The sequence below is a fragment of the Pangasianodon hypophthalmus genome, chromosome 6, assembly GCF_027358585.1.
Source record: "Pangasianodon hypophthalmus isolate fPanHyp1 chromosome 6, fPanHyp1.pri, whole genome shotgun sequence".
NCBI classification, from domain to species: domain Eukaryota; kingdom Metazoa; phylum Chordata; class Actinopteri; order Siluriformes; family Pangasiidae; genus Pangasianodon; species Pangasianodon hypophthalmus.
The window spans coordinates 22,341,675-22,485,853 of record NC_069715.1 but is presented as its reverse complement, the minus strand read 5'-3'; the positions used below and the strand labels follow the sequence as shown (position 1 = coordinate 22,485,853).

The 144,179-nt window shown below is 37.8% G+C and overlaps 2 protein-coding genes across 2 annotated transcripts; both read left to right on the top strand.

Moving 5' to 3' along the window:
- Positions 1–23,062: 23,062 nt before the first annotated feature.
- Positions 23,063–27,740, top strand: slitrk3a (SLIT and NTRK-like family, member 3a). The gene is made up of 3 exons (XM_026913500.3): positions 23,063–23,450; positions 23,794–23,892; positions 25,003–27,740. Exon 3 carries the CDS (start codon positions 25,052–25,054, stop codon positions 27,662–27,664), a length of 2,613 nt encoding a protein of 870 aa, XP_026769301.1. The 5' UTR covers positions 23,063–23,450; positions 23,794–23,892; positions 25,003–25,051; the 3' UTR covers positions 27,665–27,740.
- A 30,122-nt stretch (positions 27,741–57,862) lies between these two features.
- Positions 57,863–133,746, top strand: si (sucrase-isomaltase (alpha-glucosidase)). The gene is made up of 48 exons (XM_034305154.2): positions 57,863–57,963; positions 61,647–61,767; positions 62,974–63,050; positions 63,486–63,606; positions 64,938–65,047; positions 65,668–65,819; positions 70,280–70,451; positions 70,765–70,864; positions 71,231–71,343; positions 73,399–73,524; positions 75,132–75,263; positions 75,475–75,591; positions 79,955–80,068; positions 81,667–81,751; positions 83,762–83,879; positions 84,754–84,925; positions 89,743–89,859; positions 91,862–92,016; positions 92,852–92,936; positions 95,452–95,508; positions 98,837–98,961; positions 99,806–99,894; positions 102,513–102,562; positions 105,235–105,408; positions 105,607–105,756; positions 106,910–107,113; positions 107,337–107,491; positions 108,874–109,042; positions 110,870–110,966; positions 111,707–111,819; positions 113,230–113,355; positions 113,519–113,647; positions 116,097–116,210; positions 116,317–116,379; positions 116,668–116,781; positions 117,783–117,873; positions 118,107–118,245; positions 120,259–120,392; positions 120,628–120,662; positions 120,835–120,951; positions 125,903–126,051; positions 127,370–127,454; positions 127,726–127,782; positions 128,253–128,377; positions 130,466–130,554; positions 130,899–130,948; positions 132,288–132,458; positions 133,461–133,746. Exons 2-48 carry the CDS (start codon positions 61,647–61,649, stop codon positions 133,536–133,538), a joined length of 5,436 nt encoding a protein of 1,811 aa, XP_034161045.2. The 5' UTR covers positions 57,863–57,963; the 3' UTR covers positions 133,539–133,746.
- The last annotated feature ends 10,433 nt before the right edge of the window (positions 133,747–144,179 follow it).

The following is a 144,179-nucleotide window of genomic DNA, read 5'->3' as shown; positions in this document are numbered from 1 at the left end:
TTGTCGTATGACATCAAAAGACATGCTGATTTAAGCACAATTGATGAATCAGCTTAGGTTGCATGGACACAGGCACCTGCCCAGTGGTCCCTTATTTACATGGAATATGCATGCCTCAGTATACCCTCACGTGCATACAATTTGCATACAATGCATTTTGTTGGGTTGTCAAGTTTCATATCGGTAGACACCAACTCCATAACAAAATGCTGTTTGAAAGTTTATTTGAGTGTCATGTAAAGATAGCTGAGACAGATGCAGCATTTAATAAAGCTTGTGCAAACAATCCAAAAAACGAAGGGCAATAATAAAAAATGTGTGTGTGTGTGTGTGTGTGTAATTGCATGCAAGTGTGCACAATCAAAAGTCCAGTGACTGAGAGTGAGGTAGTGTGTGTGTTGTGGGAAATGGAGTCCAGGGCGGCCATGTTTGGAGGCCATGGTGCGTGTTGGGAACTGGAGTCACTAGACTGGGTTGACCAGATGTTGAGAGCATTCCATAAAATACAGCACCTGAAATTCAACAAGTGTCACCAGAACTAAAGCAGAAATCATGCATTGTAGTCTAATGAGAACAAAAAGAGCTTTCATACTTTCAGCTTTTACACTATCAGCATGTTTGGGGAGAAAAGGGGTCTACATACAAGGAAAAGTTCCCATATCCACCTTAAAATATAAGGTGGCAATTTGAAGATTGATGTTTATGATGTTAAATATAAGGACACAAAATCAATGGTTTAAAATGGCTGTCTCAGTCTCTGGATTTGAATCTTATTGAAAACTTTCAGTCCACTTGGAAGCAAGCACACACCTAAGAATATAAAGGAAACTTCTAATGTACTGCATGGATGATTTGCTGGACTATGATGAATTAATTATAATTTGAATCTTAATCTGTCACCCGACACACTGAACCCTAGTGATGTTTATTTAGCCTGTACCCACCTGCACTCCTATCAGTGTGACAAGTAGGCAAATAAATAAAAGGACAGAAAAGCTCATTGTGCCACTTCTGTAACATTGCTTTGCCACTTTAAATACGATCCTACATTATATTTATCGGTATTAGCTTTTTAAACTAATTGGATAACAAACAATACAAAGACAAATAAATGCATCACCCAGACAAGGACTAGTTCCCTTTTGAGTTTGGTTGCTTTCAAGGTTTCTTCCTCATGCTGTCTCAGAGAATTTTTCCTTGTCACTCTAACCTCTGGCTTGCTCATTAGGAGTCTAAATATAAATCCAGATTTATGTAATGCTGCTTTGTGACTATGTGTATTATTAAAAAAGCTTCACAAAAAATGTAATTGAATAGAATGTACACAAAACACAGTGTTACCTATTTTTTCACTTGTCACAGCTGCTATGTACCTAGAAAAAAGTGTCAAAAAATAAATAAATAAAAAGACGAAATCAAATCATTTTTAAACATTTGGAACCATGTGGGAAGAGGGTATAATGAAGTTTTATTAGTTGATTGCTATAAATAACAAGTCTTTAGCAAAAAGTGTATTCAAAGTGAGAATCTTAAAGAGGGTTTTTATAATCCATTTTGGGTCAGTTCACATGACATCCCATGTTGAATCTTCCGAGGTGACATACATAACACAGCCTTGTTGGGTTAAAACCTCTTCCTGTCTTTTCTCGTTACATTTGAGTGACGGTTAAAAGACAGGATCAGCGCTAAGACTCAGGAAGAATCATGTGAAGCAGGAGTTTATCCAGCTGAAATTGACACTGAGAAAGGTCTCTCTTTCTTGAAGCCCAAGCCCAAGCATTTTGATAGAAGTCTATCTTTGCACTTGATACTTCACTCTGCTGTTCTGTGTATTACTCATAAACAGGGGACGAAAAGAAGAAGAAAAAAGTGCAGATGTTCCCAGACAGGTATACTGCATGATACAAATAAGCAATTAACATGCTATCATACTCAGTGACATGTACAAAAATGATGATCAGGCCCAGTTGTCCTTGATTTTGTATCAAGGTGGCAAGAGGAAAAGATCTAAGTGGCACTGAAATTGAATGCATTATAAGGGCACGGATGGCCCATCAGGGGAGTGATAGGCTCAATAGGAGCCATAATTAAAGTAACATCTGCATGTGGATCTATAGGAAAGACCTCAGTAAATAGAAATTGTGGTGTCAATGATTGTGATGCCCATGCATTAGTCTGATGTGTAAGGAAAAACAGAAGAGCAACTGTTCTTCAGGTGACTGAGAATGTCAATACAGGACATGCTCAGACAACATTTGGCCACGACCTGGTCTAGGTTGGGTCGCAGCATACAAAGGAAGAAAGATGTGGTGAGATTGGCGTGTATTTTATTTAGTTTATTTTTTAGTTATTTATATTTACAAAGTGGTTTAAACTTCAGAAGCCAACTAGGCCAAAATAATAGTATACACAAAGTGAACTAACCTAACCAAAAAAAAGAAAGAAAGAAAAAATACAATTTCTTCCCTCACTCCCTAGCTAACCCAAACCAAGAGAAAACAGATTAAACATAAATGATGCTGAAGTCTTACTAACCACTATTTACAATGTACTATTTACAAAAAGATGATGACTGATTAGTGTGTGTAACTTTGACAAGATATATACAAATGAAACAACTGAATCCAAAGGGGCAAAGCACAATTGAGTTCAACAGCAGGCAGAGGGTCATATACAGAAAAAATAAGCACACATAGCAAAATTGACACAGGACAAAGCAAAAGCAATTATCTGCACAGGGACATAGACTGACAAGGTTTAAATACACATCCGCAAATGTCCATCCAACCAATCCTAAACCACAAGGCGGGAGCAAGGCATGTGAGAGGTGCGATCTTCCAAAGACAAACCAGATGCAGGAACGTGACATGTTGCAGTGGGCTGGGCCTGAAAGAGGAGCAGACAAAGCGACATAGACACACGAAAGCACACAGTATAGACAGAAATACATTTGAGGATGTAACACATTCTATGATAAAATATTCCTATCCTGATGGGAGTGGCCTCTTCTAGGATGACCCCATCCCCACTGACATGGCACAAAGAGTCACTGGATGGTTTATTGAGTATAAAAAATGACTACATGCAACAGCCTTCACAGTAACCACATCTCAACCCAGTTGAAGACCTATGGGAGATTTTGGACTGGCATGTAATAAAGCGCCCTTCCATGCCATCAATACATCATCTTTTGTAAAGATGTTCTATCTCAAGAATGTTACCTTTTTTATTCAAATTCACAATCAGCATGTACTAACACTATGATTGTTTATTCTTTGTTTACTTGTAGAGGGAAACCTGAAAGAAGTTTTGTGTACGTGTATGTATATATATATATATATATATATATATATTACCAAAAGTATTCGGTCACCTGCCTTGACTCACATATGAACTTAAGTGCCATCCCATTCCTAACCCATAGGGTTCAATATGATGTCGGTCCACCTTTTGCAGCTATTACAGCTTCAACTCTTCTGGGAAGGCTGTCCACAAGGTTGAGGAGTGTGTTTATAGGAATTTTTGACCATTCTTCCAAAAGCGCATTGGTGAGGTCACACACTGATGTTGGTCGAGAAGGCCTGGCTCTCAGTCTCCGCTCTAATTAATCCCAAAGGTGTTCTATCGGGTTCAGGTCAGGACTCTGTGCAGGCCAGTCAAGTTCATCCACACCAGACTCTGTCATCCATGTCTTTATGGACCTTGCTTTGTGCACTGGTGCACAGTCATGTTGGAAGAGGAAGGGGCCCGCTCCAAACTGTTCCCACAAGGTTGGGAGCATGGAATTGTCCAAAATGTTTTGGTATCCTGAAGCATTCAAAGTTCCTTTCACTGGAACTAAGGGGCCAAGCCCAACTCCTGAAAAACAACCCCACACCATAATTCCTCCTCCACCAAATTTCACACTCGGCACAATGCAGTCCGAAATGTACCGTTCTCCTGGCAACCTCCAAACCCAGACTCGTCCATCAGATTGCCAGATGGAAAAGCGTGATTCGTCACTCCAGAGAACGCGTCTCCACTGCTCTAGAGTCCAGTGGCAGCGTGCTTTACACCACTGCATCCGACGCTTTGCATTGCACTTGGTGATGTGTGGCTTGGATGCAGCTGCTCGGCCATGGAAACCCATTCCATGAAGCTCTCTGCGTACTGTACTTGGGCTAATCTGAAGGTCACGTGAAGTTTGGAGCTCTGTAGCAATTGACTGTGAAGAAAGTCGACGACCTCTTTGCACTATGCGCTTCAGCATCCGCTGACCCCTCTCCGTCAGTTTACGTGGCCTACCACTTCGTGGCTGAGTTGCTGTTGTTCCCAAACTCTTCCATTTTGTTATGATAAAGCTGACAGTTGACTGTGGAATATTTAGGAGCGAGGAAATTTCACGACTGGATTTGTTGCACAGGTGGCATCCTATGACAGTTCCACGCTGGAATTCACTGAGCTCCTGAGAGCGGCCCATTCTTTCACAAATGTTTGTAAAAACAGTCTGCATGCCTAAGTGCTTGATTTTATACACCTGTGGCCAGGCCAAGTGATTAGGACACCTGATTCTGATCATTTGGATGGGTGACCGAATACTTTTGGTAATATAGTGTATATATATATATATAAACTGTATAGCCAAAAGTTTGCGGACACCTGACCATCACATCTATATGTGGTTCTTCCCCAAACTGGTGCCACAAATTTGGAAGCACGCAATTGTAATTGTATAAAATGTCTTTGTAGGCTATAACATTACAATTTCCCTTGACTGGAACTAAGGAGCACAAACCTGTTCCAGCATGACAATACCCCTGTGCACACTGTCAGTATCACATGAAGACATGTTTTGTCAAGGTTGGAGTGGTAGAACTCGAGTGGCCTGTACAGATCCCTGACCTCAATCCCACTGAATGTTTGGGATGAACTGGAACGGTGACTGCCCCCCAGGCCTCCTTGCCCAACATCAGTACCTTACCTCACTAATGCTATTGTGTCCCCACAGCCACACTCCAAAATGTAGTGGAAAGCCTTCCCAGAGGAATGGAGGATAACAGCAAATTGGGACCAAATCTGGAATGGGATGTTCAACAAGCACAAGCTGTATGAATTTTATGTTCAGGTGTCCGCAAACTTTTGGCCATATAATGTATAATCATGTTTTTTTTCTGTTGTGAATTAAAACAAATGTACCTTTTTTCTTTTAGTTTTAGGGGTAAGATTTGCCTTTAAAAACATATAATTAGAAATTATTTGTTATGGTGCTGAGATTTAAATAAAAGAACCCAAAACCCCAAATCTCAAAAATTCAAAAATGGCAAACATGAAGCACCCAGCATTCACCCAGGGAAAAGTAGACCATATATTTAGGGTTCTGAGGCAAATCTTACCCCTGTCAAGTTCAAAACTGAGAAATATAGGCCTTAACTGGCTAAAACCTAAACATTTAGTCAATCATGAGTTCTACCATATTAACACATGACAACATTGCATCATTTATGAACTATGAGCAATCAGAAAATTTCAACTTCCAAAGTCATGTATACCAAAAGAGTGAATCTTATTGTATAATAAACACAATTCATTATACAACACAGAGAACACAATTCTATTTGAGCACAACAGAAGGTCCAAACAGAACATAAGGGTTATGTTGAAACTCCTGGCTGGGAAACAATTTTTGAATTCCCTTTCTGTCTGTACTGTTGACAGTGAGGTGAGAAAGTATGAGAATGAAGCATCACACAATGATAAGAGTGCTAAGAGGGAAAGGCAAAATTTGTGTATGTGTTTTGCACATAAAATACTTGAGGACAAATCAGACTCAATGGATTAGATGACTGCTTCTCTGATTTCCCACTAGAGGTAAATCTAACAGAAGGGGTTGCATCAACTGAATGCTTGGCAGCCCAGTAAAACTCCAAACCAGGCACACACACAGATACGAAGAGTGATTGATTGGGCCTTCCTTACACACATGTTTCTTCCAGGAATGAAATGGGTAAACTAATGAGATTTTAGTCGATTTTAGTTGAAACTAGAGTCAGTGTTTCTCGTTGCTAAATTAGATTCATATTGTTCAATATTCACTTGTTCCACTTACCAAAGAAAATTATAAAAACATCTTTGTTCAAGCCACTGAGAGTCTATGTACATGTCCTACACACACACACACACGCACACACATACACACACACACACACAGGTTGTATTCTTGCCTCATACCTAGTGTTCCGGGGATAGGCTCCGGATCCCTGATCGCAACCCTGATCAGGATAAAATGGTTAATGAAGATGAAGGAATGAATGAATAAATGCATGAATGAATGAAAAATGATTGGATGAATGAAAGAACATAGGAAGAAATAAGCATACTCGAAAACGATTGACCATAAGTAAGTTCTATTTTATTTCCAAAAATTACACTAAGCGACAAGGTTATAACCTTATTTATATGAGTGTCATGTCTGCCATGGACTCACATTCTCAGAAACCACCACAGCATAAAAACATGGCCAATCCGGACTCCATCACACAGAGTCACTCTCACGTTCAAGGTCACCAGATTATTATTTGCACACACCTGGACTCAGTCAAACACACATGCATAAATAACCCAGACTCACATGCATTCATTGCAAAGCTTCACTCTTAGTTTACTCACGGTGATTCCAAGACTGCTTTGGTTTCGATCTTGTTCTGGATCGGTTTATTTATTTATTTATTTATTTATTGAAAGTATGTTTGCTAATGGCCTCTGTGTTTGGATTTTGATTTTGTGAAAAGCAGGGTTGCCTAAGCCCATTTTGGAGATGTGATGGTGGTTCTTCCACCCAAAAAAATGGCTCGACCCACACTGGCACTGTTGGTGCAAGGTGTATTTATTTTACAAAGCCCAGTGCCAAAAAAAAAAAAAAAAAAAAAAAAACCTGCAGGTGGAATAGACTATTTACAAAAGTACAACAAAGAAAACAAAAGTAAATCAAATATATATACACAACTTCACAGTTTCTACAACAAAGTCTTTACCACTCCACTTTCTGCACCACTACTGCAGTCATTTAGACTTCCACCACCTATAATGGCTTGGTGCCCTCTTTTAAAGACTTCAGTTCTGCCCCTTCTAGGTCATACCATCTTACAGGTACAATGCACACACACATATCGACATTTATACATAACACATATATGTGTGTAATTAATAATACATATATTGATCTATATCACAATCATAATAATTATTATATATTACTATATAATGCACATACATTATTATCCCAACTACCATGGCTACTCAATAAACATTAATCATGTTTGTCCCCTTCCAACATATGCATGGTATCATCTGACATCCGTAATGGTATCATCTGACACTGTACTGGCACACCGCAGATCTGGCAACATATAGCCAACTCATCTAGCCAATGCCCTGTTTGGTCGACGCAGCCCGCAACCCGGAAGACGGACTCAGCCCTCCCAGCAGTGTACACAGAGCCAAAATAATACAACATTAAGCAAAACCTTGTTCATGTGTGTGTTCCATAACAGTGTGTAGCGAATGACATGTAAATGCTGTGTTAAATGTAATGTGTTTGAATCCGGGAGCGCTAATGGAGTGTGTGTGCCCCCACAGCTCCTTAGTGATTAAACAGGGGGAAGGTGAACTATTTAGGATGTATGTAAACCAGTGCTGCCTCTATTGGCGGTGACAGATTGCTCTGTCACATCACCACCCTTTTCTCCAAGCCACAAACCGGGCGGGAATCTGGACAGATAGTTGGCGATAACATTATGCCGACCTGGCCTATGGTAACTCTTGAACCTGAATGGTTGTAATGCGAGGTACTACCTTGTCATCCTGGAGTTATGATCTTTCATTGTGTGGATCCAGATCAGGGCTTAATGATCTGTCTCCAGGTCAAACTCTCTGCTGAGTAGGTAATATCTCAGACTGTAGCGGGACCAATTGATTGGCATACACTCCTTCTTTATGGTAGGGTACCTGGTTTCTCTTGACAGCAGCTTGCGACTTAGGAACAGTGGCTGCTCTTGCGATCTTTTGCACCAAGACTGCTCTGATGCCAGGAGCAGATGCGTCTACCTGTATCAGAAACTGTTGAAGTCGGGGCTCTTCAACATTGGACTGCAAAACATCTGCTCTTTCAATCTAGTGTATGCCTCCTCACAGGCATCAGTCCATTCTATAGGGTTCATGGTCGCCTCACTTAACAGATTATTCAAGGACACTGTGGTGGTTGCATTGATGGGAATAAATCGATGACACCAGTCCACGAGACCCAAGAAAGACCTTACCTCTTTCTTTGTTTTTGGAATCGGGCTGAACCTTGTCACCTCCACCTTGTCAACTTGGGGTCTCACTTCACCATTTTCTAGAAGGTAACCAAGGTAGCTTGTCTCCTGCCTGGCCCACTCACATTTTCCCACATTAGTCCAGCTGCATTTATCCTTTCTAAGGTCTTCTTGAGGTAGAAGAGATGGTCTCCCCATGAGTTGCTATAAATAAGCACATCATCTATGTATGCAGCTGACCACTCTTCACAGACTTGGAGCACTTGGTCCATTAGCTGCTGGAAAGTTGTCCTGTGCAGCCCAAACAGCAGGACCATAAACTGAAATACACCTAGCGGCATTCTGAATGCGGTGTAGGGTCTGGGGTTCTTGTCAAGGGGTACTTGCCAGTATTCCTTCAGAGGTTTAATGTGGTGATGTATCATGCCTGACCTATCCAATCCAGCAAATCATCAATTCGCAGCATTAGTTAGGCATCAAATTTTGGACTGCTCCACTCACTGGATGATGGCTCTATCATACCTGGCTCCCTCATGGTCATGATTTCAGCCTTCAGTGGAATCACCAACCTTTGTGGTATATGATAAAGTTGTTGTTGTGATGGTGTGGGGTTGTTTAGGTGGATGACGTGTTGGATCAGACTGGACCACCTTTCCTGTGCCTGCTGCACCTTCTGTAGGTTCTCTCGTGCCTGCTTTTGGTAGCTCTCCAGCTGGTCCCTCATCTCCATCACGTACTGGATGATGCCCTTCTCTGAAGCTGATGGTGAAGGATCCTCCCAACTCTTCCTCAGGAGGTCCAGCAGCTCCTGCACCTGCCAACCATACAGTAACTGTTGAAGCCTGTGGTACCTCCCTATAGTCCCAGTCCACTTGTCCCAGTCCTGACCAGTGTCTGCCAGAAACTTCTGCAGCATGTTCTTAAGGGTCTGATTAAACTGCTCAACTAAACCGTCAGTCTGTGGATGGTATGGACTAGTCTTGATGGCCATTATTCCCAGTTGTTGGTGCAGTTGCCTCATTGGCTGTGATGTAAAGTTTGTCCTTTGCTCAGTCAGAATCTCATCAGGAATTCCCACCCTGGAGAACAGCTGGATGAGGGTGCTGAATATTTTGGGTATTGTAATGGACCGAAGTGATACAGATTTCCTACCTATTGCAATAAGCCCTATTTGCACTTACAACCATCCCTGCAGCCTGACCATAAAATTTGATTGGATGTTTTAAGTATAGATTTAATTCAATTAGGTTAAAAAAATTAAATACATAACATATTAAATGTATAAATACATACAAATATTGTGTAATTAATTGTGTAATTAATTTGTTCACCGGTCAGCCATAACATTAAAACCATGTGTCTAATTTTGTGAAGGTCACTCTTGTGCCACCAAAACAGCTCTGACCCATCGAGGCATGGCCTCCAAAATACCGATGAAGGTGTGCTCTGGTATCTGGAACCAAGATGTTAGCAGTAGATCCTTTAGGTCCTGTAAGTTGCAAAATGGGGCCTGCAGTTTTGAAGATGCTGCAGTCCCTGCAGTTTTGGAGATGCTCTGACCCAGTCGTCTAGCCATCACGATTCGGACATTGTCAAAGTCACTCGGATCCTTACTCTTGCCCATTTTTCCAGCTTCCAGCACATCAACTTAGAGAACTGACTGCTCACATGCTGCCTACTATATCCTACCCCTTGGCACTGTAACAAGATAATCAATGTCATTCACTTCACGTGTCAGTGGTTTTAATGTTATGGCTGATTGGTGTATATGCTCAGTATTATATTTTATAATTTATATTATATAATGTATAATATAATTAAAATTATAGAAATTAATTATGTTGGTAGGCAAATTAAATAAAAACAATAATAATAATAAATATGTAATGACATTTGTAATTGGTAATAAGTACCCAGAAAATCTAAATGAAAATTTATGGAGTGTTTTCTTTAAGAGAGAGCACAAATTAACCTAAACATAGGTACCTGTACCTTTTCTTGTCACTTATTGACATCCAATTATTTAAAAAATACACTATATTCACATTTCTAGGTAAAGGATACACCCTAAAGATACAAAAGATGTACTCTTGAGGGTAGCACACCAGTGATGGGGTGCAGTTAAGAATATTATGGGTGTAACTATCAGTATTTATGTCTGTATCTCTTTAGTGCTCTGAGTATCTGTATCTGCATGTGAATTTTAACCTAGAACTGGGCATGACTTATAGCAATTTGCAGAACATCACTTTATTTAACTCCTGAACTTCTACAGTTCCTTTGATGGCCTGGATATGTATCAAACAATATAATATGCTATATTGTTACACCCCTAATATTTCCAACACACGCACAAACAAACAAACAAACACATACACCAGCAGCGTCACTGTTTGTATTTTTGGGGTAGATGATTCATTAAGCATAATGAAATTACTGAGACTGGCACTGGCACAGTCATTACATTATTACCATGAAATAGAACATCATATATAGAATCAATGTGACTGCATTATAAATAAGTGAATATCTTAAAGAAACTGTGTGGAAATTAAATGCGGTGTTCATTCACAGCTGTTGGAGCTGCTGTCCAAGAAAGTGAAATTTGACCAGGTGAAAAAATTCACATTGTAGAAATGTGTATTTAATACCTAATGCTAATCAGACACATCTCTTAAATACCCCACGTTGACTGTGTTGTGCAAACATGTTGCCAGAGATGTGTGTGTTTACATCATCATCAATATGCAGCAGAGTGGAAAGACCAGCATGGGTCAAAGGAACCATATGCTCTGCTGAGTGTGGCAGGGGAATTGTGGGTAATATGGTGACCTTTATGATAACCTAGGATCAACAAAATGGTAAAATCAGTCTGCTAATACCCATTAAGATCACAGAAATTATGTATAATATAAAGTTATGCTTAAATTACAGCTTCATTCATAGGAAATAGAGTAAATCAGTAAATTAGTTTCAATCATTTTGGATTCGTACCATTCTGAATTTGATTATTTTAGAGTTTAAATCAGTCTCAAGCCTACGCTTGCTTACTGTTGATATCTAGGTCAATCTTTTGAATAATGGAGGCAAGACTCATTGAGTTAAGTGGTTACGACAAGATATAGATCACAAGTCCTTCAGTATGCAATAGAATTAAACATAACCCTGATAGCAAATGAGTAATGGCTCGTTGCTGGGCCACATTTAGCACTTCATCTGGGACACATACCATAGCTGAATGCTGCTGATAAACTTAACCAAATCTGACTGCCAGAACACAGCCATAACTCAAACTTGATGAAATTGGGCCACATTTGGCCCAGCATTGAAATATCACACAAGGAATGGTTGAATTTGGGCCATTTTTGGCCTGGATACTGTTGATCAATATCTTGCTGAAATGCATCAAGTCATGTCTTATTATTTCTTATTAGCTTGTTGGAGCACAACTGACTCAAGGTACCTATAAGCTAATGAGTTTACTCTCACTGAGACTGACCTGTGACAAATTAAGTAAAAACCATGACTGGTAATTAGTATTGTCTGGATTCTGTGTATGAATGCAAATGAATGAATGCCTTCACTTGTCTTTAATAGTATGCAGTGTGTTTAGGTGGGTGTTAAATAACACTGTATTATCTGTTTGGTATTACCTACTCATGTTTTCTCATTAAAATCCCCTTCACACACACACACATAAAGCTGCAGGTAGACTGTTTAATTATTAGTGTGTCATTATTTCTATTTCTTTCACAGATGTGAAAAGAACAATTTTTTTCAGCAGCTTCTTTTAATTAATGTTTGTAAATAACAAAAGAGGTGGCATTATGCATGGATGTAGCGTCATTCTTAAGCTTTTAACATACAGGTCGTCAAAACTGAATAAAATGAAAACTTCATACCTTTTGCTTAAATTAATTTAATTATTAATTAAATTTATTCATAAATCATTCACAGCAACAAATGTGGCATTGACAAAAATCTAGCTCAGAATGTGGCTCAGAAAATCATTTTTATCCATTAAGATCACCTGAGTCTGTATAAATTTATCTATACTATATGACCAAATGTTTATGGACATCTGAAAATCACACCCATATGTAGGCCTTCCAAAGTTGGAAGCACACAATTGTAAGGATGTCTATAGAATTTATGCTGTAATTTCCTTCACTGGAACTAAGGGACCCAAACATGTTCTAGCATGACAATGCCCCGTTCACAAAGTGAGGTCCGTGAAGACATGATTTACCAAGGTTGGCGTGGAAGAACTCGAGTGGCCTGCAGAGAGCCCTGACTTCAATCCCACTGAACACCTTTGGAATGAATTGGAATACACTGAAAACATTTAAAATATATGAAAGCATTTACATACAACTGTACAAAAAGCTCTATGTCATGTCTATGCTGGACATGGCCTACAAACATGGCCGCTGGGGACTACAACACCCAGTCACCACTCTCGTTCACATTCACCTGATTACTGATCATACACACACCTGGACTCAATTACCATCACAGCTACACTCACAGTATAAAATGACGCTCATAACATACACTAACTGCAAAGTATACATTCTGTGTCTTTTGCGACCAGTCTATACCAAGCCATTGATTCATTGATTGTTTTTTTCTGGTTTTCTCCTTTTTTCTTTTGCCTAGTTTAGTTAATGTTGTTTGTTCGTCATCTGACCCTTGCCTGCATATTGACCTTGCCTTTGGATTATGTCTCTGTTCTGTTTGCTAAGTTTAAAATAAACATTGAACTCTGCATTGTGACACTTTACTAAAAGGATTCTAACTCTAACTATGATCAATGCTCTTAGTTCAGAAACTCAAAATAACATATTATATATGAATGTGTATATATAGTTGTACTCAATCTACAAAAGCAAAGAGGAAAGCAAGCGAAATATACAGTACTGATGCGTGTCCCTTTTCCTCTTCATGCTGTTAATCTTCCTGATGTCCGGTGAAGAATGAGAGGAATAAATCTTTGACGTAATTTCATATGTGACAACAGATGGACCAGCTAGAGGTCACGGACTGTGCCTACACACACACACACACACACACACACACACACACACACACACACACACAGCACCTGTGTTTGTAAGTTCCTATCACCAGGCTCTACATGGTTTCTGCCCTCTTTGTTATTGCTGGGTGAACATTTGCCATTGCGTCATTCATCTGCTATGGCATTAAAGAAAAATGGTGCTGAAGGTATCAGAGCCGACGTAGAAGAATTGCGGTAGAATATTTTTGCAGTGCAGTGAAAAAATAGAAACCTGCATTCTTATGTCTGCCTCTTTTATGTGTTCACACAGCAGCACTTTGATGGCATGAATGGAGGCTGGGGGGAGAAAATGAATGTGTGTGTTTGTAAATCTTTGACCAGAAATTCTCTCTGGTATACACACACACACCCACACACACACACACACACACACAAAGATATACTCCTTTTTATATCATTTACTATAGTTTTTTATACTATATTTTTGCTATTAGTTTACAGTACTGTAAAATAGTAATTGGGGCATATATGAGCCCCACATCAGATAATCACATAAATGTGACATCATACACAGAGGTTTCAATTGAGATATTGGGACTATTTCAAACATATTTTTAAGCCCTCCTTGTTCATTTCATTATGTCTCCAATGTCTCTAAGTAGTAAATATCTGGCTTAAATACACAGCTAAAGTTAACTCTAGCTCACAAGTTCATTCCTGTGATAGCATTTCTGTCAGATTTTACTCCCATGATCCTAATCTTCACCTTAACTTAAATATTATGAATATAAAACCCATAGAACCTGATGGGCACAATTTATGTGCATTTTTGCACTCAGTCTTCTCTGTTTCTAAACACAGGAGCTTTTTATCACTCAGAAATAAGACATGCTTTGAAATAAATAGACCCTTTGCAAAAATCATTGAGGCTTCATTGTGTGATAAAGTCTCAGCGAGCAATCTGGATTTGAAAACACAAAAATGTTCAGCTTTGTGTTCAAAACACAATCTCTATACTTGATATTATCTATTTTTGTTCACATTAGAGAGAATAAAGTTTCTGTTTCACACAACAGACTTTTTTTTTCCCCCACAGTTGTGGTCCATATCTTATTTCCATGGCTTGTGAGTGTCTGGTAAGGAGAATATTGTCATGCCAGACATACGTTATTTGCTATCAAAGAACTTTGACAATCCACATGAAACCAAGGGGATATTAATAAGAATATTTCCAATTTAGACTGATCAGATATTCTTTTAGCGTACTTAGCCATAGAATGTCACCACTTGTTGATATACATGCAAAAATGCACTAATGTCAAGAGATGCAAAGTATATTTTCATTGACAAAAATATCATATCAAAATTAAAAATCTGTAATATCTGTTAATATTTACATATCAACTTATGTCTTATCAGTGTAGCCTAGGATTGGCTGGAAAAAAAAAATATATACATATATATATATATATATATATATATATATATATATATATATATATATATATATATATATATACATATTTTTTTAAGGAAAGTGAAAATGCTCAAAAGTAGGCCATGGTTCTAAAGGTTAAAATGAATTATATGCAGAAATATTTGCAGTGATTATGTAGTCTATGTAGTCTATAAACTATGGAGCTTATGTAGTCTAATTATGTATGGTTCCAGTCTTATTACTTTAAAGTATGTAAAGTTAACAGTGCCATGCCATATTATATAATGCTCTCCAATAAACATTAAATGTTGCAGAAAAATGTTTGCATGTCAGTGAAGAATGTAACTTATAACATAACAGACAAGTTTTGAGACAAAAACATTACTATCTGCAAAAACAGAAGCATATGTGAGTTAAAGTCTCCAGAGGACCTGCTTGGATAAACTTACCAACCAATTTCCTCCTAAAACTCTGTGAAGTGTACCTGAGACCACTGAGCCATTTTAAAGGTAAATGTTTGTCACAACAAATATTGACTTTATTTAGTTTATTATTGTTTACTGCATTTTATAGATTTTTTAAAAATGTATTTCCTTGCAATTTCCTTACTTTTGAACGCATCAACATTTCTTTACATGTGCCCAAGACTTTTGTTCCACAGTACTCTATATCATCGCATCTTCACATCTCCAGTTAAACTAAATATAGCAATACAAGATACACTATATGGCCAAAATTTTGTGGACACCTGAGCGTTACACCCCAATCTGTCCTTGAACATCACATTCCAAAATCATGGGCATTAATATGGACTTAGTCTCCCCTTTGCTGCTATAACAGCCTCTTCCCTTTGGGAAGGCTTTCCAATAGATTTTGGAACGTGGCTATCGGGATTTGTGCCCATTCATCCACAAGAGCATTACTCAGGGAAGGCTCTGATGTCAGGTGAGGGTTGGAATTCCAGTTCATCCTAAAGGTGGTAAGTCAGGTTGACATCAAGGCTCTGTGCAGGCCACTCATTGTATTACAAACCAACCTTGGCAATCCATGTTGTCATGGAGCTTGCTTTGTGCACAGGGGCACTGTCATGCTGGAACAAGATTGGGCTAGTCTCCTTAGTTCCAGTGAAGGGAAGCATACAAAGACATTCTAGACTATTGTGTGCTTTTAACTTTGTGGCAACAGTTTGGGGTCCAGTGGTCACGTAGTCCATATACATTTGGAAGACTTTGTTGCCAGACGTCAATCAGTGTAAAATTTGTGCAGAATTAATTCACACTGATGTTATATGTGACATTTTAATCATTTGAGGCCTTCACATAATAGACTTTGCAGATGACATCCTAAATTGTCCACCTCTGATTTTCCTCTACCTGTTTTCTGCTGCATATTGCATTTTAATGGCAGTAATTATTGTAATGAAAAACTGGGACTTTTTCAGTTACTGCTGTTCATTTCTTCTTTCTTTCTTTCTTTCTTTCTTTCTTTCTTATATACTTCCGCCAGTACATTCCACATCTAATCTCCAACATTAATCATTGAACAATTAATTACCCCTGCTTGTAGCTAATTATATTCATATTCCTGGGAACACTTCTGTCAGAATGTCTTGTGACCCCAGTAAGGGATGGTTGGATCTGTATGACCTAGAATCACATTAGTGAACCGAGTGGCGAATAAAAGAGAATTTTTGGATCATCTTTGATGTTTTAGGTCAACTTCTGAGAATCTGCTGCCAAAAATCTGGAACAGTGCATGACTATCCAACCAGAACGCACCTCTCTAGGGCTTCTGACATATTTTCTTTTCTTTTTTTCCTTGTTATATATTACAGTTAGGCACATGCTGGTGGTTCAGATCATGATAGATGTTTAACAGCGAGAGTATTCCCAAAAAATAGTGAGAAAAATGTGAATGTTGGCTGTGTGATAGATAAAATGCTTAATATAGATGTAACTAAATACAAATACATTGTTCGGAGTCAACAGATAGTGTTCCAAGCAAATTTATTTCCTTACTTTGTGTGAGGGAAAGTGAGTGATCAGATCTGAAGATCATGACACAAAGAAAGATCATGTTCAGGAACATGCATTTACAGTGTTCATTTGTTCTTAGTCACTGCCTGGTCAGGGTCACAGTGTTTTAAATGAGGCTAGTAGTTTGTTTATATTTTGATGGACTTGAGTGATGTAGCTGATGTTGAGGAACTGTTAGAGCCAGAATTAATACACCATCCGAATTAATACACCTAACCAAACTTTTTATTTAGGCCACACCCACTTCAGGTTTAAATCTGAATGCATTTAGTACTGTTTGGAGCACTAAACAGATACAAAACCTGATAGTGGCATTGTGTTACACCCCTACTGCTTAACAAATGGACAGGTTAATGAATTTTAATAATAACTTCCACCACCTGAAAATAATACAGGGGATAATATATAAAAAAATAAATAAAATATCAGGCCTGTGTTTCTGTTGTCTTTTAAAAGCACCATGGTGTACTTGCCATTTAAATTTGCTCTGTTTGAAACTGTGCTGCTGTCCTTGCCTCCATTATAGCTATTACTTCAATTACTTTATCAGCAGAAGGGAAGTTTAGGTGTGCTCTGCTCAAATTGGGTTTTATTACTTAAACTCATCCTTCTGATCAAAACAACTGGTGGAACTTACTTTCATCTGCTAGCTGATCAGCATTTAGCTAGTGCACAAGCCAATATGACCCTGTTAAATCATTGAGTGCAAATCTCTAAGGAAGTCATCGCAACTAAATTATTAATGCCACAGTTGTCTCCAAGGACCAAGTGTACACTTATGCATTGTACTGTTGGTGATGAGGGGAAGTCAATATAAGGCAATATATAAAACATAAGGCAATATAAGGCAATAAGAGTGCATTATAAACAGTTTTGGAAGCAGGTCATATAACAGCAGAATCAAACAGCAGAACAAAAACACTTTATTTTTTTATTCAGTCAGTAGCATGGGATACTCACATGTAGGAGTGTGTAGAGTGGAGGAGATACCGTCTACTCATCCTGTAGCATTCCATTTGGTGTGATTTTTGCCCACGGGACGACACACCATGACTGGGCTATCTTCCACATCAAAGCACGACATCACTGGTGGCTTCACACCCACACACACCATGTTATTTTGGGGAGTTTCTTTATCCAAACACTCTCGCTGCTGAACCAGTAACTTGGCAGAGCCTTTGGTACAATATGTCTTCAGAGCACATATTTCAGAGAGATGTGAAATGAATGTGAGTGTTCATTTTTTGACACAGGTGAGGTTAGATTCTGTGCCAAATATAGTTCAGTCCCAAAGTCTGAGTCCACTGCCAAGATCTGTTTTTATTTAATGAGTTATCAAAATGATCAAGGTTATTAGTTCAAAATGTCATCATTCTTCACTAGTATAAGCAGAAAACAGTGCATTCTTAGTTGCCTGAAAGCAGTAGGGAAAATAACACATTTAGGATATTATAGATTGAGTAAATAATATAATAAATATGGGAGATTAGCAATGTATAGTTTTAGCATTTATACTAAATAATATGGTATATATATATATATATATATATATATATATATATATATATATATATATATATATATATAACATTATATAGGAACTGAGCATTAGTTTTGGACAACTACCCATCTTTGGACCTTTAGATGTTAAAACTGCTTTGGGGAATGCTATGATACACTCCTGCAGGCCTTTTCCGTTTCTTCTCAGATGTATCAGATTCTTTTTTTTTTTTTGTTTTGTCAGCCATCCTGGACTGTCACTAAAAAAGGAATATGAAAGTACCAATCAATCCAAAAGTTTCATTTGTTTAATCTGTTATTATAAAGCTAATTCAACATTTGAGTTGACAGTCAAATGAATTAAGACCCTCTACCAAATTTATTACAGTAAATATTTTTGTTACTTTACATTTCTCTATTTTACACAGTTCTTTGTTTAGTAAAATAATTTAAAAAACAGTGCGTTTTTATTAAAAAAGAAATAACACAGAAAAGCATACTAATAGAGTCAGCAAAAGATAACAATTATCAATGCTGAGTTAGGCACATACTATGTTACTATTTGAATGAAATATATGATCACAGCAATTAGTAAAAAAAGATGCAAATGCTGTGCAAGCCTTTCTAAAACAGCTAAAAAAAAGTAAAATGTGTGTATTAATGTGTGACAATGATAATGAATTAAATAAAATTTTGAACTCCTCTGTATACACTGAATCGGAGAGTGATGAGATGTTAGATACTAACGGAAATGGTAAGAACAATTTGGCCCGAGGACAGTGTGAGTGGAGGTTGATTGACATATTCTTGTTCCTTTTTGTGCTTTGAGAGTCCACGATGGCTGACAGACCGAGAAAAAAATTCTGACATATCTCAGGAGGAATGGAGAAGGCCTGTGGGAGGCCTGTGCCACTGTCTTCCCAAAAGCATTTTTATCCCCTAGATGACAAAGAAAAAGAGGAAGAAATGAAGAAAAAGAGGGAGAAATCCCTCTGCATGGACACACTAATGGTTCAGTCCCATACTCCCATGTCTACTATACAAACTGACACTATTTTAAATTCACTGTACTGTTACAATGACAAGGGATATGAATGGATAGAATTTTGAATTACTGAATATATAAATTGGGTCCAAAATTCTGGACCGTCAACTAATAACTTCATGAATTCTAATATTCTAATTCCAAAACTAATATGAAAATATTGCCCAGTTGATATTTATTATTTAAGAGCACATACAGAATTGAATGTGAACATGGTGTCCTGCAGTGGATTGGTGTCCCATCCAGGGTGCAGTCCTGCCTCCGTATTACTGGGGTTAGGCTCTGGATTAGCTGTGACCTTGATGAGAATAATGTCGTTACTGAAGATACAGTAAATGAATGAATGAATGAATGAATGAACATGCACATAAATGAATGAACATAAACAATGTATGCACATATAAATATATTTAGTTAAAATGTTAACACTATCTCCTATCTCCTAAGCTCCCATTCATATTATTGATACTGTTATTGATAATTTAAGCATTTAATCAGGTATTAAATACTAATACAGTGTTACTTATATATTATTTGAGAATACAATAATCTCAAACTAATCAAGATATTGCTTGTATATAATTGAAATCTATCAGAACAGTTCGTTCACACACTTCCTGCTTCCTGATGTTTTTTTTTTTTTATCTTACTGCATGGTTTTCCAGCTCTAATCTAAACAGTTCAGAATTGCAGAATATAACTGAATACACTATTTCACTTCCATGTGTTTCATTGTTTACAGTTATGTATTTCTGTAGTCATGTATTTCTCCTATTTTTCAGGTGTTTGTATTTCTATCATTTTTGAGCTTTTGATTAGTATGGTATCTATTTTATTTAGTTTCTAATGATGGATTTCCACCATTTACACACTAGTCAAGTCAAGTCAAGTGGAGTTTATTGTCATTTCAGCCATATACAAGTACACAGTGAAACGAAACAACGTTTCTCCAGGACCAAGGTGCCACATAAGACAACACAGAACAACACAGAACTACGGGGACTACATAAATTACATAAATTAAACGTAAAGTGCACAAGTGCAAACATGTGCAGACAGCACAAGACAGAACAGACAGTACATAACTACGACGCCGACCAGTACACAGTCCTGTTGAAAGTGATAAAGTGACAGTAGTGCAAAGATTACAGCTGAGGTAGTGTAAACAGTGTAAACATAGAAGTAGCAGCAATAATAAGACATGTGCAAAACATGTGCAGTGCATGTGCATAGAGGCTCAAACTATATCTGGCTCAAAGGTGTTGCAAGACTTTACAAAATAACATATACAAAAAAAAGGGCTATAAAAGATTTCTTGAACTATGATCACTGACAAGAGAAACATATGAGGCTAATAACAAATAATAATAATAATAATAATAATAATGATAATAATAATGATCAAGGATGTGGTTTATACTAGTGACCAGAAATTTAAAACCCAGGACTGTAAGGCAAAGCTATATATTAAGGGAAGCAAGGTGGTAGAAAACAGGAAAAAGAGGTCTCTGAAACACACATCATTCATTCATTCATTTATTTTGTTACCACACCATATACTACCTTAAAACTGGCAGACGGGTAATCTCCTAACGCATGGTTAACTGGTGTCATTTTTTATTACAATTCCTGTGCCATCATCTCTGCAATTTTCAAAGTTAATAGTAATATCAAGTTTTGGACATCGAGTGAATGATGATGCATGTTCTTGTATGTTAAGACGAATGAATAGAATAGAATAGAATGAAGAAATAGAAACCTACTTTACCATGCATAGTGAATGGAAGAGACACTTGAAGCAAAATGGTGAGAGCAATTTGGCACAAGGACAGCTTGAGTAGAGATTGATTGGTACGTTCGTGTTCCATTTTTTGTGCTTTGAGAGTCCAGGATGGCAGACAGACTGAGGAAGTAAATCTGACACATTTCATGGTGACTGGAAAAGGTCTGTGGGAGTGTGCCTCTTCCTTCCAAAAGCATTTTATCCAGAGGATCGAAAGAAATAAAATGAGATGCAGACTTTAGACTATACTGTATGTTCTGCTAAGGGTAGCTTCCCATCTTCCATCTGCCATAAAACCCATAACCAGGGAAAAAATGGTCAGAAAAGAAAAGATATGTTCATAAAAATTTAACAGAAAAATGGAGACTGGAGTAATCCTCTATAAATATGAATGGAGTGAAACAAGGTGGAAACTGTGAAGACATGGATGGAGCAATGAGTGCCCTGACTGACAGCCTGACAGGAGCAGAAATAAGAAAGGACTCTCTTGCAGCAGATTGAGCGACAGCTTTACACACCGCTGTTCACCAAGAGGCACCTGCCGCTCTTCAACACACTGTTATAACCACTCTGAGCTCTCTCTCCCCTACTCTCTCTCTCTCTGGCAGTAAATACACTCTTTGCCTCTTGATATCATGCCTTGCACTGAAGGGCCAGCTGAAGTCCTACAGGTGATGTCCTACTGGGGCATTAGGTTGCCCTTCCTCTCTTATGACCTTTCCATCTGGGTTATAATGCTTAAGTAATCAGGAATATTCTGTTAGAATAATTGAGCAATGACGAACACAGTCATCACAGTAAGGGAGAAGAAGGGCTTAATAATACTAATACTCTTGAATAATAATAATAATAATAATAATAATAATAATAATAATAATAATAATAATAATAATGTATATTATTATTATTATTATTATTATTATTATTATTATTATTATTATTATTATTATTCATTTTCAGATTTTTTTTTTGGTCAGGGTCCTGGGGGATCCGGAGCCTATCCAAGGGATACTGGCCAGGAGACAAGAATGCATCCTGGATGGAATACCATCACATAAATCACACACACATTCACACACTCGTCCACACCTATAGAGGCGATTTAACATAGCCAGTCCAGTGAACCCAGAGGGAACTCACTCAGACACGGGGAGAACGTAAACAGAAACTCCACTCAGGATCACAGTGCTACCTGCTGTACTACTTTGCCACCTAATAATAATAATAATAATAATAATAATAATAATAATAATAATAATAATAAATCCCCTAAAATTTTATTATTATTATTATTATTATTATTATTATTATTAATAGTATGAAATTACAGAAATATATTTGTTAAAATAAAATTTGAATTTTTATTTTGTTAAGAAAATATTTATGATTTCTTCTTCTCATTATTATTATTATTATTATTATTATTATTATTATTATTATTATAAATCCTTTAGAATTCTGCATGTGATCATAGAGCTGTGTGTGTGTGTGTGTGTGTGTGGCGGAGAGGTGGAGTCGCAGATCTCGGTCGCCCACTACAGGACAGGCTTGAAAAATAAAGATCTGCTGAAGAGAGATTGGTGTGGAGACAGAGAGCCTTTCATGAGTTCAGCCTGCTGCAGAAAGATCGAAACCAGACTGAGAGAGGGAGAGAGAGAGAGAGAGAGAGAGAGAGAGAGAGAGAGAGAGCGTACACAGCTGTGTATCATTATAGAATAGAATAGTTCTGAATAAATAACAGAACACAATTAAACTAAAAAGTAGATATACAGATACGACAGCCTCCAATTTGCCCCCAGAATAAAATCACACAGGTACATGTGCTGATCTACACCAAATATATAACCATGCAGAGAGAGAGAGAGAGAGAGAGAGAGAGAGAGAGAGAGAGAGCGCAATAAAGAGAGAGAGGCTGATGCACTCCCTCCTCCTCCTCCTCCTTCCTTCAATCTCTCGTCCTCCCTCCTGCTCGCTTTCCTTCAAGCTCATTTCACAGTGAGGTCTCGCACCGTGCCGATGTACCGCGTCTCCTCTGTGCGAATCCACACTGAGTTGATGCCGCTGCTGCAATACAGACATGAATTAATCTGTATCTCAATCGCTTCTTCATCTGAAATGCAACCATAAACCAACCTAACAGAGGAGAGAGGAAAAAAGGGACATTGCATTCTAATCACGTCTTCACTTCGCCTCGTTTGCCTGGGAAGAGCAAGGAGAGATAGAGAAAGACAGAAATCAACACAGGAGATGATGCTCAAGATGGAGAGATCCAAGAAGCTTTAAACTCTTTGATGCCCCCTTTTTTGTGGAAGCTACTGAAGTCCATTAGGAAAAGAGGTGAGTGTTGCCCTGAATCCTCGGACGTGGGAGGACAAACGCATCTCAGTCTCTATTTTTAATCCAAACCTGCTCTCTGCTCATTGATTTCTGCCGTCAGAAGGACCTCTCTATATGATATTGTTAATCTCATCAGGAAAAAAAGACTACATTACTTTGATTGTCTTTTGGCAAAAAAAAAAAAAATCCTTATATCACCATCACCATTTTTGGAAAGGTCTGATTTTATAGTCTATACAGGAATGTGTTATGGAGTTATAATGCATGTGCAGTTATGTTATGGAGATATATTGCAGTTGATGGACTCTATGGAAAGAAGATATTTTTTTGGTTTTTGTTTCAGTGCATGTCTCCCTCCAGTCTAAAACCTCCGGAGCACCTGTCTCTACATCCATCCTGGCACAGGAGATGTAAAGTTGGAGCCCACTGAAAAAAACCCAGAGTAGGTACCCGCAGTATTGGGAATAGAAGTGACGTTGTATTATGAGGCGATCATTTAAATTTGGGATTTGGGAATGCATCCTCACATATACACACACACACACACACACACACACACACACACAGAAATGCCGAGGCATAGGCTTTGCCTGGCACAAAGTGTGCTATTCATCTAAGACGGCAACTACCATTTTCCCTATTATGCATGGATGCTTAATGGAAGTCTTTCATCCATTCTGAGAACACATTTCTGATCAAAAGTCAGTGTGTTTGGGACCATAGCACACTTTCTAGTGTCTGGGACTGTAACACATTTAGCAGATCTCATCTATCAGCATCTCCACCAATGTGCCGATAGCTAATTAAGTGTGTTCAGTGTGTGGAAAAGCAAAGAGACTTAGATACGCATTGCTGATCTGATAGATCTTTTGGGGGAAGCAACAGCATCTCTTTCTCTCTATCTATCTATCTATCTATCTATCTATCCTGACCATTGTGAGATGATAAAGAAAGCTAACATAGAGATCTTTTTGCTGTAAAATCAGAAGAGTAGAACGCACGGTGCAGAGCACTGCCTGAAGTGTTAAGTTGCTAAATGTCCGCTCTGTCCCACTAACCATGTGTGTGTGTGTGTGTGTGAAGGTGGGTGGATGAGAAAGAATGAGAGATAGAGCGAGAGAAGATGAGAGCTCCTGTCTGATCTGATGGATGTGAAGACCAACATGATTAATTGGAGGAACAGTTGTGCTATGAAAATATGCACTGTCACTGGAAAACCAAACAACATGCGTGACCTTTCCAGAAAATCAAATGATTTAGCCGTAAACATGGGCGTGTACTTAGTCCCGACAGAAATGGAACATCACGTCATTATGACGCTCATCCTGATTTTTGTACTGAATTGTAATGCAAGTGCTTAATTGATTTAATTCCATGTTGGTGGAATTTTATGTATACGTTTTTTATTTTCCTGATGATGTAGTGAGGCAGCGTTTGAGTGTGTCATTGTTGCATATAAATCCGTCAAACATTTCCACAAATTTCATGCAAGCATTGCAGCCACTTGCCCAAGTATTTATGTCTCTTATTCTTCTCTCTATGTCTGTTTCAGTGCAGTGAAGTGGCACTCAGCCGCGACTTCATCAGGTTTTGGAGGAAGGATGCTGTGGGTAACCCTGCTAAGCACAATAGCTTTAGGGTGGACTACGCCGATCCCCTTGCTGGACGAGTCTGAGGAAATAGATGAGCCTTGCTTCGACCCTTGCTACTGTGAAGTCAAGGAGGGCATTTTTCATGTGCACTGCGACAGCAAAGGATTTACAAATGTCAGCCAGATTTCCCAGTCATGGACAAGGCCCTTTAAGCTCAATTTGCAGAGGAACTCCATGCGCAAGCTGTATTTTAACAGCTTTTTGCACCTCAACAATGCTGTGTCACTCAATTTGGGGAACAATGCGCTGCAGGACATTCATGCTGGAGCATTCAATGGGCTGAGCATTTTGAAAAAGCTCTTTCTACATGAGAACAAGCTGGAAGTGTTCAGAAATGACACTTTTCTTGGACTTGAGAGCCTTGAATACCTTCAGGCAGATTACAATGTCATAAAGAAAATAGAAAGTGGTGCTTTTCGAAACCTGCACAAACTCAGAGTGCTTATTTTGAATGACAATTTGATACCCATGCTCCCCAATTTCTTATTCAGGTCTGTATCATTAACGCACCTTGATTTGCGTGGCAATCGGTTAAAGACTCTTCCATATAAGGGGACACTGGAGTATGTGGGTCGTAGTCTGATGGAGATTCAGCTTGAAGAAAATCCGTGGAACTGCGTATGTGAGATTGTACAGCTCAAAACATGGCTGGAGAGAATACCATACACAGCTCTGGTGGGTGATATCACTTGTGAGTATCCATTTCACTTTCATGGAAAAGATCTCCGTGAGATCAAAAGGAGCGAGTTATGCCCCCTGCTTTCTGAAGCTGAGATAGAGGTAAAACTCGGCATTCCGAGGCTACCCTTCAGTAATGAGAACATGTGGCCCACCAAACCCTCATCCATGTTGTCATCTTTTCATAACACTGCCTCCTCGGTGGAGTACAGAGAGAGACATGTTAAGCCAACAAAACGACCCAGACCCACGAAAACGCCACCAACTCCACGAAGCCTTTACCCTGGTCCGAACCAACCCCCTGTACCTGGCTATCAAACGAGACCACCTATTCCAATCATCTGCCCAACGGGATGTATGTGTAATCTACACATCAATGACTTGGGACTCACTGTAAATTGCAAAGAGAAAGGATTTCACAACATCTCTGAGCTCTTGCCACGGCCACTAAATGCCAAAAAACTCTATCTGAGTGGGAACTTGATTCAGAAAATATACAGGTCAGATTTTTGGAATTTCTCCAGTCTGGATTTACTCCATTTGGGTAACAATCGGATATCATATGTTCAAGAAGGTGCCTTCATCAACCTGCCCAATTTGAAAAGTTTATACTTGAATGGTAATGATATTGAGAGGTTGACTCCAGGCATGTTTCGTGGTTTGCAGATGCTCAGCTACCTTTATTTAGAGTACAATGTTATTCGAGAGATTCAACCAGCTGCTTTCAGCCTGATGGCAAACCTGCAGCTGGTTTTTTTGAATGATAACCTGCTGCGCACACTTCCCATCGATGCTTTTGCTGGCACCTCCCTGTCTAGGCTGAATCTACGCAACAACTATTTCCTGTATCTGCCTGTGAGTGGAGTGCTGGAGCACCTTGACTCAATTGTACAGATTGACCTACACCAGAACCCGTGGGAATGCTCATGTGACATTGTTCCACTCAAGCAGTGGATCGAGAAACTGAGCTCTGTCATTGTGGTTGGGGAAGTAATTTGCAAGACACCGGAGTTTGCTTTTGGTAAGGACCTTCGCACCCTGGAACTTGAGCTTATCTGCCCAGAACTGAAATTTTCTGCTGCTTCTCCTGGACTTGCTAATGATGTCACTTCCACCAGTGACTCTGGATTAGGATACGCCCCTTCCACAGGAGCCATACCACTTTCGGTTCTCATCCTCAGTCTCTTGATCTTGTTCATCTCTGCTGTGTTTGTCGCTGCTGGCCTATTTGCATTTGTACTAAGGAGAAGGAAGAAACTCCCATTCAAGAAACGTCAGGAAGTGGTGGATCTGACCGGGATCCAGATGCAGTGCCGGATATTTGAGGAACAACAAACATCACCCGAGAAACCTGCCTCTGGCCATGTTTATGATTACATCCCCCACCCTGTTGCTCAAATGTGCAACAATCCCATTTACAAACCACGAGAAGGTGAAATAGATGGAGAACGGTTTTCAGAGACAAAGGAAAACAGCAGTAATTATCGAACTCTGTTGGAAAAAGAAAAGGAATGGACTATGGCTGTGTCAAACTCTCAACTTAACACCATTGTCACGGTCAATCAGTCTGGAGATGTGGCTGGATTTCATGAGAATGGCGTGCTTTGCCCCACAGTAATTGACAGCCAGAGACCGACTCCAACCGTGGGGTTTGTAGACTGCCTTTATGGCACCGTTCCAAAATTAAAGGACATGCACGTTGCACATGCACATCCTCCAGGAATGCAATACCCTGACTTGCAGCAAGATGCCAGATTAAAAGAAACTCTACTTTTCACTGGGGGAAAGGGATTTCCAGAGCAAAATGAATACCTCGAGTTAAGGGCCAAACTCCAAACCAAGCCAGATTACCTCGAAGTCTTGGAGAAATCATATAGGTTCTGATGACAGAGATTAAGCTCACTTCCATATATAGCAACCCCCATGCCCACTACAAAAGTATTGAAAAAAGCATGATAAATTATATATATATATATATATATATATATATATATATATATATATATATATATATATATATATATATAATCACTGAAATATTTTCCCCCAAATTACTTTGGAGGAAAGGCCATACTCAGATATTCAATGAAGTGCCTTTTTTCAGAGTAGCCAGCAATGTTATGACCCTTATTTTTATACGGAACAGATTTGTTTGTGCCACGGGTGGCATGGGGAGAGCGTGACACAGCATTACAGCCGCATGACTGCGGGAGAAACGTCACATCTTCACCTTTTTTCCTCTCTCATGCACATTCGGATATTTGCCCAAAGGCCTGGCACAGTTTGTAGAATATTGCAGCTTGCTGCATGCATTCAACTGCTGGGGTGGGTACTGCTGAAAATAACAGATACTTCACCTTCAATGGAGATACTGTGCAACGCATTACTGTTTGGTGGTCTATTTATTTTATATATTATCAAAAACAGACATGAGAAGTCCTCTCGCAAAGACGCACCCAAGGATCAATGTTTGTGAATACATAACAACACTCAAGATTTTATGGAATTTAACGCACTTTCGTAAGACAACCATGCTTCTGGATATTACCACTAACGGCTTTGTAGGAAACACTTTTAATGTTTTCTCTCTCACACAAAGATTTAAAAAGAAAATGTGCATATATTTATTCTGTAATTTCAGTGAGAATTTAATTGTAAAGGTAATGTTAAATCTATGTATAGTGATTATGCGTCTGGTATAGCCTTCTTAATAAAACAAGGGGGGTACAGACCCTTTTAAATCAAATAAAAATGGTATTGATCAATACCGTTTGGGAGAAATATACTTCATGGAGTGCTATGATGATGGCATATGGTGCTGCTTTTTTTTTTTTTTTTTGATTTTGCTGTAAGGCAAATTAGAAAATGCCTATAAACCTGCTGAGGTCTGCCGCTGTGCATCAAATAAACCTACTGCTGCTATTCAGTGGAAAAATGGGGCCAATATGGGCCAATATTTCCCATAAATTTACTACATATATATATATATATATATATATATATATATATATATATATATATATATATATATATATATATATATATACATACACACACACACACTAAGTGGTAAGAATTTAAGAATTTAAGTGGATACAAATGATATTAGATAGCACATTCAGACTAAATCACCAGCTTGGAGGCTAAACACTAAGCTAAACACAGGCTGTGTCTAACCTGTGAGATTTGCAGTTGATGGCAGTTGTCACTACTGATTCTGTCCACAGGAGGGCAACAGCAAGACAGCTTAGAATCCAATTTACAGGACTTGTTGCCAAAAATAGATGGTTGACTATTTGAGAGACAAATATAAGATGAATCTTTCTTTCTTTCTTTTAATATATTTGGAAACCACAGTATTTTGAGCACTCGATTTTACTATATGGGTGCCAGTGTAGTTCCTTGGATAAATTATATATGTTATAATTTATATAAATTATATATAATTGAAAACCTTTTCCATTTAGTTTAAATATAAAAATGCTCATGCAATACACAGTTCACAGTGTGAGAGCAGCAAACTGATCCAATAAAAGCACTTATCTCTTTTTATATAAGTCTCTTTGGTACAGAGGATGAAGCAGTAAAGTCTTGTATTATGTAACTGGTCATAGTGGTGACTTGTCTTGCAATATTGAAGTTGTTTTGCCACAAACCAGAGGTCAGCTCTACTGCACATTCAAAGGTCATTTAATATTTATTCACTCATGTGATATAATGACACTGAGATGACATTGGGCTCTGGAGGTGTTGAGTGGCATGTAAATATCTTAGTACAACATTTAATTAGAAGCTGTTTTCCATTCTGAGACTTTTCCAGAGACTGGCATAGATAGGCTCATCTTTCAAACCAGTTGTCTTCTCTGTTTACCGACACTGTTATTCTCAAAAGAGAGCTCTTCATCTCTCACCACTGAGTCTTGATTTATGTTGCAAATATGGAGTTGTTTTGTTTCCTCAATGTACTCTATAGGTCTGTACATTTCTCATGACACTGGACCGTGTATGTTATGCTGCCCTGCTTGCTTTGAATGCAGGTTCTGTCTGAGCGCATCATGTGATTGGCAAATAATTTTCAAAATTACAACACGTCCATTCACCTTGAGTTTCTATGGTTCTAAGATGACTGATTCAGTGAGTAAGCACATCAGCCCACATAGTCCAAAGTCCAAATATGATCACGCTTTATCAGTGTCGGCGCCAAAAGATCAGTGTTAGATTATCTGAGATTATCTCAAATATATTTATATCCCATTTTCAGTTTCCGGGAACATTACATGCTTACTCAGGTTGTTTTTTTTTTTTTAAACATTTGTTATCATTGACAATGAAATGACATCATCGGATGGTTCAAATGAGTCACGTGTATCCCTGGCTAGCACATGATTCCATTTTCCCCACTGATAAATATGTTTAGCAAGACCAGCGTGACAGATTTGTTTTCTGTAATGTGAAATTATTCTCTTGAGTGTATTATTTATCTCAACAGTGCGATATAAGTGGAATCAGCCACTGTGCTCGAGAGGCCATTTGTTTATGTATGAAAAACACACTTTTTTTTTTTGCATACACAGACAAAAAGGGCAAACTATTTTGACTGAGCTGTGTTAAATTTGTGTCTGAAAGAGTGAGCTTCTTTTGCTCTTAAATTTGGATAACAGCGGTGTTGCCAGGTTTGCGGTTTACCCACAGAATTGGTCTATTTTTGAGTCTGTGGTTTAGGCATTTTGCCTACATGAGTTTAATTATACCAATCGACAATATGGCAAAAGCCAATAGTTACGCTGATTTTTATAAACAGCTAATGCAGTGGCTATAACACCTGCATGTACTGTGGATATGACGAAATGATGTATCATTAAAAATAAGGTTGTGTAAGTACAGCAAATGTATACAACAAAAAGTAGTATGGATGTACTGTATAGATGTATTATTCTGCGCAGCAGTGAATTGGTCTACTCTACACTCATAGCTATACTTTATTTATGACCAAATAGTATGTAAGAAGTAAGGAATAACACATGACAGACCATGTGGACATACGAAAACAATGTACACCAGCAGAGTTTTTTTTTTTTTTTTGTATAGCCACACAGTTTGAAGTGAGCTATTCATCACAATGATGTTTACGCCAATGTTTACTTTATTAATGAACAACCCATCACACATTTTAATGGTTTTTAGTTAGATTTAATGTTGTGGAATATCCAAGAGACAAGTTAGTTCTTGTAATCACTTATGTTATAGCCACGATAAACAGTTATTCTCTCACCAGCCTCCCTCTCTCTCTCTTGCACACATGCTCGGATTGCTCTCTCTCTCTTGCAAGCAGTAGCTTGTTCTCTCTTTCTCTCTCTCTCTCTCTCTCTCTGTCTCTTTCAAAAAATAAAAAATACAGATTGACATTTTACAGAGAAACTGGAACTCCTCTGTCCTGAAGACTTTGCAAAGCACCATGACTGTTATAAGGCTCTTACAACCAAGAATCTTTCCATAAATGTTGAATAAATGTCTCCTAACAGAAAACATCACCCCATCAATGATTATACATTTCACTTTGATAAATGTGTTTTTTTAATCCGGTTAATATCAGTCTTAGATTATGTGGAGCATCGGCCATATAAGTCCCTCCGTATGAGCTGTTACTATAGAAACAATAATGAACAAGCACATTAATATAACCCTATTGTTTGTATTACAGCTGGAACTGCAGTCTGAGCTGTGCTGTTATACAAAAATAATGCACACCTTCTGACCAATCACATTTAAGAATCCAAACTGTTACAAACTGTTTAGAGAAACGGAATAATTTCCACAGGCCTACTGATTGTATAATCTCACTTTGCAATAATAGTGACAATAGTCAAAGAAATACTGAATTGTATAAGTGTATACATTTGAGAGGGCATATGTTGAGTTTCGTTTTTGTGCTAATTTTGGGGATGAGTTTGTCATGCAGACTTGGCAACCCTGTATAAAACACAGCATTTATACATAATTTGTTTAATTATAATGTTGGTATCTCATGTATACCATGTTTTTATGGAAAAAAATGCAATTAGTGAGAGTGTGAATAATTTAACTTTCTTTAAATCTATATGATTAGTAGTTTGCACATTCACTCAGTCACGGCATAATACAGTATGAAGCTCCATTGTGATCTGTTGTTGGCATACGTGCTTGTGTGTATGGTTTTTTCTTACTGTTCCTTTCGGGTCTTTCCTCTGGAGGTTGATCTTGGCTTGTTAGAGCTCTGCTGGGCCAATCATTAGTTGGCTGCTTGATGTTTATGTAATCTATACTTGGCTGATTTGCTGCATCAAATGGCTTTTCTACGTTGGTGTGTGTTGCTGTCCCCAGATGGACGTGTTGACATTACCCTTCTTTGTAGTTTGTCTGTTACTCTGTTGTGCATCACTCTCATCGCTTGTTTTCACTTGTCATTGTTTTCCAGCACTCTATCTAATACTGCCAACTCCATTCCCCCACCTCTATCTCTCTTGCTCTCTTTTCCCCTCAATGGTATGTGCCATTAGTGCTTTCCCTTTTTAAAGGTCTTAATCAGCCAAGAAGCAAGGGAAAATAAAACAGACTGACATACAAAAGAGATAAACATACAGTTTTGTAGTGTTAACACACATAAGCTTCTGACATTTTTTTTTTTTTTTAGAACCAAGGGTCATGAAATAACTCATTCCACAGACAAGGTTGAGTGCTGAAACATATGAACTGATTTTCACAACACTCCCAATTGAACTATTTTTCAAAATTCAAAATCAGACTCAATTTTCCTAAAATTATGAATAGTAAGTTTAAGGTGTGAGGCAGGTGGCTGATTATTTATTTATTTATTTATTTATTTACTTACTTATTTTAATTGGAGCCCTTATTTTATGTATCTGGATACATTTTTTTTTAACTTAACTTTTTGTACGGAAACAAATAGATCTTGCAGTCCAAATGGCCTCAAGCTTTTGTTGTTGCAATAGCATAAATAACACAACAGAAATGAATATTGACTTGTGGTTGGACATGGCTGCTGCTTTGCTTCAAAAGTCTGACAGACTGCAGTAAATTGACCTATTCATTATTTTTGAATAATTCATGTTACATTTTGTATTTAGTAAAACTGATGTCGGAAAAGCTTTTATTTATTTATTTATTTTTATAGCTAAAACTTTGAAATGCTGTCAAAGGTGCTCTTTAATTTAGGTTTATATATAACTACATAAACTAATGCCTGATTTTAACTAAGAGTTGTTGCCATATGACAACATAGCACTTATTCTGATTTTAGTTTTCATTTCAAAATACTCACAAATAATCCAGTTAATTGCTTGGATAAAGTTATATGAATTCTCCCTCAGAATCTCTTTTCTTTTTAGAGTTCCTGAAATCTCTTGTCTTTTCATGGACACCTGCATATTGCTGTGGTATGGAAAAAATATTGATCTGTTGTTAAGTAAGACTTTATTTAACAATGAAATTGCATTCATCGGTAGTCAAACAGACTTAAGTACTATTCAATTACACAAGAGTTACGCACACAGGGCAGACTTTGTTCTCAGTTATATCTTAATTATTTTCGATTCTGACCTTGGATTTAAGCCTATTTTTTCTTGTGTGATAACAGCTCAAGTGAAGAACAGTGTATAGACCAACGCAAATGTCTGACAGTTTGAGCTAACCACAATGTTACACTTAAATTTCTGTTTTGGCTGTAAATTCATTAAAAAAAGGTGAACTGTAATTTGAAGCCAATATTAAATGTATAAAAAATGACACACTTAATTAATAGTATCATCTAAAAAAGCATAATAAAATATCTTACATCCTGCATACACATTATGACTGAGCATGAAATTATCTGTCAGCACACAATCTATATATAAATAAATATATATATAAATATATATATATATATATATATATATATATATATATATATATATATATATATATATAAAATAAAAAATAAATAAAAATAAAATCCAAAATGATAGGATGTGCTGGATCAAGTACTATTTTAAAAGCTGCCTGTTATATAAACACATTTTCCTTCTATAGCCTACATTTTCTAGCCCTGATCTCTTTTTTCTGCCTTAAAGGCAAGTGTCTGTTATCAAGGCAGTGTTCTAGATTTGACTGAAAAACCCTGTCTCAGATGCTTCTAGTCAATAAAAATTTGGCAAACTCGGATGAGTAAACTGCATGCAAGCATTTTGCATAATCTCAGTGGAGCACACAGAAACCGATTTAAGCAGCTGTGTAACTCAGGTCTGAATACAAGCAGTTTCCCCCTCATAAATATTGACATAACTATTGGACTTAAGTTGCCTCTATGTGTTTCATAAAGAAATGGAGAAAGAAAACTTTAGAAAGGTGCTAAAAGCATTTGAGTATTGATGCAGTTGCTAGAATTTCATGAGCCAGTATTATGTTCTGTTCTGTCTATCTTTTAGGACTGAAGAGAAAGCCATTTTCCGTATCCACATTCGTGTCCACTTTTCTGTGTGTGTGTATGTGAGAGAGAGAGAGAGAGAGAGATGTTATCAGATGGGCGAACATTGGAACGGAAGAGGAACTGAACCTATTACAGAGATGCAGGTTGGTGCTTAAAAAGTCAGAATCAGAAGGGGGAGGGACACAGAGATATAAGTGGCCCTACAATCTGGATTTGAACTGACATTGAAAAAAAGAATAAAATATCATCATTAGTAGTACAAACAATGAGGAAAATAGCATCAGTGTAGAGTGTCTTTCATCTGTCACAATTTCTCTTTCCTTAACTCTTTTATGTCTACTAATAAACAGTAGACACATTGCTTAAATTGTAGGACTATACACTACCAGTCCAAAGGTTTTTGAACATGTGTAGTTTCTCAAATTTATTACAGTTTAATCAATATTATTGCCATAGACCAAAAAATACAGAATAGCATGAGAAATATGAAATCTAAATGTTTTGGATTTAGATGGATCTGTTAGCTCAGAAGTCTAAATGAGCGCTTTATGAAAGCAAGTGCACTTGAAGGGTAAACCTGTTAAAGCTATAGATAAAAGACTTTTAGACTATCAGCGATAGTATTAACTGTGGACGATAAATATGGGTGCTCTGTTAGATTGATACAGATTTTGGCCTTTTCCAAATAGATCATATATTTAAAATAGAATAATTTCTAACATCTGTCATTTCAATAAATATTTAATAATAGACATTTTTATTCACTTATACCTATTTCTTGGTTAGATTTTCAAAACGTAGTGTAAAATGAGGTCACTTAAACAAAAATCTTAACCATAAACCATTGACTGGGACTGTGTATTAGATGAACATTCCACTCTTCGAAATAATAATGGGCCAATAATCAGAGCTGTATCCACTTTATCAGAGATATACAATACTGTTAAAATGTTTACAATGCAATTTTATGAAAAAAATAATAATAAATCAGACGTGTGAGACATTCCTTTCATAAACCTGACTCATTGGCTACTTTAAAATTCTAAGCAACTTTATTTTAAATACTTACACAAAATCATACGATTCAAATATTTTTAATTAGGAAAAAAATATGCTATTTATGCTGTATATCATTTAAATATTAATTGCAAAATATGATGTCTCTCTTAAATATCCCTCAACTTTGTGAATCTCACACAGATACTGTAACAATCTGCTTTTTTTCAGTATGCACAAAAGGTGCAATATAGGTACAGCATGGAAAGTATATTAAAATTTGTAATTATGGTATTGGCATGTTGCACAGTATTTAAAGAATACAGGGTACACAGTGTGTGCAGCACTTAGCATGCAGAAAGTCTGAGAGTAATTGCACTTGACAGTGAAAAATTCTAGCTGCCATGCAGGTGTAGTGTTGTTTTTCTGCTGTAGCAGTATAATGGTAGTGCTAGAAGGAAATGTACAGTCTGTTATTCACCTGCTTGGGGGACGAAAGTGTCTCATGTTTTTATAGTCTGCCATCTCACCCCTGAAGGCTGGGGGATGGAGCATCGAGTAAGCAAAATGTGATTGGTGACAATCTCGTCTGCACAATTTTGAGCCAAATGTTCATGGAATGGTGTGGAAATGCTTTTCCCATCTTGTGTTTTTTAGTTTCAAGCATCTGCATCCTTTATTCCGCATGTAGGTTAGCTTCCCGCTGCTCCCTGCTGTTTCCCACCTACAGTGTAGCACACACACAGCTGGGAGTATTGATCGACTTTGAATTGCCTGGCTGTGCACTGAGAAAAATCCACAGAAGCATTTAATTGTGTGTGCGTGTGTGTTTGTGTGTGTGGGGTCACATTGCTAATACATGCATGTAGAATTTATGAGTTTAAACGACCTTGTTTTGAATTGATCTCTGCGAGTATTAGTGGTTGTTTGCTTTAAAGTGTATGTATATGTATGAGCTTGTGTGACAAATTGCATTTACATGCACATATAATTTTAAACGATGATGCTGTATGGGTGGGTGCACAGTAAGTGCACATTGTATGTGAGGCACAAAGCATTAATGACTGTGTTTCTGACATTTGCTATTCTTCCTGAGAGTGCCGTTTTCCTGTGGAGGCTCAGAGTGCAGAGGCAGCATAAGGAGGTTTTGTGTGTGTGTGTGTGTGTGAGAGTGTGTGTCCTGTGATCATACTTAATTATACATGCTTAGATAGGAACAATAGTGAGCTGTGATAATGCATAATAGGATAAAGAAAAAAAGAACAGTGAGGTTGTTGACAAGTTCAACATGCACATCATTCTCTATGGTTATGAATCAGCATTAACAATAGTGTGTGTCTTATTAGAGGTGAGAATAAAGAATCTTTATGTATGCAGCATTGGCCTTTCTAACAGTCGGGCTCATTTTTCAGGCCTTTTTTTGCAGCTCATTTTTTTTTTCAAAAAGTCCCCTCTTGTTTGAGAAACATAATATAGAAGTCTTCATCCTTCCCTTTTGCTGTTTTAGCTAGTACAGTGGCCTAAGAATAGCACACCTACACAAACATATTTCTTACTTTTTGTTTTTTACTTATCTTTTCTCACCACTGATACTGTCCACCCATACAACATAAAGTCTAAATAAGACTTTTATTTTTTATGACTACTGTTGGCTCACACACTAAAGCTGTGGTCCAGTTAAAAGTGTACACTGGAACTGGGATCCCAGAAGATCTCAGAAAACATTTGTGGGCATGGGATGTTTCACTGTCAAGTGTGTAAGAGGAGGCACTCAAAAATGAAGATTGTGGGAAAAGGAAACCTACCACTACTTTTTTTGTTTGCTTTTTAGTTTGCTTAAATTTCCAAGGTTCACAAATCTTCAAGGTTACACTAATTGGTAGCAAAGAGTGGTTGCATGACTATGTATTTTTTACCAGTCTTCCAGTAAGTAAAAAAAAAAAAAAGCAGTAAACTATTTTCTATAAAAAACTGTTTCAAGCCATTGCAATTTTACACTGTTTTCTTTGTGCAACTGCACATGCTCCATACTCAGGCAACAAATAAAATTTCCAGCTTTAATGCTTTCTTAACCTACAATGTTAATGACAAAAGTAAATAAATTGGTGCAATAAATGTGCAAAATATTACATTTGTATATTACACTATTTATAAGAAGTATCAGTTCTTAAAATGTGAACAAACTGGTGAAATCTCTGATTCTGAAACTGAGAGCACACAGCATGGCACAGAAGCTCCTTAAAGCTTAATTATGAAAGGAGCATGCCATGTCTACCATAGCATCTGGGAGGTTTTTCCACCATGTTCAACTCCAGAATTCACGATGCCACAGTGCAAGGATTTTATTTCAGTTTTTTTTTATTAGTTTTAAAGGATGACAAAGGTAACTGTGTGAGGAATTTATTTGGGAGTAGGGTAGAAGGAGGATTAAAAAACACCTACCGCACACCTCTCAACTTCATGCAAAGTGATATCAAAGTGTTAGAGTATTAAAGCAAAAGAAAAAGAAAGAAAGCCTTTTCCCCCAATGTAGTCTTATGCAGTTCACTGTAGAATTGGCTTTATCTAGTCTGAAATATTTTACAAACAAAGTTGCTTTCATTACCATCTGCCTTCATCTATCTATCTATCTATCTATCTATCTATCTAACTATCTACCATAATGTCACTACTACAAAGCACTGAGAGTGCTGTTTGGTTTATGAGTTCTAATCTTTCAGCCTGACAAGCCATATTCCATTAACCACAGCTGAATTGTATGAATTACAATAGATACTAGGTAGAACATTTATTAATATATCACCACACAATCACATTGTTAAAACCTACCTGCACTGTATGCACTTATCAAGTTTCATGTTAACACCTACAGTAAGTGAGAGCTTTATGATCCTACCATTTAGCCAATGAGTTCTGAATCCTACATGCTGAATGAAGGAGAAAGGTTTTCTGTAGGGGCTTTTCTGTTGCTATCTACAGAGATTTTCTGGTAAATCAAAGTGTGGGTGGCCTTATAAAATAGTTTTTATGGGAAAAGGTATAAACAATACCAGTCTATATTTCATACATGACTTTAGCACACAGCTTCTTAGCACACAAGCACTCAGTAAATTTAAAACTATTAGTGAACATACCATGTTTTTCTTATGATTTGCTACATGCGCAGATCACACCAAGCATGTTGGATAGCTAATTAGCCAGTCACTAACTAAAACTAACATCTATTAGTTTCACAAGCTTGAAGTATTGTTCCTCAATAAAGAGATACTGAAGCATCATAGTCAGAAAAACAACATAAACATCTTTATATTCCTTTCCTAGGTTTCTGACCATTAAAGCTGCCACTGCTGAACTGAATAATGATGTCCCCACTTAGACAACACAACAAATCCACTGTCTATATTTGTCAACATATCTACCTAGACAATAATTGTGTCTGAAACTAAAACCTATTTTCTATATAGTGACTTTTATTATATCTGCCATTTTGTAGTGCTTTCAGAAAACACAGTCGAGAATATTCAGTGGACTATTTTAATCCCATAATGCACTGCAAAATGTAGTGTACAAATGATGTATCCTAGCAGACCTGAAATACCCAAAATGCACTGCATTATTTGGTTTTATTTGCACACACACACACACACACACACACACACACACACAGAATACAGCAAGTTACTATGGCAACATCCTTTCAGACTTCCAAGACTTTAAAATAATAAAACTGGAGGAATAATTGCTTTGTCAAATCATTTATATAGTCACGTGTCGTTGATAGTTGGCTCCATTAAATTATTGTCCTTAGATTTGATACAGCGCAAATAAATGTGTGGTTTGCGATTTAGCTAACATATGTATTTATGCAATGAAACATTACTACTCAGTGAGAGCTTTGTCCACAAACTGAGCTCACATTTCACCATCACAAACTAGTACAGCAACTGCTGCTGACTGCTGCTGGCAATCTCACACTCCCTTTTTCCATCACTCATGAATAAAATCCCAAGATACCGAAACTCCTCTGCCGGGGCAAGATCTCTCCAATCACTTGAAGGGAGTATCCCACTCTTATCCCAGCTAGAACCATGGACTCAGACTTGGAGGTGCTCATTTTCATCACAGTCACTTCACTCTCAGTGGTGGCATGTTGAAGGTCCAGTTTGGATTGTGCCAAAAGAACAACATTATCTTCAAATAACAGGGATGTTACTTCTAGGCTCCCATACTGAACACCTCTCCAACCTTGGCTGCATCTTTATATCCTGTCCATGAAAACCACGAACAGGAGTGGAGAAACGGCACGTGTTACAGGAGTCCTTGAAGGAGTCTAACTCTCTGCACTCATACAGAGACCAGATTGCACAAAGTTGCGACCCAGATACCCTGTACTCCTGCAGTACTTCCCACAGCCAATGTTGAGGCATATGATCATAGGCCTTGTGCAAATCCACAAAACACATGTAGACTGGATTAGCTTACTCCCCTTACCCATCATTTACATTTACATTTATGGCATTTGGCAGACGCCCTTATCCAGAGCGACTTACAATAGTGCTTTGAAGTCTATCAAAAATACATTCTGATATTGGCTCGCTAGGTCACAAACTAGGGATACCATCAGTCCAAAACTCTGTTGGGGAGGTGCTTTTTTTTTTTTTTTTTTTTTTTTTTGTGAAAGTGCTAATTTATGTATTTTATGAAGAGGTAAGTCTTTAGACGTCGTTTGAAGACTGCCAGTGACTCAGCTGTTCGGACATCTAGGGGAAGTTCATTCCACCACCTTGGTGCCAGAACAGAGAAGAGTCTCGATGCATGCCTTCCTTGTACCCTGAGAGACCCCCATCACAAAGCTGTAAAGAGCTTATCCACAATTCCATGGCCTAGGCAGAACCTGCATTCTTCTCCTGAGCCCTACATTGAAATATTGGATGGAGTCTTCCTCCTTTCCATTCCTGGAAGGATGAGGAGTGTAATTTTCCTATATTTGGAACATACCCTCTGGTCGTTGTCCCTCTTTCATTTTTAAATAGGACCATGATCCCAGTTTGCCAGTCCAAGGGCAATGCCTTAGATTGCCATGCTACATTGAAGATGCATTGTAACCACACAACCCCAACCTTGTCCAATGTCAAAATCCATGGCCAAATCTCATGCACTCCTGCATCTTTGCCACTGTGATGGTTTCTAACAGATAAGGAGTTGCTCAAAGTATTCCTTTTATTGCTCAACAACATCACAGAGTAAAGATCAGTGGTCAACACTCCCCTAAACCTAGCTTTGCAGAGCTTGTGCATGATCTCATCTCCCCTTCCTGAGGTGCCAAATGATTTTCCATTACATATTTGGGGTCATCCAAAAGTATTTTTCCATGGCCTCTCCAAACTCCACCCATGCCAGAGCAACTACTTTTGTGGTAACAATTCTGGATATCCTATAGCTCTCAACTGAATCAGAAGAGCCCCCTGTGAGCATTTCTTGGAAGGCCTCCTTTTCCAACTTGATGGCTTCCCTCCTGGTGTCCACCTGCATGTACTAGGATTACCACCATGACAGGTACCAATAGCCTTCTGATCACAGTTTCTTGCAGCTGCCTCTATGATTGAGGACTTCAAAATGGTCCATTCATACTTTTTTACATTCATGTCCCCAACCTCTCTCAGAGCGTGGGAGAAGTCCTTTTGAAGGTATGAGTTAAATTCTTCTTTCTTCTTGTTTGTTATTGAAAAGCCATGGCTTGCACAGAGGTCTAATAATAATTCACTCAGGTTCAGATCAGGAAGGCCATTCTTCCCAATCAAACCCCTACAAGTATTGCCATCATTCCCAACACAACCAAATCCCCCAGGAGCACTGTGGAGTCAATACACCAAATAACAAAACAGATTAATCAGCTTATGTGGTGCAAAGTATGGGGCACCTGCCCCATACTTTGATTTGTTATTTGTTGCATATGCACAAACAACAGTCAGAGCTTTATTTCCTGAGGCTCAAAAGCTAATGAAGGCAAGCCTCTTGTCCTATGACAGGACAAGAAAAACTGTGATGTCTCCACACTGGCATGAGGTTTAACTATAAGAGCTCTGGAGTAGGAGAGAGACAAACCCTGTTTGGTACTGGAGCCCTTACCGTGTGTATGTAAGGCCAACAATATTTAGTCCGTACCTTTCATCTCACACACTAACTCAGACCTTGTGAGCAAAATGACATTCCATGTTCCCAAAACCAGTTTCTGTTGCAAGGGTCTAGTCTCCTAAGACTGTTGTTCACTTGCCTGCCACCAACTGGCATTGCACCTGACCCCACACTTCAACTTGCAGTTGTTGAGCCCACAAGTTGGTGCCACATCACAATTTGTCCTGAGCCTGACCCGTTTGTGTGGGTGGCCTGGTCACCAGGTGCTCACCAGCAGACACCAGATGATTGCCTGCAGACACCCAGGCCTGGCTCCATGGTTGGGTCCTGGTAACTCTAATCACTCATCTGTAGTTTATCTGTAGTAAACTACTTTTCTGTAGTTTGCATTGGGAGTCATTACAGGATCACTCATTGTCTGATGTTTCATGGACGTCCCACTGGATGGAGAGCCCAAGGCAGACCCAGGGCCCACTCTGGAGATTATATCTTGCAGGTGGCTTGGGAACATTTGGGGATTTACCAGGAGGAGCTGGAATCTTTGGCTGAGGAAACAAAAGAGGCTCACCAGGAAAAGCAAAAAAAATAAATGAGTCAGTGAATGGATGAATGAATGAATGAATCAGTGTATGCACTTCAACATCCCTGCTTTTCACTTGATTATCTACATTTGAAAGTATTAGAAATTTGGATAGCCTGCTACTCATTAGACAGGAAATGTAAGTTGCACAAAATAATATAAACATTGTTTTTCTTTCTCTTTTCAAATAACACAACACATTTCTTCTTTAGTGGTGGCATTCTGAGAAGTCTGCATCTAATTTCTCTGCATTTCTAGCTCTGAATCATTAAGTATGTGGGTAAAATATGTGTGGGTAAAATCTCTGTGTGTTCTGACCTTGATCCTCAAAGCTTTTATTATAAATAAATTGGCAAGATGTTGCTGTATTAAATGTCTCCAAGTACCATTTCAGCTTTCAATGAAAACGTATAGAATTGGCAGCTGTAGAGAGGAGACCTCCAGCAGATACTTCCAGAATGATATTCTAGTATTCCACAGAGACCAATTTTAGTAGAGCATTGTGTTTTGTTTTATATATAGGTTATGACAATATATTATAATTCCTTTTGTTCGTACATTCTAAGGTTAAAAACACAAAGAAATTGGCCGGCATTTTCCAACATAGGTTTCCTTATATGTATTTTATTTATTCTTTCAGAAAAAGAATACTGTGAACCAGAGAGAGAGGGACACAGCTGACAGAGGTCACACATAACACACACACACACACACACACAAACCCTGCCCAGAGCATGTGCTTAGTAAGTGTTGGTGAACTTGACTGAGGGGAAAGCCTTGCAATATTGGGACTGTGTGTCATTTAGCTTTTTCTGTCAAGCATGCAAAGCATGCAAATAAGCACAGGTTGGAAAATAAAGTGAGCCCAGAAGCTCTATCAAATTCTGCCTGTCTTCTGAGTCCTCCTTTCCACCAACCTTCACATGCACACAACAGGTTCTACAATGGTGCCAAAATCTGGGAGGAGGTATCACATGTGATCATGGAAAATTTTCCACTCAAGGAGATCTCTCCTCTCTCAACCGGCCGTGAACAACAGCAGTGATTTGAGGTGTTCACTCAGGAGCAATTCTTCTCTGGTTCACAACATTCTTTTTCTGAAAGAACAAACAAATCACATACTGTATACCGATCAGCCATAACATTAAAAACACCTAATATTGCCTAATATTGTGTAGGTCCCCCTTGTACTTCCAAAACAGCACTGACCCAGAAAGGCATGGACTCCACAAGACCTCTGAAGGTGTGCTGTGGTATCTGGCACCAAGACGTTAGCAGCAGATCCTTTAAGTCCTGTAAGTTGAAAGGTGGGGCCTCCATGGATCAGATTTATTTGTCCAGCACATCTCATAGATGCTCGATCAGATTGAGATCTGGGGAATTTAGAGGCCAAGTCAACACCTTAAGTTCTTTGTCATTTTCCACAAACCATTCCTGAACAATTTTTGCAGTGTGGCAGGGTGTGCTGAAAGAGGCCACTGCCATTAGGGAATACCATTGCAATAAAGGAGTGTACTTGGTCTGTAATAATGTTTAGGTAGGTGGTATATGTCAAAGTAACATCCAAATGAATGCCAGGACCCAAGGTTTCCCAACATAACCTTGCCCAAAGCATCACATTGCCTCCACCGGCTTGCCATCTTCCAATTGTGCGTCCTGGTACCATCTCTTCCCCAGTTAAACGACGCACATGCACCCAGCTATCCATATGATATAAAAGAAAATGTGACTCATCAGACCAGGCCAATTTTTCTTCCATTGCTCCTTGGTCCATTTCTGATGCTTGCATGTCCATTGCAGGTGCTTTCAGAGGTGGATAGGGGTCAGCATGGGCACTCTGATCGTTCTGTGGCTACACAGCCTCAAACGCATCAAGCTGCAATGCAATGTGTGTTCTGACACCTTTCTATCATGGATAGCATTAACTTTTTCAGCAATTTGTGCTATAGTAACTCCTCTGTGGGATTGGACCAGATGGGCTAGCCTTCACTCCCCATGCACAATAAGCCTTGGGCCATGACCCTGTTGCTGTTTCACAGGTTGTCCTTCCTTGGACCACTTTTGGTAGGTATCAACCACTGCATACCTGGAAGACCCCACAAGACCTGCCATTTTGGAGACCAACTCGTCAACAGTTGCCATTGTAGTGAGATAATCAATGTTATTCACTTCACCTGCCAATGATTTTAATATGCTTGTTCAGTGTATACTGTAAGTGTAACCCACACCTATAATAAAAATTTGTTTAGTTTAATAAATCTCACTAAATAAATAGGCAGGGCCCTGGGTCATTGTTAGTGATGCCAATCTATGAACTAGTTACCTTTTAAAAGACAACAGACTTTCAGGCTTACCTATGACTTACTATACTACTAGACTTACTTATGATCTAACAAAATGTTTATACGTTTGGTGCCTCTATGTATGAATATATAATTGCTATATGAATACCAATTACAGAAATATACCTAATATACCTCTGGCCAACTGAGAAAAAAAACAACAAAAAAAAAAAAACAAAAGTAAAAGGATATAAAAATTACAGGTATATAATCAAATCTACAACTGGCATTGCATGCAATATAAAGTGGGCCCACATTCTCACATCCACACACACACACACACACACACACACACTTACTATTGCTGATTATTACTGAAATTGTTACAGGCCAAGATCATTGCTTGTGAGCGGTGGGGCTTAAAACTAAATAGCCGCTTCACTCGCCTCATGCAAGTACCCAATGTGCAAAAACTGAATAACCAAAAAATAATGTGCACATTACTCACATCCGTTGCCAGCAGATAAAGTGCAAGTCCAAGTGAAGTTCAAGTACACACTCTGCTCTACAAGGAGGATACAATGATGGTTTAGGTAACATGTGGGGAAAAGCCTATCCTGCAATTCTACGGCATCTCTCTGTCTGTGCTGCAAATGAACATTTCTCAACCATAAATAAAAATCTCCACAGCACATTGTCTATGTCCTGTAACCAAAAGCACCATGTTTGTGAGCAGCAAATTGTGTAAAACTATAATACAACTCACTAAACCACAGTGGATATGTTTCCACTTGTAGCATACATAACAAACACACTCTACAAAGCTAGCTAGTGCTTTACCACTCTCAGCTCAAATACAGCTCAAACTGACATCTTCTCTCAACTCCATCTAGAGTGCTATTCCCTGCATTCTATTCTGCTTTGCCTGCAAGCCGTGCCCTCCTGTTCCTAATGGGAGCATATCAGGCTGCAAAGCCAGTAGGGTTAGGGTAAACAGTAAATTTGACCAATTAAGAAAAAGGAAAATACAAACAGATTAGAGAATGCTAAGCACATGTTGCCCATGTGTGCCTCAAACTAACTAACTAACTGCATTTACCTGTAACACTTCTGTACTATACCTTGTACTATACTGTTATTTTATATCAGCAATTTTTAAAGACTTTTTGTTTTTCTTATGAGAGAATTTATTCATATTTGTTAAGAAAAAGACAGGCAAAAGTGTTCTTACACTGAATAACACATGATTTTCTCTAAGCTGGTGTTCACTGTGTGCATTTGTTACTACAGGTGAGCTTGTTCTTAATCAAAATCTGTCTCTGCTTTTCACTTTGGACATTGTAGAAACTCTATGCCAGTCTATATTCTGTTTTAAGCCCTGATAGCTCTAAAATTTGCATTGTTTTCACTTATGGTGCCATTGTGTCATAACTGTAATTTTCCAATGCTCTCTTAATGTGATCTGTTCCAGTGACCCCAGTGAATATTTATTTCTCTCTCTCCCTCTCTCACTCTCTCTCTCTCTCTCTCTCTCTCTCACACACACACACACACACACACACACACACACCTTTGCTATAGAAACCTGTGTTCACTGCATGTGTACATGGATTTTATCCTCCTATTTTTATTTATTCATCTGGATCCAGAACCTATCCAGGAACACTGGGTGTGAGGTGGTAATACACCCTGGATGGGACATGAGTTCATCACAGGCACCATGTGCACACACACTCATACCTAGAGGCAATTTAAAACCACCTACCAGCATGTTTCTGCAATGCCAGAGGAAACCCGAGAACCCAGAGGAAACTCTGCATCTCCTTTGGGCTCTCAGTGAGGTGGAAATGCTACCCATTATGTCACCGTACGCCCCTCATTTATACATTTACTGTCCACTTTACTAGTTAACACCTCTTCACTTGCACATTAATGCAGTTCTCTAATCAGCCAATCATGTGGCAGGGGCACAATGCATAAATCATACAGGCACAGGTCAAGAGGTTCAGTTAATGTTCACATCAAACATCAGAATAATCTGATACATACAGAATAATAAAGCGACTTTGACTGTGGCATGGTAGTTGGTGCTAGACAGGCTGGTTTGTGTATTTTAGAAACAGCTCATCTCCTGGAATTTTCACACACAACAGTCTCTAGAGTTTACACAGAAGGGTGCAAAAAACAATATGTGCGGCAGCTCTATGGGCAGAAATGGTTTGTTGATGAAAGAGGTCAGAAGAGAATGGCCACACAGTGGTTCAAGGAAAGCTATTGTAACATAAATAATCACTCATTACAAATGTGATGAGCAGAAAAGCATCTCAGAATGTACAACATGTCAAACCCTGAGGCAGATGGTGTACAACAGCAGACCACAGTAGGTTCCACTCCTTTCAGCCAAGAACTGGAATCTGACACAGTGGGCACAAGCTCCCCCAAACTGGACAGATGAAGACTAGAAAAAGACAATGTGACATTTTCTATAACTGAGCCAGGATCAGTTTCTAGTTCATACGTCTGGCACTATAGAGATTCTCAGCCAGTACATGCTGCCTTTTAGTTGCCTAGAAAGTGTATTTCAATGTTTCATGTCATAGTGTTCTGTAACGGTTCCGTTGTTCTATAGGTGTTACAGTGTTCCATGCTCCTCCAAATTACCACGCATTCATATCCCACTATTCCATAGTTGCTTTAGTATTCAATATTGCAATGGTCTGAAGGTGTTTCATTATCTCCAAAGTGTTCTCATATTCAGTAGTGATTTCTATTCTGATTTTGCTCTATTTTGGTTAAGTCTTATTGGACTTTTGCAATGCAGGTATGAGTGTGCTCTGTGTTTTGTTGTGTAACAGGGTTAGTGAGAACCTGCTGAGAAAAGGTACTATTTTCAGGAGTCAGCTCTCAGGTCAGTAGCACTTTAAAACAGTTTTTGGCTGCTTTTTTTTGTATTTTCCTTTGGGTTTCCAGAATCATTTGAAGAACTCTTTCTACTTGTCTCTCTGTCTACCTCTTTCTTTATATCTCACTCTCTCTCTCTCTCTCTCTCTCTCTCTGCACAGTTTGGTCTAGGCATCAAGGTATGCAGGAATTATTCAGAGCACTCTGACCTTTCAGAAATGGCATAATTTTTTTTTTCCTTGGAAACATAAATTATTCTGTCACATAAGATGCAGATGAATGCAGTCAGAACCCGGACTGAACAGCTACAGCCTAAGACACTCCTGAAGTTTCAGAGGCAAAGCTAAAATATAAAATAGAGTAGAAAGTAAATAAGGAGAGAGCCAGAGGTACAGAATCACAACAGTGCAGTTTCTTCTCTCTCTAAGAGTGTTTACGCAGCAAAAGTCTGCGTGCCGGGTGATTCATGGCTCGGACGACACAGTCTGACACACTCCCTATGTCGTTTCTCTCCATCCTTCTCCTCTATGTCGTTCTCATAATAAATATATATCTAGTGTTTTTCTTCTCCTCTCTCTCTCTCTCTCTCTCTCTCTCTCTTTCAGTCTTGCAGCTTCTTAGGGTCAGTCAACCACCAGTCATGCTGTGCTTACATTACATAGCCTCACTTGAACTCATATTTATAAATGTCTGTGTGTGTGTGTGTGTGTGTGTGTGTGTTTGCAGGCATCTCAGTGTCAGCACACCTGGTGTCTCAGTGGGGGAAAAGGACACAAGGCTGAATAGGCCCCTGCCCCCTCTGAGCCTCCCTGTCTCCCTCTCCTGTGTGTATGTGTGTGTGAGTGAGTGAGAGAGAGTTTCTCTTCTTAACATTGTTCTACATTTGAAATAATCATTTTAACGGTCTATGGTATTTTTTTTTATTTCTCACTTCATTCCCGACATTGGATTACAGACATTCATACATAATGCACTGTTATAATGCATAAATAGAGGGATGCATACTGCACATGTTCCCACATGTTTGTGGGACATGAACTTTTATTTTCAAATCAGAGAAATTTTTTTTTTTTTTTTTACATTTCAGTTAGGCTTCTTCAGGTTTATTTATTTATTTATTTATTTATTTTTATTAGTAGCTTTGATTTAATGTCTAGTATACATATATTGCTACATTAATGATAGTTCATGAATAGTTTGATTAGTTCTCATTCATTTATTCATCTTCAGTGACCTCTTTATCCTGGTAAGAGTCGTGGGAGATCTGGAGTCTATCCTGGGAACATCGGGTGCAATTCACCCCAAATGGGATGATAGTCCATCAAAGGGCATCATGCACACACACATTCATACACTCATTCACACATAGAGGCAATTTTGTGTAACCAATCCACCCACCCATAATGAGTTTTCATTAAATGTAACTCAGATGTAAGTCAGGTGTAAATAAAAAAAAAAATAAAAAAGAGAGAAAGTAGCAACTAACTAATTAAATTGAAAATGTATCATTTGTCATATTGAAATGTGTTTTTAGCTCTTGGAAAAAAAATATCTGCAATATTGAGATGCTGAGGATCAGGGTAGTTTCATCATTTCAGGGTTCTGTCTAAAGTTTTCTGGCCTGGAGATTACTTCATGCCCAGCCAAATTAGAGCTGCTCAGTTCTGCCCCTTTTCTCTAAAAGGCAACTGACGAGGCACATGTCATTTCAATAGAGGAGGAGGGATTGGCTAGTGTAAGGGGAATGCTTGTCAGTGTTTTCACTGCAGTTTCTCTCACAGGTTGCAGAATACTCTAATTACAAAATGCTTATTTAAGTGCTAGAGTACATTAGTGCTACAAGCATTACTCGAAAAGCAATCACTGGAGCTACAAATTGTACATTCATGACACATATTATTACACACTAATAACAAGAATAGAGTAGTATGAGTCACTCTGAGGTGCAATGGTTTACCGAATAGATTTTTATTCAGTGAATTGTCTTTCTGATTTGTAACCTCTTGAGAATATGAGCTCTCCATCTCTCTCTCTCCCTCTCTGTATGTATGTGTGTGTGTGTGTTTATGTGTGTATTCTTCACTACTCGAAGACTAGAAGGGCAATGCTTCATTCCCTCTTTCCACTCTCTAGCCCTTATTTTACTGATGAAGCATGAGTTGTGTATTTCGTCTCCCTAGGCGTCACACACTGGCTCTAATTAAAAAGACCATGCACGAAGTGCATGAATGTTTATAGCCTGTGTGCGTGTATGTGCGTGTGTGCATGCATATGTGTGTGTGTGTGTGTGTGTGTGTGTGTGTGCATATGGTTTTATTTCAAATAGGTCATCTCCAATCATGTTAATTCCACAAGTAGAGTTGTCAGGTTCCTTGTTTAATGTCCATGTATTGCGTATATATGAATTAGAGATATGCACCACTGTTAACTTGGTTCCCCCAAAAAGACTGAGAACAAAAAAAGAAAAATATGTCTTCCTCTTCCTATGTGAGATTTTTGGCTAGTTTCAATACTCTATCTTTTTCTCAAATGCATGACCTGATTTTACCAAGTCGCCACTGTCCTGAGGTCCACAGCTTTGAAGAAGCGCCAGTGTCAACAACTAGAACCAGATAGAAATAGATCCTGAAGAAATCACACTCACTTTATAGCACATCAGCTTGCTGACTAGCTAACTCATTAAAAATTGGTAAAATTGGCATCCCTTCTTCCTTTTCATCTTCATCTGATGTGCTTTCATATTTTATTTCAAAAGTTATATTCCTGAAAAGTATCGTTTGCCATGTCCACCGAGGATGTCGCTAATACTACTGTAGTAACATTTCAAACTAGGAAGTGGAATTTTATGTAGTGAAATCAGCCAATCGGAGTGATACAAACAATGAAACATCCCAGTGCAGGTATAGTAAATATAAGCACTCTTGGAACGCCGCTGCACCAATCAGATTAGTGGAACTAACTGTTGTATATAGACAGAACAGAACAGAACATAATTAATAAGGCTGAGGCATTGTTTTATTCCTATTGGCATAAATCAGTTCATATTTTTTCTGGTCGCTTTACCAGCATGATACCCATAGCAATAGTGAAGCGTAAATAGTGTAAATAGAAGTATACAATATGATGCCTACTTTAAATCTGGAAGAAAATGGTCAGTTCTTCAAGTTCATGGATTGTAAATTATAAAGCAGCAGAGTGTTTGTGTGTCAGTTTGTGAAACTCCAACAGAAGATAATTAGCTGTCAGTAAAATTTCAGTTCTGAACCAAAGGCAATAAATTTATTACAGAGTTTTTGACAGTAGCTGTGGGTGTTCTCACATGGTCCAATACTACATCCATCATTCCAAAATGGCTAAAAACATCTGCAATGATGAATTCATTTTATGGTAAGAAAAAATGCACAATAAAAAAATCCAGACAGAACTTACTTGTGGTGCTCCCTGAACAAATCACTGTACAGCACATGCTGGAACAAAAACAACATCTTAGCTGAAGGGAATGACATTACAAGCAACACAAAAAGCACTGGCGCCAGTGTAGAAGGAAATTGAGTCAAGTGCAAAGTCTAAGGGACTATTAAAAGTATTTATTTATTGATTTATTTATTTATGATCTACTATTATTTACTGATTAAAGAGATATGATTATTTACTGATTAAAGTGAAATGCAATGCAATAGAGAATCACATTCACTTCTGACAAAGTCAGTGTTTAGCTTTTCACTAACAGATCAAGTGACATAAGAACAATGTAGTGAAGGTTTTGTTTTTCTCTATGTAACATTTTTTGCATGTCACTACTGAAAAGCTGTTTTTTTTCAGTGGTGTGAATGCTTTTACTTCTATCTGAAATGGAATCACAAAGTGAAATGCAACGAGGCAGCATGGACTGCTTTGAAGCAGCAAACCATCTGAATCCATGAAATAACTGCAGTGTAATTAACTTGGTTTTATTACTATAGACTGCCAAAAAGGAGTTATTAAAAACAGCATCAGAATATAGGGTGCGAGGTTCTTTGCTTGGACAGCTGATGAAAGATGTTCTGTTTCTCAACAAAAATTGTGTACCACACTAGAATTTTCCCAGTTGCAGTACATGTATCCTTAGTTTATCTGTATTTGAGGTTTTGTGAGCCTATGTGGCTGTTTTCAAGTATGGATCTGTGCTTGGCCTTGACCATTCAGCCATATTCATACTTCGAATAAAATACCACTTCTTCACACATGAATTCTGCCACCTATGGCTACAGTAGAGTGACTCTAATCCTCAATAAGTGTAAGAGATAACCCTTTACATTTTTTCCCATTTTTCTCCAAACCAGTTGCACTTCATTAATAATTTACATACTTAATTAATAATTTACCTGGTATCACAATTAATGAGATTTATTCATAGGCGCAAGACATTATTGTGTTCTCTAATTTTATTTCACTCTAAGAATAATTGTACTAATCTTATCTTTGTGAGACCCTTCCTTGTCAGCTGTGGAATTATCAACTATATTGCAGGTAGGGAAGACAGTCGAAGTGCACTATCCATATATGAAGTTTCTGTATGGTCTTATATATTGCACCTTGGCATAAAGCAGGAATATCCAAATCCAGCCCCAGGGACAAACACGGCCGGCGGACAGGTCTGTGGCCTCTCTGTTAGAATGGATGACACATTACAATTTTTCCTTTCACCTGATGGTGGCAGCAGACTGTGTTAACACAGTTAGCTAAAATGCAAGAGCCTTTTCTCTCTGACTACACCTGCAAATTAATTAATATACAGAAGGATATTTAGTTATGGCTAAGCGCCAAGTTAATAGTGAGAAAGGGTGATTTTAAAAAAGCTGGAAACCACTAAGCATGGAAACCCTTTCATGAATTCTTGAAAAAGTCTTTAACTAAAGTGGATTTGCAACCAATTATTCAAAATGACAATTTTAATATAAGATTATGATTGTGGTATTATGTTAGTTTGCCCAATTATTTTGGTCCCTGAAATAAAGTCTAATCAGCCATCTTTGAAAAAAAATTTGGCCTCTTCTCTCCTAATGGCTTGATATTTCATCTCGATATATGACAATTTATTTAAATGTGATGTTTACTCTAAACATTTACTTAGCTTGACTTGATCATAATTTTCCCTCTCACATACATGCAATATGTCAGTAAATTTAAATCAATATCTATCAATAAGATTGTATCAAAGATAATATTAGCAAAATTAAAATAAGTCTGAGGGATTCACGAGTTCTATTTGACTAGGCACATTTATAATTAAAGAGTAATTCCAGTGGCTTTTTTTTCTGTTGTCATGCCCTCATGTTCAGTATACCATCTGAAACACCTTGACCTAATCACTGGAGGGGGGTCATTATATTGTACTCTCACCATCCACTTTATTAGGAACACATGTACACCTGCACATTCATGCAGTTATCTAATCAGCCAATCATGTAGTAGAAGTGTAATGCAAAAATTCATACAGATGCAGGTCAAGAGCTTCAATTAATGTTCACATCAAACATCAGAATTAAGAAAAAGATCTTATGATCATGGCATGGACACTGGTGCCAGATTGGCTGGTTCAAGTATTTCAGAAACTGAAAACAAAAATCTCCGAGGATTTTCACACAAAACAAAGAATGGTGCACAAAAACAAATAACATAGAGTGAGTGACAGTTCTGTGGGTGGAAATGCCTTGTTGATAAGAGAGGTCAGGAAAATGGCCAGATTGGTTTGAGCTGCCAGTAAGAATATCATAACTCAAATAATCACTCTTTACAACTTTGGTGAGAAGAAAAGCATCTCACAATGCCCAAAACATCAAACCTTGAGCTGGATGGGCTACAACAGCAGAAGACCACATCAGGTTCCACTCATGTCAGCCAAGAACAGGAATCTGAGGCTATCATGGGCACAGGCTCACCCAAACTGAACAGGTGAAGATTAGAAAAAATAAAATCACCTGGTCTTTTTCCAGTTTTTCCAGATGATGTGGTATACTTTGGAACATGAGCCCTTCTTTCCTTCTCCTCATCATTCTTTAGAGGTTTTTTAGCAAGTCTAATCTAGCCTTTCTGTTCCTGAGTGTAACCAGTAGCTTGCATCTTGAGGTAAACTTGGCTAATGTTGTGAAGGAGTTTTTCGTTCAACAAGGAAAGAATTCTGCAATCATCCACATTAGTTGTCTTCCGTGGTCTTCCAGGCCTTTTGGTGTTGCTGAGCATTCCTTTTTTTGGAGTTTCTGATATCTCTCTGATAGGTCTGTTTTGTTTTTCTCAGGCTAATGATTGGACCACATACTGAGCGCTCCTATGAACAGCTACCAAATGCAAATTCAATGCTTCAAATCAACTCCAGACCTTTTATCCCCTAATTTGTCATGAAATAATGAAGAAAAAGGCCACACCTGGCCATGAAACTGCTTATCAGTAAATTGTCCAATTACTTTTGAGCCTGTGAAAGTGGAGGAACTCTGTAAAAAAATGGTTATGATTCTGAAACGTGCAACATTTCTTTTAAACCCCTTGAATTAAAGCTGAAGGTTTACATTTCATCGCATCTTGCTTACTTCAATTCAAACCCATTGTGGAGGTGTACAGAAATAAAATTCCGAAAATTGTGTCACTGTCCAAATATTTATAGATCTGACAATTAGAGTTTTCATTCTTGCTAACCACTAACTTCTAGTTAAATAATTACTAGACAGTTTTCAGTGTGAGCCAAATAAGGATAGGGTTCGCTGCCTAGCCTAGGTTTCTCCCAGGGTTTCTGAGGGAGTTTTTTCCCTTGTTTCTGTTGCCTCAGGCATGCTCAATGTCAGTAGGATGCCCTTGGGACAGCTGTATTAAAAAAGCACTAAAAACGTAAGCCTTCTAAGTTTTACTTCTACATCACTTCATTAGTCACTTACAGACCTACAGATAATGCAATATAGATAAAATACACATCTAATACATGGATCTCTTCCAGAAAGCAGGTTTTGTCTCACCTTCAACTCTGAAGCTGCATTGCTCTCTGACTCAATGAAATTACCCTCTTATATCAGGCAAGGCCTCAACCCATGATAATCATACACCATCATCCTTACTGTCCTGTGGAGCCTTGAATAAACAGGTCTTTCATTGTATCCCCTTACACCCCTTGTAAGGACTTCCGGACCACACTTCCAGATCACAAATTCACCAGGAGCGTATCTTCTACACACAACACTGCTACACTCAGACCAATATACAGAACTTTCAAAGGCACAGCAGTTCTTTACGGCCTGGCTATCTAGTACAAAGTGGAAGCTACCCACACCAACAGACAAGTTCTCTGAGTTCCCAAACATTCAATTTCTTTTAATTGAAGGTGCGACCTGCACTCTCAAAATTAAGTTATGAAATAACTGATAGCTAACAACTGGTAGAAAGACCTTGCCTGAAGCTCCACCTTCTTTCTATTTAACTTCCTTTGAATTGTCGTCTTTCCCTTTTGGTAATACTTTAAGTTAATGTTTGCCAATAAAATATTTATAAACAAGTAATGCATGGTTTACTAATTACTTACTAATTATTTATATATTAGTAAACCTAAATTAATCATAAAATTTGATGGATTTTCTCTTGAACTATTACTCATACAAAAAAATTGGGTATAAAACACAAGTGTCTATTTTTAAGTATGTTTTTCGCATCTGGAAAATTAATTTTAGAAAAAGCAAAAATAAGTATCATTATTTTTGCCATGGATCAGAGATATATGTAAGGTCTAGAAGTGGTAGACAGTATAATGCAAGTGTGGAGGAGTCTTATTTTCTTCCAGGTATCAAAATATTAACAGTCCATACCAAAGGCAGATCTATACTCAGAAACAGCCAGACAAGCAAAGGCAACAACCTGAAAAACAATAACTACAGATAAATTATAAATAAATATTTCAGCAGATAAACTGTCAGTGCACATTTGTTGGAAAACAATACATCCATCAGCAAGATACTGAACCTGTATTTTTAAAATATATTTTTAAATGCACTGACTTTAACTTCCCTTTATGACATTACATAGCAAAAGTATGTAGGACAAAGAAGGAGCATGTAATGTCAAAAACAGGAACACATCCAATCTCAGGAGCAAGAACAATATCCACTTTAATAGAAACACCTGTGCACCTAGCTAATCAGCCAATCATGTGGCAGCAGAACAATGCATAAATTCATGCAGAGACAGGTCAAGAGCTTCAGTTAATGTTCACGTCAAACATCAGAATGGATCTCTGTGACTTTAACTGTGGCATGGCTGTTGGTGGCAGATGGGCTGATTTGAGTATTTCAGAGACTGCTGATCTCCTGGGAATTTCACACACAACAGTCTCTACAAACTCTAGAGAATGGTGCAAAAAAGCAAAATAACATCCTCTGTGCAGAGGGTCTGCAGGCTGAAACACCTTGTTGATGAAAGTTCAGAGGAGAATGTCCAGACTGGTGTGAGCTGACAGGAAGTCTATGGTAACTCAAGTAAGGACTCTTTACAACCATGGTGATCAGAAAAGCATCTCGGATTGCACAACACATTAAACCTTGAGGTTGATGGCCTACAATAGCAGAAGACCACATCAGGATCCACTCCTGTCAGCCAAGAACAAGAATCTGAGGCTATCATGGGCACAGACTCAGCAAAACTGGACAGTCGAACACTGAAAACACACCAGGTGATTTTTTTTTCTAATTGTGCTGAAAAAACCTACCAGACATTTGGATGGTAAACATTTTTGATGGTTTTATATATTGGCAAAATTTAAAAAAGCATACAAAAACTGCCAAAATAGCCCCAGACATTAATATAAAGCTTATGATTTGCCTTGCACCTCGAACTACTGTCAGAGCCGTTCTGTTATAGAAAAATTGATCATCACTCTCTGACCACCTTCAGGGTCAAAAATTAACACTGCTGTGGTATAAGGGCAAACTTTCTTAAAGTGTAACAGATGAGTGCTCAGTCAGCTTATTCTTTAAGCTGATCCTTATTAAGCTTATATAAATATAAATATATATTTAACCCTTGTCTAAACTTCATGCATTCTGCTTCATGCATTCTATAGCTCATTATACTCTTGTAAGAATGACCTGGTTCCAGATTTTTATTTATTTCCCAGTAACCTAATTAGAATACAGGACAACTTAAAAATGTTCTGCTAATGAGAGCTGGTAGCAGTTTTTAGAAATAAAAGCCACTGTTTTTTTGCTTGTTTGTTTGTTTGTTTTTTCTGTTCCTCTAAAAGATGAACTGCTGATTTATGAATCTCACTCTCTCCTCCATTTTTCTTCCACGCTGACACTCTGAACCCTGGTCCACCCAGTCAAATTCAGTTCTCATCCTCACACCTCACCCAAGCACTCAGTCTAGTTCCCATGGCTGAAACTGGAATTGGCAATTCAATCCTGAGTATTGATTCCTCCAGTTGGCACTACTTCTATTTGCGTGAAAGCTGCCTACCCAGCGTTTGGTCCATGTAGAGCAATCTAAGCCTGAATAAAAGTGCAGACACAAAAAGCCTTTGAAAAAATTGTCAATTGCTGGTTGTGCTGTTGTGTGTTATCTTGAGAAACAAAGCTGACTGAGATATAACAATATCTAACATTTTAGAAACTGGCTCATGTCAGACATAAGGTTTATATTGATCTGTAGTTTCAAAGTGAGATGAAAAAACAAGATGGGAAAAGAATGTATATTTTTTCAGCTAATGTTAGCCATGAGGTCATTGAGAAAGTATTCACCCATGTCGCAATGAAAACTATAAATTAGTTCTGGTACAACCAGATGTCATCATAGTCACATAAATACAATCATATACCTGAACTCTCTGAACAATTCATGATTATGGGCTATTTTGTGCATCTTCATGGCATATAATCCATTCCAACAATTCCAGGTTGTAACACTACAAAATGTGGAAAAAGTTCAAGGGGGTTGAATACTGTATCATCATAGCAGCACTGTATTATCATAGCACTTGTTTGACTTCAGAGATTTGCAGTTAATGTATGATAAATCAAAGAAATACTCTGTGAATAAATATTAGCTGTAAGTCAGCTAATATAATGTAATATAATATAATAGCTAATATAATGTCAGCGAATGTAAGCTGTAGCTGTTTTGTATAAAAGATATCCACATTTTTTTCTGCAATACACAATTTTCTACACTTCACAGAAGAATTTTCCATTTTCTCTTCAACTCACTTTATAATCCTTGACACACAGAAAATCTCCTCAGGCCTAAGGTCAACCTGTAGATCATAAATCAACCAGGCCTTTGTGAATGTGTTTCAATGGGTTGTGTAATCACTTCATTATAAAATATTTATTATGCCATGAGGACACATTATCTCAAAGCTGTATTAATATATTGCAGTTATACAATCACTTCAACTGGCTATCCCTGGGAAGCACTATATTGCACTCATTCTTTTGAAGCATTATTTTCTCATTATATTTATTAGATTTTAGAAACAATCACTTATCCTATTCTGAATATGGAGCTGAAAATGATCCAGAAGATCACTTCAGCCTTGTCTTTGCAAGATCCTGATAGAGCTCTTCAAGCTTGGAATCACTGACAAGCTGAACTTTTATAACAGCTGGTTATCATTTCGTAACTCTGCTGAGTTATTGCTGCAATCACACATAGACAAACCCACAAGCACGCCCCCCCAGCAAAAGATAAATACATCAGACTATCCTCCACTAAAGGAGCTTTAGAAGTCCAGGAGGAGCTCTCAGGAGAAACCGCTTCCTTCTTGTGTGGATTGCTGTGAGGAGTTACAAGCACAGCAAAGGGAACAGCAAAGGTAGGACTAAGAATGACCTCAAATCTTACTCTTTTAAAGTAATCCTATTTGTTCAATGACTATACATCTTTGGAGAATGAAAGAAAAATTAACAGAATATAAACATATGCAATGTTTATGTGCAACCAGAATTACTACAACTTAATTTAGCTAAAATTATCTTTAAACAGCCATGTTTCCATCTATGTTACAATAAAAGAGTAGGGCTACCATAATGGACTAAATATTTATAGCAGAATCATGGTTGAAAACACTCACAATTCAATACAAACCAACCCTACCAGTGGTTTTAGGAAGTTTGTGGGTAGCCCCAGTACAATGTTTGTGTTTTTATCCCTTTACAATGAAAAAAAAACCCTCCATCCCAAAATACATACTGTTTTTCAATTAACTCATGGGCAGATTGACAGTTTGCATGATTCATTTCATATTTAGTCCCTAACAAAAAATCATAAATCATAACAGTAACTGACCAATAAATATATTTTTAATATGTTGTTATTGTGTCTGACACTAGTTGATTAGATACACTAATTAATATTAAGTAAAACCATTTAAATATTATTTTTATATTTTTATATAATTTTAAAGTATCGAACGCTTATGAACTTGTTGTGACCTTTACAATTCAGTTTGATTAGGTACAAGATAGAATGATATATAATGGTAAATATGTAAGGCTGTATTCAGAATCAGTGACTGAAGGCCAAAAAAGTTACTTCAATATTTAAGCAGGAAAATTTGCATATATTCAGAGTTGGGTTATGCAGATATTTATGTCAATTTTCTGGGCGTGCTTTATATAGATTATGCAAATTACCTTTCTCTGAGGTTGGGAGATTTTTTGTGCAGAAGCATCTGAGACAGGGTATTTCAATAGACCAAAGTCATTAAAAACAAGCACTCACCTTTAAGCCCAACATAAATCAGAGACAGAAATTATAGACAAAGAAGGAAATAGAAATAAAAGGATATTTTCCTTTGCTGTCAAATGTAATACAAAGCAAAATAACAATATGCACAAACTACACCACAATAACATTCTTGTGTATAAAAAAATATACTTGTGAATAAAACATAAGCAATGTATAAGCACCATTTTGTCATTCATTCACACTTTTCTAGCACAAGCACATTTGTCTGCAATGTCAGACAATGTATGCGATCAGTATGAAGTGTATGTACATCCGAATGTGATCTGACTTGCCCACAAAGTTGGGATTAGACAGAAAATAGGTGGTTCGTAGCTTTTAGTTACAATAAAATTGTAGTTAGGTATATACACAAATATAAACTAACACATAACTTACTTAATGAATTTTTAGCACCACAATCTTTTATTCCAACATTTGGAATCATGTTGCTAGGGGCTTTACAACTAACACTTGAAAATTAAAATAAATGTTAAAAATAAAAATGACAATAAATATTGCCAGGAATTAACCTGCTGAAGTCTGTGACATTTGGTGTAGAGATTTGTTAAGCTTGAGTATCAAAAAGGGCAAAAGTAGTTGTAGACCTCTTAGAATTAACATTTAGACCCACAACATGATTCACATAAACTATCAGCAGGCTTAGAATAAAATACTTCTCTTATGTGACCATGCTTTGGTTTAATATTTATGCTTATTACTGTGTGTTGGTTTAACAAGGACAGATGCAAGGTAATGAAGTCCCCAATTACAAAATTTCAAAAATCATTCTCTTGCAAAACTTCCTTAATGTTTACTCATCCTCTTTGGCTCACACTTATTGGTCAATTTCCCTTAAGATGTGCATGGGTTGGTGAATGAGGCGAAAAATACATAATAATAGTAATAGTAAAAAGAAGAAAAAGAAGAGGTGTAGGAGCGCCCCATTTTAAAATTGACGTATGCTGGAATGCACTCCAAAATGCACAAAAAGCTTCTTTTTAGGTGTTTTGAATTCTATGATATTAAATGACAATCTCCGGAAGCCCTGCCCCATTCCCATTTCATGCTAGCAATGTTATGGCCCGCCTGCTCACTGTGTTTAAAAGATGCACTGACGCGGCACCTTTGCTTTCTGTATAGGAAAATGGAGAACGTTTTCAGTTCCCTGAAATTTTTCAGCTGAAAATTTTGACCTAAAAAATAACAAACAAGCTCAAAGTGAATCTAATACTTTTCAAATGATGTTAATAGTAATGATAATTGGACAAAGTTCTCAAAAAACTGGGAGTTGAGGCTTATGGTGGAAATGTTTGAATACAGGTCATCAGATGACCATGATTAGTACAAAATCCATGGAATTTTATTCCATCTTGGCTGTCCAAATGTGAAAGTCTTATCACATAAGTCACCCTGAGAAATAAACACTGTCCAAAGAGTGCTTTTTTCTAAAATATACCCCCCAGCCTAAGCCCATTTTTCATGTGTGATATAAAATACCCGAATTGGAACCAATATGGCCACTCTGTCTCGGAGATTGGCTGAAATATTTCTAGAAAACAAAAGAGTTTAGGCTATAGTTATGAAATATGTGAATCTACTACTGGGAAAAAAGAAAGAAAGTGTAAAGTGTACTGCATGCTGTACTTTCCCTCTGCTAAATTTCTCACTAAAAGCATGATGAACTCAGGAAGCATTGGCTCATAGGTGTGATCTTACAGATCAACTCAGAAGATGCTGTTTATTTTCATAAATCAAGCTCTCAACATTTGAAGAAAAAAGACACGACAGTTTATTTTTTATATCGACTGTGACTGTGTGCTTGTACAGTTAATACAGTGGGTGAAAAGAGACTTGGCAAGAATAAATTAATAGTACAAGATTTATGCATTAGGCATATGCTGATAATCAGTTATGAAATATTGTGTGATATTCAGCATGCACCATATTGTTAGGAGAGGGCTTTCTAGCTAGGAATGATTTATGCCCCCTAAAGGATGTCTGTCTCATACAGAAGGATTATGCTGCATTTGACTAAACCTTGTTACCTGGAATTCCCTCTTGAATAGCTGGGATAGTCTCCTCAACGCTGTGTTCAACACATGGCATCAAATCAATATGGCTGCCCAGAGCATCAGCTGTAAACAGAGTAGCACTTCTTTACTATTATGCTGTACATAATAGTATTTATTTTAGATCATACAGACATATTAGCTTGTTAAAATTATAACATTGACTATACAGTTCTCTGTTTTGAGGAGGTAAATATACACCATTTGTCAGTTAGCTGCTGGACTTTTACTAAAAAAAAAAAAAAACAAACATAGAGGTGTCAATTTTTTTGTTCCTCCACTTTGGAGATCAAACACATGGAGGCTGAAAATGATATAATTCCAAGTTCTGACTTCCTGCTTTTGTGTTGTTGAAATTCAAATGCAGCATTTTAATGAGATAATCTGTAAATAGAACTATCAATAATTAAGACAACAAAGACATAATTTTTGGGCAGTGTTTGTGCATATGTCTTGTTTTTGTTTCTTATTTTTCAAGGAACACAATGTGTCCTTCTGAGCAAGAGAAGTACTATCATTGTGCTTACCAATAGAATTGTCGGTTTTTAAGTACACTATTGGGAAAATGTTGTAAACTGTGACAAAAAAGTTTTAAAAAGTAATAAAAATATACATTTGAATTTAATATTGGCACATGCTTACTATGGAAATGATCAGTGTTTGATGATGGCTTTTATGTGTGTGTGTGTGTTTATATCAGATGGGGAAGAAGAAGTTCTCCGGGTTAGAGATAACCCTGATGGTGTTGTTTCTCATGATCATGGTTGTTGCCATAGTACTGATCGCCCTGATTGCCGTGAGAACAGATGAGACAACAACGAGTGAGTGATGCACATTCCTCATACAGTATCTCATGATTAACAAAATCATAAAGAATCTGACAAATATAAAGCTCTTATTGATTAGTAATAGCTTTCTATAAAATCCAACTAGATCACCCTGATGGCTTGATGCTGGAGATTGGATTGGGTTATCACAGAAGTGTACTATACCGTATTTTCTCTGATTCCTAACACTAAGACTAATACAGAGATGAATATGGTTCACTTAACTATAATCCAACTTAACCATTCATCAGCTAACTGATTTTTCTTACAAGCTTTCTGTTTCTTTCTTGGTGTTGATTTTTTTTCCCCTCATTTCTTTCTTTCTTTCTTTTTTTTTACACAAACCCTAATGACATCACAAATATATAGTCACTTTGCTAAGGTCTAATACGAGAAAATGATTTACCCCATTCTCCCTGACATAAACAAGCTGCCTTTTCAGCAGAGAGAAATACGGAGAGTTGATATCCTGATAAAGCATGAAGAACACATCTAGTCTGCCTATCATCAAGGGCAACTAATGAAGTGGGTCAGCTAAGAGCGATATTATTCCCAGGCAAACAGAAAACAAATGGATTCATAAGGGCATGATAAATCTCAGCTGAAACCACAAGGTCATGCTTATTATGACAGTTGTCACTCATAATCATAATTTGAAGCCTTGATGCCACTCTGGCTCACTGCTGGCTTAACCTGGACAGACAGTTATGCACCGCAGGGTTGTTGAAGACCACAGAGATTTGCATATTTTTTTAATGGACATTCTAGCTTGCCTGCTTAAAAATATGAAAAATGTTGTGCAAGCTTAATCTAACTTTATCCAGATGGCTCAAATCATGGGCTCTGACTCACAGCTGATTAACGTCTGGGTGCTGACTAGCTTTTCTAAAGAAAACTGATTATTATCTAATTATCAGAACATTAGAGAATTTGCACTGCACTGCAAATGAACATCAATCAGACTTTGCAAATTATTATTTTGGATGAATTACCTTTATTTATTTTTATTATTTATTTTATTACAACACCAACAACAACAACAACAATAATAATAATAATGCATTTTCCCAGTTAGTATACGTAATACACTCACATCCTTGCTTTTAAAAAATAAACCAATAAATAATATTAATGTTGAATTAATCAGAAAATTTCTAGTGGGCTATACCTTATCATCTTTCTTATTTTATATTTTAAAAGCACCATTTGTAGCGCAGTGTCCAGATATTGCCCTGGCTGAAAGAGTGGACTGTTTTCCAGACGCGGGTGCCTCTCAGGTAAAATATAATTTTTTTTTGCCTTAAAGTTCAAAACATCTTACAAATTCTACATTCGAAATGTACAGTAAGCCTGCACTACCAGTCAAATGAGCTTACATTGCTGAAAACAAAGTTCATTTTGTGTTTATAGAAAAAAAAGAGTATCAGAATGACAATTATTTGAACATTATTTCATGCAATTCACTTATTTCTTGCGTATCATGCTTATATAAAGTGCAAAAGTGCACATATCATGAAATATGAATTCAAAATAATGTTATGCTGTAATCTCCAACTTACTTAAATGATTAATAAAAAAGAAATTGTGCAGTTGTAGATCATAATGGAAATGCTAGTTTAAGGCATACACAGACCTCTGACACTATTTAGACTGACATATCTTATTATCTCTGGAAAATGATCTTTACTGGTTTTTGCTTCCTGTCCCTACAGCAAAGCTGTCAGGATCGTGGCTGCTGCTGGAGTCCACATGATCAAACAAACGTTCCTTGGTGCTTCTTCTCTAGCAATCATGGCTACACTGTGGTCAGTGAAAATCAGCCAAGTAGTACAAGTGAGTACTAAATATGTATTAGATATTTATATACTTATTAGGTGAGTATTGGGTAGTAAATGGGTTTAACCATATACATAAGAAAGTTAGATGCTGCTTTAGGCACTGTTATTAACAAGGGGAAATAATCTATTGATCTATTTATCTAAGCCAATGTACAGTAGGTTGATGAGGAAATGCCAGTCTACCCTGATATAATCAACTGTAACTTGCTTTATGTTCAACTTATTTTTGCAAACTTTGCTTTGTTACAGATCTTGAGCAAGCATTTTACTGCTTTCAATACTTTTAAATCTACTAACATTAAACACAGTTAACTGCAGTTGGCACAAATTACATCTGATACACTACAAAGCTAATATGATAAATTTTATATCTATGTCTATACCTATTATACTGTCAACTGACCATTTGTATATATCATATTCTGTGTAAATTGTGGAAGAACTTTGCTAAATGAATATCTGTAATGTATTGCGGGACTTGACTTGGCAGATCAAGTTACAGTAGGCTCCAAATATTACAGTAAGTCTGCAGCTACTACCAATGAGAATGCAGTGACAGCATGCAATAATGCTATGCAACAATAATAAAGATTACTGTTTGTATTTTATATATATGTATATATATACACACAGTAGATGACCAAAAGTTTGTGGACAGCTGAACATCACACCCATACGTGCTTTTTGAACATTAAATTTCAGATTTCCCTCTTTGCTGTTATAACTGCCCACCATTCTACAGGGAAGGCTTTCCACAATATTTTGGAGCATGGCTGTTGGGATTTGCCCATTCAGCCACAAGTGCATTAATGAGATCAGGCACTAATGTTGGATGAGGAGGCCTGGTGCATAGTCAGTGTTCCAATTCATCCCAAAAGTGTTCAGTGGGATTGAGGTCAGAGGTCTGTGCAAGCCACTTGAGCTCTTCCACTCCAAACATTTTAAACCATGTTTTCATGGACCTTGATTTTTTGCACAGAGGCATTGTCATGCTGGAGCAGGTTTAGGCCTCTTAGTTCCAGTGAAGGGAAATCTTAAAACTACAGCATACAAAGACATCCTATACAACTGTGTCCTTTCAACTTTGTGGCAACAGTTTAGGGATCCACATATGGATGTGATGTCAGATGTCAAAACACAAACTTATGGCCATATTGTTTATTAATATTGAAGTCCGAAGCACTGAAACAGCTGAGTCAGTTCTAAATAAAACTTTACAGGAAGAAAGATTGGAGACCACACATCCTAGCACTAGCACATCTGAATCTATATCCCTATAAAAATGTGTGTGTGTTTGTGCTAAAATGGTGGCACTCTATTTCGCAGAACTGGAGGCCAGACTGAAAAGACAGGACGCACCCTCTCTGTTTGGCTCTGACATTCTTGAGCTATCCTTCGTGGCAGAAATGCAGACAGAAAATCGCCTTCGATTCAAGGTATGCTTATTGTGTGCATACTTGTTTTGGGGACTGAATGTGTGTTTCTCCTCACACACACACACACACACACATACACACACACACACCATCATCGAAAGGGGTGCTTCTGCTACCAGCAAGTCTAGTCCTTCTTGTTTTTAGATTGTATGCCTCATAGAACTTGTAGAATATACTTTGATCACATTTGGATCAATGGCAAAATGTAATCAGTTCAACTGCTGTTGGCAAGGATAATTCCATTCAAATTCTACATTCAACTACTTTTGAGATAGTGCACTACCAAGAATTTCCTAGGACAGATGGACTGACAGACTGATGGAAAATTGACGAAAAACTTTCTGATTCAGAGTCAGAAAGTTTAGTCAAGTCAGCAACTTTGCAATAAGAACTAGGCCAAACACCTGTGCTTAGAAGACAGGTGTGTTGTACTGACTTCCAAATTGCTTAGTCTTCTTTTACAGAGTGCCCAAATTCTGCCAAAAAAGCTGATTACCTAGGCAGCCTGCACACAAGACTATATTTAAAGTCGCATGCTAACAATATTGTGTGTGTTGAATGTTAAGTTGTATCCTATAACTGATAATTGGCCTGTGCCTTCTTTATGCCTTGTTCTACAGATCACTGATGCAAATAATGCCCGGTTTGAAGTTCCTCAGGAACATGTCCAGTCTCTGTCCAGCTCTCCAAATGGACCACTGAAGTATGAGTTTGAGCTTCTCAAGAGTCCATTTGGAGTGAGAGTCCGCAGAGCGTCCAACAAAAAAGTCCTGTAAGTCTTTTTTTTTTTTTATCTATGTCCTGATTTTTCCTGTCCATCTCTCTTAGACTCAAATTGATGTCCAGAAAGCCATGGCTACATGTTTAGTGTAACGTCACCATCTGCATCCTCTGACATCCTCAGTGCAACAAAGAATTACTAAATATGACACATGACCAGTCTCAGGATCCATATGCCAGTTCACAATCTCTGGAATTTTGAGTAATTTTACCTGTTCACAATCACACAAGATCACCCGAACATTCATTCAGTCATTGCAGTCTTTCTCCTGGTTTTTATTAATGAAATATTGAGCCTTTTGACCATTTGTGCATCTGATACGTGGTTTTCACTCAGGGATTCTAGCTATGTCTAGTTTAGTTTCTTTGCTGATTGCATAATCTTGTGCCTGAATTAGGGTTTTGAGTTTACTTTCCCCTCAGTCACCCTATTTCCCACCTAAGTTGTGAGCTCAGGAATATTATTTGAAGAAGTAAACCCAGCATTTTAATTGGTCAAACAGAATCTTGGTATTTTTGGTTGTCCTCCAACATCTACTGCTGTGTTTATTTGGCCACCATCTCATTTGTCTGGTGCTATTACTGCATTGTATTTTGTATTCTTCTGTGGATTCTTTTCCCCCTTTCCCCTAGTTGATTGCCTCACCACTGTTCTTTTGGCTGGTTGTGCAGTTGGTCTTCCAAATCACATTTGATTTGGCTCATGGCGTTTGGCCTGGAGACATTCTTTTATGTGTTCTGTCGATTGTCGGATACAGACTTTGGTCTTGACTGGGAAGTGACTTTGATCTTGACTGTTCTAACATTGTTCATGAAGTATTACGATTAAGATTCAACTTTATTGTTATTGTGCAGAGTACAAGTACAGAGCCAAGAAATGCAGTTTTCACATATCTCAGCTTCCTAGGAAGCTGGGGTCAGAGCGCAGGGTGATACAGCACAACTGGAGCAGATGTAGTTAAGTACCCAATGTGCTCAAGTGCCCAATAGCAGCAGCAGCAGCTTGACAGTGCAGGGGCTTGAACCCCCGACCTCAGTGCCTAGAACCTTAACCATTCAGCCACCACTGCCCTAGAGTGTATACAGTGTATACAGTGTAAATGGTTAGTATTATCTGCAATACTCTGCTTCCTTGAAGAACACATTCCGCACGTTAAAAAGGTCTTTCAAAGAAGCAAAAAAGTGGTTCACATGAATGAAATCAAATTGCATATTGTCATAGAATTGTAGGTCTCCAAAACCACCAAAGACCTGCAGAAATACCCGGGTTGAATCAATTGTATGGCTCATTTGTGGACAAGCCATTCGATTACTCAAGAAAACATTCACTGCTGCACCTATTCTAAAGAATTCTGGTCTATCCTGTGTTCCCAGGATAGGCTCTGGATCCACCATGACCCTGAACAGGAGAAAACAGCATTATTGCTGTATTATTATTTTATGCTATATATCCCTGGCAATACAGAATTTTTATATTTATGTGTATACTCTATTGCAACTCGTTTGTTGTTTATTCTCAATTGCATGTCTCAATGACACATAGTCCCTTTCGGTATTTTTCAGTTTTAATTTTATGTGCATGAGAACACACATACAGTCTTGAAATTACCTGTGAATCACTGCTTATGACTACTCCATGTCAAGAGATAAAATAATAATGACAGTACTTAGCTGTCATTAATGTCGTGCTTCTGTATTTCACAACTGGGCTGGCTCATTTTTACGCTCTGAGCTCATTATTATGCATTATTTTAAAATAATAGGGTAGTTTGTTTGACAGTGGCATGCCAGTCAATGCCAGACTATGAGACACCATGATTATAGCTGTGTCACTCACATGCACATGCACACACAGTCATTAGAGGAGTCAGTGCTTCCAAAACCAGCCAAAACAATTAAAGCTTAATTATTAATGCGCTTTCAAAGCACATTCAAGGCACACTTCAAAGCACTGTGTTGTTTAGTAATGCTTATGTATGCAAGAATTCCACGTAAATCGAACGTTATTTACAGTGATTATACAATGACGGTACTTTGACCTTGAGTAATAATTTGTCACTCACACTTGCCTGTCATGGCTTTTACAATAATGGTGGCATGTATGAATAATTTGTGAAGTATTGTACCTTCCTTATCAAATTATATGATTTTAATGACTGTTGACAGAAGTAGGTAAAAAGAGTGCAACTGATAGAGCGGGTCCAAAAGTTCAAGAGTTAAATGACAAGAACTTTTTTCATCAGTTATAGATGAGATAGAAATAGTTATAGATAAGTAATACTATTAATTATCCAATAATTTATTATTAAAAACTGAGTATTCCTTGTATGATTCTAGTACATTAACTATGTGTTGTGTGTTATCTTCCCTGCTGCTTTTAAGAAAATATGAATTTGCCAATGTGCCTAAGTATGACTAAAGTATCCCCATGGCAAAGCACAATTTAGTTAATGAATCCTTCTCTATAACAATGACTGAACTACAAATAAATTAAAGCTAGCTTTGTCAGCTAACCAATTAAATTGTTGCTTTGAAGGAGAAAAAAAAGGCCTTTTTTTAAATATTGTACTCATGCTTTACGAATTTTTGAACTCATTTTCAAAATGAGTTCAAAATCCTGTTTGAAGAGATAAAACATTTAAAACATTAAAATATTTTAGAGAATGAAAACTCTTTGAATTTGTAGAGTACAAATAAGTCTTTATCTTGTGACTGTGACCCCAAGTGGGTAGCCTATGTGTGGTCCCTGGTATGTCACATGCATCCTCTGGTCATTCTAGTCAACCTGAGTGGACCATGAAGCCTGGCCTTGTACTTCCTTTTGTTCTGTATTGCTATGTGATGTCCTTTGGAACTAGTTGAGGCTGGACATCATGAGTGTTTGTAACATCCTGTTGGCACACCTGACCAGACAATAAGACACCACTCATAAATAGTGCAAATACAATACTATCAAATGCAATACTGACAATCACTCAAAATGTTAATACTGCTTCCTATTAAGGATTAGAATCATTCAGCATTCTGATACTGCTCTGAAATTGAGGAGGAGAAAAACAAGGGCCTGATATTGCACTCTTTACTGAGGGTGAAGATCACTCAAACTCACCACAGAGCACATAGGTTGCGATGAAACAACAATCAGTCTGTAAAATCTCCCAAAGGTACATATTGAACACCATGTCACCATTTCACAGGTGCAAGTGCCAATCTTCTTAGTATCTTCCAAGAGGGTGCCATATAATTTTATTGAAAAGTGCATCTTTATCAAATGGCAGCCACTTACACATAACACTTGATCACTTTCACTGGACATATTTGACCTGGGCATATTCTTATCTGCAAGAGCAGGCAGGTTGATTAGTTTATTGATATATTATGGTGTCAGTATCTTTGGTACAACTACTACATTTGTCTACACTGTTTCATGCTAGAACTCTGGATCCTAATACGGACACTGTTTTCTGTTTTCTGGCTGATAACATGCAATTCGCAAAAATTGCAGATGTATTATAAAATTCCAAGGTAGTCTTAATACCAGTCTGCAGCATTTTCAGTGCAACTGCTGGGCAGTGCTCCTGCTTTACTATCATCAGACTGATATTGAGTTAGCAGCATTCCCTGAAAGTGAAACAATTTTGTAAACTTTGCTATTGGTACTTGGCAAGTAAATAAGCAAACAGGAGTACCCCACCCTGGAATGAAAGGAAGTTGAGGTAATATAAAACAGAGATGCAAATTGAAATACGCAAACTAATTTATGTATCAAAGCTGTGACAATTGGGAGAACACAGTAGGGGCATCTGAAGCTTTAATTTCTTGTGCAAATTGTAGTAAAAATTTGGTCATGTTTTCTCTTGATTGCTCTCCTGAGCACTCCTGATCAGCTGACCAAGTAGATTAGCTCGGTTTAAGTACAGTTCAAGTGCATTTTGGCACAGAGACTTCTGGTGTGATGTGCAGTGAGATGGTCACATAACACTGAGCTCTGGCCCTCTTATTGGACTTGATTTTCTTCAGTTTGTGATTCAGAAAATATCCTAACATCAGATATCAATATCTGAATAAGCTAAACTGAAAGCCACATTACTGAAAATGATACTCTACTCAGATTCCTAAATGGTGAAATAAACATTAATGCTAAGAGCATAGATACATGTCTGTAAAAACAATACAAGGAAAGACAGAAGTTGAAAAAAGTGGAAAAACAAAGTATGGGATAACTGAACACTGGGCAGTTAAAGATCGGCAAAGGACCAGGCAATGCCCTCATCCACTAATATTTTTTAATTCTCCCTTCTAATATTTGATATGAACATTAAGTGAAGCTCTTGACCTGTATCTGCATGATTTTGTGCATTGTTCTGCTGTCACATGATGAATATGTACCTATGTATATATCGAAATGTAATCTCCTGTTTCATTTATATAAGATGTTGATATTTCTCTTAGCTTTGATACCAGTATGGGACCGCTGGTTTTTGCTAACCAGTACCTGCAGCTCTCTGCCAAACTCTCTTCGGATAACATCTATGGACTCGGTGAGCACGTCCACAAGCAATTTCGCCATGACCTTGACTGGAAGACGTGGCCTATATTTACACGAGATTCCTTTCCCAATGGTGTAAGTGGACTATATACACAGAGTTTGGTCCTAACATCTAAGTCTGCTACTAAAAACTGCTCTAACTTCATCAGTTATCAAACTGATATAAATAAATGTAAAGTAACTTTTACTGACATTAATCAAAAACATAGTTTTGTTCAGATTGAAATCAACTTTCTTGTATTACTTGGCTGAACTAGTCTTGTAGCTCCAGTGCAAAACTAAAGAGGCAACCATTCCTAACCATATAGATTGTATTTGGAGTAAGAGGTGCATTGTTTTTTGGGTTTTTTTTGGTTTCTTAAACAGTCGTATCTCTGTTTTTTTTCAGGGTACTCACAACCTGTATGGTCACTACCCCTTCTTCATGTGCCTGGAGGATGAAAGTGGCAAATCCTTTGGTGTTTTCCTAATGAACAGCAATGCAATGGGTAACCAAATCCCAACACTCTAATGCACCGTCATGCACCATAATCAATTTAAAAGCCTAGAATATTAGTATATTGATCTACTGCCTAATAAACTGGCAGCCCTGCGTAGAGCAGGGTCCAACAGTACTAGTGTACTTCTTCCAAACTACATTTGAGTTGAAATTAAAGTGTACAGATTTCCGCTTGAATTTATGGGTATTTGTATCCAAATCAGGTGTTTTTTTTTTCTTTTTTTTGTGTTAATATATGGGCCAAAAGTAACTAATATGAACATAATTTAAGTTGTAAATTTAGGTGGTTGCAGATACTTTGCAATCAAGGACTGTGTATCAATTTAATGTGTTGTGTGTTGGCATGTGTTTGTAGAGGTGACTTTTCAGCCAGCACCTGCGGTGACCTACAGAACGATTGGAGGAGTTCTGGACTTTTATATCCTGATTGGCGACACACCAGAGGCTATTGTACAGGAGTTCACAGAGGTACGATTCAATGCGAATAATCAAATATGGCCGATCAATCACAGATTCAATCAATTTGACTTGTAGGCTTTACAGCTGAATTGGTCATGAACCTATCAAAAAAAAAAAAAAAATTAAAAGATCAATTGTTCAATAATTCGAACTTAAATTAACAGACACAACAAAACTTTTGAACTCAATTTGCAATTTCCTATAAAGTAATTTATATTACTTTATATATACTTTATATATTACTGTAAATTATACCGCTTTAGTGCTAACTCAACTCATGGATTTCTCATGGAATATTAAAATGAACAATAATGAGCTGTAACGTTCAAGGATATTTGTTATGCCAAGTTCATGATAAACATGACAAAGAGTACTATTGAGATTTTGTGAAATCCAGTCATTTTATATTATTGGCATTAATTAATTAAATAATAATAATAATAATAATAATAATAATAATAAAGTAAGTGAGCCAAAACAAACCCATAAATTAAGACAAAAAAAAAAAAAAAAAAAAAAACCTAGACATTCAATTATGACAAAAGAAATGCTGCCATAAATGGAGGACAGGCCAGTCTGTCTCCACATAGCCATAAGCTATAAACAAATGCCATAAATAGATTTAGTGCTCACATATTATCATTAATATTATACAGTATAATATAATATATTGTATATTATATATAATATAATATAATAACTAATATAATATGTTTATTAGCATGTAAGTGAGTCAAAATAACATCCACTTCTGCCTTTCAGCCTTTACCCTCATGGTTCAATTATAGTGCTCCCAGCTGACTGTGCACTTGAACTTTTATGGTGTTTTGGCGGCGTCACTAAATGCAAATTAGCTGTGTCAGGAATGCGCTTTGCACTGAAACTTTTGTAAATCTGGGGGAAAATGTTATTTCAGTTTGTCTTATGCAAATATTTACATATTCCTTTACTAAAAGATATATAAATGAGGTCCAACGTCCTCATTCAGTGTAGTTAAATGTCTTTATCTTTAGTTAGGGAAATGCTTTGTATCACATTTCAACAATCCAATTATTCGAGTTCTCATGTAAAAAGTATACTACAATATCTTAAATCAGATTACATCGGGTATCATATTTCAATAAATACAATGCCTCATTTGATCTTAATAATTGAGTTATCATCAATCTCATATCTTAAATTTTTCTATCATTTAAAAGGGTACCAGACTAAGAGAGAAAGAGAGAGAGAGAGAGAGAAAGAGAGAGAGATTTTACAATATATGAAGCTCAAAAAAGGACACTTTGTTATTTGCAATTTGTTACCATAAACACTTTCAAATTGTTCGCTGGAGTCACGTGTAGAATTGACCTCAAATCAGAAAATAAATCAGTGTAGCCTTTTGTGACATATTTCTGCTATTTGGCCATTAAAAGAATTTACAGTTACAAAATACTGTCCTTAGACCGACAGCTTTACTACAAATACTAATGTCATTAAGTTATTGAAACACTACATGCATGTAAATGTGCTCAGTGAAAAAATAACAAATAATCTTTAGATATTTTTGTCAGATTATTTCCATTTTGTGTTAGGACATACTTATGTTACTTTTTAAATGAAATATATTGTGTAACAACAAATTAAATCAAAATGAAAGGAAATTGGATTTTCTGCATTGACAATGTGGTCTTATGTATAATAAGACAAACATTATTATGTATATGTAACATTATTTAACATTATTATGTATAATCCAGTAAATCAGATTAGTAACCCACACACAGTGTCTGTAGTATTTAATGTTTCACCTGTAATTTTATATAATATTATGTAATATTATGTATAATAATGTTGATTCAAAACTGATCTATGGTGAGGTTGGAAGGAAGAAAAAATAATGTTTGTGGTAATGTATCTCTCTCTTTTAAAACTTTAAAAAATTGGCAAAATTTTTTAAAAAATAAAATTAAGTTCATCAATATGCTAAGTAAAATATACACATATTAGCATGAATTAATTTAGTTCAGGACTTTTAAGTAATTTTATTAATTTACTTTTCATGATGTATGTGTGTTTCTCTAGCTGGTTGGCAGGCCAACTATTCCTCCATATTGGGCTTTCGGTTTCCAGCTCTCTCGCTGGGACTATGGCAGCCTGGAAGAAGTAAAGAATACGGTGGAGAGAAATCGAGCAATTGACCTTCCTTATGTAAGTTCCAGAAAACTCATTACTGGATCTCCTTCTGTTCCTCCTCAAAACCACTTCCACCAAATTCCCCCCTGAACCCAAACAAGGAAATGACAGAAATTTGCTTATGAGACCTTTTCATTTCTTAAATAACATGAATCATATTTATGCGATGAAAACTATGAACACAGTGTCTGCAGTATTTAATGTTTCACCTGTAATTGCTGTAAGACACTCTGAAGGACAATGTGTTGGTGTGACGACAAAGGGGGAATTAGTGCAGCAGCCTAATATGTCTCCATATGATTAGCATTTGCAAAGACCTGGCAGGAGCAACTCACCATCTGCTGAAGCTTTATGGAAGACTGAATATGCCAATGTAATGAAAAGCAGTAGGCAATGGTGCAGCTAACACTAGCATGAGCAACAGGCTTTGACTGTGCCATTCATCAGCTAGTGGATGCTAATGATGGGGAAAGCATATTTGCCAAGCTTGAAGCTTCAGAAACTGTGTGAAGGTCATGCCCTTCAAATAATTTGAGTCTCTGTAACTTTGGTTCCTACATTTATGTATGAAAATCCCCAAAATGTTGAGCAATGCATTAGAGCTAAGATCTACAGCAGCTTCTAGTGGATGCTAAAACTGGTGAAAACACACTTCATAACCTTGAGAGCTCAGATAGGGGAGTTAGAAGTCTTTACCCTTTGAATCCCACATTCGGGTATGTAAATCACAAAATAATAACCCATACATCAGACCAGGCTTCTTTGGAAACAGATAGCAAACACAAATGCTGGGGAAGAGATAATTGCGAAGCTTGAGACCTCAGAAACCAGAAACTAGGCTGTACACATTTCAGAGACTTTGATTTGTAATAATATGTATGTAAAACCACAAAATAATATCTCTAATAAGCCCTGCGACAGTGCTGCTCCCTGCAACAATAGCCAGCAGAGGCTAATGACGGAGAAGGCACAAATCTTCTTCAAAACATTTAGGCTTTCTTTTGACACACTAAAAAAAAAAAAAAAAAAGTAGTATTAATACCAAGCAATTACAATTAAAAAGTTAGCTTTATTAATTTATTTATGTATCACAAATAATGTGCTACAAATATGACCAATGTCCAGCAGCAACTAGAAAATGCTACTGTTTACAAGCTTGAGACATGAGAAATGTTACATTGGGTTTTTAGGCATGTTCTTGTCATAAAACCCAATTAAATTTCAGAAAATAAATAATTGAAAACTATGAAACCACAAAATAATAGCCATGCATAACCCTTAAAGCCAAGGATAAAGGCTAAGCCATGCAGCTTTAGCTATTACAGACATGAATTCTGGGGTGAACATAGTTAAAAAATGAAGATTTTCCAGACCCCAGTGAGGTAGTATGAAGGATGAATTTTAAGAGAGTGTTGCATTTACATATGAAAATTACAAAATAATAATCCATGAGGAATGCATTTCCAGGCTAACGCATAAAAAATGTTCAGCCTGAGAAACGTCAGGTGAGGACGATGAAAACTGGGACTCTCCCAGGCGAATTGGTGGAGCTGGCAGAGAATGAAAGAAGGAGATAATAAGGACAAATACACTCATTTATTCTCCTGCATCACCTGTTCCAGGACGTGCAGTACACAGATATAGACTACATGGAGGACAAAAAGGACTTCACGTACGACTTGGTGAAGTTCAAAGACCTCCCACAGTTTGCTGACTACATGCATGCAAAAGGACAAAGATATATTCTCATATTGGTGAGTCATCTTTTTTTTACCTGCCTTTTTATTTGGTCAATTAACTTTTACCTCTCTTTGTGAAGAGGCAATTTGCTGCAGAAATGTGCTGCCTTTCCCACCTGTGCCTCAACACCTGTGCTGGTTTGATGAATGACTAGCAACCATCATAATCAAGCTGAAAATGTGCTTGTTTTGTTTTCCTTTTCTTTTTCTTTTTTTTTTGTGAAAGGATCCCGCCATAGCCACGAGCAAGAGAATCAACGGACCATACGAGTCACATGACAGAGGAACGCAAGCTGATGCATGGGTCACTGAGGCAGATGGAAAGACTCCACTAGTGGGAGAGGTAAAAAACGATGGCTATAAAAAGAAAATATATGCCATAAAGTTGGGAACAGTGACAACTGTTCTGATAAATGATAACATACATAATTATCTAACCCCACCCCAACCCCATAGCCCACCCCAACCCCATGGACTGTACCTGAATTCGGTGGCAATAACCCCTTGACAACTGTTGCTAAGAGATGTTGGCCAACTTTGACCAAAGACAGCCAAAGACAAAGTTCTGCCAGAGTCAGAATTTTTTTTTATGAAAATCTTGTCTAAAAGCCACCAATAAGAGGACAGCATAGGATGACATTACTTGCGGGCAATGGTGAAACATAAAACAAACATGCACACAATGGACAGAAAATATCCTATTTACTTTAAGCTCACTTTGAAGAATGTTTCTGTTTGTGCGACCCCATTTTCTGCACAATCCTGGATCACACTGGATGTTGACATAAGCAGGAGTTAATAATTTCCTTTAATCACAGGTTTGTCATTAGAGGATTGATTTTCATTATATAATCTGATATTGTTATAGAATTCAATCAACATTTTACAGTGTGATAAGTAATCATCTTAAAAGACTACTGAAATTTAAACACCCTCACCCTTCCAGAATGGTAGCTGTTGTGTAACCTTTTCTCATTCAGCTACAGGAGCATTAGTGAGGTCTACAGGCTCTCGGGTGTACTGTTGGCATTCCAGTTTATCCCAGAAGTGTTCATTGGGGTCGAGTTCAGGGCTTTTTGTGCAGGAAATTCAGGTTCTTCCACTCCAACATTGGCAAACCATGTCTTTATGGAGTTTGCTTTGTGGACAGGGAAATTGTCATACTGGAAAACGTTTGGGCCTCTTATTTCCAGTGGAGGGAACTCTTAAAGCTACAGCCTATAAAGACAATTCTGTGCTTCCAACTTTGTGGCAGCAGTTGGCGAAGATTATTGTCCACATACTTTTGGCCATCAAGTGTAGTTCAAAGTTCAAAGATAACAATAATAATAATAATAATTAAAAACCCCTTAGCTTTAAATAATGTTTTACTGTATAATAATAATTACATAATATGTAGACTCAGACTTTGGACACCACTGAAGTAATAGAAATTATTTCTAGAGATAATAAAGGCAGATTAGTATACGTTATATAACATAACAAAATACACACTTGCAAACCATATATTAAAAGAGAGGACTGTTTTTAAATGATACTATCAGCACAATAAAACAGATAACACGCATTAGCTGCGATTATTCACTCTTGAGTTTTGTGGGTTTATTTCAAGTCAAGTATGCATTGATTTTAGATTAGTGTCTAATCTCTTTGGCTTTTGCCTCTCAAAGTGAATGCAGACTGTTCTGCTGCTCTAGATGAAACACAATTTTGCCACGGCTTCTAAATGTACATGTTTACAACCAGCAATGTACAAAATCCAGTAAATTTGTCTCGTCCCCAGGCGTACAAGTTAAATGTAGCACTAATCTGTTCACACATTAGAGTACTCATAATAAAGTACTCTATAAAGCAGTCTTCATATAAAATAGACTATAAGGTGGTAACACTGTTAGATGGTTTGATGTACAAATAATGCAACAACCGAGTCTTTGCATAACTGCTACAATAACTTAGGTCCAAAGCTCAAACTTGATGCACTCTTCCTGTTTTTCATTCTTGGTATCACTAAAAAGACAACCCAAACAAAAGAAAAAGGCAGCACATATGTATATTTACGGTAACATTTGTCTGTTTGTTTGTTTGTTTGTTTACACATAGTCTATTACAAAACTATTTTGTTGAGATAAAACAGACCTATGTGCCATGTGTGAGGCCATTACCTATATTTCATTATTGCAAATTTCTCAGTAATTATTTTTAAATTAGCAACAAATAGACCCTAAGCTTAAGGTGATACAGGTTCTTCTGTTATAGTCAGACACAGGAATGTATTTAAGATTCACATTTTTTTATTAGAAACAAAACCTGTAACACTCAATCTAGTCTTTGTGTGTAAAATGAATCCAGTTATAGTCCATAAAAAAGTATAGTTACAGAACATTTAGGAACATTTAGCTACACAGAGCAGTACAACAAGGAGCACAAAGGAGGTTTGACCCTACTATCAAAAAAGTTAATTGAAATTTGGCCAGAATTTTTTCATAACATTTTATTAAACATAAAACCACATGGTCCTCTTTTACAAATGGTATTACTATATTATAAAGACATGTCTGTATAGCTGGTCATGGTGGCACAAGGCCTTATAGCTCTGATAAAGGAAAAAAAAGGATTTGGATCAGCATTAGAGAGCTCAGCCTACTGGCATCAAAGATCAGTTAATAAATGTCAAAGAGAACAGATAATCAACAGATAGAGGGTGATAAAATGATGTGTGGGTGTGATACCAGATAGCGAGAAGAGACACTGGAGAGGGAGATCTTGAGGGCATCGAGATTACTGTAAATCGCCTATAAATTCCCCTCCCGATATTTTGAACAGGGTTTGTTTGCTTGTGTGTGCGTTTGTATTAATCTATTCATGGACACAGTATGCTGTTCAAACATTAACTAAAGACATGTTGAGAACAACATTTCTCATAGGGAAGTTCATTGAAATCTTGATTGGAGAGGATAATTTGGAGTCCAATTCTCATTTTGGCTTTGGTCCACGAACATTGACTAAGTGTGTATGTGCACGTGACTTGTGTGTGTTTTTACTGTCGAAGCTAAATGTGACAATAAAAAAAAAATGCTAAAAACTTTGTGGACCAGTAGAAGCATCAGACAAAAGGACTTTTACTGGCATTATAAAAAATACCATAAACACAGGAATGATAGTGATGGTATGAAGAAGAGAGAGATTTATTATATTCAAATTCAAATGTTGACTTATCTTCAAATCTATGAAACTGCTACTAATAATAAAACCTTTAAATGTTAAAACACAATCCATTTTTTTTTCTATTTTCTCAATATTGCTAAGTGTTCCTAGGAACTCTTAAAAGCATACCTGGGGTTGATAGCGTTCAATGTCAATGCAGTATCTATCCCTCTCTGCCGTTGGCTTGAACAATGTACAAATATTAAAACGATAATATAGAGCTTAATAGTGAGGTTTTGGGAGTAAAACTGTCATTCCTGATGGTCGTAGGGAATGTGATTATTAGCTAAATTATAAGACTGACCTAGCATTAGCTACAAGATTGACAATGTTATCTTATTTTGCTAGGTTTGATTGTTTATTTAGTTCAGATAAGCAAGTAAGGTGACAAAAAGGTACTATAAAAAAGAAAGCCTGTTGACGTTTTAACAAGGTGTAATAAGTGAATTTTATATAACTACAAATGTCACAGCATAACCATAACATGTTTTATGTGTTTTAGATTTTTTAAATTCAAATAAATCAATTAAAATTTATATTAAGAAAAGAAAAAAAGCTTTCTGCAGACATAGCTAACAGAGCTAGTGTAGATAACTATTGCAAAGAAATGTGATTATTTTTGATAGCCAGTGCTTGTCTTTCTAGATGTTGCAGAATCGTGGAGCAGTGTGCACATACAGTTATTATTACACTTAGTAGTAAAAAGTGAGAACTAAAATAATCACTAATAGAGGTGCATTTAGGCATTTCGCTGCCCAATGTTCAGGTGAGGACCAGCAAATGCGACAGTTGATGGGGTTGCCAGATTGGGATAGTTTTAAAGTATTACACACCATGCAAATCTGTTATTGCAAATAATCAGAATGAAATCTAATAAAGTGCACACAGTGTGTCTATGATTTACAGACCCCTCTCTCTTGTAAGATATATTGCAAAGATCGGGAGAGGAAAAGGGGGATTATGGAGGAGATAATGTACGTACATCAGAAATATGTGTGCACCATGGTGATGTTGTTTCACATGCAAAGACTGTGAGAAAAAGAAGAAAAACTGTCTTCTTTGTTTCAGTGGTTGAATTTTATTGGTCTAGTTTCAAGTCTTTTGTGTGGAATTTGAGGTGTAGCTGGGCTGGAAATTTTGCTGAAACCTGTCAATCCTGGTTAGTGATAGTAGCTTGACTATGTTCATCTCTCACACAGGAAACACACATGCTGTATCAACCACAGTTGAATGATGTTATGTCTAAAACTGTCCATTGTCAGTTTACTTTAAAAAATTAACTAGATAGTAGACTATAGCATAAGTCAAGTGTGATAGCCTCTTGGCTTAATTTTATATTTGGCTATGTTGTTAGTAATTCCATCCTTCCCCACCAAAATCTACAGTCATGAGCCACTGCTGCTGTGTGATATGTGTTTCTATTGTTAAATTAGGTTTTTATTTTTATTTTTAGTTTTATGAGATTTCTGAGTCATATACGGTGTGTTTCGTATGATGTGCAGGTTTGGCCTGGAGAAACCGTGTTTCCTGACTACACCAAGCAATCCTGCATCAAGTGGTGGGTGGATGAAATAGTCCGGTTCCATAATCAAGTGAATCATGACGCAATCTGGATTGTAAGTAACTCTGTAGAATATAAAAAATGACAAGAAAAAAAAAGTTTTTACTTTATATTTTGTCTCTAATAATGTAGTAGTATACTATGTACTGTACAGTATGTAATAATGTAGTAATACATAAACTATACAGGCAACTACAGTGTAACTACTGAGGAGTTACTGATGGAAAACAGTAGTACATCTTATGTAAATAAATATATGTATCAATGGCAGTTTTGGTTTGTGTAAATACACAAGCGTATCTTGACAGCTGTAAAGTGACATTCTCTCTCAGGTGTAACAGGGTGAGGGTAAATAAGCTTTACTTTATGATTGTAATAGGATTTTCACACTACACAGAAACTGACCACTTATTTTTAAGGAGTAGCTTTATATATAAATTACCCTTCAAAATAAGTGGACAGTTCTTGGATAGGTAGTATGTAGGAACTGTCCAATTGCATAATAATAACTTAGATCAGTAATTCATCCATCTGATTATGTTAGGTTAGCATATTTCAAAACAGATGAGTGGCAGCATGAAAAACACAGGGTGCCTTTTCTATTATAGTTCTGAAAACTGAAATATGTTATTTTAATGTATCTCTCGTGTATCTTTTGCATGTATCTCAACCAAAGGTAAAGTTCTAGCATTTTAAATTTGGAGTACCACCAGAAGTGAAAACAAAGAAAATTGCATTTAAAGGTTTCAAGCATTTCAGATGTCAAGTTTAGACCATTTCATTATTACTCAACTGAAAGACGCTTATAAATTGATTGTCTAAAAGCAACTGCTAGTTATTGATTAATGATGAAATTGCTTTTAGTTTAATTTGTAATACACAAGACAAATTAGAAATTTGATAATGAGATCTATATCTACCTTCATACCAGCCTTTATTAACAGACTACAGACTTACAGTTTATTTAAAAGTCAAGCCCATTCAGCAGTCATAAGAATAAGTATGTAATTTATTTTATTTTTAAAAAAGGCAAACAACGTACATAAATGATTAGAAGCACATAATAACTGTGATGTCCATTTTAATATTTGTTTAAATATTATTCTGAGCTTCTGCCCAGCTCTACATTTGTAACCTATCATACTTATCAAAAGACTACACATTGCTGATACAGTTTCAAAGAATTAGAAATGGGAAATGTGGAAATGTGTAATCATTTTGATTATCAGCATCATCCACATGAGTCACAGAAATCTTATAAACTAAGGTAAAAGTCACTCACGGCATTTAAACAGGAAGCTCATCTGTTATGAAATAATCCTTGATTCTTTAAAAACATTCTCCCAAACCTCTGCACAAATATGATGCAGTAAATAAAGTTAGTCCCAAAATTTAGTACTTGTGTATTTACATAAGACCCCTGTAATCCTCAGTAGTTACATTTTAGATGTATGTCTAGTTTATGTGTAACTACACAGGTATTAATAATGTGGTACTTAACAGTGTTATGTGTGTGAGTGTCTCCTCTTAGCTGATGATGTATGCTGAAATCAATAGCTTTTTGAATGCCTCCATAAAATTCTCAGTTTTAATGTGCTAACAATTAGCAGCGTAGAGATAACAGAGCTGAACTAATTGTTGTTCATTTATAAGGACATGAACGAGGTGTCCAGCTTTGTGCCAGGCTCCAACAAAGGATGCGCTGATAATACGTTGAATTATCCTCCATTCACTCCAAGTAAGTCTCACACACAGCTCTCGATGTGCAATTACAAAGTTTTAGACTCAACGCTGTAAGCTTTTTTTTCGTTGATTTAATCCATTGCATTTAACTCCTCAGCTAATTACCAAAAAGTAATTCCAGTATACTTGTATAGGCTCCATCTATGGAGCGGCATTGAGTCATTGCCCCCACTTTCCAGTTGCAAACAAAAGTCACATGACACTCATTCCATAACATCTTAGCTGGTCTAGGACCCATGTTCAAGCCAGAAGCCTGTAGTATTAACATTCATTCTGACAACAATGCCGAACCTAATGACAAAAATGAGACCGAAGATTGTGGTCAAGATACCCCAAACCCTGCTAAATGAGTGAGGACTCATAAAAAGTCTTGTATAATCATCCGCCCCTCCACAAAATTTCACCAACATTGAGATCATGAATTTTCTACATTATATAGTGCTGAAAACTACATGTATTCCTGAAATTAAATTGCTTTATATATTTATTTACACATACTGTATCTAAATCACAAGTAAAGTTCTAGCATTTTAAAATCTGTTTACCCCAAAAAGTTAAAAAGTGAGACGATCACATTTAAAGATTTATAAAGATGCCCAAGCTACTACTACATTATAACCTAATCTACTTATGGAGAAGGAGAAAAAAGTACTGCTAAATTTTAAAGAATTTACAGTGAGAATGATTTTTCACTTTGATTATCAGTATCATTCACATCAGGTCTCTGTCTCATCAGCTGAGCTAAAATGTCTTTGGTCACATTTAATCATGTTGTCTCTTCACTCAACTGATCACTGATTGCGCTGTGTGGGGAAATAATCAATGATTTATTTAGTGAGTTCCGGTATGTTGGCTAAATTTCTTTTTTATTCATGTTTAATAAGTAAGTTAAACATTTTAAAACTTTCTTCGCTGTCATCTGCCCAGAGTATGTAAGCATCTTTCTCACGTTTGATGAGCATTGCAGACATTTTGACAAAGTGGGGAAAAAAAACTGGGATGCCTTCCTGAGTGCTTGTCATTTAACTCAGGGTTGAGGACATTTTCACAACTTTCTGAGAAAGAAATTCAAATTTGATGTTTGATCTGTGCAGCTATATTTCTATTTTTCTAATAACTTAGAAATTATTAAATAAATAAATAAATAAATAAAAGAGGTAACGACTCATCTTGTGATTCATCTCGTAGGTGTTTTGTTTGACATGTTATCCTCTTTATTGAAAAAAAAAGTTCTGAAAAATCAAGAGAAATTAAATTTACTTTCAGAAGTAAGACTGGTGAAAAAGTGATGAGTGTTGAGCTCTATTTGGGGCTCAATGAGAGAATGTTGTCTTTCCATTTGCGTTAAATTTATTTATTTATTTATTTTATTGTACAAATCTGGCTTTGACTAAACTGCATGATAAATATATGTTTGAATTTAGTTACACTGGTTAGAGCAGGAAAATAATAAATTGTATACTACCATTACCCTTGTGGATACTCATGAATTATTAAATGTAGGAGATATGCTCTGACGAGCTGCATGTCAATTGGATGGCATGCATTTACCATTTTACAGTCCAGTTCTCCCTCCCTCTCTCTCTTTCTCACCTGCTTAGCATCTTTCCCCAGGCCATAAATCTCATAAACTGTTTGAGAAAATCCTCATATAAAATTGAAATATGTGCAGATATCCTGCTTACAAACATGAGAGCACTTACACACACACACATTTATCTTACTTTCCTTGTGAGGACCTTCCACTGACATAATTATTAATGCAGCTTATTAAGCTATGTATACATTAAATCTAACCTTAACCTCAGTAACAGCAAGAATTTTTTTTTAATTAATAAAAAAAAATCTGTTTGAAAAAAATCAGTTTTCCTAGCCAAATGTCCCCAAAAGGTCAAAACTGTCTGATATTCTTAGCTTTTTGGTGCCCACCAAGTTATAAAGATTGTATATTCTGTTACAGAATATGATATAATCTCTCTCTCTCTCTCTCTCTCTCTCTCACTAGACATCCTTGATAATTTGATGTACAGTAAGACTTTGTGTATGGATGCAAAGCAGGCCTGGGGGAATCACTATGATGTTCACAGTCTTTACGGATATTCCATGGTGCTGGCGACAGAAGAGTAAGTCCTTCAAAGTGCCATACATTTGGGCGCAAAAGTCTAAGTCCACCACTCTTCTTATTTCATCAGTTATCAAGAACTAATATATTTCAGTAGAGAAATCCTTCTATAAATTTGAAACCTATTTAATTAGGTTTAAAAAACATCTTTACTGTTGATTAATTGTTGTGATGACATATCACTTCACTGAAGGCAAGACCATGACAATTAATATTTTCCATTTGATAATACATTTGCATACTTAGAAAAATAAATTTCTTAATAGAAAGACTAATAGAAATTTTGGATGATAATCTTTGTTTTATCAAGAAAATACCATGCTCTGATAGAAGTAATATTTAAAAATGCCAGTTATGATTTTTTTTTTTTTTTTCAGTTTTTTTCAGTTTTTTTTTTTTAATCTAGCATAAATCCAACAACATTTTGGAAAATTCCTCTGTAACACGCTTCTGATTAAAGCTGGGAATGGTCACAAGCAGACCACAACAGTTAAAAATTTGAGTTGTTGAATTTTGATATTGTATTACTGCAGTATAAGACTCAATATAGTCTAGACCTTTAGTGGTTTGCTTTACACATACCACCATAGAAGGGATTTTTTTTTCCTCGCAGGAAACTTTTTGAAACAATTCAAAAAGCATATTTACGTAGAGCTATTCAGCTCATTTTGACCCAGAAAGTAAAGAATAATCTCTTTTTCCACTCAGGAGGATTCAGATCATGGTAATGGCTTTGGTGGCTTCGTATTGTTTATTATGATAATTGAGATGAAGTGACAGGAAAAAATGTAGTTATAATAATATGAAATGACCCAGAATTAAGGTTTCACCTGCTCAAAAACACTCGTTTTTTTTCTGTGCTTCTTGTCCTCTAGGGCCGTGAGGCAAGTCTTTGGCAGCAATCGCTCATTCATTCTCACTCGCTCCTCTTTCCCTGGAGTGGGAAAGTATTCAGGCCACTGGCTGGGTGATAATGCTGCCAACTGGAATGATATTAAATGGGCAATACCTGGCATGCTGGAGTTTAACCTATTTGGAGTGCCTTATGTAAGTACAACCCTTCTACAATCAGAATCCTCTGCCATGATATGTTTTATCCCATCAGTTATAGAAGCAGTACTACAAGAATGCTAACATTTATTGTGCTGTGTCCTTCTCCACCACATTAAGTCAATACACATTCAGGAGAATTTAAAACTGCATCGCAAGCTGCATAATGTCCACTAAGTACTATGCTTAGATAGTAATGGCACCAGTGGCATACTGACAAACTATCTAGCATGCTAATATGTAGTTGGGAACAAACTTACAAAAGTATTTGCAACTCTGATGATACTGCAGTTGATGCTGTTTCCTCAGTGTTTCAGAGGCCTGTATGAGGATAAAAAAAACTTAATTGTGCACTATCAATGTGACTGTCACAGTTACTGAGTAGCAGATAATTGAGCAAACCATCTTGGTTGCTCCACTGTAATCTCACACTGTTAGACTGCAAAATGAATTTTTATCCAGGCTCTGTGTATCGCCGAGGCCAACAGGCTAGCTAGTTGGAGACTCTGTGCATTTTATTATCTAATCAGTGTATTTGGTTCTCTAGCCTGTCAAAAACATTTGTCATGAGCCCAATATTGGTAAGGCATTAACTAAAACACAACGCATAAGAATATACGCCGATCAGCCATAACATTAAAACCACTGACAGGTGACGTGACAAAACATTGATGATCTTGTTACATTGGCACCTGTCAAGGGGTGGGCGATATTAGGCAGCAAGTGGACAGTCAATTCTCAAAGTTGATGTGTTGAAAGAAGGAAAAGTTTAAGGATTTGAGTGACAAGGGCCAAATTGTGATGGCTAGATGACTGGGTCAGAGCATCTCCAAAACTGCAGGACTTATGGGGTGTTCCTAGTATGCAGTTGTTAGTACCTAGCAAAAGTGATCCAAGGATAGACAAGTGGTGAACCAGCGACAAGGTCATGGGCACCCAAGGCTCATTGTTGCACATGGCGAGTGAAGGCTAACCTGTCTGGTCCGGTCCCACAGAAGAGCTACTGTAGCATAAATTGCTGAAAACATTAATGCTAGATATGATAGAAAGGTGATCACAACACACAGTGCATCACAGCTTGTTGCATATGGGGCTGCGTAGCTGCAGACAGAGTTTAGGTCAGAGTTCAGCATCTAGAATGGGCACATGAGCATCTGAACTGGACCGTGGAGCACTGGAAGGTGGCCTGGCTGGGTGTGTGTATGTCGCTTACCTGGGGAAGATATGGCACCAGAATGCACGCTGTAAAAATTGTTCAGTCATGTTTTGAGGAACATGACAAAGAGTTCAAGGTGTTGACTTGGGCTCCAAATTCCCCAGATCTCAATCCGATCGAGCATCTGTGGGATGCGCTGGACAAACAAGTCCAATCCATGGAGGCCGCACCTTGCATTTTACAGGACTTAGAGGATCTGCTGCTAATGTCTTGGTGCTAGGCAAGCACCAAGTCCATGCCTCAACGGGTCAGAGCTGTTTTGGTGGCACAAGGGGGACCTACACAAAATTAGGCAGGTGGTTTTAATGTTATGGCTGATCAGACACAGGCAGAGGCAGAGATGAATGATGTGGTATATAATGAATGACCTGCCATTTTGGCAGGTTTAGTCATTATTGTGGGAAGCTGTTGTTATCACTGCCAAAAAATAAAAAAGTAGTTCCTGATTTCTAGTGTAGAAGCAAAACAAAGGAAGCAAAGTTTCAGAGGTGCTTATTTTAACTGCCAATAACACAATAGGCCAAGCATTAATAAGTATGAGAAACCACGATAAAACAGCAATCTCTTTAAGCTCTTAGTGTGCATGAATGTATTTGTAGCATGTTAATACAGAACTAGTCCTTCTGAAATGGTGTAACAATTCTCGCGATGCAGCATGCGGTGAAGTCGATTCCCAAGCCCTATAGGGAAATTAAGTTAAGTAACAAGCCAATGATTTTACAATAATCTTAACTTTTATGTCAGATACAATTATAGATTGATTAAGGTTGTAACTAATACAAAGGATAACATCATATAAATGCTCCCTGTGTTTTATGTGAAAGCCTGTCTGTATACTCTGTTTTTCCATTGAATATGCTTTCTTTCTCCTGTCAAAAGAAAGCATATTCAATGGAAAAACAGAAACATTAAATGAACTCTGAGAACTCTGAGCACTGTAGTGTGCTTTGGAGCATTTTTTTAGTAGGAGTAAAACTATTTGAGATCTTAAAGTGTATGGCATATTTCAACCACAAATAATTACTTGGTTGCATGCTTATCTTGCCAAGAATTTGTCATCGTCATTGTCATCTTCCTCCCTACTTGTTGTGTAATCCATGGGTCTTCTTTAGTTTTGGTCCTGTCTCCACTCCGTTCTGTTACTCATTGTGTTCACCTATTTAATGTTAGCCCTTGATTGCTTTGTCAACTTATACCCAGTCCTAGCTATTGTATCATGCATTTCTGAGCCTTGTATTCTGTGTTCTAGTTTTGGGCAGAGGTAAAGCCTTCTTCAAAGTTGCTTTACTGTAATTGGGCAAAAAACAAACAAACAAAAAAAACATTAATGCTGAGTTTTTATTAATGTAATTTAAAAGTAGATGAGTTATAGATGCAGTATACCCAAAAATCTGAAAAATCTGACCAAAATCTTAATTTCTACCAATAATGTCTTGCCCTAAATTTCTATAACCTTCTGTAGAGGTTACAGAAAACATTGTGAGCTTTTACAATCTTCAACTGGGACGAATTAGGATTGATCTGTTGTGTTGAAAAACAGAAATTGAGCAGGGATGAAAAAAAAAATTGCAGATGGCATTGACTGAATTAACACAGCCCAAAACAAGACTGTCATGTGGAGCAGGTGGATTACTGGGTGGATAATGCTAACAAATTTATGTACCATTATGATTGTTACAGAGTTTCTCAGTTGATATAACACATTTCTCCACACTAATAATTGACACACCTATCTGGATGGCTAATTGTACAGTTTACCTAAACCATGTCTTCAAAAGAATTACACTGTGTCAGAAACTCCCCCTGCTTTTGTGCTTGTTTATAATGCCATGTGCTTTGGTTTTTGTTCTGATCCTGTCTCCGATACTGTCCAATCATTGGTCTCTTACTGATAGTGTTCACCTATTCTGTGTTTGGCTATTGATCAATTTGCTTTCTTATATCCCCAATATGTCATAGTATGTTCATTGTAAAGTCCCATGGTATATTACTGAGTGTTTGTCTCCATGTAGTATACCTGTTGTACTTCTCGTTGCTTTTGACTCATGCTTGTGTACTGGAATTATGAATATGGATATACTGTATCCATCAACCCTTTCTGCCTGTGCTTGGACTCCTGCTTTTTCAACTTGCACATTTTTTTCACCTTCAAATAATGTACCCCCAGATTGAGGTCAGCTGGGTTAGCAAAGCACACAACAAAGGACCTGTCAGATTTTTTTCTATGTATATAAAACACTCTGGAGCCTTAAAAAACAATAAAGAAGAAGAGACTAGAGAGCGAATGGCACGGAGAAGAGGCATAAAGATAAGAGGAGGTAGAATAGTTGATTGAGGAAGAGAGCAAAGAGTAGAATAGGATAGAGGAAGAGTGGAGAAGGTTAAAAAAAAAAAAAAAAGATGGCAGAAGAAGGAGAGGACAGGTAAGAAGAAGAGATCGAATTGACCCACCATCCAACAAGATAAAGGGAAGACATGGATCAAGACAATCCCTGAGTCAGGGATTGTCTTCAAATGAAGACTGAAGACCTACCTCTTGACTAAGCACTTAAGAAGAGAAAATGAAAGAAAAAAAAATGCACTGTATTTGCTGCTGCACCAACTCATCTCTAACAGTTTTAGAGTATTCATAGACTCTGGCCTATTTGTGCTAGCATAAGTATATTGTCTGATTGAGAGTACAAAGCACCTCTGTAAGTCAATCTAGATAAGCTGCCAAATGTTGTAAATACAAGTCTAAGGTGATGATGAGGAAGAGATTTGAGAGGAACAGCACAAAGAAACAATCTCAAATGCGATGAAAACCTTCAACCATGATCTCTCCCAGTTAGACGCTTGACCGAGACAATACTGTCTTGGGGCCATCTAAGCAGTAAGATTCCTATTTTGTACGATTCATGAATATGAATTATTCATAAATATGAATATCAGTGACATCCTAATCAAAGGCAAGACCAGGAGTAACTGGAATTGAGGCAATTTATGGTAGTTTGGGACAATGTTCCACCATTCAGCACTGGTATGCAAGGAGATTGAAACATATCTGCATTTCCTAATGGTGTTTCTTCCACCACATTCACTATTTCTGAATCCCTTTGAATTTCTCTTCTTCTAAAGATAGAACATATATGAAAACACAGGCCGTGTAAAATTTTCCCCTGCCATTTCAGAAACTGTAAATTACTACCTTGTCCTTTTACTAAAAGCTATTTTACATACCACACTGAAGAACTTTTTTGCGTATGGAACTATAACTATATATATTTAATCAAAAGATGATTGTAGTTTTCAGATCATTTGTTCTGTATTAAAAATGTATCTGAGAAGAAAGAGAAGTATTTCCATTTGCAGTGGAAGTACACTGTTCTGCAAACTTCAAAGTAGCTTTTCATGGGAGTGTTAATTGGTTTGAAGGCATTGATTTCAGTCTGGAAAAAAATGGGTTATATCAGTTAGAAAAACTGTAATGTGTTAATTATTTGTGTGTGATGAATTGCCTATATTTACCTTCCCTCTAACTAGGAAATGATTGATGAATGTGAGTTCAATTTTTATTTTAACAGTTAAATATTTTGCTTATATTCATATTTTTACGCAGATTGGTGCAGATATCTGTGGCTTTTTTGACGACACAACCGAGGAGCTGTGCACACGCTGGATGCAAGTCGGAGCCTTTTATCCTTTTAGTCGTAACCACAACGCCCAGTACTACAAAGTAAGTATATGCACTATATAAAACATCACTGCTAACAGTAGCAATTACATTGCTGAATCAACTCTTATAATGCTCTATTAACTCATACACATACAATTTATCAGGAGCTATCAGTGGGTCCAAATCCTCACTTTCCTACTACATACTACATACTTTTTCCTAGTAGTTTTGCTGAACAATATGCTTTATGAAGAATAACTGAATTTATAGTTACATACTATGATCACATCTCTGTGTAACATGCTACACTGTACAACATAATATAAAAATAAATTTATAATGCACATGCTCATTCAGCACTAATGTGTTAAATAAGCTCTGTAGTGGTTAATCAAACAATTAAATGATATAGCTGTAAATTCAAGAGTCGAACTGTAAGAGTTAATTTAACACTAAACCAAACACTTCTATTTTGGTCATTTTACTCCATGTTAAACCACACCAATACCTGCTAAAAAATGCATGAATATTTAATTATACATTAGCATCTGTAAGAACTGAAAGAGTCACTTGGGGTTCCAATATGTGTCCTTCTTCTAACATTCTTTGTCCATGATTTATTCCCCAATCATAATTGTTAGATTAGAGAAAGAGAGAGCGACAATCACAGAATATGTTATGAGCTTATGTGTTTAAGGGGCCAAATGAGGATGAATGGAAAATGATTTCCATGGCGAAATGAGATGAATAAGGCTTGACCTTTTAGTGAGTGAGTAATCAGTCCTCCAAAGTCTCCTCTGTCAAGATTAGCTTTTGCACACGTAGATCCAAAGCCTCTCTCTCATCCCATAGCAGATCATCTCTGTTTTTTCGTTTAGCTGCAGTACATTCCAAAAGCCCACTACCAACAACAAATCCATCATTATTTATTTAACCTACCTACAATCATTGGTCATTTGATCAGACATACTCTATAGAGGAGCTATTTTAGTGTACAGTAGATCCAGAAATACTGACTGTAGCCTGCCCATTTTGCTGACCACCATTGTACTAGTACTGACCAGATGCAGTATTATTTGAGTGGTAGGCCATACACACTCACAAAAGTAATAAAGATATAAGTGGGTGTGATGCTGGTATGATTGTATCTTGCACAACATTGCTGCTGAGGTTTTAAGTCCTTCCTTCCTTCCTTCATTCATTTTCCTTCTGTTTTTCTTGGTGGTGGTCATGGTGACAGCAGGCTGAGAAAGTCAGCCCAGGCTTCTCTATCCTAAGCCACAGATACCAGCTCCTCTCCAGGCAACTGTAATATATTATCACTTCACCAAGTTCTGGGTCTCCATCCAGTATGGTGTGCCATAATACAACTCTATTTTCATCCCAGTTGCTTCACAATCAGCAGCAAAACATTTGAGTATATGTCGGAAATGCCAAGAGAACAATATAATCTGCAAATAACAGGAGTGGTACATACCAGACACCAATCCAGCCTTGGTTGTGTCTTGATATTTTGTCCATGAAAGCCAAAAACTGTAGTGGAGTTAAAGCTTTGCCCCAGATCTCCATGCAGGATTGAAGAGAGGTATTAACTACACAACAGTAATCTTGTCCAGGGCTTTCAACGTCTCCTGCTGGATCTCATCTACCACTTCAGCCTTGCCGCTATGGAGTCACATAGACGAACTCCAAAACGCCAGATGTCTGGCACTGCTTTTTGAATAGAAGGAATGTCCAGTGGTTTAAGGAGTTTCTCAAAGTGCTCCTTCTCTCACTCAATGATATCTCTAGTATGAGTTACCCCCTTGAGCACCTGATCCACCTTCTCCAAGAAGGCTAAATACTCTGAACTGCATTCATTCCCTGTTTTCTTTCCTAAGTCTTGAAATTGAGGCAATTCTATTTAATGCTATGTATAGCTTGCCTGCAGACACCACCCTAAGGGGTCAGGGTACGCAAGCCTCTTGACAAGGTCTTGAATCACGAAAAGAATAATAATAATAATAATAATAATAATAATAATAATAATAATAATAATAATAATATTTTTTCCTTTTTTAAGCCTCAGGATCCTGCAGCTTTTGGTGCCAACTCTGTGCTAGTGAGAAGTTCCAAACACTACCTGAACATCCGCTACACACTCCTGCCGTACCTATACACACTCTTCTATAGGGCTCACGTGAGTGGGGACACCGTGGTGAGACCCGTCATGCATGAGTGAGTTTACTACCAAGATATGCTTTTATTTTTAAAGTGTCACTCTACTAACCAACAGAGAGTGTTGAAGCAGTGAGAACAGTAACACACAATCTATAGAGGAGTCTATTAATTGAGCCAACATCAGGATTTAGTTTTTAATACTCTTAACTATAACAACATTATTTGTCCTGGTCTAGACTAAAATTAGACTAAGAAAACTACAAAATATTAACATAGGAACCTCATAAACAGGGACCAATATTACAAGGCTCAGAATTATAGTAACACAAGCAAGACTTCATAGTCCTGGAACAGAAACACAGAAAAAAAAGTAATAATAATAGTAAAAATAAATAAATAAATAAATAAATAAATAAATAAGACATAAGTAGAGTCTGAAGACAAAGCAGGATATAAAACAAAACAGAAATACATGGTGCTTGTTGCCATGGGAACCACAACAGACAGGACTCGGGTAGGGTAAACTCATGATGCTATTATCGATCAATTTTACTAATGCCATCAAACAGCGCCAGCAGCTTGTTCAGTGTGGTATGCGTGGCCTTACATATGCTGTGAGCATTATAACATGCAGACAGGAACATACAATGCAAAACTGTGTGTCTTGCAGCTTTGGATTAACATGTTATACCACTTGCAAAGGAAATACTTAAGATAGTTTAGAATTTATGTTTTTTTTTTTTAATTCCCTTGTAGGTTTGCAAATAGATTTTATTTAAAATCATAAATAAATAAAGTCCTTTAATCAAACAAATTCATGCAGTGGTACAACTTGTGGCATTAGTTATAAGTTTGTAAGTGAAAAGTGTGTTTGTTTTGCATTTTGTTTCAGATTCTACTCAGACCCTGCAACATGGACAGTGGATCGTCAATTCCTATGGGGAGCACATTTGCTTATTACACCTGTACTGGATGCTGTAAGACACACACACACACACACACACACACACACACTCACACACACAGAGAAATATACATATTTATTGTAATCTTTCATTTACACAGACAAGACCTTTCTGATTGATCTCTTCATTCTACACACGTCTCTGTCATACGCATACACAAACACAGAGATCTCTGTCTCTCGTACTTACTCCCATAAGCATGGCCGTGTTACTCGGCTCCTGTCTGCTCCCTCTGGGTGTGTGTGATGGTGACCTCCACTGGGACTTGCTGCAAAAAAAGAGAGGGAATTATTTCTCCTTTCCATTTCCCTCCCTCCTTTCTTCCTTTCTTCCCTTCCTAATGAGATCGCCGACCTCATTACAGTGAAATTAGAGCAACAGATAGATTGCGGTCATGTTCAAATGGGTGATTAATTGCCAATTTAACACGCTCTCACTCGTTATGAAAAATATGTGAAATAGATTTGATTCATAACAAATCCTTGGGAAAGTTTTATTTTTTTTAATGGAAAGTGCAGCACTGTAAAAGTGAAATGTGCTGAATAGTATGCTTACTAATATGCTCAAATATGAGTGAGAAAAACTTCTGAGTGCATGGTCAAGGGCTGTTTATATTCCATCATTTATCAAAAACTAATACACAATTTTAAAATATACTGTACTGTAGGTGCATTTACAACAGGAGAACTTTTTTTAGGAGCTCAGGCAATTATTCATCTCAGGGAGTTTAGGCACTTTTCCAGCAGATGAACTAATTTTAGATCCTGGGTCATGCATAGCTCCAGGAACAACTGTAGGCTTGCTATTTAAATGCAAGCTTTACAGAATGACTAACTCTAATTTTATAACAAAGTTGGTGCAGCAAAACAGAATGTTCCAGCAGCCCTTTATTTATTTATTTATTTTGTTTTGGGCTTAGCCCTCTGCATGTCATTGTGCTTTTGCAGTCTAAATAAATCTGTCTGAGTTAGTGACAACACAGAACCGTGACTAGTCGAAACACTGTGTAGTTCTTATTCAGGACAGTTCTGCAACTATTTAGTTCCTCAGAAGATTCCAGAACCAGAGACAAAACATAGACAACCTAAACAGCCCGGAGAGCGCGTTCCATAAGTAATCACAGCCGTGCCGAAAATCAGTATAACCACAAGCTTGCGAGTGCAATATTGCTTTTATACAACAGTTTTATGAACAAGAAATTAATATTGAGTAAGTGATATTTCGGACACAATATGGCCAAATGTTCTGCTTCTTTTTGATCCGCTAGCAGAAATAGATCTTGAAGAAGCCACACTCACTTTATAGCAATTCAACTAGCTTACTAGCTAGCTCACATTGAGCCTACATTCCCATTAAGGGTGTTTCTGATTAAATTAGCACCCCTTCTTCCTTTTCATCTTCAACTGATGAGCTTTCATTTAAGCTAAATGTTAGATTCCTGAACAGTACTGTTTGTCCGCTGATGATGTCACTAACATTATTGTAGCAACCATTTCGAACTAGGAGGTTGAAATTTACATGGCGAACACAGAAGAGTGGAGAGATACACAGAGTGAAACATCCCAGTGTGGGTATAGGAAAAATAGGCACTCTTGGAATGTCACTTGACCAATCAAACAAGTGGACCAGAACTAACTTTCCATAACAGCACAGCTCAAACAGTAGTAATCCCAGGATTATATTATTGTGCCCATTCTAATACATTACTGTTTCTGTAGTAACAAGTTAGACAGTTGTTTTTTGATGGACATTTTTTTTTTTTAAATTGGTAGTTGTTCCGGCAGAGAGGCACTGTGACCAAAATAGATTTTATAATGTGTAGTATAAATATATAGTGCATAATGCGTAGCCTAGAATTCAAGTCTAGTGTCCTTCTTAGACTGTCAGCCCCAAGCCTCTCTCGTAAGCCCTGAGTAACTTGAAATTTGTGTGTAAAACCACATGTAAACTGTGCGAATCCATTAACTGTGCACCTTCAATGCGCTTTCATAAACCCTAAGGTCACTTTAAGCATGGCACTGGAATATGCAAATTTGCAGAAGCCTGTTTCTGTCAGTTGAAAACAGTTTGTTTTTTTACCATTTACTACATTAAATCTGAATAATGAGTAATGAACATTCTGTGTCAGAATGATGATTTATCATTGCTGCTGTAAACTTGGTTTCATATTAGATATTCATTGCACATTTAAATGTCTATAAACAGAGACATTTTCCATTACTTCATTAACAAAATACACACTCATGTCTACATGCTTTTGTATTATGCTTATTTTGTTATTTGTAAATAAATGCAACACCCCCAATTTATCTGATCATGGATGTAAATTAGTACTCATAATTTGGGATGTCAGTAAATAAGGAAGAATAGAATCTGTTCTGAGAAATCATTTATGTGTATTACACCTAATGAAGAATAATGTAATCTTTAAACTTTATTATTATTATTATTATTGTTGTTGTTGTTGTTGTTACATTAATGTATTACATTAATTAAGTATTTTTAATGATTTGTTTTGCTGTTGCAGGGAGCGGTCACAGTGCAAGCATACATTCCTGATGCCGTGTGGTACAACTATGAGACGGTAAGAACACACACACACACACACACACACATACATGCACACACACACACACACAGAAGTCTAGAGATGTCATGAGTATTAGGACTTTTCGATATTCTTGTTCTATATTCTTGAGATGACAGCAAGATAGCAAATCACAAAAATTCAGAAGACACTCTTAGCTCCATTCATGTATCCATTCACGAAAACTTTTAATAACTTTTAATAAGCACTTTATTTTTGGCATGTCAGTAACTAGGCATGTCTGTGAGTAGTCACTGCAAGTTCTCATACAACATATTTGCAGCACCTTCTATATGATAAATATCAATATTCTGTCACAAGCACACTCGACTTCTCTGTAGATTGTACACTCGACTTCTCTGTAGATGAATTTCTGCATTAATGTAACCTGACCCTCCCATATCTCCCCTACACTATTTGAATAAGATTGAGATGTAATAAATACATTAAGATCATCAAAAAAAAGCCCAATTCATGTATAATTTAGTGCTGGTCACGACATGATTAAGACTTGAGTAGAATGTCTGTTGTCTGTAAAGTGATATATAATACTAATGATAGGATTAAAAAAAAAAAAAAAAAAAAAAAAGCTATATAACATCAGTGTTTAATGTTGCCATAATACTTAATATTGCCATAACCAGACGCCTTGTCCCATCCCACAGAACCAACCAATCATCGCAGTGTTTATGAATTCGTAGATTATTGAAGTGCAAAGTGCTATTGTTCAAGCTGTACTTTTATAGAACATCTTTTGGCCAATCAGATTTATATTTGATAAGTCAACAGCACTGTGGTTTAGGTATTAAATAAATCACAACAGGAAACTAGAAGACTGTTATAGCCGCTATAACATACTGTAAGTGATAACAAGTACCTGTTATCACTTACAGTACATTATAATGGCTTTAAATAGTCTCTCTTTTTTTCTCTCTTGAAGTTTGTTGGACAAACAAGCAACTTGTCATGTTACAGAGAAACTAAAAAGTGCAAAGTCATCTGTTCCGGAAACAGACTATTAAAAAGCGCTGACACTGGAGACAGATTCCATAAATGTTTATAAATGTGTCCTTACAGAAAGCTTCACCATATCACTAATTATGTGTTTTTCTTTGTTTTTAAGATCTGTTTATTGTTAGCTATAGATTACGTACTGTAGATCGCCACCAAACAAATCCCTGTGAATGTTGCTGTTACTATAAACCTGTCACGACAGTCAGAGCTGCTGTTATTGAAAATTAATCAACACTTTCGGACCAATCAGATATATTGTATTGAGTCTGGGTTGAAAATGTATCATTTTGTTTTCAAACAAACACAAATTTACAGGCAGGTCACAAAGGCTTGTCAATATTCTACAGGCTTTGGTATTTTGCTCCCAGCAATTCGGTAGCATTAAAACTTATACACACAGATAAAGAACAACAACAAAAAAAATGTCTACTCACATAAAAAGTGCAAAAAGTTAAATAAATTCATATTGTAATACATAACAGTTGTTTTCACATCTTATACTATGATACTGGATCTAGGAATAAAATAATTAATGAGCAAAAAACACAGGGAGAAAAATTACTGAACACTTATATATAATGTAGTTACATTCATGTTAATAAATTAGTGTAATGAGGCTGAAAATCATGTTTTTAGATGTTCTACTTGACCAAAGTGCATGTACCAACTTAATCATTGAGTTCGTTATCTCAGTAAGATATCCTTATCTTGTAGTTATATTGCTCTTTCACTCTCTCTTTCTCTCTCTCTCTCTCTCTCTCTCTCTCTCTGTTGTTTCAAACTGCATAAAGTACAGGAGGCACTAAATATGAATCCCTCAGATAAGAAGTCTCTTAGAAGTCTGTTCTTCTAGATTACTATATACATTTAAAACTTTAGGTCGTAGTATTTTATTAATAAAAACTCAAAATGAATCAAAAACCAGTATCAAATTTTGCTCACTATCTAAAGTGGTTTTGAAGAGAGGATGTTAAATGGAATAAAAAGAAAGCTTTTGCTTTGAAGTCATTTACAACCTGGTCATTTATCTTCTTGTACAGTAAAACACACCTCCTGATATAATGTGTTTATTAGGGGTAGTTTTGATGCCATAAGTATGAGGTTATTTAGAAACCAGTTGCAGGGTGAAGAGGTGAAAACAGACTGGAAGAACTGGTGCATTTTAACATGTGTTGATTAAGAACAAGAGCTACTACAGCTTCTTGTCAGAGGTTAATGAGCACTGATCATGCAAGAGATAAAACAAGCTTAATCTCAAGCCTCTTTTCATGGACAGTGTTTCTGTGTGTGTGTGTGTGTGTGTGTGTGTGTGTGTGTGTGTGTGGTACACGTTGTCAATTATGGGCTTAGTCAATTGTCATTTGGCTATTGGGTGAGGAGTGATTCCAGCTGAGATGGATGGATGAGTAGATGAGTAGTGAAGAGAAACGCTCCTCATGGAGTTGAGCAATGAAGAGTATGAGATAAGAGCTAAAACTGCTCATAAACACCATTGTGACAGTATAGACTGAGACAGAGAAAGAGATCAAGAGAGAGATAGAGAGAGAGATAGAGAGAGAGAGATGGGGGCATAAAAGAGGGCATAAAAAGCATAATAGAGAAGTGGTGTGATTATGGTCATTTTAAATTCGATATATTGATTATTTTTGGAAAGTCATTTTTCCTATAAAATAAGTCAGATTAACTTTTTTAATGGATCTTGTCATCAACATGTTTTTTTTTTATAACAGATAAGCGCTTGTTCTGTTTTAATAAAAATATTGCTTTCGATAGTCCTGCCCATAAAGCTCCACTGAAATATAATGTTTTTTTTTCTTCTACCACTTTTGCCCAATTGAGACATTAAAAAGAGATTAAAAATAAGTTTGTGCATTATTAGTCTGACAGTACACTTAGTGCTGTTCAACTGTATAGTATATACAAGATTCATGATTTAAAATCCAACTTTTTATTTTTACACCAAAGAGGAGGGATTCCTTTTTCAGTCTGGTTCATCTATAGGTTTCTTCCTCATGTTGTCTCAGGGGGATTTTCCTTGCCACTGATGCCTCTGGCTTGCTCATTAGGGATCTAAATCCACTTCTGGATTTAAAAACTGCTCTGTGACAATGTTTATTGTTAAGAATGCTGTTAAGAATAACTGAATCAGATTGAATATTGACTGTCTGATACCTGCATGTTTTAGTTTTTTTTGATGAAGATGATTAGGAAGATGATGATAGAAGTTATTAATAAAATGATGATGATGATGATGATGGGGAGGAGGATAGTGAAAATGAAAATCATGATTTTTTTTCTTTTGATTTGGCAGGAAGAGAAAATCAAGGAGCGTAAACAAAGCGTTGAACTGTCACTGCCGCTAGATAAGATGGGTCTTCATATCAGGGGAGGAGCCATTCTGCCAATCCAGAGAACTGCAGTCACTACTGTGTATAGGTAACCCTGCCCACTGCCTTCATACATGCCCACATACACACACACACACACACACACACACACACACAATAGGAGTCTTATAGTCAAAGTCATTTTCTTAACAGTTCCATAGTGCTGACCTTGATGATGATGATGATGATGATGACTTGTTATGTATCAAATGATGATGATACATGTATTAAGCATCAAACTGATAACGCAATGGTGTTCTATTAGAGTATTTAATTTGTAACAGTTAGGATATTAAGGGTGTAAAGTTTAAACATATTTTGAAAATATTGTGAAGTTTGAAAAAAATTATAGTGGTGTAACACAGTGACACTATCTGTATCTGTTCAGAGAATATGTAATTTATATGAACCCTAGCACTATGTCCTAGGAAAACATTGTTAGGTAGAAATGGCAGCACTGTCAGCATGGTGTGTGAATTCTGGCCCTGGTGGTTCCTCAACCTCAGCTACATCATTCGAGTTGATAACTGGTCTCAAGAAGAGATGAAGAGATGTGCGAGAGATTTTTGTATTCCTGCTCACACAGTTATTTTTCTTTGTACTTGCCTGCAATATTTTCTAATGAACTTAGTTTGTTCTAGTTCCCAAAATATAAACAAACTAGAATTAGCAGTTACTAAGGATGCTGTAAATGCATTGTGCAGCACTGCACAGTTGTGCTACTGAACATGATGTCTTTTTGTCTCAAGCTTCATATATAACTGAAAGTAAAAACCTCTCGCTGGCATGCTGAAATTATGACTATGTACTTCAAAGGCTCTGCTTTTCACTCCCTCTTATTTAGTTCCTTGTAAAAGTAGTGTGTGATGATGAAAGCGTGTGTGTTCCTGCAGTCGGCGTTCTCCTATGGGCCTGATCATTGCACTCGATGACAACAACCAGGCATCAGGCGAGCTGTTCTGGGATGATGGAGAGTCTCGAGGTACTAATTAAAAAAAAAAAAAAAAAAAAGTGCTGATTTTTCTCTAGTATTTTCTTATCTGTGTGTGTGGGTGTGTTTGTATATCTTCTTGTATATGTATACACCTTGTTTATGTAGTGGGTGTGTTGTATATCTTCTATGATGATTTCCTTATCAGTGTTATTGCTGTATAAAGCATATCTAAGTTGTTATCATTTGAAGAGGGATTTATTATTTTATTTCATCGTAACAGATACATGTGTCTTCCAGTGATAACAGTGTGGGTGAAACAGAGTGTGTGCAAGTGTGTTTGTAAGTGCGTGTGGGGGGGTGGTGGTTGAATGGATGGGTGTGTGTGTGTGTGGGTGAGAAAGAGGGAACAGAGATGCAGAGAAATCTAATGTAATATATTTGTGTATGAGAGAGAAAAAGGAAATTTGTGTGTGCGTGTGTGTGTGTCCTCTCATTGTGTAGTGTTTTCTAAGGAAGTGTGTGTGAGTTCTAGGTGTATTCATGAGCGAGAGTAATTTTGTAGTCAAGTGCTTCAATTTTGCAAGTTACTTAGAATTTAAAACAAACACAGAGCAAGGACAGGTATAGTGGATATAAAATAGTCGATAAAATGAAACCAAGATAAAACATGTCAGATCTTTTTCCACATTTAGTGTGATATAGCAGCCAACAAACTTCAAGTGAAAAATAGAACATTTTAGGGGGAAAAAAATTACAATAACCTGGTTGTACAAGTGTGAACTAATACTTTGTTAAAGCACCCTTTGCTTGCACTACAGCACTCAGTCATTTTTGGGTAAGAATTATATTCCACTCTCCCTTGCAAAAATACTCCAAAACCATCAAATTTTAAATCTCCTGTGCACACATTCAAGTCATTCCAAATGTTTTTGGAGGATTTAGATGTGGCTTCTAAATGGACTGTTCCAAAATGTTGACCTTCTTCTTCTGAAGCCATTCCTTTGTTGATTGGATTTGTGCTTTGGGTCATTGACATGGCTGGAATGTAACATTTTTCTTCATCTTCAGCTGTCTAAGAGAGGCCTGCAGGTTTTGTGCCAAAATATATTGGTATTTGAAGCTATCTATGATTCCTTCTATCTTGATTAGAGCCTTCGTCTCAGCTGAAGAGAAGCAGCTCCATTGCATGATGCTTCCACCACCATGCTTCACCGTGGTTACAGTGTTCTTTGGGTGGTAGGCTGTCTTGGTTTTAGATCTTAGAATTATGCCCAAAGAGTTCTACTTTGGTCTCATCAGACCAAAGCATATTTTGTCACATGGTTTGGGGTGACTTAAGTGGGCTTAATTTTTTTTTTTTTTTTTTTTTTTTTATGATAAAAGGTTTCTGTCTCGCCACCCTACCTCATAGCCCAGACATGTGAAGAAGACGAGAAATTGTTGTCACATGCAGGGAGTGGACAATACTTGGCAGATTTTCCTGCAGCTACTTAAATGTTGCCATAGGTCTCTTTTTCTTCTTTTCCTTTTGTCAATTTTGAAAGGAAGTCCTGTTCTTGGTAATACACCGTGGTGCCCCGTTTTCTTTACGTGTTGATGATTGCCTTCATGGTGTTCCATGATACACCAAATGTTTTGGAAATTCTTTTGTACCCCTCTCCTGATTAATATCTTTCAACAATGAGCATCACCAGCATCATTAAATTTGCAGATGATTCTACACTCATTGGACTTAACCCTGGGGTGATGAAACAGCATATAGAAGGGAGATCTGGTGGTGTGGTCACAGAACAACAATCTCTCCCTAAATGCCAGCAAAATGAATAAAATGATTGCTGACCTGCAGTAGAGGAGGGAGTAGCACACACCACTGCACATAAGTGAGAACGAGGTGGAGAGGGTGAACCCCTTTAAATTCACATCAGCAAGGATCTTATCTGGTCCTGGAACGCATCTTACCTAATAAGGAAGTCTCATCAATGCCTGTACTTAGTGAGGACACTAAAGATATTTTGCATGCCCCCCAAAAATTCTGCAGGGGAACCATCAGGAGCATTTTCACCAGTGGCATCAGGCTGGTTTGGAGACTGCTCTGCTCAGGACTGCAAGCCTCTTAAGTGGGTGTTTAGAATTGTTCAAACCTTCACAGGAGCATACTTCCCATTACTCGAGGACATTTTTTGTATCAGGGTCATCAGTACAGCCCACAACATCATCATGCACAGAACCCAACACAGCCTCTTTACAATTCTTCCATTAGGTAGATGCTATAAGAATGTGAAATTAAGAACCACAAGGCTAGGGAACAGCTTTTATCCACAGGCCATGAGGCTTGTCAGTGACTCTCACTTACTGGCCCTGCTACTGACACAAACAACTGCTTCTGTCTAGAACTTTATTCTTGCACCCATAATGATCTGTCACCCTTATTTTGCATTTTTTTCTGGCTGCAGCCAGGCTCACTGTTGAATTGAAACAGTCCAAAATATTGATGTGTGCTGCTTTATTCTCAGTATAACAACATTAAAATTCAGTGTGTGTAATAACAGCTCAGTAAATTGACGTGTGATGTGTATTACTGATTAAAGCACCTGTATCATCCTTTTGCCCTGTGATCTTTGTGTATCTGAACTTGGCTGAATGCTCTCTCTCTCTTTCTTTCTTAGACACTGTTTCATCTGGGGCCTACATCCTTTACCAGTTCTCCGTTGTTCAAGTAGGTATTCTAAATATCATGTTCACTATTATCAGTATTGTGTCCCATTGTCCTAGATTGTCTCTTTGTTATATAGCATTATAACTGTAACACTGCTTCTATATTAAAATATATATATATATATATATATATATATATATTTCCTGTATTCACTTCAACAGCTATACTTACATGCAGCCTAATAATCTGTTAATAATAATCTGCAGTCAATGATCTATTTAATAATCTGTTTTATGGGAAAACATGAAACTACATCACCATTACACTTGTGTACATTCTGTGGATGTGCATTTGTGTGACGACTACATTTGCAACCTAATCAAGCGTTAATCTTCCAACTAAGCTCAGTCAGAATAAAAAACGTTCATGTATACATCTCAATTGGGGCTTCCAGAGAGTGTCAGTTAATATCACTGAGTTCAAAACACCTGTGCATTTGGCTCATCTGCTGTTTTTACTATGAAAAAAGACAGCTCTTTAGGCGTATTTTGGAATATGCTTCAGCTTACTCCAATGTTAAAATGCAGCGCTCTTATGCAAAATGTGTAAAAGCTTGGCAGTTTTTTTTTTGTTTTTTTTTCTCCATCTTATCCGTGCCCCTTGCAATTCTTTCACACCCCACTGGGGGGATACCCCACAGTTTGAATACCTCTGGAGTAAACCAATTGAGGCCAATCTGAGTGAACTTTCTATTCAATTGAATGAGGTGGGTGATTCATGGTTGATTCATTTCTGTTTGAATCAGCTTGTGTTTCTGGGTCATGATGTGCTCCTTTAAAGCGCTCTAGTTGTAACACACTGTACTTCAGCTCCATACAACTGACTAGGTAACTGTACTCAAACTGACAGACAAATCAGTAATTAGTAAAGAATAACACTGAAAAACACTATCTAAGAAGTTTGCCTTACAAACTACGAAGGCCTATCCAAGCAGCATAAACGTGTTTATTTATATTATTTGCATTTTCTTAAAAAAAAAAAAAAAAACTTGAAAAAAAAAACAGTTGTTTTAACTTGTACTGAGGTACAAATCAGTGATCAAAAAAAAAAAAAGAGTAATTGGTAAATGAGAACAATCCTGAGGAAAAGCATGTAACAAAGACATTGCCTTACAAACTATGAAGGTCTATCTTAAGCAAGCAGTTTGCCTTTTGCGTGAAAGTTTCCCAATAGCCAGCTCTAAGAAAAGGCAGGTTACATTAGAAGATCTGTAAAAGCATTATACATATATCTGTTTTACTGATGGATGATGTGTGTATTATACTTTATTTAACAACCAGAGCCCTTGTTCCTGAATCTTCTCTTCTTCTCAGTGTCTATTAGGGAACAGTTCATTGGGAAACTGCCAACAGAATGAATCCATTCAGATTGGTGAAAATTTTTGCATGTAAACATAGTGGCTGAAAAGCAACATTTGAAAAAGAAATGAATTAATTTTTGAGAGGTTGAATCAGGAATGAGGGACATCTAACAACCATTTTGGAACAGAATGATGCCAAACAAATTTGAATTCTTTTCCCCTGCTTCTGTTCAATAAGGACATTTGGATGACATTTTGCTGAGACTGGCATAGTATAGAAACTGTTAAAAAACACAAACAAGTTGAATGAAGACTTGTTTAACCTGCTGAATTAATATTAAATACTTGCTACACTCACACATCCAATTGTTGTGGTAATGTTAACACTAAATGCCTCTGGACAATTGACTAGTGAATGATGTGCAAACCATGAGGAAATTAGAAATACCTCTGCAGCTAAATACAAAAGGACACAGTCATTTGTGTGTGTGTGTGTATGCTTGTACAGTATATTACAACTAGCTGGTATGATAGCTTGAAAATGTAAAAGGTTTGAATTGATTAGCAACAATAGTTTGTTGTCAAAAAAAAACAAATAAAACAAAGCGAGTTTCTCTCAAACTGGCAAACTAAATATTGCAATATTGCCTTCTATATGCAATGGAAAAGGGGTGAAAGAGGTACTTATCAGACAAGCTCTATCTTTGGCTTCCTTTTTAATTATTTTCGGCTTGGTTTAGTTTCTTCTTTCCTGTCCTGCCATGCAATGCTACATGCAACATCTGCATAATTACATACCGACCTCTGTATTCTGAAAAAGGGACTTATTTTTAGTTCAACTAGTAAACTATTGTTCTTATTCTGATTACTTGTTCATTTTCTCAGCTAGCCAAAACAACACAACTTTAGTTTGCTAACTAAACTAAGTTGTATGGTGTGCTGGATGACATGTATTTTTCGATGTAGTGATATGCAGTTATAACCTGCTGAGAGTTAGTCACCAATTATTCTTTAACTTTAGAGAATACCAATTTAGATGTTTACTGGGTAGCTTGTGTGCAACACATCCATGTCACTTGTATTCCAGACTGTTGCCAAAGCTCTTTTGGCTCACAGTGTGGCATCAGTTCTAGTTAGCTCAAATAAACACATATGAGTGTGCTTGATGTGTTATGATTAGGGCTTCATGAAGAGGAAGACAATCAAATGTAGAGCAATTTAACATCTAGAATCACCTCTTATCAACTAATGATCATAAATTTGTTTTGGATTACAGTAATGCAAATGGACTTCAATCAAGGTGAATTTGTTCGGCTTGACAAAATCCAACTTAAAATGTAAGGGATTAATAAAAATTGCGTGTTTCTTTCAGGGAGTGCTGACCATGCAGGCTCTCCACAGTGGCTACTCTGATCCAAACAATCTGGTGTTTGAGAACGTCACCGTTTTAGGACTGAGCATCCCCCCCACAGCTGTGACCATCAATGACGGTAACGTGGTCAGTGCCTTGCCGGAGTCCAGCATTAATTATGACTCAGTGAAGAAGGTAAGTGCATGTTTTCTTATACTGTGATAACCGTCCAATTCAAATGCATAGTCAACATAGTGACAACATTAACAAAACTGTTGCTGCATAAGGCTAACACACTATAAGCAATTCCATATAGGAATGTATTGATACAAAATGGTAATATTACAAGGTGTGTGTGAGTGTAAAAGTGTGTGATGGGGATCTGTTTTGTAGGTGCTATATCTGAAGAATCTCCAACTGCAACTGGGGAAAAATTACACACTCACCTGGAATTCCGTTGTTGAAGACTTACAGCGGTTTAACTGCCACCCTGAGGAAATGGCCACTGAAAATTCCTGCACAGAAAGAGGCTGCATCTGGGCGGTAAGTGTACATTGAATTAGACAGAGAAGTAAAGGAAAGGTCCAGCCTGAATGACTTGCATATACAGTTTTTATAAATAATGCGTGGTATTCAGTGGTGTCAAAGATTTATTTTATGATAAAATTCTGAGTTGACTTTATTGGTTTTAACTTATTTCATAGACATACTAGTCTGCTTTTGCTTTGGTTATCAGTTTCCTACATTACCCACAATGTCATTGCCAACTACCTGTCAATACTGGCACTAGTGGGAATTACAGCCCTTGCTTTATCTCAACTTAAAGAGACCAGAGCAACGGCGCTTTAGTCATTTAGTCTGTCCAGCTCTCTCACCCCATCATCTGAACAATCTGCTCAAACAGATACGTAGAAGCCACGGTGAAACATGATAATCTTCTAGATTACTAACTGGCCAAGTTGGTTGCAACTCACATTCTCTCCACCCCCAAACATAGCCCAACAATGTTGTATACATAGAATTAAAAGATAGAGAGGGCACACTGGTCATGTGATCATGGTCATTGAGAGCATACGCCATTAACAGCAATGGATATGTCTGCTCTTGTGAAGTGACCAGTAGCCAGATAGCTCCTGACTGCAAGACCGACACATGCCAAATTATAACCACTAAAAAGAGCTCTTCACTAGCTTTCAATTGAGACAAGGCTTGCGTCCCTGCAATCTACACTACACTGCCTGAGAAAGAGGCCTTGGAATTTGGGCATTTTAGCCATTTGGAGCTATATTTCCAGCTAAGATGCGCATGAGCATGGCTAGCAGGCCTAACCCCCGATTCCGAGGCCACCCAGGTCCAACCAATCCAGGTGGTAAATCTCTGTGACATCAGAGTGACACATAATTGATAATTTCTCATAGAAATAAACAAAAATACAACACCAACCAACAAATTAACAACAAATTGTTAAGCACATCACAAATATTTCAGGGTGGAATTTTTCTTTAAACTCATATGAACAACACACAGAATTACACAAAGCATCTCTTACCTCTCTTATTGTACATGATAAAAGAGCATTTTCTGAACAGCAAAGTGCACTGCATTTACTTAATGCAACATGTATTAAGTCATTAGCTTATAATTAATAGATATTAATCAATCAAATTCACTTTTTTTTCTCTGTGTTTGTCTATAGCCATCAAATCTGAATGGTGTGCCATGGTGTTATTTCCCCATGGATTACGGCTACATCTCTGATCCTGCAGAGGAAATGCCAAGTGGATGGAGCTTTAATATCAGGCGGAATGAAAAATACCCTGCTCCACGTGCTTTATCCAAAGACATCAACACACTGAAGGTGGAAATCACATATCTGAGTGGACACTCCCTACGGTTTAAGGTACAGACCCGTATGGCTGCCAGAGCTTGTACTGTGGCAGGGCATGAATTAGGTTGTAGGTTATAGCATTGATAATTTACAAAAGTATGAAGGAAATTAAATATAGAGAAAATTAAACAAAGAAGAGGAAATAAAAGCTATCACACAATTAAGTATAATGATATTTAAAATAAATAAATAAATAAATAAATCTTACAGACTGGCCATTGTCTGTATCCTACAGATCTTTGATCCGGCTAATAAGCGTTATGAAGTTCCTGTTCCTCTTGATTTACCATCAACACCAGAGCTACAGGAGGATAAGAGGCTGTACACAGTGAATATCACACAGCAACCATTCGGTATTCAGGTGATCAGGAAAAGCACAGGAACCGTCATGTAAGTTTATAGCTTAACAATTTTATTCCAGATAAATATGTGATTGGATCAGTGTAGTGTGATCAAAGTCTGTGACTTTGATTTTATAAAGGTTTGTGTATGTAAAATCATGCAAACTTGATAACCAGAAAAAAAAAACACTGCAAGCTAACTTAGTAACAGGATCAGGAGAAGAAGCAATGAGCAAAATCATGCTTTTCAAATAAGCAAAATAGTATCTTGCATTTTTGCTTTAATAAATATACAGTGTGGGGTATTTCAGATATAGATCAAATTCAGTGCAAACAGATTAATTTAGCATCTGCATTGTGATTTACCACTGCCTGAAAGTCACATCAAGAACGGTGATTGTATGTATAAATTATTACAACCAAAGGGCACATATTAAAGTTTTCGAAAGCCTCTAATTGAAAACTAAATAAAATATTATTTTATGAAAGCTTCTCAAAATTTTAATTCTTATCACAATAAAACCTAATAATAAATATTTGTCATATGTTCACTTCAGTGATGCCAATAGCAATTAATGCCTTTAATTGCTGCCTTTAATTGCTGCCTTTAATTGTTGACAAACATGACATAGATGTCAGCAAAAAACTCATAAAAATATTGTGCCCTACCCCAACATCATTTACATAATTATTATTGGAAATCACCTACAAAAGGCCCACAATGTAATTTATCAGATTACACCTGTGCATCTGTCAATCATTACTCTTTACTCCTTATTTGAGAAAATTAGTTACAGTACCTGATAGTGCACTCAGATTTTCAGATCCAACTGTAATCGTTTTGATTTTAGGGGTGCCACCTTTGAGAAATGAAAATAAGACATTCAACCCAATTTTTCTGCCCCCTCCACTTGATATTGTTCCCATCGCCTCAGTGTAGCTTGAAGATTTAAACTAGAAGAGGGTATTTTGTGACCTTAATATTGTAAGGTTCCATCTGGGTTGAAAATGAATGCGAGAGGAACCTTATAATACTAAGGTCATGATATCACTACTTGCACAGTGCAATGATGGCTAGCAGTCAGAGTATGACAATAACCTGTGCAAGTGGCATTTGCATGCACCATGCTACCTGATGCATAATCTTTGCATACCTATGCAAACCTACACACAGATATTGTGAAGGAGATATCTCATAAACTATTCTTTTATAACAAAATTTTAATATCTAGTCATAATTTTTGAAGAAAAGGTATCATTGTAGTTCTTAACTGTGTTATTTTCTCTTTATTACTAAACAAGGAATCAATAAGATTCCCTGGCACCTAATAAGGATCATTTTAATTCATTATGAAATTAATGCATATTATGTTAAGACAAATTAGAAACATATTTATTGTGTATTATTTCTGTTTCTGTTATTTCCTGAAGATGGAATTCGTCTCTTCCTGGCTTTATTTTCTCTGACTTGTTCATACAAATCTCAACTCTACTTCCATCACAATACATCTATGGCTTTGGAGAGTCTGAACGTCTAAGCTTTAGACACAACATGAACTGGCACACATGGGGCATGTTCTCTAAGGACCAACCTCCAGGGGTAAGTGAATTAAGCACAACTATACAGAGTTGACACACACACACTTTCCTTATAATGACCATGCTATGCCTACTCTTAAATCCAGCCCCAGCCTTAACCCCTTAAATAAAAGCTGCAGTTTTGGGGGAAAAAATCCTCCTGGAAAACTGCACATGCCCCCACAGGGTCTTTTGTATTCTCTCATTTGTATTCTTGTGGAGAGTGGTGTGTTTATAGTCCTTATAACAGTTTCATTCATTGGTCTGTATGTATTGGTCTAACCTTTAGTGAAAGTGAGTATTTTATTCCAAATGTAAGTAGAATTGAACGCTGGAGGAGTGCAAAACTAGGGGACATAGCGTGACTAAACAGGCCATGTGATTGGTTTACTACATCATTAGGCAGTCATGGCTCTGGTTAAAGTTCTGAATTAAAGATATGAAGGGTTGAAATTCAGATACAAAGACTGCTAGAGAGCCACTACATCTCTTCGCAAGTGGAAAGTCAGGAGCCTTTTCCTGGGTATTAGTAGAAGCTCTGCCTATGGTGCCTTTTCCTCTTCTTTTGCCATCTTTTATTGTTTATTAGGGTATTCATCTTACTGATGTTGTGTGATTTTTTCGGCCCTACGATTCTTTGTAAGGTTGTTTGCATCCCCGTACTTCTTCCACGCCATACCCCTCTGTCCCCATGCTGAATATAATGGTTGTCATCATCTGTAGGCTCCAGAACCATGTCCACGACTTCTACCACACAACTCTATTATAGGATTGAGGATGGTTCTGCTCTTGTCAGAGTGACTGCCTGAAGGGACAGTCTCTTTGGGGGTGTATCCGTGCCCAGTCTCTCCTCTGTCTCACAAGGTTTACAACCTGCACATGTGGTGCTTGTTGTCACTCCTTCCATTTCATCCTTGAGTGGTGAATCTTAAGTCTAGCTCATGCTTCAAGATCTTGCCACACATACACTCGGTAGTTGTTTGTCCATTGCAGAAGGTGACACCTGGGGTATGTTTCCTTCCTAACATCCACAGCTTGCTTAGGGTCCCAATTTTCAATTTCTGGATTCTTCCAGACTGCTTAAAGAGTCAGTTAACTTGGTGTATGTCAACTTTTGACCCACTGGAATTGTGATATAATGAACTAAAGCTGAAATAAATCTGTCTCTAATAGATGGTAGCATGAATTGTGTAGAGTTGTAAACAATTGAGTTTGAATGCGCTTAGCCTAGGTGTATATAAACTGTATAAATTCCAAAGGTACAAAAGATATTCCCTTGAGAGTACCACCCCAGTGACAAGCAAATGACCAGGGAAAGATGCAATGGCTAATTCTTGAGTTGAATATAATTCAGATGATATAAAAGATTTTATGAATTTGTTGCTTGATGTAGGGTAGTAGATGAAGCATTCAGTATTTGTAATGTCTTCCATAACAGAAATAATGTTTCTCATTGAACAGCATTATACTCAAATTGAACCTGCATCCTCAGAGGGTTAATTTAAATCCTAAATCACTCCTTGCTTGATAGCTGCCAATCCAGCAGAGTGACATTTGTTTCCTTCAGGACATCTAAAGCCAGATACCACAGTTTATAGACAATTTAAAGGCAAACATGAAAAACCAAGGAGTATATGTAAAGCTTAGGCTAGAAATTATTTTCAGTTGTTCCTCTTATTTTATTTGACTAATGGAGGAACTCTTAAGTCTGTCTTTACTCTTAGTAAGATGTTTATCTTTTCATTTTTGGACAGTTGAGAAAATGTGGAGATGCTGTTAACTACCTGGTGGCAGAAAAAAAAATGTTGAGAGTTTCAGTCCTTTAATTCACTTTTTTCACTCTCTTCAGTATAAGCTGAACAGTTATGGCGTGCATCCCTTCTACATGGGCCTGGAGCCGAGCGCTCATGCTCATGGAGTCCTGCTGCTCAACAGCAATGCCATGGGTGAGAGACACACACACACACACACACACACACACACACACATACACACACAATTCTGTATGGGAGTTTTTCATTTAATTTAGTGTCTGAAAATAAAACCTAGTTTATAGACTAAATTTGCATGTTGTTTAAAAATGAAAATAAAAGTAAATGTCAAATTTCCTCTCACATTTAAAGAAATTCTGATCAAAAGTACATTCAGACTCACTCACGTTGAAATATTCTTCTCTGTGACCATAATTGGTATCCAGTTTTAATACTTCTGATACTGTAAATACTTGAATGGCTTCAGACAGAATACGTTATCATATAGCAAACCACAGGAGGTGTATATAGATAGATAGATAGATAGATAGATAGATAGATCAATATAGGCAATCTTCATATTAACATAAACTTTATAAACTTGTTTTCAATAGGTAATCATTTTAAGCTTCTATATAACAACTATATACATATACAACCAGCACCATATACACACTGTAATTTAATTTGGGATTTGGCCAAAGGAAAACTTGGTATATCCTGATATACAGACATGAAAACTACGAGAAAGTAGATTATTGCCTTAACAGGTTTGCTTGAGTATGAGTAACAAGTAGGCTAACCCCATTAGAACTATTGCAAATAAATACAATATAGTAATTGTTACTGCCTACTTCTGTGGACAATATCTGAGCATAAAATTTGTTTATTGGAACAAATTAACTGAGAGTAATATTAATGTTGATATGTTTTAGATGTGACAGTTCAGCCGACGCCTGCTCTCACTTACCGCACCATTGGCGGGATCCTCGACTTCTACATGGTGATGGGACCCACTCCAGAACTGGTGGTACAAGAATACACTGCGGTAAGTGTGTGTGTGGACAGGATTGTGTTTAAACACCAACATCAAGGGGACTAAAGACTAAAAAAAACAACAACAACAACAACAAAAAACTTCATTCCCAATAGGGAATGGCATTGAAAAGTGTAAAGAAGACTGTGTAAGAGCCTGGCATTTATATCGACTTTATATTGACTTGTGTGTGTTTGTGTGTGTCTGAGACTTTGCAACATCTATAGAGGTGTTTCACTGAAGGGGAAAGGACACCGAATCTGAAAGTCACATTTGTTTTGGGTGCTGTTATTTTCACTTCACCCTGACTTTTATCTAGGTGACCTGTAAATTTGTGAACCTCAGCCTTGTGAGCCAATAGGAAAAAAAAAAAAAAAGCTATACTGTTAACCTTTTGTTAAGAAAGAAATGAGGTGCTGCTAATTATGATGTACACTGGATATTTGCCTTCTTTTATATTAGTGTAAAGACAGTTTCCATACTGTACTTAAGATCTATATATATCTGCATATAAGGAAACTGATAAGCAGTTAATATCTTTAACTGCAGTTGCATTGCAAACAGGTTATTATGATGTGCAGTATCATATGGACATGCATTCATGTTAATTAATTATTACATTAATATATTAATATAAAGTAATATAATGTAAGCAATATAATGTAATATAATAAATATAATGCAAGCAGTTAAATATCATTTTATTCATTACATGTGTAATGCTGTTTTATTTATACTGTTAACATGGAGCTGTCCTGTTCTTCAACATACGCTAGTGTTTTAGTAATACATTTCATTTTTTTTTCCAGTCAGTCTGCTAGGCTTTTCTTGTTATTAATGTTGGCACGTGTGTGATAAGCAGAAATTGAACAAAAATAAATAAATAAATAAATAAGAAGAAGAAGAAGAAGAATTGTTGTTTATTAAAGCGATAAACCTTGAGTGGGTTACTCATAACCCCCCCTTCCCATGATAAAATCATTAGAACACACTCCCTCTCATGTTTTTTTGCTTTTACTAAAAGGTGACAAAAAGATGACATGATAAAATCCTGTGTTCAGAAAATAATTTATAATTAATAATATTCCCTATAAACAATTGATTCCACAAGGCAATGTAATCTGTTAACAGTAAGTTCTGGTTGCTGAGCAACACCACATGAACAGATTAGTGTGAACTATGAACAGAACAATGGCTTAAGTGTTTTTATTGGTTTAAAACCTGCTGCATTAATGCCGAATTCAATTATTGTGACATGGTCACAGATGTGTGTATATCAAGGATTTTACAAGCATGGCTCAGCCTATCACACTGCCTGTTATATAAAATGATTTTTCTGCTCTGCTTGTGAAAGGTTTTACTTTGTGTGTGTGTGCGTGTGTGTGTGATTTACTTAATCTTTTGACTTTTGTTTTTTGACAGATGATTGGTCGCCCAGTTCTCCCAGCTTATTGGTCTCTGGGATTCCAGCTTTGTCGCTATGGCTATGTTAACGATACAGAAATCGAAGAGCTTTATGCTGATATGTTGAGCGCCAATATTCCTTATGTAAGAGATTTATAATCCCATTTTCAATATAATTCCCATTTAATTTTTCAGATCATGATAAATGTCAAATCTAGAATTCATGTATATGTGTTCAGATAGACAAGTAATACACAGATCCCCCTGGGATAAAAGTGTGCTGACTTTGACCTTTGGTCCCTGACAGGATGTGCAGTATGCAGATATCGACTACATGGAGAGGCAGCTAGACTTTGTGCTCAATAAGAACTTCGTCAACCTTCCTAAACTGGTCGAAAAAATGAGAGGGGAGGGCATGCGCTTCATCTTCATCCTGGTACTGGGCATTTATTTTCACTTGTTCTGATTTTGTCAAGTGACATGCCCCCTTTTCTCACTGAGGTCAAAGTTAAAGTTGATCAGTCATTTTAGTACTACACTAATGTTAGCTAGCGTGCTAGCAAACCAGTGTACTGGTTTTGCTAATATAATAATCTGATATGCTATGCTAGTGTTACTATCATACAATCAGTTTTGGGGATTGGCTGATCAAATTTAAGCAAAACCTAAATCCAAGCATCACCCTTGTTAATACAGTCATATCTGTCACCTGTGTTTCTTTTCTATAATGATAATTTTCTTTCTTTTCTGCAAATCGAAACAAGGCCATTAAAGCCATCCAGCTCGCACCATGTGTTACAAAGCTGTAAATGAGATTGCTTTTGAATTCATTTTTAATGAGAATGTGTGCATGACAGGTGACAGAGGCTGAAGGAACACGGTTTAGTGAGAATGGTAATTAAAAAAAATGTATTAAGGTGAACACTGTATTATAAAGTCAGATTTAAACGTCTGAGGCCACTGCTAAGGATAGATTATTTTAACAAACATAATACATTTTATCCAGCTGATATAAGAAGCAGTGGCATAGCCAGGAATTAACATCAGGGAGGGATGAGGAAATATAATAAATAACCACATGATGTGAAATGCATTTTGGGTGGATGCCAGACAGTAGTAGGTGAGATGATGACACAAATTTGTAATTTTAATCATTTCAGGCACAATCTATCGTGCCATATTAATAACTTTGCCATAATATGACAGTCCCATGGAAAATCATTAAAATAAGATGCTAGGATTTGGGGTGGAGGATGACATTATATCGTATAAACCTAGATTTGCACTTGTCTTTCTTCTTCTGCAGCAAACCTCCAGTACTTGCCTTTGACCTCATATATCCCTCAAACTAAATATTAACCCCCACCTCTGCTCAGAAGCCATAAAGTATTAGTTTCTTAGTGTAAAGACCAACAGAAATTCCAGCAATATACATTTTAATTATTAATTTTTTAATAATTAATGTGATACCAAGGATGTATACTGATAATAATATGTACAATTATTTTGTTTATATGCAGGTATGTTCACATTGTAGATGAAAGTGCCACAAAATTAAATAACCTCTGTATGTTTTTACTCAACAGAAATTACACTAAAAAATGAACAACCTGATATTATTTTAATTTTTAATATATTTAGTATTAAATTATTAGTTAGTAATACTTAGTGTGCTTTTTAAATTACTAAAATTAGGTTTAAATATTCTTTTAAAAACTGACAATATGCTGCCTCCAATTGTTATATTCATACCAGAAAACATTACTGAACATAAACCATATCTTGCCACATGCCATAAATATGTGATTATGAAAAATGTTGCACATTTCTTTCCATCTTGACCAAGTGGTGATTAGATGTCCTCCAACATAAACATGAAATAAAATTGTTTCAAAGTCATCAAATCTGGATGGGATTTTTAAGTCATGAAATTGGATCAAAATAAATAGCTGAAATTTTAAATTTTAAATACCTGGAATGATCAAAACCTAAAATTTTATGTCACTCCCAAACTGTTTTATTTGTTTTTGAGGATTGAAAACTTTGTTTCAATATCAACACTCATTGAAGATAACATTAAATATCATAATTTTACATTTTTTCCTAATGGAGCAATTCAATGAGAGACACTTATGCCCATGAGCAGAAGAGAAAGACTGCATGAGGAGAAAGATAAACAGAGGATTAACAAGGACCCAATACAAGATGATCAAATATAAAGTATATCCACTGAATGAAGGGAATGAAATGAATGAAAAAGAAAGGGAATGAAGGGAATGAAAAAGAAAGCAACAAGGAAGGATTAAGTTTCCAAATATTTGTCTAAAAAATTAATAATACAATTATTAAAATAGTTAAGACCAGAATGCAGTATACACAGTTCCTTCAGTGTTTGAATGTATATTTGATTCAGTTTAACAAAGAAAAATGAGATCAATTTTTGTAGTAGTTATATAAATTAAAGCTTAATAGGGGATAAAATGATTATGAAATGACTTGACAGCTAAAACCATCACCAAAAATAGAGATAATTTTGTTCGTTTGTCTTCTGTAACTAGATAAGTTCTATTAACAAGAATGAAATACTCTATTTTGTTCTGTTTTATGAAATATCATTAAAAAATGCATGTATGCTTAATCAGTTTATACATTTTAGTTAGTCACAAAAGTAAAGGAATTTGAATTGTGACAAAATTCTTGCACTTCGCCATCCCTGAATTTGCATTATTTGTGTAAAATAAACTTATCTAATACTTGATGAAATAAATTACTCGTAGTGGAGTCAGCCTTTTAGACCCTTGTTTATGGCCCATATTTCTGTATGATTAAATGTCTAATAGTTTGTTCCTGTTCTTAAAGTTTACCTATTTAATGTTTTTGTTCAGGATCCTGCAATTTCAGGCAATGAGACCAATTATCCTGCCTTCGAGCGTGGTGTTCAAAATGACGTGTTTATTAAATGGCCAGCTGATTTGGATGACGGCATCGTCTGGGGAAAAGTAGAGTATCCACATACAAAATCTAAATACAAAATAATAACAATCATCTGAAGTTTTGATGGAGCAGAAGTTTGATTTAACTATGGTCAATTTCTTTGTTTTCCAGGTGTGGCCTGACTATCCAAATGTCATCGTTGATACCTCTCTGGATTGGGAAACACAAGTAGAGGTACGCTTGTCCATTTTTCTCCTGTTCAATGAACAACCTGATGTTCTATATTTTATCTCACATTATCTGGTACTTTTTCCTCATATATCCTCATCATAATGGAATCATCGATACAATGTGCTGTAATTGTGAAGTTGATAGAGTGAGCAGTGATGATTTGGGATGTGTCACTCTGTCATGGATCCAATCAGAGCACAAAGGCATGATGGGAGCTCATCATAGCTGACCCATTGAAGACATAATCAACTGTCTGTGTATGTCTGTGTGTGATTTCTTTGTCTTGTTCAGCTGTACAGGGCCTATGCAGCATTCCCAGACTTTTTCCGGAACACTACAGCAGCGTGGTGGCAGACAGAAATCAATGACTTCTATACAACGATGCGTTTTGATGGCCTGTGGATTGTAAGTCCAGATATAACGCTCAGCAGTATTGAATTTTATTAACTTAAAACTATTTAAGATGTGGGCAGCCCAGTAGCATAGAGGGTATAGTAGCATTGCCAGCTCATAGCTGCAGAGTACCAGGTTCAAGTCTGAGCTCGGGTTACTACCCTCATGCCACTGTAATAGACTCTGGGTCATCCACAAACCTGACCAGGATAACAGAGATGTTAAATGTTTAAGATGTGCATACCATTAATAATATTATATATATATGCTTGAAAAAAGTGTGACCTTATTTGCAAGGAGTTGAAGAGATAGTAGTGTTTCTTCATTATTCTAATAACTTATTAGAACAAAGTAAACCTGACACTCACCATTCCCTAGACTGATATCACTCAGTCCTTACTCATGACTTTTACTGTATTAATACTATATTTTGTGTCTGAAACTAGTGAACAAATGTAACTAGCATATAAGAGCTAACTAATGAGTAAACCTAATAAGACTAGACTACTGTACCAAATCTATAATCAGGTCAGTTGAGACAAGCCGTCCTTTAGACTTTCCAATTCGGGGAAACTTTAAAAAGCACTGTGACACTGACACTGAAGACTCCTTCCATAAATGTTAAATAAACATCTTCTAACAAAAAACTTCACCACATCAACAATTATATATATACATGCTTTTTCTAAATTTGTTCATTATTAGTTTTAGATTATGTGGCATATCTGCCAAGTCCCTGTGAATGAGCTGTTGCTATAGAAACAATAAATGATTAGAATGAGTAATATAAACCTGTTGTTCATGTTACAGCTGGAACTACTGTTAGAGTCTATTTTTATACTCTGTTTTTATAAAATTAATGCATATCCTCTAACCTGTTTCAAGAATTCAACCACATTGTGGTATAAAATAATACACTGTTTCCTCTGTTGTATATACTATATGCTCTGCTCCATATCATTCAGGATTTTACTATTTTTGCAGTGATTTTTGACTTTCTGTTATCTGTTAAGGACATGAACGAGCCAGCTAGTTTTGTCGATGGCACTGTTGGAGGAAAATGTCTAGGCCCAGAAATCTATGAAAATCCACCATATATGCCACGTAAGATAAGATTTCTTTCTCTTTTTTTAGGATATAAAAGTGTATGTTCACTAGCTTCTCCTCTCTCTCTCTCTCTCTCTCTATATATATATATATATATATATATATATATATATATATATATATATATATATACTGTCTATACTGGACAATCCAAATAAAGTGTTACCAAACCACTCTGGTCTTTTGAAATGCCATTTTGATCTTAACAAAGGTGTTTGATTTATTTGCAGCACTGGAGTCTAAACAAAAAGGGCTGAACCACAAAACCCTCTGTATGAACAGTCAGCAATTTCTTGCTGATGGCACTCCGGTTAAACACTACGATGTGCACAACCTGTATGGCTGGTCTCACACCAAACCAACTTACGAGTGAGTGAGCTAGATTTATGAAGGTTACAGTCAGTACTGTTGCCTTTCAATCGATAAGAGCATACTTTTTTTGGACTGATATTAAATAAAAATAATGCCATGCTTTGTGATAAGTACCTGAGCTTGGGTTACTGTCTATGAGGAGTTTTGCATGTTCGCGTCATGTTTGCTGATAGGTGGTTTGGCTATGCAAAATTGGCCCTGTGAAGTAATTAAAGCTATAGTGCACATGATTTTATTTGGAATGATAATAATAATAATGATAATAATACAATATTCAGGAGAAAAGAGTCAGGAGATCAGGAAAAACAAATTTGAGCTGCTGTATGTTTTCCTGACAATCCTCTAATAGTTATAATAATTGACATCATAAGCCAGCTAAGATAGCTAAAATATTATCGTGCCCCAACATTAGACACCAAAGAAATCTGACTACTCAATAGCCAATCAGGAGAAAGAGAGAAGGAATAAGTACTTCAAGATGTAAACATACAAGTGTCAGATAGAGAAAGAATCTTAAGAATAATATAGTATAAGAGTGGAAAAAGGAATAAGGACTGATTTTTTTTTTTTAGTTTTATTTCTTCCTGGCCATTTATTTGTTCTCTGATTTGGTGGATATGTAGTGAATGATAGTTGTTTAGCTAGAGAATTCAGGATAGCTGAGAGATTATGTTCATTCAGCTGGTACTCTTTAAGCAAGTCTGACAGTCACATGTGTGCACAATTCTTTTTTTTTTCATATAATACTCAATGTAATACCAAAGAAATAACAGTATTTATATTCTCAGAGTCATGAACACTTGATCCGAGTCCCAAATTGCAAACCGCTATACTAAGTTGTTTGTCAGTACAGCATTGTCATTACGATTCAGAATGCTACTTAAAGCACATTATCCGGTTTGAGACTTACCCCTGACTTTTCTCTGAATGTTTACTGGCACTTGTAGCCATCAGATTCATCTGTGTGCAGTATAGCTAATGCAAAGAACATCTGATATCTTCATTTTCATTTATTTATCTATATGTGCGGGCACACCCACTTTCACAAAACTATCGGCAACTATTTTGGGAGGCTGGAGGAAACCAGAGACCTACTCCCATAATCTTTCAATAAGAAAATATGATAAAGATTTAAAACATGTCTCTGGAGGGGGTGTATTTACTGCGAGCGGGTGGTCAGCTATGAAGGTTGGGGGACAAGAGAGAGATAATACTGTACATTTCTAGTAATATGCAATAGCACTGAAAAGTGTTAAACTACAGTGAACACTAATCAGTTACCTCAGGTTTACAGTTTAAGAACACTGGAAGCGACACTGCACAAAGGGCACATTGCAGCCTCTTCACAATGCTTTCACTTTCTCCACTGGATGCTGCTCTCATGTGTCTTCATGTACTGGTTTAGTAAATATCACATGCAAATATGTGGACTGACCATCAGATTATGATAAACATCCATTGATGCTGTGATCACATAAAAGTCACTAATCCACTGAGATTTTCTCTCCTAATCTTTGCGGCAGATATAACCTTTCAGGTTTGAGAGCACCCTGTTCCCGTAATGGCTAATGGCTGAAATACTGAGCTGACATTAAATAAAGCTGACATTCAGTAAAGCTTTTGCTGTGTGTTAAGTATTTCTGTACATGATTTATCTATATCATGTCTACCAAACATATAAACATGTGCACTGAAGTTTTAATTGCAGTGCAAAATGATAATTGATTATGCCAAATTAAAACACCACATTTTCCCCCTCAAGCAGTTAAGGTAATATCTGTTTATTCCATCCAACTCTTATGGATGATTTTCATGTATTAAAATTAGGCGGAAGGCACAGCTACCTCCTACTTGTGGTTTAGACTTGATCATATACACAAGTAGCTATACACTATAATCAGTATGTTTTGTTGTTCATTAGTTGGTAATTTGTAGATACATGGTTTCTCTGTTTAAGCATGATTGTTTGTGTGTGTGTGTGTGTGTGTGTGTGTGTGTGTGTGTGTGTAGTGCCTTGCTGAAAGTAACAGGGAAGAGAGGAATCGTGGTGACTCGCTCGACATACCCGAGCAGTGGGCGATGGGCAGGGCACTGGCTAGGAGATAATACGGCTGCCTGGGACCAACTCTTCAAGTCTGTAATAGGTGTGTGAGTATGTATGTATGTACTGTATGTGTGAGTGTGTGTACGAGAGAGTGAGAGAGATATAGGGGATATGTTGTGTGTTGTGTCGTAGGTGTGTGTGTGTGGGGGGTGTTGAGATGAAAGATGAATCACTACTTTGTTCCAGTAAACATACACTTGCTCTGCTGGACAAAGACGCCTTGTTGTTTTTCACATACTGAGTCAATCTCTCTGTGCCCCTCCCTCCTCTCTCAGGAATGATGGAGTTCAGTTTGTTCGGAATCTCTTATGTAAGTAACCTACATTGTCTGACTGATTTGAGACCTGATGTTCAAGGTGTTCAGCTGAGATTAGTTCATTAAATAGCCACTATTATAAAATATAAAACACTCATTCATTTGTTATAGTTACTACTCATTTTGTAGTAAATGTTAATTCAATGTGCTCGTCTCTGTGGTACAGACCGGAGCTGATATTTGTGGGTTCTTTAACCATGCCGAGTACGAGATGTGTCTTCGCTGGATGCAGCTGGGAGCATTTTACCCATATTCCAGAAATCATAATGGCAAGGGAAGCCGGGTGAGCTTACACACTGCATAGAACATGTGGAAAACATTCACAGAAAAAAGAATGTGCAAAATGTGGATTTTAAGAGGAGAATATTACATTTCTGGAAATATTAAATATTATAAACAGTTTGTCCTTACACCATCTGGATGTGACTACATTTGTTTAAGATGTGCCTGGGGTGGGGGGGTGTTAGTACCAGTTACCTTAACCACCTATAAAAAACTATAATAAACATTAACATTTAGTGATAAGGTGATTTTTACCGAAAAAAAAAAAAGAAAAAAAAAGACAACAAAAAAGGAAACGAAAATCCGATGCATTTATCTGTTTGAAAGAAATAACTAAGATTAGAACAATAAAAAGACTAACAGTTAATTAATGAACAAACTAAAACGTTATGTAAAATCTTATGTAATTAATGTAACTATCAGTTGTCCTTTATTAATTGACCTTAAATACTAGATGTTAAAAAATAAGGCATTGATGAATATATTATCAGATATTAAGACACAAGAATGTTAACACTGTTTTAGCCATGTTATCATTTCAGCAAAGGAAAATCTAGTAGTAACCTTTAAGATTTTTAGACTCAAGTGTAGATATGTATAACTACACTATGAGATCATATGCCAAATCCTTTTTTTTCCCCATGAGTGCATTCAAGGTCACTAAAAGCTCGATATCGCACCTGCATTGCTGTGTCATAGAGAATTGGCATTGTGGGTGTTGGTGACTGATGTCAGAGGTCGATGGACCATCGTGTTGTCAGGTATTCACCATGACATTCGTTTAAAAAGTGACCTTTGAGTGCGAAAATCCAATAAACCCTGAGTGTGTGGGATCGATGCGGCGCGGCTGAATTTCCTCATCGAGCAACGCCATAGCTTTGTCGCCAACCGCGAGACACCAGTATAATTGAATTTTTTAAAGTGATCCGAGCAGCCGATCTCCCCATTTCAATCATTTAATAATGCAGTGCAAATGGATGTTTAAGCAAGAGAAAGGTTAAATCAAAAACCCACGACTGAGGTCACTTACAAACACTCAGTCCTCTATTACTGAAATGCTGAGCAGTGTTGGCTCTGAATAATGTCTATTTCATATAAAAATAATTGCCTAACCTTGTATCACAGGTTTATGATATTATCAGGATATTCCAATACATATCTTGTTGCACAGAGTCAGCTCTTCATACAGTATATCATTACTATGATCACCTAATATTTACTGAAAGTGCAAAAACTCTGAAGACTTTCCTGTGGTGGAAAACTTACTGACCATTACAAAACGCTGACACCTTAGACTCCTTTAGTAAATGTTACATAGTAGTAAATAAGTTTATTATCAGCCATAGATTATGTACAGCATAAGCCATAGGAGTCCCTGTGAATGAAATGTTACTGCATAAAAATAATGTATTAGAATGAGTACATTAATATAAACTTGTGATTTGAATTTCAGCTGGCACTACTGTCAGAATTGTGCTGTTATAGAAAATTAATCAACATGTAACAGCGAGAATTTAACAGCACTTTGATTTAAACAGTATTTTAGCTAGTAACTTATACTGCCTTGATACAGATTTGATTAAAAAACAAACAAACAAACAAAAAAAAAACTAGATTCTTAGAATAACAGGGTTTTCATGGATTGTCTTCTCTGAAAAGTATCCATGCAATTCTGACATCAAATTTCTCCTAAATAAGAGTGCTTAGAAGATACTGTCACCTGAATGAGATAGAGAAATTTTCTTGGCAGGGCAACACAGCTCCACAGCGACTCTACAAAAATACTATATAAAAAAATGCACAAGGTCAAGAAAAATGCTTGAGTCAGCACCCCTCCCACCCCCCGATTTGTTGAGTCATTTATCCTGTCTATTCCTTCTTCATACTCGCAACACACACAGACACACACCGTGAGACAGAGACAGAGAGAGAGAGAGAGAAAGAGAGCTACAAGGGTTTTGTGTGTAACAAGCCTCAATGACAGCCCTGAAAACAGAGCGTTCTCATACCCCTGTTTATATGAGTTCGTCCTCTCCATGTTGTAATTAACTCACCAACGTATCATTAGTGCTAATGTGTCTACGCTAGGAGCCCATTTACAGCCCTGAAGGAGTTGAGAAAATGGAAGGTCATCTATGTCTGGTCAAGATGGAGTTCTTCAGAGGAAGAGAGAGAAAGATAGACAGAGAGAGAGAGAGACAGAGGAAATGGAGACAAAACCCTTGATGAATGTGAAAAATCAAACTACATAAGAGTGAAGAGATATAGAAACATGCAGATAGGCATAGTCAGAAGACAAATATGAAGCCAGAGAAAAGGAAGAAAGAGAGAGAAAGAGATCACCTTGTTGACGCCTAATGTCTAGCAGAGTCATTTGCTGGTGTAAATTCACCCATCGATATGAGTGAGAGAGATGCACTACCTTCAGACAGGCCTGTTTTTCTCCTGCTGTTTTTGGTGGAAATGAGGCAGCCTGAGGCCCGTGGGTGGCCTTCCATCACATTCAGCTTGCCGCTAATGGAGTCAGAGCCGAGTACATTTGGAATAATTCAGCCTTTTGTTTGAGAAAAGCGGTTAGCCCCAACAGGGGGAGGTTGACTGCATTCAGCATGCTATAATGTGGAAATATGAGTGCCATTCCAGGGCCGTGCAAATCGTTCTTGCTGGTAGGAGCAGAGGAGAAACTATAGGCTGATAGATCGCAAGAGATATAGATCGGCCATAACTTAATAAACAACTCCAGCAAGGACAGGACATCTTGTTCCAGTCCTTCTAAATACTTTGGTGTCTTTTCCAATACACTGAGCTATTTCATATTGCACACAATAGCAGTGGTTTTAAACTTTGCTTCAGTTGCGACTGTAAAAACTTGCAGCTAATTTATTTTTCTCTAGAAGAATGTTACTTTTCCAATGAGGGCTCAATAGTTTTATTCCCCATAGGACTTAGAATTTGTTTTCTGAGTCAAGGAAACCTTGTGCCTATACACCAATCAGCCATAACATTAAAACTAGTGAGAGGTGAAGTGAATAACATTGATTATCTCATTACAATGGCACCTGTCAAGGGGTGGGGTATTAGGCAGCAAGTGAACAGTCAGTTGATGTGAGGATCTGAGCGAATTTGATTGTGATGGCTAAAAGACTAGGTCAGAGCATCTCCAAAACGGCACGTTTTGTTGGGTGTTCCCAGTATGCAGTGGTTACTACATAACAAAAGTGGTCCAAGGAAGGAGAAGCGGTGACAGGGTCATGGGCGCCCAAGGCTCATCGATGTGAGTGGGGTCGAAGGCCCCCTGGTCTGATCCCACAGAAAAGCTACTGTAGCACACATTGCTGAAAAAGTTAATGCTGGCTATGATAGAAAGGTGTCAGAACACACAGCACATCGCAGCTTCTGGGGCTGCGTTCAGAGTGCCCACGTAACCTCTGTATGATTTTCTGAGATATTTTCGTTTAATAAAATTTAAATAAAATTTAAATTTAAATTTAAAAGTATTTTTTTTAATTAAAATTTAATTTTAAAATGTAATAAAATTGAAAAATTAATACTCTGCATATTGTTTTTGTATTTGTTTAGGATTCATTATCTGTTCAATCTAAATAATGTAATTTTTCTCTAGTATGAACTATTATGCAGTAGCTATTGTTTCTGTCACTGGCACATTATTATTATTATTATTATTATTATTATTATTATTGTTGTTGTTGTTGTTGTTGTTGTTTCCTAACTACCTAAGCTCAATAACATGATTTCTAGTGCCACAATGCATCTATTATTGGTCCTGATGCTACCTAATGCTGCTTAGTTTGTCTTGAGACCATACAACCCCAGGGGTAGCTACTAGATTGTTTGTTTGTTTGTTTTTTGCTTAAAAATTGCTGAGTCATCAATTTGAGAGCACTTGGAATGCTAAAACCAACTAAGTGTGAAAACACACTCAATTAGTTCCAACATGGAGCTTCACACCTTAAACACAAAAAACCTCCACTTCGGTGCAGTGATGAAAGGTCCACAGTGTGTTTAGGTGCTAGCCTGTTAGCACTTGTTCTTATTGTCTCCGCCCCCAAAGGCGTTTAACAGTTCAAAGAGTGCATCGTGTCACACTCTACCGCATTAACACAGAGCAGTGTGAACACTTGTAAATGCAGAGGGGGGACCTATCACAGACCAGAGTTTCTAATATCACAATATTCTCCCTCTTCCAGAGTTTGTGAATTCGCAATGAAACTTTACCTAGATAATTTTGGTATAAAGTAAAATGAACTGTTACAAGAAGTTAAATTTCTTTTTCAAATTCCTGAAGATGTTTTGCCATTTTGAACATTTTATTGGTTTTACATATATATAGGGGCTTGTGGATAGAGATTGATCATGTGACTGGGATAGTCATTCAGATCTCTGATCTCACATGGTGACATTAGCATACACTATGTTCTATTAAAACTTTAATTCTGGTACTTATTTTAAATGGACCATGAAGTGTCATTTTCACCCATTGCCATGTTTTGGTTCCTGTTGTCTGTTAAAACAGGTTTGTCACTGAAATTACTGGCAAGATGTACAACACTAAAATATCCTTGCGTATGTCGCCATATACTTGAAAATCAAGTAGAATAAAACCAAACATGTTATATTACACTGCAACAAAAGCAAAAGGCTTCAGTTATTAGGTTATGCTACAAAATCTATTAAAATTAATGCTCTCAGCCTTCAGTGTATCTGAGCAACATAGAAATATCAAACTGATTTAAAACATTTTGAAAAATCATATAGTATTCTCTTTTATTAGAATATCTAATATCTTTTGTGGTATTGTTATATTTACCAATTCAGCATAAGGCTAGCAATAACTATTTCAGACTTCATTATCACAGTGTATTGTTAGACTGCAGCATCAGCTAGTCCATATATTAAAATCTTTTTTGTCTTTGTATTATGATGTGTAACAGAGACAAGATCCAGTGGCGTGGGATGATGCATTTGCTAACGCATCTCGTGACGTGCTGAACATCCGCTATACACTCCTCCCCTACCTGTACACACTCATGTTTGAGGCTAACACTAAAGGCAGCACTGTGGTCCGGCCTATGCTGCATGAGTAAGTATCTATTTCAATGCCACGCCCAATAATTTATTACTTTTAGTTCACAGTTAATGTTATCATTCCTAGAATCGTGTACACTATAAGACAATGTAGTCTGTTAAAAAGTTATTCAGAGATAATGGCAGCATGAATTAAAGTACAGTTCCCATACTCCATTTTATATGTCAGTACTGGCCAGTCACTGCAAGCACTTTTCTTACTCTCCAGTCCTGTTCGGAAGGGAACATTAACCAGACATTAGTCAATAAAGGAATTTAACAGTGTGTGTTAGGTTACAGATAGAGTCAAGTGTATGGGGTCATGACAATTATGGTGAAAAAAAAGTGTAAATAGCATATTCAGACTTCAAATAATTCAAACATGAATAAGAGCTATCAACATAATAACATTTTGGATACAATTTTGATAACTGATGGTATAAATGCAGGTGCATGACACTTGCCAGAAGTCAGGCATAAGCAAGGCATAAAACACTACAGGCAAGATGCCATCAGTAAGGCATAAAACACTACAAGAATACTGTTACAGGAAAATAATCAACGGGGCGGTGTGATGCATCCCGACACTAAGCGGAGTTACCAGTTACATAGTTTATCATTTTCCAATTATTGTTATTTTTTTATAACATTGCAATTTGCCAAATGATTGCAGTATTAATAACAAACGACAAAGTTGATAAGAGAAAAAAAGCAGGTTGTCATGTTAGAGATAGGTCTGTTCTGAAGGCTATCAGGTAGAGCATAATGTTACTGGTATAAAGAAATGGTTAAACTGAATATGAATAAAGTTTGCCTGGTGAAAGGACATGGGGAAAAAAAGAAAAGAAAACAACAATAAGGAGTTCTACTTCATTAGTGATTCTTCGGATCAAGTGCTTCTTCTGTTTGAGATCCTTGGAAATGTGAATAAATGGAAAACAAGAGGCTAAACTGTGGTTTATCCATTCTGGAAAAATAGGAACTCTACATATGCATACACAAAAAAGTGAATCATATCACATAACTGTGTCTAGACATTCTTATTATCCGTCGTCCAATGTTTATATTTACTTTATGCTGTTGAAGTCCTTGAATGCCTTCAGAGTGTAGTGACTCAGCAGAGCATGTCACTTTGTCTCTCATATTCTTCAGCCTCCATTGATTAGACTCATTTCAACTCTCTACTCATCCTTATCATAACCTTCCTGTTGCCCTCTTATTTAGTTACACACATAAACACACACACACACACACACTGATTCATATAGTATACCTAGCTGTTTGTTTGACTGTCTTTTTTCAGTCTGTTTTTATTCTCTGCTTTTATTCTCTAGGTTTGTGGATGATAAAGAGACATGGGACATTTACAAACAGTTCCTGTGGGGTCCAGCACTGCTCATCAGTCCTGCTCTGGATCAGGTTATGCACCCAACACACACACACACACATACATTTCCAATATTAGCAGAGTATCACACATTATATTTTTGTTGAGTAGCATGTCTAGTGTTAAAAAAATGAGTTAATTAGGTTAATTACAATTAATGGATTAAATTATACTGTATATAGGTTAACGTGTTGCTGTACAGCACCTGCTAGAGGGCAAAAAGTGATTATCATCTATTATTATAGTGCTATTTTATTGATGATTGAATTCTGTTTTTTTTTTTTTTTTTTATGATTTCTTTAGGGAGCAACTGAGGTTAATGGCTACATCCCTAATGCTCGCTGGTACAATTACCACACGGTATGTTTAACTGCATCACATGCATTTTTGCTTTATCACATTAATTCAGCCATGTGTATTATCACGTTATATAATAACTAAAGCAAGGACATCTATCCATTTGTGTGTGTATTGTTTCTGTTTCAACATGTACATATGTGTTATTTGAAAGTACAACAATATTAACATGATATATAAATATTAATATGAATGTTTACAAGTTAGTGGTGTCCCATTTCCTCTATCTCTTACTCCTGCCTGTGTACACACTTACATCAGTAGGAGCCTCGAAGATGAGAGGGGCTTCTGAGGCTCTCTTTCCACCAGAATAGTTTATATTAATCATCAGTAAGACAAAAGATGATTTAAAAAAAGTTGATATAAAATCTAAAGAGGGGCCGGTAAGGGGCTGGTAAGTTGTAGTGAAAACTGCAAGAAGGTTAAATCAAATCTGTGCTATATTTCTGATGTAAGTGTTTTTCATCTTTCAGGCAGAGCAGCTGAATGTAAGAGGCAAGTTTCTTACCATGCCCACTCCACTCGATCACATCAACCTACATGTGAGAGGAGGATTCATACTACCATGGCAGAAACCAGAGAACAACACAAGATACAGGTACAAAATTCTAAATGTAATATCAAGAATCATATATGTGTGTGTGTGTGTGTGTGTGTGTGCAGGTTTTCATTCCAATCAAGCGAGAGCCACACCTGATTCCACCTGTATAATCAGTTGATCTTGGCTTTCAATGAACTCAGGTGTGGCTTCCGCTTGGTTGGAATGAAACCCTTTCCGGATAAGATTGGGCACCCCTGATGTATACACACTTGTTGCACACTTTATTGTGTTGTGGATTTGATTTTGAATAGATATAATTGCCAAATATATTTTAACCATCAATCTACAATTAATCACCCATAATGATGAAGTGAAGCATATTTTGAGAGATGTATGAAAATTAATTAAAAATCAATAACTGAAATCTCTTATTTGCAAAAGTATTCAGAACCTTTGTTGTGGTACTCCAAATTGGGGTCAGGTCATCTTGTTTGCTTTGATTATTTGCATCCTGCTTGCTTTGATTATACTTGAGATGTGTCTCGAACTCAATTGGAGTCCACCTGTTGCAATTTGAATTGACTGGACATAGTTTGGAAAGGCACACACCAGGGTCTATAAGGGGTCACAGTTTACACTGCAGTGTCAGGACAAAATCCAAGCCATGAGGTCCAAAGAACTGTCTGTGGATCTCTGTGATCAAATTGTGGCAAGGTATAGATCAAGGTAAGGATATAAAACAATTTCTAAAGCTTTAAGTGTTCAGTGGCCTCAATAACTGAAGAAGTTTGGCACAACCTTGAACCTTCTTAGCATTGGCCGTCCTGCCAAATTTGGCATCCAGTGAAGAAAGGCCTTGGTCAGGGAGGTAAGAAAGAACCCAACGCTCACTCTAAAAGAGCTCCAAAAGTCCTGTAAATAAGACCTTCATGGCAGAGTGTCAAGACGGTAGCCACTGTTGAGTAAAAGGCATATGATGGCATAAAGGACTCTGGCAACATGTGGGAAAATATTCTGTGGTCGGATTAGATGAAAATTAAACTCTTTGGGCAGAACAGCAAGCACTATGTCTGGTTTAAAACTGCACATCACCTGGCCAATACCATCCCTACAGTGAAACATGTTGGTGGCAGCATCATGCTATGGGGGTGCTTCTAAGCTGCAGGGACGAGGAGACTGTTAACTTTTAGGGACAGATGAATGCAGCCAAACACAGGGACATCCTTGAAGAAAACCTCCTCCAGAGTGCAGGCAAACTCAGACAGGGGTGACAGTTCACCTCAACATGACATTGTGTCAACACGACAATGACCATAAGCATACAGCCACAACAACCACTGGACTGGCTTTAGGGCAAGTCTTAATGTCCTTAAGTAGCCCAGCCAAAGCCCAGACATAAACCTCATCGAATATCTGTAAGGAGACCTGAAGATGGCAGTTTGCTTTTTTGAAAATTTTAAAAAACATGTTTTAACTTCATCATTATGGGCAATTAAGTGTAGATTGATGGGTAAAATGGCAATTATATCCATTCAAAATCAAATCCACAACACAATAAAGTGTGCAACAAGTAAAGGGGTATGAATACTTTCTGTATATATATCAGAATCAGTTGTATTCTGTCTGAAATATCAGACAAATTCTCTCTCTCTCTCAAAAGTGGTTACTGACCACAAATAATACAATACAAACAGTGGGCTCCAATAGCATAACAACAACAATAATACCTATTAGGTTTTTATTGCAGCAAGCTAGATAATGTTAATAGTTTGGAAAAACAAAATCCTTCTATCAAATTTACATGTGAATGGAAAACTTGAGGACTGTGTTGAACTTTGAGGTAAAACATCAGAACTCAACTTTGTCTCTGATATGTGCATGTTTTGTTAGAGATAATTATCTATTGAAATTGAATTGAATTTAATTATCAAATTAAATACAATAATACAACACTAAAACAAAAAGGGCAGTGTTGGTGGTTCTCATATTATTACTGTTAACACCCCAGCTGTGACATTTGCATAGACAGTATTCTGTATATTATTCAGTTGTGTTTATAATTGTACTAGAATAATAACAAGCTAAGTGTAGACTAAAAATTAACTGGCTTATTTCTTTTACTTTCTACCTTTTTTACTTCTCCAGTCGTAAAAATCCTCTTGGACTGATTGTCGCTCTTAACGATGATGGAACAGCATCAGGTTCTCTGTTCTGGGATGATGGAGAGGGAATCGGTGGGTGTTTTCAGCTGTACACATACAACATTACACTATTTACACACAACAGACTGTGTTTGTGCTAGAGAAAGTGTTTGTCAACCTTTTACTGTAATGTTCAGTAATATAGTGTACTCTTCTGATGTTGTAAACAGTGTGAGTGTGTGTGTGGTGCCGTGTGTATGTGCTACTAATTCAGAATACACCCTGTCATACTGTAATAGGAAATTAAGCATGTGTTGGTAGGCTTTGGTGTAGAGAATATAAATTAAATGACAAAATGGTTTTCCTTTTAATGTCACCATCATTCTCTTTCTTTCTCTGTCTGATTTTTTTTTTCCATTCTCGACATTTTCTTCCAGGCACTTATGAGAAGAATGAATACCTCCTGACACACTTCAATGTGCTTAAGGTACAGTACTACATTAACAAAAAAGTATTCAGTCCCATTTCCCCTGGCCATCTCTTAAAGCAACTCTCACACCAAGTTATTTGTCTCTGGCTACCCTTTTCACATTACTATGAAGCTGTCCATGCAGTCAGATCCTATGCTGCAGCTGTTTGGTTACATCCCACAGTGAATCCTAACACACTGGTTTGTCAATGTAGTATGCCACTCTAGGTATTGATAGTGGTACACCATGGGTGGTATGGTCTTGACGTACTATTTAGTATACTAGTGTACAGTTAGGAACTGTTGATAATAGGTCTTCTGGTTTTCCAGTTTTGATTATGAATACAGATGTCTTCCTCTTTTGGTATGGAGAGGTACTTCCTATCATGTAGGCACAGCTGTATCATCTGGAGCCCGTGCACTGTGCACATTTTCAAAGAAGACAGGACGTAGGGTTCCCGAGTGGCCCAACAAAAAATTGTCCATCCTATCATCAGGAGATTGTGTATACAAATCCCTAGGATGACTTGGCCAGGAGTTCAAGAGAGCAAAATTGGCCATGCTCCCTGGGTGGGAGGGATGTAATTAACCTCTCCCCTGTCAATCAGAGTGACACTAGCCCATCACAGGCATTTGTCAGTTCATGTATGTGGAAGAGGGCAGATAACAAATTCCTCTGATTATATTCAGCTGCCCTTTCATGAAGCATGAGCAGCAGTTCTTTAAGATGCACTGGGTAGCTTCAGGTGTCTCAGAGAAAGCATGCACTAACCTCCAACCTCCTTGGTTGGTAGCTGTCACCTGATAGGGTAAAGCTAGTTAGTGGGTGTAGCAAATGATCACATTCGAAAAAAAAAAAAAAACATTAAGTGATGTGGGGTAATCATCTCAATTAACTTAAAGTATATTTAATAAAAACTGAGCCAGACATAAACATTGATAGCCACTCCACATAATCTCTTATAATCACTTATAATCTCTTATCTCTGCCTTATTGCTGTAGTCTTCACAAATAATAATATGTCTGAAAGGAGACATGTGTTAGACTTCTACCCTGCATGACCTCTTCATGCATATAGAGTCAAGCAGGAAGGCCCCAGTGGAAAAAGAATTTTGCCATCAGCATTTCACAAGATCAGAGTGATGATTGTTTTGCTAATAATATTTGATTGCTAATAGACCAGTATTCAATGTCTATATGAGAATAATTGCATAACCATTTAACAGTAATATATATATATATATATATATATATATATATATATATATATATATTAGTCAGTCAGAGCAGAGTCAGGCAGAGTTATATCCACCACATTTGTTTCAGATTTTTTTTCTCCTGGTGTGTGTGTTTCAGAACACTCTCTCGTGCTTAGTTATGCATAATGGTCTAGCTTCAGCTGATCAGCTCATACTTGGCCAAGTAAAAGTTTGGGGTGCAGGAGATCTCCCCATCACTAAGGTGACCATCAAGACAACTGGAACTGAAACACCGCTGACCACATTTTCCCATAACCAAAACACACAGGTAAGACACTGCTGTAGCACTGACAGCACCATCTTCAAATTGATGTGTGTTTGTGCGTAGTATGTGCAATTTATAATTAATTTAAGAGTACTCGGGCTACTGAAATATAATAACTAAAATTATAAATTATTATTATTCTTCTCATCCATGTAATTATCCACTCATCCAATCCTGTGTCAGCAGCGCAGTGCATACAATCATGCAAATACAGGTCAAGAGCTTTAGTTAAAGTTCACATAAAACTTCAGAATGGGGAAAAATGTTCTCTCAGTGACTTTAACCAGTATTTCAGAAACTGCTGATCTCCTGGGAATTTCTTTAGACTTTACATAGAATAGTGTAGGGGGAGGAAGAAAAGTGACCGGCAGTTCTGTGGGTGGAAATGCCTGTGTTGATGACAGAGAGCAGTGGAGACTGGCCAGACTGGTTCAAGATAACAGGAAAGCTATACCATTTCACATAATCGATGTTTACAATTGTGGTGAGCAGAAAAACATGTCAGAATGCCCAACATGTTGAACCATGAGTTTATGCATTGTGCTGCTGCCACATGATTGGCTCAGTGGATAACTGTGTGTGTGTGTTTTATCTGCATTTATGTATGTATCTATCTAATCATCCATCTGTCCTTCTATTACTACCTCCTCATTTTATGAGCTGGCTCTGCAAATTTTATTTTGAATTGATTGAAAGTTCACACCTTGATAAAGTCAAAGTGAGCAGGACTTTGAGAAATAAGAATGTAGCCGAGCTTAGTGAGAGATAATGAATAACAGGGTATGTATACTTATTTGAATATGTAGCATTCAGTCGAGTCATTTATCTTTGTTATTTTTATTTATTTTTTTTTTTACATTTCCCTAATGCAGGCCAAGTTTAATAAGGCTAGCCAGTTCCATCTGTGTGTGTACATAGAGAAAAATCATTGTATTATATTTAGACTAGCATAATCATATTATGTCTAAATGAGATTTAACACAATTGTGTCTTCTTCTGTTTTAGGAGCTGATCATCGACGTGACAAACAACTCACATGTAATAGGACAACAATTCTCAATCACTTGGAGCACAGGAATATGAAAAAGGAAAATGCAAACACAAATCAAGATCATCTCTTTACTTCCCATTATTTGAATTGTATTTATAGAGTCAAGTAGCATCAGCAATGAAAAGCAAATCTAAGTGAATTCTGTCTTATGTAAATTGTACATGGTGAGCTTATTTTCCAGAGAACATCCAAACTGTAAGAAACTAATTGTAATAAATTAAAGCTGAAAAAAAAAACGTACCACATGGGGTCTGTTCGTACAGTACAGAGTGCTTCACTGGAAAACTGTGTCTGTGCACCATGGGAAGATGATAATAATAACCCCTAATTATCAACAATCACATTTTTCGGCCGACAACCTGCCAGGCCGACTTCATGCACCATTAGGTCTCAGCTATAATAATATGATCATCAATTATTCATTTCACGATAAACATAATGATATCAATTTAGTGATGGGAATTGCAAATTGATTTCTGCTCTAATTGGCAATCAGCATGTGGTATGTGAGGTGCATGTGTTGGTTTGGAGGAGGGTGAAGGTGCCTTAGGTGGTCGCTAATGACGATTATACCGGAGACATATCCTTCCCAAGATAGTGAAGGTCCAACTGTGCATATAATTATTTGGTGTTTCATTTGGAGAGATGGTGCATTTGAAGCAACTATTCAATTAGCAGAAAACAGCAGTCCTGTTTCCCTGGTAGGAAAAACTGACATGCACATGGCAGGATGCTGAAACAAACACATACACACACACACACATACACACACACACACATACACACACACACACACCCACCTGCTTGTTAGCAAGAAAGTTTAATGAAGACTGAAGACTTTAGTTATTTATAAGTCAAGGACTGTGGTGCACACAACATAAAACATAAAACAAGTAGGATAGAAGTATGAACAATAAATCAAAATCATTTCACGATAAACATAATATACTACCCTTCAAAATAGACACTATGTACACAGGCAAACAGAAATATTAGGATCAGCTGCACTCTTAGGAGAAAAAGGATTTCTCAAGGGTTCTTTGGATACCAGGGGTTCTCTACTTTCTCCACTTAACTTCTCTCACAGAGAAATCATCTGCTACAGAGGGACAACCTGACACATGCTTTAAGGTGTAGCTAGCTAATGTGCAAAAGCTGTAATGGTGAATTATGTACATATGCAATGATGCATAAGCACAATGAGCTTTACATTCCTCACATTTAACTGTCTCCTACCAGACTGACAATACTGTGACATAGCCAGAAGCCCACCTTTTACAACACTACAAATACAACATCTAAGGTGACTGCCTCTAAAGGCTAGCTATTTTGCAGTATCAATATACATCAGTACTTTTTTGCAAAGTCATTGTTGGAAGTTACATTTTGAGATGTCTATCATAACAACTATTACGTTTTTGCTGCATCATCAGTTCCCCAAAGATACGAGGGTTCCTCTGATCGACTCGCGATTTCAAAATCCTCCATACATTTTCAATAAGATTCAAGTCAAGAAACTGCTTTTAGATGCACATATCTGTGCTACTTTTTTAGCAGAGGAGTTCTGCGTGGGGTGTAGAAGATGATTGTGTTGCTGTTCATTGCTTATTGTTCTCTGTGTAACTGTTGTTCCTGCTGCTCTCAGGTCTTTCAACACTTTATTATTTGCTTTGGCTCTGTAGCTATTTTCCATTTGAGTATTCTTTATTAATGTTCTTCCTTCATCCTGGTGATCACCTGCAAACTTCAGTCTGGCTTTTTTATCATCATAAAATAGGAGTTTCTTCCTTGCACAACATCCTTTCAGGCCATGATGATGTAGGACTCTCTTAATGGTGGATGTACATACTTTGGTGCCTCCAGCTCCTTCACCTTTCTTTGTTGTTGTCTTGGGGTTTATTTGAACCTTTCAGACAAAAGTTAATTCATTCCTAGGAGTTACTTTGTGCCTCTTTCCTGAATAATGCAGTATCTGTATGGTCCCAAGATTTTTATATTTGCATACAATTGTTTGTAGAGATGCCCATGGTACTTTCAGTTCTTTAGATTGCTCATAAGGATGATCCAGACTTATGGAGGGCCACTTTTTTCCCCCTGAGGTCTTGGCTGAGTTGCTTGGAATTTTCCATGATATTAAGAGCAAGAAGGCACTGTCTTTAAACGTAGGTCCTTTTACAGCCACAGGGGTGCTCCCAATTAACTCCTAATTATGACAATTGGCCAATAAGAATCCTGTCATCCTGACGTATGCAAACTGTTGACCCACAGGAATTATGATATAGTGAATTAAAGCTGAACTAAATTGGTCTGTAATCAATTGTTTTAAAATTACCTGTGATATCAAAAAAATAGTTGCCATAATTTATACATGGAGATGACCACAGCACTCCCACCACTAAGAGGGCCAACATTACCCTTGCAGAACCTAGAGACAGTGCATGGTGAAGTCCAAATAGCAGCAGTGTTATCTGAGTGTAAAAATGAGGGTATCATTAGCTTTTGAGTACAGGTTTACTGTACCTGTACTTTAGCCACAAGCTGCTGTGGGAATGTGACCATAGAAAAGGCAGGAGACACAGCTTGCATTATGACAGGAGATTTATTATCTCAAAATCATAGCATAAACACTGAATAAACCACCAGCTATATATGACCCTCCTCACAGAGGTGTTTCAGCCAAACAAAAAAAAAAAAAACCTCAATCAGGCAAGAGGATCCCTTTATAGCGAATGGTTTAAACCAATATACCACCCCTGGAACAATGCTGCAGCCATGAGCCCAGAGAACAAAAGGTGAGAGAATGAATCCATCAAAATGCTAAATAAAGCTAATTAAGAAAACTCTTTTGGTGTCCTGTCTCTACTCTAATGTGCACCTTGGACCAGGGAAAGTAACCAAAATATTTTCAAACCACAAACAAAATGAAAAACACAAATGTATACAAATAATATGTATTTTTTGTGGGAAGTGGTAGCTCAGTGGATAGCTCAGTGGATAAGATGTTGGACTCCTGAGGTTGAGAGTTCAAATCCCAGCACCGCCAAGCTGCCACTGCTGGGCCCTTGAGCAAGGCCCTTAACCCTCAACTGCTCAGGTGTATAAATGAGATAATTGTAAGTCGCTCTGGATAAGGGCGTCTGCCAAATGCCGTAAATGTAATATAACAAACAAACAAAACTGATTTGAGACAGCTTATGACATTGTCACAGCTGCTAAGCAGATATCTCTGTGTGGCCCAACATCTGTACAAAATGAGAAGAAGAAAGGGAAAAATGGATCTATGAAAAATACTTCATACTATGTCACTTTGGGACTTTGTTGGTATGTGTACAAATGCACACAAGAAGGCCTCCACATGTTTAAAAGGTAACCCCAGAGTCATGTGCCACTAACACTTGCAAGGCATACAGTTCTCTCACTGTTTTTACTCAAGTGATAAAACATGATATACAGTGCTTAACATTATCGCCAAACAGTACAATTTTTGTTTCATCTGCCCAGAGAACACTCCTCCAAAAGGCTAGTTCTTCATCCTGGTGATCACCTGCAAACTTTATCATCGTGAAATAGGAGCTTCCTTATACAACAGCCTTTCAGGCCATGACAGTGTAGGGTTCTCTTAATGGTGGACGTAAATACTTTGGTGCCTCCAACTCCTTCACCTTTCTTTGTTGTTGTCTTGGGATTTATGTGGCAGTTACTTTCTGCCTCTTTCCTGAATAATGCAGTGTCTGTATATAATGCAGTGACTTCGATGGCATGTGTGCAGATGCACACGAGAAGACATCCACATGTTTAAAAGGTAACCCCAGAGTCACTTGCCAGCAACACTTACAAAACAAGCTTATTGGCAAGGCATACATCTGATGCATCCTCTCATTGTTTTTGCTTAAGTGATGGCTAGTAAAAAGCAGTTCCCCTTCAGGAACTCGAGCTGCGTCACGAAACGCTATGGGAACGCCCCCGCGTGACCGCGCTCTGAATCACGTGTCTAATCCGTCCAATGGATGGGCGAGACGTCACGGGCGAGGTGACGTAGCGACCCGGAAGCATAAAAGCCCGAGCGGCGAGCCCCGCGTTAGCTTCCTGTTTTCAGCAAGCGCTCTGTGTTTATTGTCTGTCTATTTTTGTCTTTTGGTGTTTTATCGTTGGCATGCCGAAAGCCAAGGATAAGACTAAGGGCGAGAGCGGGCAGCGCTTCAGGCCGTGTGTTCCTCCCTGTCCGCGATTTATTACGGGCGGGGATACACACAGTCTGTGCATTGCCTGTTTGGGAGCGGAGCATGTTCAGTCGGCTCTCGAGGGAGCCGGCTGCGCACATTGCGAGCGTTTACCGCTGCGCACTCTCCGCTCCCGCTGGGCTCTCTTTGAGGAGGGAGCCCTCACTAGCGTGCCTCGCGGTGCCGGCCCCGCTTCTGCCGAGGCAGAGCGGCGGTTGCGCTCGTGGGGCTCGCAGATGGACCTGGCGGAGGGAATGGAGACGGGCCCGTCCCTTTCTCCTTCCTCACCCTCCAGGTCCTCTGTCCCCTCCCTGGGCTCGGAAGCACGCTCTGCGGTTTCTTCCCCCCGGGGAGCGGACTCGGCGCTCCACCTATCGTCCTCCGAGGAGGTCGATGTGGAGAGCGTCGACCCTGAGCCGCAGTCTCCTCAATACGGGGAGCTGCTCGAGGTGGTTGCACGGGCAGTCGCTAAGCTTAGCATTGACTGGCCCGCTGAGTCACGGCCTGAGCCTCAGGGCTCTAGACTGGAGGAGCGTTTTTTGCGCAGTAGGCCGCCACCTCCGCCCCGGAGCCTGCCCTTTTTTCCGGACCTCCACACTGAGGTGTGGAGGTCCTGGAATAGGCCATTTTCGGCCCGGTTGTTCAGCCCCACGTCTTCCCATTACGCTAATGTGGCGGGGCTGGACTACTCCGGTTACAGGGCGATGCCCAGGGTTGAACAGACGCTAGCCAGCTATCTGTCCCCTGCTGCTGCATCGTCCCTGAAGGCTCCGGCGTTGCCTACCAAGCCGCTGCGGACCACCTCAGCGCTGGTAGGCAAGGCGTACACGGCAGCAGGTCAGGCCGGTGCGTGTCTGCACACCATGGCGGTGTTACAGGCGTACCAGGCTGACCTGCTTACAGAGCTGGATGAGCAGGGGGAGAGTACGTCTGAGCAGGTAGCTGAGCTCAGGCGGGCCGCTGATCTGTCCCTCTGTCCCTCTGGCGGCGGAGAGGCATCTCTGGCTGACCCTGTCCGATATGAAAGAGAAGGACAGGGTCGTGCTCATGGACGCCCCGCTTACTTCCTCGGGCCTGTTTGGTGACGCGGTAGACTCCGTCGTCGAGAGATACCAGCAGGCACGTGCTCAGGCGGCGGCGTTCCAGCGGTTCCTCCCCCGTCGCTCTCTAGCTCGTGGGGCTGCCGGGCGGGGGCAGCCCCCTCCGTGTACGGCCCCCTCCTACAGGGAGGCCCAAAAGCAGAGCGTCGCCTCCCGTGCTCCCCCGAGGCGGGAGCAGGAGTCGCGACGACGCTCTGGGCCCGGCCCTTCGGGCACTAAGGCGGATCTGAGGACCGTCCTCATGTCCAGAAGGGCCGCGGCTAAGAAGCCCTGATGGTTTTGGCCCAGGGCTTCCGAGGGCGGGCCCCTCCGGGGCGACGCGGCGTACACCTCATCTTACGGTGCCCGGGTCCCCCCAGTGCCCTCAGGAGGTCGATCTGCCAACCCTGCCACCTATGGTGCTTCAGGGCGCAGCGGTCTCCGGCGAGCGCCTCTCCCAGTTCTCGCCCGGCAACGTAGCGGGTCTGGGAGGCTCGCGGCCTCTCCTGAGGCCTTCGCAGCGGTTAGCTCATTTCCCCCATGTCGGTTCGCCGCCTCAGGGCACCCAGCTAACCGCTTCTATTACACCAGAGGTCAGTCTCGAGAGACTGATTCCCTTAGTGAGCTTTCTGGCAGCATGGAAACTTCTGCCGAATGTGTCTCATTGGGTCCTGCGTACTGTAGAAAGAGGCTACCGAATTCGGTTCGGCTCGCCTCCACCTCGTTTTTCTGGGGTTCTTCCCACTGTGGTGGGTCCCGAGCAGGCTCTGGTATTGGAGCAGGAAGTACGTACTCTCCTGAGGAAGGAGGCCATCGAGGTGGTCCCTCCTCACGACAGGGAGTCAGGGTTCTACAGCCAGTACTTCATTGTTCCCAAGAAGGGGGGAGGGCTGCGTCCCATTTTGGACTTGCGGCAATTGAACCTCTCAGTCGCTCGACTGAAGTTCAGGATGCTTACGGTCACTCAGGTCGTGTCTCAGATCAGGTCCGAGGACTGGTTCGTCACGATCGACCTAAAAGATGCGTATTTCCACATCTCCATCCTTTTAGCTCATTCAGAGCAGATGGCGGCTCGGCATCGAGATGCCGTTCTCGCCCATATGAAGGAACTGGGGTTAAGACTAAACGCCGAGAAAAGCGTGCTTTCTCCAGCTCAGAGAACCGCTTATCTAGGCGTCGTGTGGGATTCGACCACGATGCAGGCACGTTTGTCTCCTGCTCGGATCGAGTCGGTCCTCACAGCGGTCGCGAGAGTGAAAGTAGGCCGGTCACTCACTGTAAAGCAGTTTCAGAGACTGCTGGGCCTATTGGCAGCTGCGTCCAACGTGATACCGTTTGGCCTGCTGCACATGAGACCCCTACAGTGGTGGCTCAAGACCAGGGGGTTTTTCCGAAACAGAGGAAACCTGCTCCGCATGATCAAGGTCACGCGACGATGCCGCCGTGCCTTAGCTGTGTGGAGAGAACCTGGGTTCTTGTCTCAGGGCCCGGTCCTGGGAGCTCCTGGTCGCCGCGTAGTGCTAGCGACGGATGCGTCCCTCACCGGATGGGGAGTGGTCATGAGTGGCCGTCCTGCCCGTGGTCTGTGGAGCGGCCGCCATCTCACTTGGCACATCAACCGCCTGGAGATGCTGGCTGTGTTTCTAGCTCTGAAACACTTTCTCCCAGACCTGAGAGGCCGCCACGTGTTGGTGCGCACCGACAACAAGACGGTGGTCTCTTACATCAACCGCCAGGGAGGTCTGCGTTCGCGCCCCCTTTACAGGCTGGCGCTCCAGATCCTTGTGTGGTCCCAAGGGAACCTCCTCTCATTGAGAGCAGCCTACATCCCTGGTCATCTCAACGTGGGAGCGGACGCCCTGTCGAGGCAGGGGCCGGTGCCCGGGGAATGGAGACTCCACCCCGAGGTGGTGGAGCTCATATGGCGTATGTTCGGCAGAGCCCAGGTGGATCTGTTTGCGACGCAGGAGACATCGCACTGCCCCCTTTGGTTCTCTCTGATTCATCCAGCTCCTCTTGGACTGGATGCCATGGTACAGCCGTGGCCGAGGCTGCGTCTGTACGCCTTTCCTCCGGTCGCTCTGCTCCCGGGAGTTCTGGAGAGAGTGCGCCGGGACGGAATTCGTCTACTGTTAGTAGCCCCGTTCTGGCCGGGCCGAGTATGGTTCTCGGACCTGATTTCCCTCCTAGACGGCTCCCCATGGGAGATTCCGATCAGGAGGGATCTCCTCTCACAGGCGGGGGGCCATCTTCACCCCCGCCCGGAGCTGTGGAAGCTGTGGGTGTGGCCTCTGAGGGGGCACAACTCCGCGCTTCCGGTCTCTCAACCGAGGTTGTGGAGACCATCCTCCAGTCCAGAGCTCCCTCTACGAGGAAACTGTACGCCCTGAAGTGGAAACTTTTCACTTCCTGGTGCGGAGACCGCCGGCTTGACCCTGTTCACTGCCCAGTTGGTACAGTGCTGGAGTTCTTGCAGGCCCGCCTCTCCGCGGGACTGACCCACTCCACCCTGAAGGTGTACGTGGCGGCTATTGCGGCCTGCCACGCCCCTCTCGATGGCCAGTCAGTGGGCAGGCACCCCTGGGGGACACGTTTCCTCCGCGGTGCGCTGAGGATCAGACCTCCAGCTCGATCTCGGGTCCCCTCGTGGGACCTGGCCGTGGTTTTAGAGGCTCTCTGCAAACCCCCCTTCGAGCCCATAGAGGAGATTTCGGACCGTCTTCTGACGTTGAAAACTGCCTTTCTCTTGGCAATTTCCTCTCTTAGGAGAGTGGGGGATCTTCAGGCCCTCTCGGTGGCCCCTTCCTATTTAGACTTTGCGCCTGGTTTGGCCAAAGCATTCTTGTACCCCTGAGCGGGGTACATACCGAAAGTCCCCTCCTCGGCACCACAGCCGGTCATGCTGCAGGCTTTCTGTCCTCCTCCCTTTAGGGAGCCCAACCATCGGAAGCTCAATTGTACGTGTCCAGTGCGAGCACTGGATGCGTACGTCCACAGAACTGCCCTGTGGAGAAAGGCGGACCAGTTGCTTGTTTGCTTTGGTCCCCCTAAGAGGGGTTTTCCTGCTTCTAAGCAGACCCTCAGCCGGTGGATTGTAGAATCCATTTCTCTGGCTTTAGAGTCCTCTGGTCTCCCCAGTCCCCTGGGGGTCAAGGCTCACTCTACCCGAGCGGTGGCGGCCTCTAAGGCCTTTCTGGCAGGTGTGTCCTTACAGGACATCTGCAACGCGGCGGGATGGTCCACGCCCCTGACCTTTGCCAGGTTTTATGACCTAGATACCCGAGCCACTCCCGGCTCCTCTGTCCTTGTGCCTTAGGCTTGCCTCCTCCTGGAGACGTTTTCAGACATACCAGTTTTAGTTTGGCATCTTGGATAGACTTTAGACACTGGCTGCACAAACACAAGTCTTGTAGAATGGCTGTTTAGGTTAAGTACACAGTATATAGTTAAAAAAAAAAAGAAAGAAAGAAATAGGGAAATCCAACTCAAAGTGAAGCCACAGGCCCACTGCTTTTTTTTTTTATTGTGCGCAATTTAATGAAACCATGATTATACTAATGAAATCATAATGTGTGTGTGTGGGATGAGGGCTATTTTATCACACTTTTAATTTCCTATTTTAAGATGTTGAATTAACAAAATAATGCCAATGTTTTTAATCCAATATGCTCTGCTGTTAAGAAAATGTCTCCTCAGTTTAGTGAATAAGCTGACAAAGCACTCATCTGCTACATGTATCTCATAATTTTATTCATAAAAAATTCAGTCCTCAAGATAAGCAGTGGCAATGATTAATATGCTGTGTCTTTCGATGTCCTCCTAGCCAAAAAAAAAAAAAAAATCTTTTTGCTGACTATTAATAATGTTATACTGTATTTATGTCTTTAAAATTGACCTATAATGGCATTCCATGTTGTGTTGAGTGTATACGCACAATTTCAACATGGCATATTGTGGTTACATCAAACTGTCAGAAAGCGGTACTGGACTTAATACTGCTCCTCTCTGGAGCTGATACTGCACGTAACTGAGAAATGTATCTGTTTTAGCTCCACCCCACACACACAATTCTCACACAACTGGATTGCACTTATGTTAGTTTCATCTGAGGTCTGAATACTGATGTCAATTGATATCAAATGATTGTATAAACGACTCATATATAGTTCATGAGTGATATGTTGTGCCACACTGTTAGTTACATTTAAACAAAAGAATTCTGTGCCCATTGGTTACACCTAACATACCATCTTCTACTTTTTATCTCTGAAGATGTGTGTGTCCACTGTGTGTGTGTGTCAGAAAGTTAGAAAACTGCTATGCCAGCAATATGTGACTTGCGGTTAGTCAAAAAAAGGACTTTTGGTCCATCTCTGAGAGCTGGTATAGCAAAAAACAAAAAACAGACTGTCTTCTACACAAGGACAAGTGGTTGTACTTTGCATAGTTGATTTTATGATTGATGAAAATAATTCCTCCACAACACACAGAAGTTTGTGATCAGTGTCTTGTACTTAAGAATAATTTACTGACTGAAAAATATTACTAAAAATTATTACTTAGAGCTGATGGATTGGCAGTTCTGTCTGCCATGTTTTAAAAAAGTTTCATATAACTTTCATTCACAGGAAACTTATTGCACCTTTAATGGTTGAAATGTCCACTATATCATTTTGATCTAAGAATAATACATAATGGCAGAGATGAAAAAAAAAATGCTGGAATAAAATTATACATATTCACCTCAGGGGCAATTTCTCAGTCCACTGCTGATTTAGAGGTGTGATTTTATGCTAATATCTCCTTTTAATCCTGAACTTACCTCGGCTTGTTTTCTTCTCAATTTCCATAACCGAACAGTCAAGCAGCAGCCTGTTACAACAGTAAGATCTGATGTTCAAACAAATCAAAGCAGACACAGGCTGCTTTTCTGATTCAACCTGCCTACCTGAAAACAAAGATTCTTTGTCTGTTCAGACAGAGAAAGAACAAAAAGAAGGCATGAAAGTGGAAGTGCTCACAGAGTCAATTCAAAGCACTGATGGGTAATTCAGATACTAGAATACATTAGCCAAAACATGGAACAGAGACAAAAGAACATGACATGACTCATGTCTTCTCTATGTGTTTTCTGTCTGCTGTATTCTTTTTATCCAAAGAGGAAAAAAAAACACTCTGAAACATTTCCTGTTGTCAATTAATAAGTGTAAACCTGCATCTGTTGGGTGGGTTTTACAGTTCTCACATTTGTTTTGGAAGCATTGTCTCCAACATTGTCCTTTTGAAATGTGAATGTTTCACTGAAGGTCATGTTACAAGATGGCTAGTCTGTATAGCACTGCTAGTCTGCAAGCCTTGTGCATTTCTTCCTGTG

What these genes read in the sequence shown, in the direction of transcription:
- slitrk3a (XM_026913500.3), top strand. Translation starts at nt 25,052, where the DNA reads ATGCTGTGGGTAACCCTGCTAAGCACAATAGCTTTAGGGTGGACTACG.
- si (XM_034305154.2), top strand. Translation starts at nt 61,647, where the DNA reads ATGGGGAAGAAGAAGTTCTCCGGGTTAGAGATAACCCTGATGGTGTTG. An exon ending in CAGACGCGGGTGCCTCTCAG is followed by an intron (nt 63,051 to 63,485) that starts GTAAAATATAAT and finishes CTGTCCCTACAG; the next exon opens with CAAAGCTGTCAGGATCGTGG. An exon ending in GCAGTCACTACTGTGTATAG is followed by an intron (nt 98,962 to 99,805) that starts GTAACCCTGCCC and finishes GTGTTCCTGCAG; the next exon opens with TCGGCGTTCTCCTATGGGCC.